The sequence below is a fragment of the Blennius ocellaris genome, assembly GCF_963422515.1.
Source record: "Blennius ocellaris genome assembly, chromosome: 21".
Lineage (NCBI taxonomy): Eukaryota > Metazoa > Chordata > Actinopteri > Blenniiformes > Blenniidae > Blennius > Blennius ocellaris.
The window spans coordinates 16,331,846-16,472,183 of NC_137670.1; the positions used below are offsets into that span (position 1 = coordinate 16,331,846).

General features: G+C 43.0%; 11 protein-coding genes across 16 annotated transcripts in view; 8 read left to right on the forward strand and 3 right to left on the reverse strand.

The window, feature by feature from the left end:
* Positions 1 to 1,955: 1,955 nt before the first annotated feature.
* On the forward strand, positions 1,956 to 3,964 carry ndufa4b (NDUFA4 mitochondrial complex associated b). The gene is made up of 4 exons (XM_080517133.1): positions 1,956 to 2,137; positions 3,098 to 3,186; positions 3,382 to 3,442; positions 3,651 to 3,964. The coding sequence occupies exons 1-4, from the start codon at positions 2,090 to 2,092 to the stop codon at positions 3,705 to 3,707; spliced, it is 255 nt and encodes an 84-aa protein (XP_080373259.1). The 5' UTR covers positions 1,956 to 2,089; the 3' UTR covers positions 3,708 to 3,964.
* A 1,931-nt stretch (positions 3,965 to 5,895) lies between these two features.
* cenpt (centromere protein T) lies at positions 5,896 to 10,489 on the forward strand (the record flags this gene model as incomplete). Its single annotated transcript, XM_080517486.1, has 13 exons — positions 5,896 to 6,026; positions 6,117 to 6,240; positions 6,324 to 6,459; positions 6,557 to 6,650; positions 6,758 to 6,894; positions 7,003 to 7,060; positions 7,171 to 7,307; positions 7,523 to 8,557; positions 8,656 to 8,862; positions 9,105 to 9,204; positions 9,429 to 9,605; positions 9,723 to 9,827; positions 10,369 to 10,489. Exons 1-13 carry the CDS (start codon positions 5,941 to 5,943, stop codon positions 10,487 to 10,489), a joined length of 2,517 nt encoding a protein of 838 aa, XP_080373612.1. The 5' UTR covers positions 5,896 to 5,940.
* An 867-nt stretch (positions 10,490 to 11,356) lies between these two features.
* Positions 11,357 to 26,833, forward strand: LOC308145649 (speckle-type POZ protein). 2 transcript variants are annotated; one of them, XM_080517130.1, is made up of 10 exons: positions 11,357 to 11,409; positions 20,136 to 20,379; positions 20,460 to 20,581; positions 21,258 to 21,409; positions 21,507 to 21,634; positions 21,718 to 21,895; positions 22,087 to 22,142; positions 23,434 to 23,556; positions 23,948 to 24,090; positions 25,118 to 25,376. In XM_080517130.1, the coding sequence occupies exons 2-10, from the start codon at positions 20,302 to 20,304 to the stop codon at positions 25,260 to 25,262; spliced, it is 1,125 nt and encodes a 374-aa protein (XP_080373256.1). In that variant the 5' UTR covers positions 11,357 to 11,409; positions 20,136 to 20,301; the 3' UTR covers positions 25,263 to 25,376. The 2 variants fall into 2 exon arrangements, with proteins under 2 accessions (XP_080373256.1, XP_080373255.1); XM_080517129.1 differs by lacking the exon at positions 23,948 to 24,090 and having other exon boundaries at positions 25,118 to 26,833.
* Positions 26,834 to 28,616: 1,783 nt separating this feature from the next.
* On the reverse strand, positions 28,617 to 30,706 carry LOC308145896 (neurexophilin-1-like; the record flags this gene model as incomplete). Its single annotated transcript, XM_080517487.1, is given in 3 exon segments — positions 28,617 to 29,165; positions 29,167 to 29,352; positions 30,608 to 30,706. Coding segments are annotated over 3 exon segments (834 nt in total).
* Positions 30,707 to 47,993: 17,287 nt separating this feature from the next.
* ngfrb (nerve growth factor receptor b) lies at positions 47,994 to 76,682 on the reverse strand. Its single transcript, XM_080517131.1, has 6 exons — positions 76,330 to 76,682; positions 72,334 to 72,475; positions 66,576 to 66,932; positions 54,967 to 55,198; positions 53,149 to 53,315; positions 47,994 to 51,709 (listed from the first exon to the last, which is right to left on the reverse strand). Exons 1-6 carry the CDS (start codon positions 76,381 to 76,383, stop codon positions 51,363 to 51,365), a joined length of 1,299 nt encoding a protein of 432 aa, XP_080373257.1. The 5' UTR covers positions 76,384 to 76,682; the 3' UTR covers positions 47,994 to 51,362.
* A 10,275-nt stretch (positions 76,683 to 86,957) lies between these two features.
* On the forward strand, positions 86,958 to 94,474 carry slc4a1b (solute carrier family 4 member 1b (Diego blood group); the record flags this gene model as incomplete). The annotated part of the gene is made up of 16 exons (XM_080517128.1): positions 86,958 to 87,117; positions 87,283 to 87,418; positions 87,807 to 87,879; positions 89,156 to 89,198; positions 89,340 to 89,524; positions 90,012 to 90,225; positions 90,325 to 90,528; positions 90,615 to 90,763; positions 90,839 to 91,033; positions 91,144 to 91,392; positions 91,502 to 91,591; positions 92,215 to 92,381; positions 92,544 to 92,785; positions 92,871 to 93,040; positions 93,984 to 94,157; positions 94,394 to 94,474. The coding sequence occupies exons 1-16, from the start codon at positions 86,961 to 86,963 to the stop codon at positions 94,472 to 94,474; spliced, it is 2,529 nt and encodes an 842-aa protein (XP_080373254.1). The 5' UTR covers positions 86,958 to 86,960.
* A 2,731-nt stretch (positions 94,475 to 97,205) lies between these two features.
* On the forward strand, positions 97,206 to 102,286 carry LOC308145355 (uncharacterized protein). 3 transcript variants are annotated; one of them, XM_080516750.1, is made up of 11 exons: positions 97,206 to 97,333; positions 97,777 to 97,854; positions 98,192 to 98,353; positions 98,444 to 98,508; positions 98,629 to 98,692; positions 98,835 to 98,866; positions 99,452 to 99,551; positions 99,735 to 99,800; positions 100,278 to 100,325; positions 100,565 to 100,633; positions 100,725 to 102,286. In XM_080516750.1, the coding sequence occupies exons 1-11, from the start codon at positions 97,325 to 97,327 to the stop codon at positions 100,776 to 100,778; spliced, it is 747 nt and encodes a 248-aa protein (XP_080372876.1). In that variant the 5' UTR covers positions 97,206 to 97,324; the 3' UTR covers positions 100,779 to 102,286. The 3 variants fall into 3 exon arrangements, with proteins under 3 accessions (XP_080372876.1, XP_080372878.1, XP_080372877.1); XM_080516751.1 differs by having other exon boundaries at positions 97,217 to 97,232; XM_080516752.1 differs by lacking the exon at positions 100,725 to 102,286 and having other exon boundaries at positions 100,565 to 100,684.
* Positions 102,287 to 102,692: 406 nt separating this feature from the next.
* Positions 102,693 to 107,695, forward strand: atxn7l3b (ataxin 7 like 3b). Of its 2 annotated transcripts, none has more exons than XM_080516805.1 (8): positions 102,693 to 102,763; positions 103,291 to 103,346; positions 103,487 to 103,614; positions 103,698 to 104,107; positions 104,394 to 104,497; positions 104,577 to 104,599; positions 104,723 to 104,768; positions 106,779 to 107,695. In XM_080516805.1, the coding sequence occupies exons 3-8, from the start codon at positions 103,564 to 103,566 to the stop codon at positions 106,856 to 106,858; spliced, it is 714 nt and encodes a 237-aa protein (XP_080372931.1). In that variant the 5' UTR covers positions 102,693 to 102,763; positions 103,291 to 103,346; positions 103,487 to 103,563; the 3' UTR covers positions 106,859 to 107,695. The 2 variants fall into 2 exon arrangements, with proteins under 2 accessions (XP_080372931.1, XP_080372932.1); XM_080516806.1 differs by lacking the exon at positions 102,693 to 102,763 and having other exon boundaries at positions 103,013 to 103,346; positions 103,698 to 103,830; positions 103,936 to 104,107.
* A 1,284-nt stretch (positions 107,696 to 108,979) lies between these two features.
* Positions 108,980 to 117,657, forward strand: smarcd2 (SWI/SNF related BAF chromatin remodeling complex subunit D2). The gene is made up of 13 exons (XM_080516799.1): positions 108,980 to 109,500; positions 111,023 to 111,228; positions 112,845 to 112,887; positions 112,968 to 113,090; positions 113,398 to 113,517; positions 114,202 to 114,297; positions 114,840 to 114,941; positions 115,067 to 115,228; positions 115,456 to 115,553; positions 115,709 to 115,844; positions 115,934 to 116,056; positions 116,385 to 116,486; positions 116,580 to 117,657. Exons 1-13 carry the CDS (start codon positions 109,348 to 109,350, stop codon positions 116,631 to 116,633), a joined length of 1,518 nt encoding a protein of 505 aa, XP_080372925.1. The 5' UTR covers positions 108,980 to 109,347; the 3' UTR covers positions 116,634 to 117,657.
* Positions 117,658 to 120,922: 3,265 nt separating this feature from the next.
* psmc5 (proteasome 26S subunit, ATPase 5) lies at positions 120,923 to 125,846 on the forward strand. Of its 2 annotated transcripts, none has more exons than XM_080516802.1 (13): positions 120,923 to 120,971; positions 122,657 to 122,689; positions 123,175 to 123,246; positions 123,329 to 123,398; positions 123,495 to 123,592; positions 123,679 to 123,735; positions 123,908 to 124,138; positions 124,419 to 124,545; positions 124,658 to 124,848; positions 125,102 to 125,200; positions 125,285 to 125,395; positions 125,476 to 125,562; positions 125,681 to 125,846. In XM_080516802.1, exons 1-13 carry the CDS (start codon positions 120,948 to 120,950, stop codon positions 125,732 to 125,734), a joined length of 1,254 nt encoding a protein of 417 aa, XP_080372928.1. In that variant the 5' UTR covers positions 120,923 to 120,947; the 3' UTR covers positions 125,735 to 125,846. The 2 variants fall into 2 exon arrangements, with proteins under 2 accessions (XP_080372928.1, XP_080372927.1); XM_080516801.1 differs by lacking the exon at positions 120,923 to 120,971 and adding an exon at positions 121,012 to 121,103.
* Positions 125,847 to 126,793: 947 nt separating this feature from the next.
* Positions 126,794 to 140,338, reverse strand: part of LOC308145388 (MAGUK p55 subfamily member 3-like) — a gene marked incomplete at its 3' end in the record, with an annotated part of 14,765 nt that continues 1,220 nt past the window's right edge. The window contains exons 4-19 of the mRNA XM_080516804.1: positions 140,146 to 140,226; positions 139,453 to 139,590; positions 137,446 to 137,527; positions 136,892 to 136,977; positions 136,716 to 136,790; positions 134,677 to 134,873; positions 134,516 to 134,580; positions 134,008 to 134,025; positions 133,780 to 133,821; positions 132,119 to 132,184; positions 131,799 to 131,948; positions 130,296 to 130,376; positions 129,509 to 129,602; positions 129,308 to 129,416; positions 127,705 to 127,824; positions 126,794 to 126,976 (exon numbers count right to left, since the gene is read on the reverse strand). Coding sequence (XP_080372930.1) covers positions 126,794 to 126,976; positions 127,705 to 127,824; positions 129,308 to 129,416; positions 129,509 to 129,602; positions 130,296 to 130,376; positions 131,799 to 131,948; positions 132,119 to 132,184; positions 133,780 to 133,821; positions 134,008 to 134,025; positions 134,516 to 134,580; positions 134,677 to 134,873; positions 136,716 to 136,790; positions 136,892 to 136,977; positions 137,446 to 137,527; positions 139,453 to 139,590; positions 140,146 to 140,226 — 1,587 coding nt within the window. The remainder of the gene's footprint in view (positions 126,977 to 127,704; positions 127,825 to 129,307; positions 129,417 to 129,508; positions 129,603 to 130,295; positions 130,377 to 131,798; positions 131,949 to 132,118; positions 132,185 to 133,779; positions 133,822 to 134,007; positions 134,026 to 134,515; positions 134,581 to 134,676; positions 134,874 to 136,715; positions 136,791 to 136,891; positions 136,978 to 137,445; positions 137,528 to 139,452; positions 139,591 to 140,145; positions 140,227 to 140,338) is intronic.

Here is a 140,338-nt window from a genome sequence, read left to right on the forward strand (position 1 = left end):
ATCCTCTGGCGGGATGCCTTGGTTGTTTTTATGCTTTGGAAAGATATTTATCTTCACCTCGCACGTGTTGTTGTCGTTGTTGTTGTGCAAACATTTTGGGTTTTTACCACAGTGAAATCACGTTTAGATAGTTTTACACTGAAGGGAACGTTTCAACTGCGTGCGTTCCTGCTTTAAACGTCTTACATTTTGTTTTGGTGGGTCCATGTAAGGCAATCTGTTACACCTCCATCTTCTACATGCTTGATATTTATAGTTTTTGTTTTTTTTCCAGGCTCTGTAGCAAAGTTGCTCATCAGTCTTTAGCGGTACGTGTTTGTCAACCTCGGTTTCTAACTTGTTTTTGTTTTGTTTTTTTCCCTTCCAAGTCGTCGTAGTTTTGATTCTGGTTGACATGTTTGCACCAGTTGCTACTCGTGAGTCACAATTCCTCAGATTCACTTTGTCGTCATTGTAAATTGAGGAGGAACAATGTATATATCTCTTTCTGTATATTTGTGATTTTTCTCCGTCATAAGCTACAAACCCCTGCTACTATGAATTCCATCTGTCCGAATGTCACCGGGGCATTTTGACTTTTTGTACCAGGTGGACTTTTATGCACTTCCAGGAGAGCGTTCATCCACATGTTGATTTTCTTTTAGAGTCCTGTGTCTGTGGGTGGCCTTATTTGGGATTTTTGTATTTTTTATTTTTTTTTTAATATCCTGATTTCCCCACAATTCATCCAGAAAGTGTTTGAGGAGTCACTGTGGGCTCTTCAGATGTGCTGCTATCTCAGGTTGTGTTCTGTGCACACAAATAATACGAGCGTTCCTGTGTGTGGTTAATAAAATCTCCTGATCGGTGACTCAATGGTCGGACTTCCTCTCTTCTCATTTGGAAACGTGTCAGATTAACTTTTATCTCAGCCTGAATATGTTAAATTCCTACAGTGCTGCTAATTTAAACTAAAGGTTGGGACATATTTGTTTAAACATTGCTGGGTTTGGTTTTTTTTCTGTTTGTGACCGTTTTAAACACAACTCTCTCAACTGTGTCGATATTAACTACAAGGACGTAGGACCTGCTGACACAAGCAGCAAGCTTAGTATTTTCTAAACACTCACCTTGGGTGATTTTCTTCTGTGCAAATTATTGACGTTTGAGTGAATGATGATTCTAAAATTATTAGAATTTGTTGTTTTTTTTCTAGCTTTCTTCAGCTTCTGCAGTCGAACCAGTTTGAACTAGTCAAGTATGAAAATGTAAAGCTTTTTAAAGGCTGTTTTAATATATTTTAGGCAGTTGTAAAATATGGTTCACTGAACTATAGTAACTCCAAAAGCAGCTATTCAAATATAAAATATTACTTAAAAGCATATTTGTCAAACAGGAAATCCGTGAAGATTTTAGTACAATATATATATATATATATATATGACATAACTGTTATAAGAGGGTCGAGGAGGAGAACTGACACATTACACTTGTTTCATCAAGTATTTTATTTAGAATGTATTTTTTAAAGTATGTATATATATATATATATATATATATATATATATATATATATTTACATAACTTTCTGTTTATATCAGAGGCTATTTGAATTGTACAAGGTCTTTATAGGTTGATTGCAACTGTTGACAGTTATGGTTTCACACGAGCACATCTTTTAGTTTATTCTTTATACTTTCTTTTTTAAAAACGTTTATACAATTTACACCTTGCCAACCCTTTGTCAAGATCTATATCCGTGTATGATCAGGATCCCATATGTTCCTGTTACTACAGTAAGTAATGTAATGTAATGAGAGTATTTCCACAGCTTGTCCTCGTGCAGTGAGGAGTTTCCTTAAAGCGCCACACACACACTGCTCGTCCTGTCAGACGTATCTCCACAGTCCCACCAGTGGTTTCCACGGCCAGCTGTTGTCGTTCCGCGGCGGGATTGGCTGCCGGTGGAGGAGGCCGGTGTAACGTTTCTCTCTCCACTCCCGGATCGTCTCCAGGCCTGAGTTCCACTGCACAGGCGCGCGCTGCTGCACCGGCTGATTCTTCCTCCTGTTCTCAGAACCAAACCCGGTCAGCGGGACGATTGTTCGTCATGTCGATGTTGGGCACCGTCGCTAAACAACTGAAGAGCCACCCGGCTGTAAGTGGCTGTTTGTTTGTTTTTTCCCCCCATTGTGATATATATTGGTAAACGTCCCGGTGACATTGAGATGTGTGGAGCGCGGCGGTGTGGCCGCGCGCGCTCCCGACCCCACTACAAATATACCTCTTTATTATAAGACGCGCGGGCGTTATTACATCTTTATTATCACACACAGCTTCCACCGATGAAGGCACATTTATTCCTGTCGTGTGGGGAAAATTGTCAATTTCCTCGACATGTGTTGCTTTCGTCACGGATCTTATTTATCTATTTCAAAGACTCTAAAATTAATATTTCTTGCAACACCCCCGTCAAATCGACAAGCTCATTCTCGTTTTCCACTGTCCTCATAATAATGTATACTTTTCTTTACACATTAAATCACCCTTTTAGGTAATATTGTGTCTGGATTGTTCTTAAAAAAAGAAAAAGAAAAATCACAATTTGAAAGGGATCTGGAGAAAAACCACGCGTCTCCCTTTCAGAGGAAACCCGTGGGTGCGCTGCCATGTGTGCAGGTCGCTGCAGCACGTACATTTGTGGTGATATAGTCTCCATACTGGTGTGACTCAAGGCCAAAGCAATGCATGGGACAGTGTTCCTATCAAGGGCGAGCGGTGAAACTGCTTTACGGCAGCGACCATATATAGTGTTTATGTCCCCCAGTGATCAGTGACTGACCTGACTGCCAGCTTACCTCTGTTTAACCTCCTCACACTGCTGGAATACTGCATTCTTGTCATTTTACCGTGAGAGGAAACATACTGCAGTACATTAAAGTAGATATTCTAAGGATTATTCCAATTGTTCTGATCAGATGTCAGGATTACTTTAAGATGTTTCTGCAGTCTTAGCTTTGGACAGGTCAAACAGTCAAATCTACTGTGTGAAAACAAGTGTGTCTGTCCTGGATTGTCCCCTGAAGGTGATATCCATGTTCTGTTCTCTGGCCAACAGCTGATCCCTCTCTTCATTTTCATCGGTGGCGGCGCCACCATGAGCATGTTGTACTTGGGCAGGCTGGCCCTGAAAAACCCTGATGTCTCGTAAGTGTCTGTGGAAAAAAAAGAAGAAAAAAAAAACCTGAGTTCAGGAGCTTTTTGTCTCCAACAGCTTATAAACCATGAGAATCACAAAGATGGTGTCCAACATAATATGAGTAGATGTCAGATATTACATGTCATCAGTGATTCTTGTATATGTGTGAGGTTTGTAACAACAATAACGTTTGGGATTTTCAGATGGGATCGTACGAACAACCCTGAGCCCTGGAACAACTTGGAGCCGACTCAGCAGTACAAAGTAGGTTCCTCTGACACGTCAAACCATTTTACATTTCACTATTTGCTTTATTATTATTGCCTCTGTCAGGTTGATATACTACACATTTCTCTGCACAACGAGCCATATCTTTGTTGTTATCTTGCCTCAAAGTCCATATTAGCCTCGTCATACTGATCGTGTGTGTGTGTGTGTGTGTGTGTGTGTGTGTGTGTGTGTGTGTTTCCAGCTCTTCACAGTCAACATGGACTACTCCAAGCTGAAGAAGGACAGGCCAGATTTCTAAGTCTTCAAAACCTTGTATCTGACGTTTCCATCGTTGTCAGGAGACTTTGCACTTTTATTTTTTTGCCAAATCCAAACAAGCCTATTAAAATATATGAAGGTTGAATAAAGCTTATTTTATTTCCAGCGTCATGAGGTGAAGGGATCACGTGCTCTTTAATGAATCAGAATCAAAACAGGCAACCACCTGTTTTACTAACAAGGGAATTTATTTTTTGATCTATTATGTCATATATTATTAAAGTTATTTGAATGAAACTACTGCGGCTGCGTTTTATTTCTTTGTGCAAATTAAAAGGCCTTTCAGTTCCTTCATCTTGTCCCTGATTTTATCCTACGTAGAGCCGAGGGGTGCAGAACACACATGACAGAACATGCGTGACCTGCTCCGGGGACAGTGGCAGGTGGGGAGTTTGACTGGGGTGGTACACCTGTCAAACGTTAACGCAATAGTAATCCTATTGCAGCATTAGTATTGCAACAACACATCATCAGTAGGGTAAAACAAACCTGTCTCACAATGGTCTAATCCCAGCTCACGTTCCCTATTACTGGGTGAACAATCTAACGCTTGGGGAATTCTGCTTCACAATGATAGGAAGAGCCGACATCGAAGGTGGCGGTAGGCACTGAATAAGTTGTGGTTGCAACCTACCAATAAACCAGAAGAAGAAGAAGAACTTTGATAGTTAAACATTGCAGTAAGTTTACAATTTGAACTGATTCAAAATTGTGATTAGATACAAATGAGATGTGTTCATAATTCTTTAAAAACAACAAAAGTGTAACTGCATATCAATTCTAACAAATGTTTTGCTAAACTTCATTGCAAGTGAAAAATCCAAAGTTTATGACTTTGTACTTTTATTTTGTTGTTTTAGTGATGAAAGCACCAGAAAGCCACTGTGATCTAAATAAAGCTGCTTTATCAAACATCAACAAAAAGCAAATAGCAGGAGTGCTGCTTGGGTGTAGAAAAGAGTGTTCCTCTGGTGCTCTTCAGTTTCGGGATCCATCGAGAACAACTGTTCTTCTAAACAGAAAAATCCACAAAATTCACATCAAATATACTTTGTTACACGATATAGTAATCAAGCAAATAAAATAAGAAAAAAAATTGTCAAGAGAAATTGGGATATATTGAAAAGTGATTGTACTCTCAGAGAAGCTCCCAGATGCCACAACCATCAGCTTTAGAATCGATGGGAGGTGTAGGGAAAATCAAATCAAATCAAAATACCTCTGAATTCATGTTTGTACGGAGCCAGACACATGATAAGAGAAATAAAACTTTATATTGTGATACTAAATTATATTTCATGGCAAAAAAAATTGCCTTTTGTGGTCATGAAATATTAATTTGAGGCCACAACATATACTTTATGTCAACGAAATAGTAATTTGCGCCCATTAAATACTATATTGTGGCCAATAAAAAGCATTTCTGGACAGAAACTAGACTTTGATGCCCATACAACTATTTTGATGGCTTCAATTTAATATTCAGTGGCCATTAAATAGTTATTTGTGTGGAAAAAATACGAAAAAATGTATACAATTGCTGATAAAAAATGATTATTTGTAAGAAGGGATCGTTGTTTCCGGGTATTTTTTTAATAGAAAAAAATACACTTTTCACAGTCGTTTTCATTCTGTGTCTTATTCCAAATCATCCAGCAGGTGGTAGCAGAGCTTTTGTTACAATCAAATCACCTTTTTGAATCAAATTGAAGAAGAAGCTCCGTTTCTATCGTGAACAAACATTAAAAGGAGCAGTTGAGAAAACAAGGGGTGTGTTTAATTTATTTAATATACTTCGAGCGGGAGATAAGGAGATAGTGAGGAGTCTATTAAGGTTCCTGCAGAGAACAAAATTAATAAGAAGAATTTAGGATAAACTCGAGGCTGTATCTGGCTGATCTTGTTCCAAAGACAGCCCAGTAGATGGCGGAAACGCTCCTTTCAATAGGTAGCAAACTGCCATAAAACACAACAGAAGAAGAAAAAGAAATATCTCTCGCGAGATTTCAGTCAAAAATAAAGCGGGACGGTGTTTGTATGTAAACCGTTGAACGACAGTCGCAGTGGAGATGGACGACAAAAAGAACATTTAAAGTAGGTCAATCACAAGAAGTTAGATTAAAACAGCGGTAAACGGTGCTGTTTTATGTTTGTGAGTACATTAGACTCACAAACAGCTGTCGTCTGTGTCGCCTTGAGCTCAGCGGCTCTCAATGGACGCTGCGGTGGATTTGTCCCCTCGGATCCTGCTGAGGCGGATCCTCAACACCGAGCCACCCAGGACTCCCATCACCCGCAGGTATTGCTCTTTTTGTTCAAGACGCCAGTTCGTTAAATAGATTGACATGGGGTTTTGACGATCACTCTGTGTGTGACGTGTTGTGGTCAGTGTCCCCCCGGGTCCGGGCAGCAGCAGCGCTGCGACCCGACGCAGCAGCAGACTCTCCCACAAAGCAGCAGCCCAGACCCCGCAGGCCATCCTGAGACGCAGCCTGAAGCAGAAGTTGACCGAGGTGAGGAACAGCCGGGGGTTTCGATTCACTAGGGTCTTTGTCTTGGGCTGCTCAAACCCCCGACCTGTTTACTTCCTCTCCAGAGCATCACAATAAAGCCCCCGCCGGCTCCCCGGAGGTCTGCAGCTCTCCAGGCCAGCAAGGACCGGATCTCCACTCCAATGCTGTTTGACGATGGAGAGACTCCCAGACACATCCTCAGGAACATCCTGCGGACAGGTGTGCAGCGTGTCTCGGCCTCTTTTTGTTTTGTTTTTTCCCCCCAGGATGTTTGACCTCTTTCTTATTCTTTCAAAAATACCGTTTACTTTCCCAGAGCCTGTGAAGTCCCCTGTGGTTCACGACCAAGGGCCATTAGAGGAGCAGAAGCCTCCTTCAGCCTCCTCTTCCACCACCAGGACACGTCCCAGGTGAGTAAATATGAAGCATGGGTGTCCATCTGTTTGTGTTTCACTGACTCTAGATTACTGTCTCGCCGTTGCACGAGGTAAAACGTATGCATTTCCATGACTTTCAGTATTGAGCTGTCAACCCTGGATCTTCCCGACGTCACTATTGGCAACGTATTGAGCACCGCAAAGGGCCTGAGCAGGAAGAGGCGTCGCCGGAGCCTTAACGTGACGGCTTTTGAGAAACAACTCAGAGGTGCAGATGGTCAGTGACTCTCGTTATGGTTGATAATGACATTTTAACACTGTTGGCTTGTTGTCAGAGGGGAGGGATTTACTATGTAGATATATTGATGAATGCTGCTGCTTACAGATTCTGAAGTAAGACGTGAAGAATCGCTGGATGAACAATTATCACTGTCTTCGTCAAGGTAAAGTGCTTAAAAACCCAGCTTGTCTTTCATTTTTGATCGTTCCGTCCTTGACTTGATCTAGAACCAGTGATGAGCAACAGGGTTTAATGTTCCCATCTGTTTTCCAGCTCCACGTCGTTGAGCCTAAAGACACCATTTGTTGACGTTCAGACTGAAAAAAGAGGCCTGCAGAGGAAAATTTCACACCGTCGGAAAATCTCAGAGGAAGAATTTAGTGCGGCGGTAAATAATCGTCAAATGGGAGGTGAGCATTTGAGAAAAGAAAAAAAAAAGAGGGACAAATGGAGAAGTAGACATTTCTTGGTGATAATTTCAATATTTTCATCTTTTCCTTGCACTTTTATTTGCTGTGAGCCATAAAAATGAGACTTTGAAATACAAAACCCAACCATGCTGCTTCAAGGTCTTTATTTTTTTTAAGAATCCCAGCTGCAAACGTTTGTCCCTCCTCGCCTTCAGGTGGTCCCAGTCTGGTGTCGGCAGAACTCGGCGAGACGACCTGCAGTGACGGCTTCACCTTGAATCTCAGCAAAGTCAGTGAGCCTGATCTCACCGCCGACATTGTGAACTGCAACACGGCTCTCTACCCTCAGCCCGACGCTACGGCCTCCACCACTTCCATCGCCGCCGCCGCTCAGGACAGACCGACCGCCGCGGCGTCTCGGCTGCCGGCGGGTATTGAGCAGGACGGCGCGGCGGCTTGTGAGCAGAACGATCCGGGTGAAAATGGCCCCGGGGAATTCTGTCAAGGGGAGGAGGAGGCGACGCCCGAAGAGCAAAACGCCAGCCGTGCTTCTCGGTCGCTGGGCGCCGTCGACGACGTTCCGGAGGAGGAAGCGGCGGGAACGGCTCGCGTTGAGACGGAGGCTTGTTTCGGCTCGACGTCGGAAGATGGAGGAGGCGTCGCTGACTCTCGGGCTGATGCAACTGAGCCTGATGAAGAGGAGGAGGATGCTGCCGATTCCCAGCCCGAAGAGGGTGTTGACTCACGTTCCAAGTCTGACGGAGAGGTTGTAGAGGTCTCACAATCTGAAGAAGAGGAGGAAGCCGAAGCTGCAACCGATGAAGGTGCGGCCGATTCCGAGTCTCGGGGAGATGCGAAGACGGAGTCCGAGACTGAGGAGGACAAAGATTTGCCCGAGTCCCAGACTGAAGAAGAACCCGAGTCCCAGACTGAAGAAGAACCCGAGTCCCAGTCCCAAGAGGATGTTGAAATGGAGCCTCCGGAAGATGAGAATTTGTCCAAGTCCGTGAAGGAGGAAGAGGAGGGAGGAGAAGAAGAATCTGACAGCCTCCTTCAGCGTCCTGTTGAGGCGGAGCATCAGGTATTCCTTCAGCTTGAGGAAGAGGAGGATGAAAGTGAGTCTCAGAATGAGGACGGTGGGGAAAGAGAGGATGAAGAGCACATCAGTCGAAGGAGTCGTCGCTCCCAGGCTGCGCTCGTCGCGCCCGTCGTGGAGGCGGGGGAGGACGTGGTCGACACCGACGCAGCGGGTATGACTAAGAAATGTAATCTGTTACTTCAAAAAAAGGAAAAAAAAGCCACTGTAAGCTGAAGATGATGAGAAAACGTTCCGTTTTGTTTTCGGTAGGAGTTTCCTTTGCAGACTCCAAATCGCGTCGTAGCGTTGGTTTGGGAAGCAGCCTGGACGAGGAAGAGCCTCGGAGCAGCCTGGCGTCTTCTGACAATCCCGGCCAGGCCGAGGCCTCCGGGCCAGGACCCAGCGATCCTTCATGTGCAGAGAACCAGCACGACGCCGATAAAGAGAACTCCTTCCGTCCTGACCAGCACCTGAGTGGTGCTTCACCTGACGGAGCTGCTCCTGAGGGAGGGGGGGAACAAGAAGAGTGGGAGGAGGAGGAGGAAGAGGAAGAGGAAGAGGAGGAGGAGGAGGAGGAGGAGGAGGAGGAGGAGGATGGTAATGAAAAGAGTGAAATTTAGTCTTGCTATGCAAGTCATTAATTCAAAGAAATAAATTCAAATGGTAAGGGATTTAAAAAAAAAATATATATATATATATTTTTTTTTTAACATCTTCAGATCTCCCGTCCAACACGCCGCCGTTCGTCAAAGTGAAGAGGAACTATTTTTACCGCGGCCCTTCGGCCTCACCCGCCGTCCTTCAGAACGTTGAATCGAGGTGAGAAGCACTTCTTCCCCTGAAAGCTGCGCCACTGTGACTCGTGTCCCTCCGACAATTCATTAGAATTCAACCAACAACTTTTTTTTTCACTTTTACTTTCAAGCACCAACTTCACAGGCAGCAATGATGTTTTAGAAAACCATGGAAGGCTCCCATTAACATGCGAGCCGCGACCACCACATCACTGCGTGGCTCTCACTTTGACATTTAATGTTTCTCAGCGTCAGTAATGCCGGTGAAGCTGCGCCTGCAGCCAAAGCGGCGCCGGCGAGACCGAGGAAGACGAGGCCGGCGAAGAAGAAGAAAGCCACCCTTCCCAAGAGCTACCTGATGAGCGTCTTCAGACACTTCGCCAGAGCTAAAGTCTCCGCAGCCGTTTACCCCGTTCTCGATGAAGTGTGAGTTTGCACAATGGAACCTTGTTCTATTTATTTATTTATTTTATAGATGCAATGGCTCCCCTCTGTCACTGCACTCTGCTCCGGCGGCTGATTTATTTATTTATTTTTTTACAGGATGGATTCATTCTTGGATCGGCTGGCAGCAGACTTGGAGACTTACGCGGCTCATGCCAAGAGAAAAACCATTGAGGTCGAAGATGCTGTACTTCTGTTGAAAAGGTATATGATTTTATATATATATATATATATATATATATATATATATGACTTCAACAATCTTTATATATTTGTTCTTTTTGTTGGGAATTTCAGCTTCATCTTCAGTGTCGGCTATTATTGTAGTTTTACCTGCCAGGGAGAATTTAAAATTAAGTGAAGAACACATAATTCTAACTTCATTTTGTAGTTTTTTTTCCCCCCCAAAAAGTTTGTTTTGTCACAACATGGTGAATGCAGTGTGGTTTGCATCGTTCTGAGGAAATATCTTATTGAGTCACCGATTGGTCCATTACACATTATCTAAAGTTTAATATCTTTTCAAATCAAATTATAGAAGTTCCCTGGGGGGGTCTATAGACTTTCAGTGTCTGAGATTTAAAGATTTAAAAAACATGTAATATTCTAAACTCGCGATTAGATGTGCTCCATGTGCAGCCCGAAGAGAAGTGTTGAAGAGAAAGAGTCACAATAATCTCTAATGTCTCTAACTTGAAGTCATCTTGTGTATATTTTTTTAAATTTGATGTTTGTTATTTTGCAGGCAGGGTTATGTGAACGACAAAATGCCTGTGGAGGTCCTCATTGAAAAGTATCTTCGTCTGGAGCAGCGGAAGCTCCTGATTCCCATCGCAACCAGCGGGAATGTGGTTATTCCTAAATAAACATAAACATTTGTCAGGTTTTGGTTCTCGGACTGCTCTTTTTTTAAATTTCTTTTTAACTTTTTGCCGCATTTTGATGATTGATGTTGGCATTAAAGACTTTGATTAGATCTTAAAGATTCATGTAAATATTTGTACTTAATCAAGAATTCAGCTTTATATGTAATTTTTGTGTATATAATCTACTATTTGCAAGTGTTTTAATATTAGCATTTTGCTTAATTTTACATAATGGCAAAGCTTGTTTTATGTTTTTTTTTTTTTTTTCATTAAATGTCCAACAAAGGTGTACAGTTTTCCCTGCAAAAGTTTAAATAAAGTTATTCTTACTGTATTTTTGCTTGAGAGCAACCGATGAAGTGAAACTGTTTTATGGCTTATGCTAAATGTGTTTGTGAGAAGATTCCTGCCAAGTGTCTGCCCCATGTCCACAAGACGGTGTAACATTTTTAAGACCAATTCAGTGGAACCAGACCTGATATAAATGTGGGGCATGAAACAAGAGAAAACGACAGAAAGCTGTGTTCCTTTCCTCCCAATTGAGCTTGTGTAAAATTTATAAAACATGTAAGTACACAAATGTGAGGTCAAAGACAAGGCTTAATCCAGAATTCAGCAATCTCTTGGCACAAGTTATTGGAAAATTGGCACTTAAGGGAAAAAAAGGGTAGTAAAATGAATGATTTCCATACGAGCAATGAATGGTAGCTTCTGTTTTGATCAGAAATGCAACGGGTCTCCGTGCAATATGTGATTTCCTCGTCATCATCGCCTGGTTTAATGTGCAGCGCGGATTGGCTCCCAGCCAGCAGGGGGCGCTGTCTCAATCCGCTCTCACATCCACGTCTGCTCCAGCCAGCTAGCTAACAACAACACAAGACCCCGGGTCACTAAACGCTACGATTTAACCCAACACAAAGGTGAGTTCACCGACGAATATAACACGAAGAGGCGGTTTAATGACCGAAGGCTTCAAGCCACATACTCAAAATGGCCTTGTGGTGTTTTTCGGTGCAGTTTGATCCAAACTTTGCCCGACCTTTTTGTTTGGCTCAGATTACCTGCCTGCTACAGGGTGACGGCTAACTTAGCCTGCTAGCTCTGTTAGCCACCGTGCTATCGTCACTTTCTCTGGATTATCGTCTTGATTGAGGCACATGTCTCCTTATCAGACGCTGTCATCGCTTGGATTAAATTCCACCAACGAGCACAGCTGACTTCCACCCCGCTTGTGTCGGGCAGAGTATCCATTACGAGTGAAATGTCAGTGTTGGAGGTGTGTATTGTTAGCAGGTTTAAGTACCTGCAACTACAACTCATTTAATAAAAAGTTTCACGTCACAACACACCTTAGAATTAACGCTATACCACGTTAATCCCACCGAAACATTCAAATTTTAGCTAAGGGAATCAAAATTCGTGACGAATTGTTGCCCATATGTCAGAAATCTAATCTGCTGTACCATCATTATACTTTTTAAACTGAAAGACAAGAGTTCACGTTCCTTTAAATCTGAGTACAACAGTTTTTCATCCCTTAGTCTCTCTAACCCAGAACATGGTGATCTGAATAGCTGCCAGCTACTGATGCTTGTGTACAAACGGTGTTGAGGACTGCACATACTTTCTAGATATAGCAGCTTGAGTACAGACATGCTCTTTATGTCTGGTTTTATTCAAATAAGGTTAAAAATACCACCACAGTGGTTTTACTGATGTGTATCACAGTTTAGAAAGGAGGAATGATCAATGGTATATTTCTGCGTCTAATACATTTTCTGTATAATCGTATTAATTGTAGTTCTTGGACTAAAGTCTTTGACTTTTGGTGAAGTTTGCAAAAGAGAACAGACAAGTTTCATCAAAACCACTGGAATCAAACTTGGTTATGGTGTTTTTCTTACCTGTATATTTGTTACTGAGCCACTTGGGATGTAAAAACTATGATATGATAGTTTCATGTCACTCCTCCATCAAACATAAAGATAATATAGATGCATTAAATCGTTGTATAGGATTAATTTAGTTTTATTTTTTTATACTGATATTATATTAGCTGTAAAGTTCCAAAATGTTGATGATAATCAATTCTAATTAAAAATATATGTGCCCTTTAGTATAGCTAATCACAAATATGACTTGAAATGATCAAGAAGAAAAAGTTTGATGTTTTTCTCGATCGTATCAATACATTTTCAAGTATTAAAAACCTACTTTTGTCATGTTGAGGGAATAACAATCACTTCTGTCATCCACATGGTTCATGAAATGACCCCTGCTGTCTGAGCACTGATTCACATGTTTAATGTCTCTATGAAAACTGTTTAAGCTGCTTGTTTTGTCTCCGTGTTTATTTGGTACCTCAGTGATTTTTGTGCGCCGGCTTCTGTCTCTTTCTGGCTTCCTTTTGAAAAACAGCTGAATTGCTGTTTCGGTCATTTTTAATCGGTTGTTCCCCTTTTTGAAAAGTCATACATCTCCCAAACAAGCAACTTGAAATGACCTCAAAGTTCAGGTTTCACGTTCAGTTCAGGTTTTGGCTTTCACTACGTCACTCGGCTTTTGATGGAGTTTCGCTTTTTTTGTGGATGACCCAACAGCAAAACACAGATTCTGAGCCGTAAAATATTGATGTGTGGATGTCATGGGCCGTGGAAAATTATTTCCAAGGTCCACAGATGAGTGTTTTATGATTTCACGAGTTGACAACACGCGTTATTTTGTTGTTAAAATGTGCAAAGAATTGCTTATTGTCTTGCCCTTATTTCATAAAATCTCATGAACTGTTTAATTGGATATTAAGCATAATTCAGAAATGATGGGAAGGCTTCCAAGTGGCAGAGACAGAGCTTAACGCTATGCTGAAGAAGCATCATCGGCATCGTTTACATGTGACCTGTGTTTACATACAGTTCTAAAAACACTGCCAGTATATCCCTATACTTTGATTGACGCCATTGTTGTATTTTACTTGTTTGAAAAGCTCCACTTCTCTATTGTTCCAAACAAACGACCAAGTGAAGGAACAGGAAGTCTTTCATGGAATTCGTCATAGTGGTGGTGGGTTATTTTTTTTTCAGGGATTCCAATAGGAGAGCATGGCTTTATGCTTCTCGTTACACTGCCATCTACAGGTTTGGAGTGTTCATAGCAGCTCTTAACAAGGTTTTTAATGCAGCTCTGTGTAAATGAAGATTTTTTTTGAAAATGATTTTGTGTGAAGTAGATTTTTGAAAACATAGAGGGGGGGGGGGGGTCAGGTTTTGTAAATCCCCAGCTGTGTGCAAACGTGGTCTCAGATACAACCCTACATTAATACACAATGTCTCTTAAATGCCACAATACCGCCTTATTGAAGCTTTCGATATCGAACTACTGTGTGTGTTTTTATTTGATCCTGGAGAAGCACTTGACCTTGGAGGTCAACAGCGACAGTGTAACTGTTGGTACTCGAAGGTGATTGGAGACATTAGGTATGCATTGAGGTCCCTCCTCCCTTTAACCTCGCCCGTCTGCTGAAGTGAGCAGGGTTTTAGTTGGGAAGTGCCGACAGCAGGTGAAGCCACGGCGGCTAATGCTTTTTTTGCCATGTCAAATCCCCCCTCACTGTAATTGTGGGTCTGCACAAAGTCGGGGATGAGAGCGAGGCAAGCCGATCGCCGCAGCAAAATCAATAGTTCATAGCTCTCAGAGATTGAGTTTTTAGGAAAGGAGGAGCACCATGACCAAGGGCAGAATATGAAATCACTCCCACTGAGGCCCTGCAATCGATCCCCGGTCCCTGTACCAATTATAGTTTTAAGGTTTGTCTGTGGCTCACTGCAGTCCTCAAAGACCAAAGCTTTGGAAACAGACATTGTGTTCACTGACACTTCGACAAGGCTTGCAATTTTTTCTTTTTTTTTTTCTTTTCATTCCCCCCTTGGAAATTGCCATCTGAAATGCCTCCATACCTCCAGTCTTTAATTTAGAGCAGGGATTGATTTCTTTCTTTTCTTGGTCGGGGGAGGGAAATGTCAGGGGGAACAAAGCATTATGATCAAAACTGCCACCATACATTTCTATCATATGTCTTCAAGACATACGGTACATACATACGCATTTTGTGGTGAATTTCACTGACGCATTTCACTTTCACATGGAAACTCTTCTCTTCCTCTTCTGTTCCTCTGTCTCTTCTGCTTCCTGTTTGAGACATTGATGACCCGTTATGTCTGACGGGTTACTTCAATAGCAGCTTCACAGGATTTTAGAATGATTTGCATGTGGTTTGTCACCGGTACTGGCCTATTGTGGTCATAATTATGTCATTGGATTTTGATTATGGAAAGGAAATCAATTACAATCACCCAACATTGTAATGAGTGAAAGCGTAATAATAGTTTCCCCTTTCCTCCAACCATCCTGAAATGGTTGTGGTGAAATATCCCTGCTGAGCTGCTTTCACCTGAGTTAATTACAAACAATTCATTTACTATACGTTAGTTATAAGCTTATAGATATTCAGGTGTAAGTTCAGCTTTTAACAGCAAACATTTATCACTTTGTCTTTGACCTCTTTTGCTTGTGCTGCATAAAAATACAAAAAAATTTACTATTTTCCTATTCCTATTTACTATTACCTCTGTGAGGAATCAAAGATTTTACGTTTTGTTCTTTTTGCGGATGATACAAATTTTTTTGTATCAGGGAAGAACTTAAGAACATTAATGAAAACTATTGAACAAGAAATGGTTCAACTTCAGAAATGGTTTAATAAAAACAAATTGTCCTTAAACTTAAGCAAAACTAAATTTATGTTGTTCACAAATCAACAATGCCCTGAAAGTGTTACTTTGACTTTAAATGGAATAAGTATTGAGAGAGTGTCAGAATTTAGGTTTTTAGGAGTCCTCATTGATGATAAATTTAAGTGGAAGTCACACATAGCTTACGTAAGAAATAAAATTTGTAAAAACATTGCAGTTTTGAGTAAAGTAAAGTTTATGTTGAATTATAAGGCAATGAGAATCCTATATTGCTCCTTTATTTTGCCATACTTAATGTATGGTTTGGAGGTATGGGGAAATTGTTATGTTACAAATTTAATGCCCTTATTTATTTTACAAAAAAGGGCTATAAGAATAATTAATGGAGTTGCTCCAAGGGAACATACTACAGAACTGTTTCTGAGGTCAGGACTACTCAAATTGAAGGACTTGGTTTCTTTACAAACTTTATTAGTTGTTCACAAGGCAAAACACTGCCTGTTACCGCATGGACTGCAAGCGCTTTTTACAGTAAACAGTGAGACAAGCAGAAGAAATAATGACTTTAAACAACCTTTCGCAGGAAAAACCCTTAAACAAATGTGTGTTTCAGTATCTGGTGTGATACAGTGGAACTCTCTAGAAAATGATCTAAAATGTTGTTCAAATATTCTTCAATTTAAATATAAGGCTAAACAGAGGACACTTAACTTGTACAGAGACGAATGTGAAAAACGTTAAAATTTACAACAATAATGATGATGATGACGGTGGTGAATGTATGTATATGTGTGTATATGTGTATGTGTATGTATGTGTATATGTAATTGTTGTTTTTTTGTTGTTGCTGTTTTTTACATCGGTTAGGCCATCTAGTTTGTACGTTTTTCTTCAAGAATGGGGTTGGAGTTTATAAGATTTTTTTCTTCATCCAACTCCTGTTCTTCTTTTCATGGAATGTATTGTTTGTTTGTTTTTTGTTGGATTGTTGCTTTATTTTAGGTTGCATTACCTTGAAAAAAGAATAAATAAAATGAAATGAAATTTTGACGGTGTAGCTTGTTACCAGCTGAGTCCGTTTTATTTCTTTTTTTATTAATTTTAATTTATATTGTGACGTCCCACAACATAATCTCAAGTCCTTCATGCCGTCTTAAACGCCACTCCTATTTATCTGATTAGGTAGTGTCAGTTTTATGTACCAGCCACACTGGGGCCATGTTGATATCGTTTATCCAGAGACACTGTAATCCCGCCTGAGAACATAAGCACATCTCTCCACCGACCGATTTTAAAGGTGTTCTTCAACTAAAGGAATGTGATAAGCCTGAGTAAGACATGCTCAGTTAAATTCTGAGCTTCTTCTTTGTTTATACTGGTGGACAAATTAGTCTTCAGTAAATTCATTAGTTGTGTGCACAAAAAACCCACTGTAAACAAGTAAATCTCAGCCGTTTCTTTACTTTACAGAAGAAGAAGCAGCAGCTGCTGTGTGTGTTTACAGTTCAGTGAAACAGATCCACTTCTTCTAAACAAGGAAGTCGGTTTGTTTTATACTCAGCCATGATCTGGCTTCTTACCGAGTGTGACAATAAAGCTGAACTTGTCTCTTCCCCTCATCTCGTCATCGAATTCATTGCACTGGAAGTGGTTGCTTCTTGTGCCACTGTGCTTGATGAGCATTTATAAAACAGTCATGACCTATTTAGTTAACAAGCATTTATCACAATCAATACGAGATGCTTTGTTTCCTGGTCCTTTAATGCAAAAAAAAAAAAAAAATCCTGTTTTTCTTGAGAAACCTTCTGGAAAATCAGTAATCGGTCCGAAAGAATAATTGCAAATTTGAAAAGAAAAACTTCCCCTCTACCAATAAAATGTACAAATATCCAGAGATAACTGAATGGTAAAAGGTTTATTGTTGAAACAGTCCAGACAGAATCACAGATGGAATTGTCTGAATCATCTAAAAATGTGAGGACGACCATTAATCTGTTTTGAACCTTTCACGGGCCGTCCTTAATCTTCGTCTGACGGCTTTACGAAGACGGACCAGAAGGAGATGAAACGTTGGTTCTAAAGTTTCGCTGCGCCGTGCATCTGCAGCTCAGTCAACTGTCCACAAATCCGTATTTGATTTCTCTCGCCTGGCTCTGTTTGATTTGCTTTTGTCTCCATCTAACCTCCTTTGGTGGCAATTTATCTCGGTGAACGGTTCCACACGCGGCGCTCCATCTTTCACTCACCACCTGTTTTTCCATTTGGTTTCTCTATCGCTTTACTTTTCATTTTCTTTCCCCCTACCTTCATGCTTTATCTCCTTCGCTCTCCATCCACCCAGCTGGCCTTGTGTTAATAATAGAAAAAAAAGTTTTTTGTTTTTTTTTAGGTTTTTGCAGTGATCTGATTTTTATTTTAAGACAAAATTACAACAGGATGAATTATTTGTTCATTTATTGGTTCAGGTGTTTGGGACTATGTTTTTTCAAAAGGTGTCTCAAGGGTGTCAACCAAATATTCTTATTTATTTACTTAGATTCTGGACTGTAAGCTTCGGTAAACATGAAGTACTGGAGCTCAAATTAGTGCTTCAGCTTCCTGGGCGAAAATCTCCCCACTGACACAGATCTACATAACACCTAAACCCAATCCAGGATCTGGGCAGATTACAGTGAATGAAACGTGGGGACACACTGTCTCCATTCACATGTTGATGCTTTTACACACACACACACACACACACACACACACAGCATCACATAGAGAAGTGGCCTCATGGTGTGATGTCAGAGTCAGTAATAGTTTTACCTGTTAATGTGGTTGATAAGACATTCAACACTTTTTGTAATTGGAAAGTCAAAGAGGTTTTTAGACTCTTCACACTTCTTTAATTGATAAAACCTTGAGGCAGCGTCGCCGTCAGAGGAACCGCCGGGAGCAGAGAGCTCAGCATCCAGCTGTCACTACGACTTACCTTGAGTTTGGGCCCAAATTGAATTCATGGATGAAGACATAAAGATATTAAAGGCTCTGTGTGAAAGATGGGTCGAGGCTGATTGTGAATCCGAGGACTGATGAAACAGAAAATTGGTAGTGAATAGCACGGAGAATTGGCCAGAGAGTGACTGCGAGCTGGAAGAGGAACGGACTTGTCTTATATCGGACTGATGGGCTGAATAATGATGCGCCATGCAGTCATCGGCCGAGCCAGAAGCCGGAGAGAGATAATGATCCTGGCATTGTATCAAGAATGTGATTGTGGCGAGTGCTTGGTGTGCTTATTCTCTAAGAAACCAATATGAATATTGTCCAGTAAATGACCTCAGTGCTGTGAAATCTTCACAGTTTATACTGTAATACCAGCTCTGTAAACCCCTCCTCTCTGTCGGGATGAATGGAGCATTTGTCGAGTACTATTTTTAAGTGGCAGATTAATTCATTGTTGTCCTGGCAAATATTTATGGCAGCAGGGCGGCTTATGTTTGAATGATTCACCCATAACACCTGTTGCAACAAGTGTGTCTCACTGATGTGTTTGAATAATTCTTGGATAACAGTGGAGACGTGGAGGAGTGAGCTATATCAGTCTTTTCAATAACAAGTGTGTTTATTCAGGTCTTTTCATGGGATTTGGTGACAATGACAACAAATGTGGTTTATATAGATCAGCAGGGAATATGAACTACACACCACAATTAAGAATATATGGGTTTGGTAAATAATTTCTTGACTGTAACCATGCTTCTTGGCAATATATTGGAAAGTCTGTTTACTCCATTTTGAATGTTCGTAATATTTATGTTATTAAACACCATTATTTCTTGCACATTAATGTGTGAGTTGATTACTTGTGAGGCAGCTTTTGATTTTGATTTTAGAGAATGTTTGATTGTGAGGACTTGCTTAATTGTTTATGAAAAGCTCTTTTATTTAAGGGGCCACATAACAACTCAACTGAACCTTGAGAGCTCCAGTGCTATAATAACCCTCAAATTTAAACTTTAAAGGGTTTTGCTGTTGTTGTTGCGCAGAGTGCACTTGATGGAAATGTCTGTATTTTTGCAAAAAGACAGGTTTGACGCCTCTAGTCTTGTCAGGAAATAGTAAATACTAATGCTAAAACGTCCGTACATTTATCTTATATATGGTCTTTGTTCAAGTTGTTAATGGATTCTAGAACCTATAACGACTGACATTGCGTCAAACATTGAGTCCATCTCGGAGATATATACACTCAAATGTATTTGTTGTTTGAACGTAACAATGCTAACGACTGAAGTGTCTATAAGCATCATTTTATTTGACTTATTTAGTTCCAACAGATGATGCAGCGTTTTCGACGCTCTATGCAGTTGCAATAGCAAAAAAAATGCATGTAAATTTAGTGTTCGTCATAATCTTATCCATACGCAACGCTTGTGGAAAATGATATTATAGAATACATTTGGTAACAATAATTGCGATCGCAGGTCAATGACGTCTCCGCAGGAAGGCCACAGACATAACTTCAGCTTGTTTGTACTTGAGAGTGCTTCACTCATCAGCGTGGTCTTCCTGTGTGACTTGAAGTTAATTGGGAACGCTGGATTTGGCCGGTGGCTCCAAACCCCCATCACAGCCCGGGGAGGCAGCTTGTTTATTCACACTTCATTTCTGAGACTTAATTGCAATCGCAGCAGCTATCGATTTCAGAACGGGCACGGGCCATCGATCTCCCGCTGTCTCCCGGCGGGTCGGGGACGATTCATCCAACACGAAGTTGCGGAGGCCGGCCCGTGTGGCGGCGTTGAATGAAGGGACCTTATCTGTGTCGGCGAACGACGCACACCGAACACAAAACTTTCACGGTTTTAATTCCGGTCAGGTTAATTTCTCACAGTCACGTCGCCTGTTTTCAGGGGGCAAGCGACTTCCATCTGGGGGACACGGATGCAGATGGACGCCGGGACTGAAGAGTGACGAGTGGAAGAGACAGATTCCTCCTCCTCTTCCTCCTCCCCCTCTTCCTCCTCCTCCTCCTCCTCCTCACCCTATTGCCCCCCAACACCTTCTGTCACGCTGGCAATGTCAAGAGTCCCGAGTCCCCCTCCCCCTGCGGAAATGTCCAGCGGGCCTGTGGCTGAGAGCTGGTGCTACACACAGGTAAAAGGCCTCCCCGTTGTTTCCGCCGGCGTCGCGTTCTCCAAGACGAGCGTCTCAGGTCTCTGTTTGTCCGTCGCCAGATCAAAGTGGTGAAGTTCTCGTACATGTGGACCATCAACAACTTCAGCTTCTGTCGTGAGGAGATGGGGGAGGTCATCAAAAGTTCCACCTTCTCTTCGGGGGCCAATGACAAACTGAAATGGTGGGTTTTCAGCAGCGCTCGTGTGCTGGATGACATAATAGTTCTTGTTTATTTAGGAAAATCTCTTTGAATTAACTACACACTTGGCTTTGTGTGTGTGTGTGTGTGTGTTTACATGGAAGTATTATAAGTTGTCTCAAGACAAGCAAGCAAACAACGCGGCTCTGTTATTTGTTGTGGGTTCTCAAAGTGTGTGCAGAAAATAAAATGTGGTGCTTTGCTGAAAAACTGTCTTTTCAAAATGTACATCTTCAGCATGAAAACCCTGTTGATCCTTCACACACACAACTGAAAAGAATATTGCAGGACGTCGGCACCAAAAAACCCCGAAAAAGTCTCATGATAAATGACAAAATGAGCAGCCTTTTTTAAAAAACCCATTCAACTCTGTCCATATAGGGAGTAAAAACAGACTTCTGTGCACTTTCTAAATGTGGTTCCTCGTACCACTTGAGTTTTGAAGGCTTCATCCTGTCAGAGGCCGACGCCTCGCCGCTCAAAACACACGTTTTTTTTATTCTTTTGTCCTCAATGTAACATCCGTGCATCATGTTCTGCATTGTATCTGTGTGGTCATGCTCAGTTAATCTACATAAACTAATACCAGTCATGTGACCTGCGTGTGCAGTAGAGGTCTTTCCATACCACCAATGCTGTACTGTGGAACCTCCACCAGGTGTTTGCGAGTTAACCCGAAAGGCCTCGACGAGGAGAGCAAAGACTATCTGTCCCTTTACCTGCTGCTGGTCAGCTGTCCGAAGGCCGAAGTACGTGCCAAGTTCAAGTTCTCCATCCTCAATGCCAAGGGAGAGGAGACCAAAGCCATGGGTGAGCCGTTGCTGCTTCGCCACATCAGTGAATGTTTACGTCTTTGCCGCTTTACCTCTTGACTTTTTTTTCCTTTCCTTGCGACTCCTGCCTGCAGAAAGCCAGAGGGCGTATCGCTTCGTCCAGGGGAAAGACTGGGGCTTCAAGAAGTTCATCCGAAGAGACTTCCTCCTCGACGAGGCCAACGGCCTCCTCCCCGATGACAAGCTCACGCTCTTCTGCGAGGTACACCGCGTTCCGCTCCGGGCGGGACACGCTCCCTCCCCGTGGCGATGAGGCCCGGCTCACCGAGCTCCCCTCTGTCCCAGGTGAGCGTGGTGCAGGACTCCGTTAACATCTCGGGCCAGAACACCATGAACATGGTGAAGGTGCCCGACTGCCGGCTCGCGGACGAGCTGGGCGGCCTGTGGGAGAACTCGCGCTTCACAGACTGTTCCCTGTGTGTCGCCGGCCAGGAGTTCCAAGCTCACAAAGCCATCCTGGCAGGTACAGACACGACTCAGACAAAACCCGTTTGTGCTCTCCGAATTCATTCCTGCAGCTCGACGTGTGTCCGTTTGTCTCTGTGTGTGTGGAGGATTTAGAAGGGATCCTGTTCTTTAGATCGGCTTCTGACTCTCGCCTTGTGTTGCCATAAGTCTCGGCACGTTAAAACATCTGCTGTTCCTGCTCCGCAGCACGTTCCCCTGTATTCAGCGCCATGTTTGAGCACGAGATGGAAGAGAGCAAAAAGGTGAGTCCAAGGTCTCATAGGGTTTTTTTTTTTTTTTTTTTTTTCAATATGTGTAAGAAATAAATAAATTGTGTTCCTCAGAGGCTCAGCTGTTGAGATTTCCCCGGCTGTGTTGAGGGGTTAAAGTGAGTGAAGGATTGTCTGCTGTCGTGTGGCTGCAGCACGGAGCCGTTTGGTGAAACTGAATGATCGTGCACCTGAAATGCAATTGTCCTGCCGTACTTGGGGGTCGGGATTCATCCTTCACTGACAAAGCTGCCGCAGCAGAGAATTGCTTCTTTTTTCATTTTTTGCACATGTGACCGTGAGAAATGAAATTGCCTGAGTGTTTGCTCAGATTTAGAATAAAAAAAAATCAACAAACCAGCCCACTTTAGATTGAATCACGCAGACCTTGAAAATACTTATAATTAATTAATCACTTTTAAATTACAGTTTGTGATGATCCTATTTAAAATGTCCGGCTGTGTCATACAACTATAAAATTATTCTAAAGCACAGTAAGGCAGATATCGGAGGTTTTGGAGTAGAATTTTCCGTTTCCCCATGTTTCCGGATGGGAGGAGGGGGAGAGCCGATTTCGGCGTTGGGAGCTTTGACGGCTAATAAAAACGAAACCGGATTAGGTAAGAAAAATCCCCTCTAAATTTTTGTAGTAAACAATCTCCTCTATTTTTGTATATGTGAATTGAACCGATACGACCTTCGCCCTATTTCAAGTTAAATTTGCCGTTTGGGCTTTTTTTGGCGAAAATCTTACTTTGAAAGGCAAATAGCGGACTTCCTGTTGGAGTTAGGTCAAAAGCTAGAGCGCGTGAGTTGTAGGTCTCAAGGAGACAAACAAATTTCGTATTCGCTGCATTCCTCTACGACATTCCTACGGACCGTGGTGGGCGATTTAGTGTGTCTAGGTGGCGCTAGAGAGAGCCATTTTTGGACTTTCTGGGATTTTTTTTTTTTTTTTTTTATCGCTGTGCTATAATAATCTACTTGGTGCAATCATATTCAACTATCAACAATCCAGAGAAACTGACAGATTAAAGGACTCGTGCCTGATCAGCCACATTGATTCAACCATTTGACTTTGGTCTCCATCACATCTGTACATAAAGAATAAATTATGTTGACTCACAGTCCTTGTTCATAATTTCATTTTTCTAAGTTCTCTATTGCAGCTATGGCAGCAATAACACACACTTTGAAGAGTTTATTCATCCATCCATCCATCCATCCATCCATCCATCCATCCATGGTCCAGTTTCTAACCGGAGTTTTGTATTTCCCGTGTCAGAACCGTGTGGAGATCAACGACGTGGAGCCGGAGGTTTTCAAAGAGATGATGTGCTTCATTTACACAGACAAAGCTCCCAACCTGGACAAGATGGCCGACGACCTGCTGGCAGCAGCTGACAAGGTGAAATGAAGTGTACGACACTCGTCGTAAGGAGAACTGGAAGCTCATCGGGTTTGAGGGAGAGGCGCTCCTTGGCGTGTCTCTCACCAAATTTGGACTCGTGCATATTTGCATCTGTGTCAAGTCGTCGCCACTAAACCTCGTCCCAGTAAGCCGTCAGGATTTCTAGAAACAGTTGGAGGATTTCACACTGATCTCACTCCTCCGTGACACCAAATGGGAGACTAACTTTGAGACACTCGTTCTCTGAGTTTGAGCTTTGAAATCTGAATGTTTCAGTTTAAAAAAAAAAAGAACTCAAGCGTTCGCAGCGATCAGCTGTGAATCAGACTTTTCGTTTCGAGCAGTGATATTGTGTTCACCGTCACATGAAAGTGCTGGTTTCTTGCAGTACGCTCTGGAGAGACTGAAGGTCATGTGCGAGGATGCGTTGTGCACGAGTCTGTCTGTGGAAAACGCGGCGGAGATCCTCATCCTCGCCGACCTGCACAGTGCCGACCAGCTCAAAACGCAGGCTGTCGACTTCATCAACTAGTGAGTTCACACTCGGGGTGGGGAAAAAAAAAAACCTCACCCTCACATAGAATTGGGTGTACGGCACCTTTTTTTTTGTTTACAGATTTGAACATCCTCCTCATCCGCTGAACATTTCGTCTCTTTGGTGTCACTTTGCTTCATTTTCTTTTCCACCCTGGCGTCATTGTGACTGTAGCAGGTCTCTCATCTCCTGGTGTGTCTGTCCCAGTAATTCAATTCCACATGTGGCCCGATGAAGTGGTCTGTCTCGCATGATTAAAACCCGTCGAGGCTGTTCGGAGGGATCGGGGCAACCTGACTCCTCGCCTAGTCTGTTGTCACCTCCTCTGTTGACTCGCATGGATGTGTGACATTAACTCTGAAAACGTGACTGTGCCGATGTTCGGCTCACATCTTTTTACTCAGTCATGCCAGAATATTATTGGTTTTTTTTTGTCTTATTGCCAAGTAAATACAAAACAGGGGCTTTGTGTTTTAAGCGTGGTATGCGTCTACCAAATTTATAGGGCTTCATTTACATTTTTACCATAAATAATATGTAACTAACAAGTGAGTTGAACTTAATAAGGTTTGAATTGATGATGATCAAAGATGGTTTGTGCCGATGAGACGTGGTGGAACATAATGAACACGGGACTTCGCAGACAATTCATGGACGTAGTAAAAGAGAACTAGGAGGTAGTTGGTTTAACATTAGTGGAGGAGATGAAGTGAGATGGAGGCAGCTGGTCTCTGTATCGATCCCAGAGCAGCTAAAAGACAAGAGATTTGCGACCAATTACTTTGTTACCCAGTCCAATTTGTCTTTTTCTGAGTCATCCATTCAGCTTAAATCACTTTTGTTCACTGCTCTCTCACCTTCTCAACAACTACTATTATACTAGGATTTACTCAATAGTCTGAATTGAGAAACACTTCGTCAGTTTCTGTTCAAGCTCTTGTATTCTAACACATAAGCATGGTTTTGTTTTTGTTTTGTTTTTTCTTTCCCCTGATTTGTGTGTGTGTCTCTCTCCCCCTTCAGCCACGCCGCCGAGGTGATGGAGACGGCGGGTTGGAAGTCCATGGTCGCGTCTCACCCGCACTTGGTGGCCGAGGCGTACCGTTCCTTGGCGTCAGCCCAGTGCCCTTTCCTGGGACCCCCCCGCAAGCGCCTCAAACAATCCTAACAGCCTGGCAGCAAGGCCGGCACACAGCCTCAGACACACACACACACACACACACACACACACACACACACACACACACACACACACACACACACACACACACACACACACACACACACAGGGACGAACCTTCCCCCTTGCTGTTACCTGCGACACTACCTACCCCCCCCCCCCCCCCCCCCCCTTTCTGCCCCATCCAGAACCTGCTGTATTTAGAGTCTCTTCAAAAGATGGAGGGAACGAGGAGGAAGAGAGGAACAGGCGGGCTTGTAAAGTGGCTGTTTGTTGTTTACAAAAAAAAAAAACCCAAAACAAAAAAAAAAAAAAGAAACACACCCTCTCCTTTCTCCTCGCCTCCGGCTCAGTGAGGTTGGACTTTGTGCTCTTTCCCTCGCGTGGAAACCGAACTCCTGCGACGTCCTCCCGAGTTCCTGCTCCGGAGGGACGAACTGGACACGTTCACCCACGAAGGCTTGAGGGACGGCTGCAGACCCAAGTCTTTAACAAGTGTCCCATTTTATCATCAGGCTTCTTTTTTGCTCTGTTGGCAGTGTTTGGAGGAGAGCGGTGAGAGAAGCCCCCACGCTAAAGGACACCAGAAGACCACGAGTCGGGCCTGTAGTTAAACTAGAAGCCCCCCCCCCCCAAGAAAGACAACCAAGGGCTAGTCAGGAAAAAAAAAAAAAAAAAGCAGATATGGGACAGAAATATTGCACTAAAGTCACAGGTCACCCATTATCAACCCTTACCAGCAGTAAAGTAGAAATACTGTCGGCAAGCACACGTTGAAGGACTGAAGACCCGGCTGGACCACTCAGAACAAGAACCCTTTAAGAAAACAAAGCAGATTCATCAACCGGCGACAAGCAGCAGCACCTGGACTCCCACATCGGACTCCTCAAGCTTTATCTGCATCCGTTCTCATTTCCTCAAAAGCCGGATCAAGCAGTCTAAAGAGGATACAGAAGATAGCAGCACACAACTGGATGTCGTTCTTGGGGAAAGTGTGTTTCGTTGTGTCGGTCCGCCTCCGGAGCCCTTGAGAGAAAATAAAGTCCAAGGTTTCACCACATGAATCCTCACGGGAGGAAACAAAAAGGCCTGGGTTGGTTACAGAAAAAGAAATTAAATTAAATTGGGCATGTTGATGTTCTTTAATACGGATTTCGTATTAGTTTTTTTTTGTTTTTCCTCAGAACTGTCATTTCTATTTTTTTCATAGGAATTTGTACAGACACTCGTGTTTTTTGAAACTGCGTCCAACAAAAGCATTTTTAAGGGTGAAAGCGGGCCGGATTACTTTTTATTTTTTTTTATTTTTTAAATTTTTTTTGGTGGGGTGGGGCAGGCATGACGACTGAAGGGAAACAGAAATGAAATGAACACGTTTTAATGTTCAGAATAGACATAATGTGAAAAAGTGCACACCCATGTAATAAATTTCAAATTATCATTTTAACCTGGTTGGAAATGGTAATTGATAGAAGGAACCGTTGTCGTTTCTTTCCTGTAGATATTGCTGATTATGAGAAGTGACACTTAGTTGTTGCCATTTTTTTGTTCCCAACAGAATAAACCACAACTATTTTGTATTGAATGCAAAGAGCCAATGTTGTCTGGTGTGTTTGTCTGTGCAACGTGTGAGTCCACAAAATCCAAAATGTATGTATTCGTTTGTTTATTTATTTTTCTTAAGAATATCAAACTCTTAAATATTTGCACTATGTGTTCCCGTGTATATTGTTGTAATTATACGATTCCTTGCAGGTCCTGGCTGCTCGCAGACATTTACGAGTTCACACCTTCTGTGTGTCACCGCTTGTGTTTTTAACACCGCGCAGAACATGAACTTCTTCACAAAGGCGAAGTGGAGTCTGTTCGTCCTGATGGCCTTCTCCTGCACGAGGTCGGCATTAACTCTCGACAATACGCCAAATTCTACTTTGAATAGCTTTATTTATACTCCCCAGCATTGGTCCTCTGGATCTGAAAAGTACACATTTTCTTTGTTTTGCCTAAAATGACCAGTGTGTCATCGTCTATTTGGGCGCCGCCTTTCTCAGGGGGTCACCACGGGCTTCTCTAGGCGGAGGGCCGGCCGCCACGTCTCGTCTCCCACTCCACAGGTAAAAGTCTCAACACGTTAAAAAAAAAAAAAAGCTACTTTGACGGCGACGGCCTCTGAACTTGGTCTCGCTTTATAACTCAGTTGCTGGATTTCGAACCGCCTTTCCGTCACTCGGGGTTTTGGCTGCGGCTGTTAGGTGTACGAGCGCCTCAGCGGTGGTCACTGGTGTCGCCGTCGCCGCGGTGACCAAGTCAGCCGTGTGCGTCCGGGTCACCTCAACAGCCGCTCAAGCGGCGGGAAAGGCGAAGTCGCCGGGGTGAGTGATGGCGCAGCTGGGAACGGCTCATACGTGTCCAATCCCAACACTTTGGACGAGTCCTGTCATCTCATGACCCTCGCCTGAATTTTCTATTTATGTTACTTATAAGCTAAAATATTTAAGAATAAGCCAAAAAAAAAGCAGCCCTGTAATATTATTACCGGTACACAGAATGCAGTCAATCTAATGTATAAATGTTTCAGTTTAAGATTATTTGAGATGTGCCAGTCAATATGTTAAAATTCCCAATTTGCTCACGAGGTGTGACTGAAGGTAGAGCTGGACCAGCTCTTTGCAGAAATCGGATCATTTTTTTTGGATTTTTTATTTTTTTTTGCTTGCTTGTGAAGTAGTTTTATTGATTGTTCAGTGCACTCGGGTGGTTTGAAGGGCTCAGGCGGTCACTCTCCGCGGAGACTCCACAAATGATCACTCCTTCACAGAATGGGTTTATTTTATTAAAACGTGGCGCCGGGTTGTCAAGATGTCGCTGCAACGGGGCCTCATGTTCACATGGTAAATACAAAGACGTGTTACAAATGGATGTGATCTTCACGCCCGTAACTAAATCATATTATAACATTTAAAACATTACATGGGAATGGAAGAAAAGACAAGATACTAAAATTAAAAAAAAGAAAAAGGTGATTAGAGGATGATGACAGTAAAATCCACAAATTGACTTTAGAATTTATGTGAATATGTCAACAAAATGCCAAAAGTATGACTACTTGGCTTCTCTAATATAAAAAAAATAATCGATGTTCATAATATGATAATAAGCAATCTGATCTTGCTTTTTAAAAATACACTTGATGATTTTTCTGCTTTCGTCTTTAAGTTACTAAGATCCTTCATTTCCTGCTTACAATATAAGTGAGATGTTTAACATTCAATCAAGCGATGGATTTAAAAAAAACAACAAAACAAAACAAACATTTGTAGTGTCCTTTCAGTGGCCACAGTCTTAACCTGTGGGCAGGTGAGGTGCACTCTGGGAGCTGTAGTCCGGACAGACTTTCTGGACCAGCCTGTAGTCGGTGCTGTAGAAGGACACGTAGACGCAGATGACCTGGACGGGCTGGGAGCAGGTCCAGCTCACCTGGCTCTGGGTCTGCTCGCCGGCGCACGTCTTGGACGGGTCGTAGTTGCACAGCATCACCTTCTTGTTGCGCTCGGTCCGCTCGTGCTCCACCCGGCAGTTGAAGGTCTTGGAGTCCTTGGGGTTGACCACGCTCTGGCGCTCCAGGTCGAACTCCACCCCCTTGGCCGGCGGGACCAGGCTCACCGACACGTTGCCCACGCCGGTGGAGTTGTGGCGGAAGTAGACGCCCAGGGAGCCGTTGCCGTGGTCCACGACCTTTCCCATGATCAGCAAGTTCAGTTTGACCGTCTTGATGTTTGAGTAGAACTCCCCCCAGGAGAACACCCGGGAGACTCTCGGCACTCCGGGATGAAGCTTCTTTGTCTTGAAGGGCGGGTTGGAGTGTGGCTGTGAGTTTCTCCCCGTCCCCCCCCCACTGGCCCTGCTTTGATAGGGGCACCACCGGATTGGACGCTGCTTTGTTGTACTGTGCCAGACTCTCGGGCGGAAGCGCCCACAGTTCTTGCGACGACCCGGGCTCTCGCGCCCCGCCGAGCGCAGGGGAGGATTTCTCGCCGAGGGTGAAGTCACTTTTCGCCTGGTTGTGCTTGACGATGAGCTAAAACACAAAACCATGAGAGAAAATAAACTTTCAACAAGCGGACCGGCAAAATTCCATTCAATTCAACTTATATAGCACCAAATACAACACAGTCAACTGATCCACTGAGCTTTTTAAGCAACAAAGACAGAAACCAATTGCTGTAAAACTACAAATGCAGCATGTTTTATTTTAACTTAGTTCTTGAGAAACCTGCAAATTCAGTGAAACTTTAACTCACCAGACAGAAGGAGCCTTTCAGAAGCGTCCACACAAAGCAATGCCTGACTGATTCCATGCTGAGTGAATTCCTGCAGCCATTCACGTCCGTTCAAATCTCGTCCGGCTCAAGTTAACTTGTGTAAATCCATCTTTAAAGAGACTGAACCTCATTGGGCTGTGAGAGGAAAAAAAGCAGCAGGAGAGCCTCAGTGTGCTGCTGCTTCCTGCTGACAGGGAGGCTTCCTCAGGTCTGGATCTCTAACACCCACTTTTACTGCATCTCTCTCTCTCTCTCTCTCTCTCTCTCTCTCTCTCTCTCCTCTCTCTCTCTCTCTCTCTCTCTCTCTCTCTTCTCTCTCTCTCTCTCTCTCTCTCTCTCTCTCTCTCTCTCTCTCTCTCTCTCTCTCTCTCTCTCTCTCTCTCTCTCTCTCTCTCTCTCTCTCTCATCCCCCTACACATCATGAAGGTTAACAACACTACATCATCCTTGCTACATTCTTCAGTCTTCTTTTTCTCCTTTTTGTTTTAATAAATTCCACTTTGTTGAACCAGGTTAATTAACTATTGAGATTAAACGTCGCTATACAATTTGAAGATAATATGACACTGCCCTCTTGTGGTGATAAAGAAAACTACGAGGTCTTTCAATTGGACACGATACAAAGAAAACGGTTTTTGTCTTTAGTACCTGACATGAATATTATATAAACATTATTATATATATATATATATATATATATATATATAATATATATATTATATATATATATATATTATATATATATTATATATATATATATATATTTTAAAAAATCCAGTCATTGTCATAAAATTGTACATTCCTACTGGTTCCCGTCACTCATATTAAGGAAACAGATTTTTTAAGTTTTCTGGAACGTCAGTAAATGACATTCAATTAAACTGATGGACCTTAAATGAAGTTTCACTCAGTGGGACGTTATCAGCCAGCATCAGTGATGTGAATCGCTGCTATTAAACAACTTGGAACAGCAAATGTTAACAAGTAAATTATAATTTTTTGGAGTTGTACTGCATAAAAAGATGAAGTTGCACTCAGAAGTTCCGCCGCCTCCGGCCTCAGGTCATGTTGAACGCTGTCGGATTCGGTTTCTTGGACCTCGGGTTCCATCAGGAAAGAGACACAAACATGACGGGCTGTCTTTTCCTGCTCAGGACTCCAATAATCAGATATCTTCATGTGAAATAAAATCCACACTGTGTATCTGTGTAAGCACAGATATTGATATAAAAATAACTCTGAGCTTTGGAACACATGAGTATAATTAAACAGTAGGACATTTTAGTACTATTTACTGTCATGTTTTATATGTTTTATATGGTTGTTCCACTGAATGTACAATTTATACATTTTAACTGCTGGTTGTTGGATTTGTGCTCATCATGAGTGAATTTGCTTAATGACGTTTGTCAATTATAATTTGGTGACCAAAACTAGTAGATTGTCATTATTTATAAAAATTCAATTTCTGTATGTATTAATTTCAGTGAGAAAGTCTTAGAAACATAACTGTCTTATATTGCAATTATGTCGTTTCAGTTAAAATTGACGGTGGTGAACATTTGATCACATTTGACATGTTTTTTGTACCTGATTATAGCAGTTTCTTTTCATTTTTTTGCCTCTTTTTAAAGATTTTTGCATGTTTTTTTTCCCTTCTATTTTTTCAAGATTTCCCTTTAGATATTGTTATAATTAGATTTTTTTTAAAACACTTTTTTCCCCCCACATTTCGTGTAATGTTTTGCTGTTTGTCCCCATTTTACTTGTACTTAAAAAAATAATTATTTTAGCCAAGTGTTGAGAGTCCTTTTGAAAATGACTCTGGTGTGTAAATATAAAATAAATAAGTGAATTGTTTATGCAGGTATAATTTTGTGAACGCTTTAGGGAGCCACTACATAGGGGCTAAAGAGCGACACATGGCTGCAGAGCTGCAGGTTACAGACTCCTGCTATAGACCAAGAAAATCTTGGGTTAGTTAAGTTAATAAGTCTGGATTTAATAAGTAGGTCAGAGAAGAATGATATATTTATCAAGCTTCCACCATTCAGCATTAATAGCCACCAAAAACAATGAAATCAGCCTGTTTTTGTGACTGATCAAGGTTGATTTCAAGGCTGATTTGTGATTCCTGAGTCATGTACGTATATGTAAATCACTGTGCCTTCCAACTTCAGGTCCTTTTTGCATTTAAGTGCTTAGATTTGAACTTCCACCAACCTTAGCAATCAGGAAGTCTTTGTTGCACTGAAAGGGTATAAGACATGTCAGTAGGTCATGTCTGTATCAGCTACTTTTATTCATTTCGACATTAAATCACGCCACAGTCTTCCTTCAGTTCACTATAATCATTCTTTCTCCTCTCCATGTGGACTTTGTGGAAACTTCAAAATTACTGACGACATAACTTGTAAAAAAAGAAACTGTTGTATTTATGCGCCAACCTGACATCACTGCGGTTCCTTTATGCATCACCAGAGGGCAGCAAAGCATCAAAATCAGTTTGTGTTCACAAGTTCATCAGGGGTCCCCTGTAACCTTTGTGGGGAATGTATAGGTCATATAGAAAATTATGATCGAAATCAGTTGATTATTTTCAGCAAAAACTTCAGGGAACAGCAAAACTCCAAGGGTATTATTATTATCATTATTATTATTATTAAATGCAATACAAATCGACTGATTTATGTATATGTGGAAAACTATGTATAGTATATCTTGTATTATATAGTATATATTTTCACAGTGTTTCTATGTCTGAATACAAATTTGAAAGTCTGCATGAGATATTGTTCTTGAAATCACAGAAAGAAAGAACACTACAGTAAACTCAACTGTAGTATCTCGACATTGTCACAAGACCCAGGATCAATCCGAACCATCAGTGCAGGATGACTCCTGTTTAGTATAAAAGAAGCTCTCCGTGATAGCGCAGGTCAGGTTTCAGTCTTTTGTGGTGAGTGGAGTTTATTGTGGACAGAGCTGATATCTATACTGAGGAATTGATCATTATCTGTCAATGTCTTCTCAGCCGTATAATAACAGGCAAACCTGTTCTTTTTTCTTTAAAAAAAAAAAAAACCTTAAAGTCTCTCATATCAAATCACACAGTGACCCTTTGGTGCAGTTCAAGTAAGGTTTTGAGAGACTTCACGATTTGATGTTCATTTACTCAGACAACAGTTCCTAAACAAATCCATGTGGTTGAACTGGTTACTCACTGGTAAGTACTTTCACCCTCAGCCATTGTTTGTTTTTTCACTATATCGCATGTAATAGCTTTGCTCTCTTGACAATACGCCTTTGGGAGGTTAATCCTGTGGCTTATGTGGTATTTTTCCGGCTTTCAGTGTCAGTATGCGAACATGAGTAAAACGGAGGCGACCAACAAGTGGCACATCGCTCCGATGGGAACTGATATCTGCAAGTCATTACCTAGCAGACGTCTATTGTTGGAGGAAAGTCTCCTGACAAATCAAATGTAAAGGCCTGGATTTACTGGAGATCAACGGTCTGAACTCCAAGGAGGATGACAAAGCTTCAGTCGCCATGTTTCTCTTCTAAGCAGCTGCTTTATGGAACTCAGGGGCCACTGAGGTCTGAAGCTCCTCCCACATCTCTGTGGGCGAAGGCACGATTCCTCTGGACAGATTGGTTCCCCATAGGGTGAATATATTGGAAAAATAAATCTTGTTTTGGACAGTAAATCCATTCAACCCTAATTTTCGTCATTCCCCAAACCAAGAACTCCACAACCCATTTAGAAATTATAAAATGTTGTGTAGCCCAGCCAACTCTGAAAACCCCAAGTCTGATTGAAATAACACACTAATGTGAATTTCCCCGAAACCTCCAGAAACACAATAATTCAATATTCCCAAAATCATCAACCAAAAATGGGACAAAGCATGAATGTTTCTCCCGCCAGTGATCTTCCTCAATGGACGTGAGAACAGAGACGCTCGTTCAACTTTGAAACCAAACGTTTGCGACTTGCAGTTCTGCAGCCACAAGAACAAACTCTACATGCATCGGCTCCCGCAAGCTTTCACAATATGTCACGTAAAAGAACATCTCGATTTGATTTAATTTACATTCCGCACTGATTTACCGAAAGGGTCTAATCTCCAGACTGAAAACAGGTAAATAAGGTAAAACTGCAAAAACACCCAGAATAGCTTGGATTGTTAAAAGTGGAACAAATAGTTAAAGCTACTAAAAAATGTGTATATATATCTATGGGACAAAGTGTCAAACTAAATGGACAAAAAAAATGCTAGGATAGTAGAAAGAGGTTAAAAGAAAGAAAAAATAGATAAAACAACGAAAACTTTAAAAATGGCTGAAAAAAAAAAGCTAAAGCTAAAAATCTAAATTGTACCGGTTACACTTCATGAACACAAACTCGTCTTAAACCTTCGTCCACTGATGTGTTGACGTTTTCTTCACCGCCATAAAGTATTTTATCCAACTACCAACCTGCATCGACCGATTGAATGGAAGCAAACCAGGTGTGGTTCCTGTGTGTAGTGAGGGAGGGCGTGGCCTCATCGGAGCTACACCCGATATCAGGTGTCCATACAGGAAGTCATGGGCAGCTTGGATCCAATAAGAGTTTGAACAGAACAATGTAAACGTCTGTTAGAGGGACGCAGCAGTGTTCGACGTGCCGAGTTACAAGGGGTGTAACACGAGGAACACGAGGAAACGTTCCTCCAGCCGTCAGAAGCTGCCAGAAGTTTCCAATACAAAGTGTTCAGACACACAGTCCAGGTAAGGACGTGTGAATCTCTGAACTACACACATACCCTTGAGTTCCAATGTTGAGGAACTTGCTATAAGGGAACCGGCTGGTTTCAGTCGATGAGCCAACAAACTCACCGATCAAACCTACTGCCGGTTTCTACGAGACTCTTTCTTCACACAGGGGCACAGGAAACAGTGGAGGAGACCATTATGTCTTCATCATACTCCACTGCAACGGCCCTAAACATGAAATAATAATGACGAGGCTCCCCCAGCTGACCTTATCGAGAACTCGTTTACTTTTAAGAAAGTGTAAACACAAATAAAGTCAAATATCCCTCATGATTGTGCAGACAGATGATCTAAGAAAGCCAAAACCTCAGAGAGAGGAAATCAGATGACCTGCGGCGAAACAAACGAATGCAATTACATGGAGAACAGGAACCAGGAACCTGTGAGCTGTGAGTGTGAACCCGTCCTCTTCCTCACTGAATCCACTCAGTGCAGGTCTTAAAGCCTCGCAGGGGCTGTGAAAAGGATGGCGGAGGAAAGGCGATGGTGTCGGATGAGGGCGAAAAGGGAAATGTGAGTGACGGCTTGTTGATTTTCACAAGCCGCCGAGGGTTCAGCAGATTGAATTGCATCCCGTGCGGCAGGTCCCCGGTGGGGTGTGACGGCGGGGTCAGCGAGGGTCCCGGCTGACGGTTGACCTTCCCCCGGTCCGCCGCCGCCGCCCCGCAGCTCACCAAGTCCAAACTTTGAGTCCATTTGTGCAGCGAAACCTGTGACCAGTTTCTATAATCACATCTTCTGCCGTCATGTTCCGCTCTTCCAATAATTAATTTTGTTTTATGCCTTCAAAGAAAAATCTAATTTTTGATGATCCACTTCCTGTTGAGCCGCTTTTCCACCCAACGTGCTTCGTCAGCGCTCACGGGGACCTTCCAACCTTTCTCCATAACGACGTGTCGGCCTGCTTCCATCGGGAGTAATTACATTTCCCCCCGGTGAATTCTATACCCCTGAGAAGGTTTGGACGGCCGGAGGATCGCGGTTGCAATCCTAGACGTCGTTGAAAATCGACTCGGCAAACCACGCGTGAAAAATCAACACGCCGCGCGGTGAGATCTACACACCGTGACTTTAATCCATGCTGTCTGCAGCCCCTGGATTTACGATGACATCTTTACTGTCCTGAAGATTATCAGGCACACGAGTGTAATTATAGTGTTTGAACAGCTTAAATTGGCACAAATGTGCACGTGTGTGTCTCAAATGAATACTATAAAGTCCCACGCTTGGTGAAATACAATAACAATATGTCGAAATCAAAAATGATATCTTTCTAAATGATGCTTTCTGTGACTTCCTTCAGCCTCCCACTTGATATATTAGATCAGAGGTGCAGCAGCAGGCTTCCTTTTACCATCTGGTTTTGTTGTCGACCCGTGACTGCTTCCTCTGGACTCACACTCATTTGTGTCTGGCAAAAGATTTAGATTTTTTCATGTTTGTCTTCCTCTGATATATACATATATATATATATTCCCCAGTAAATCTAACCCGTTACGGTTAAATCACCACCGTATGCTTTGATAAGCCTCTGACTGTTCCCACATGTTCCGCTTTATTCCAGTTAACACACGACAACGTCAGGTTTCACGTTTTAATAAATGATTGTGTAAAGCTTCGCCCGCAGCTGCTGGAAGTTTAGATTCCAAGAGGAATTTTATTAGACGGCGATTTTGGGATTTCACGGTTTTGTTCTGATTAGTCAATAGCATTTTCCAGCGTAGCATTTTTAGCGTCGCCAATCGTAGCGTACCATAGAGCAGCGCTGCCATGTCTCATACGCTCACGTGTCGGTCTCAGGTTTTATCTTCATATTGAACTTTCGCAGCAGAGCATGTTTTGTCGACCTCTATAATGGGAAACAGCTCGATTTGTTACCTGCAACTTTTATTTGTTCGTCTGGTGACAATATCTTTACTACATTTAAATCCTCTGATAGTTTATCTTTCAAACATGTTAAAACAACAATAATTGTGGCCTCCACTTACATTTTTTTTCTCAATAATCACCGGCAGTGATACCATACTCTCATATGACCACTTTTTCCAGTAATCTAACGTGTTACTATTTCCAAACCAGTAATCAGATTAAAGTTACTTATACAAGTCACTGTGCGTTACTATTGCGGCGACCCGGAGTAAAGCCGCTTCATTGGTGAACAGCAGTCTCTGCATGCTTACCTGGACCCGCCCCCTTCTCCACTCTCAGCCAATCACAGGTCAACTCGCTCCAACGGTGCGTTCAAGTGACTCAAAAGAATCGGAACCTCCAAACATCGTCACTAAACCTTCACATTGCACCAGTGAACAGACTACAACCACTTCAACGGGTAAATAAATGCCAGTAATAGTAAATATCTGATAATAAAACCGTGAGTCGAGTATAAATACAACAAAAAATGAAGGTCAAACGTTAAAATATGCAGAAGACGGACAAAACTGGTTGTCATTTTTACGTTGAGACGCGGGGGGTGTTGTCGGCAGCTGCTGAAAAGTCACAAAAGTAAGTAACTAAGTTACTTTTTTAAGGGGATAGCTAGTAATCAGGTATCATATTACTTTTTTCAAGGGAACTGTGGCAACACTGATCACAGGTAAGAAGTCAAGGGGAGAACGACTGGTCTGTTTCTCCACAGTTTTCTCTTTCTTTGTCTAATAACCGTGTGTGTGTGTGTGTGTGTGTGTGTGTGTGTGTGTGTGTGTGTGTGTGTGTGTGTGTGTGTGTGTGTGTGTGTGTGTGTGTGTGTGTGTGTGTGTGTGTGTGTGTGTGTGTGAGTCAGCAATTAATTGTTTGGTGAGTGCATACATAATCCGAAGCGCCACATAACATGTGTAAACAAATTGCAGACAGCTGGCTCTGCTCTTTCCGGTCTTTGTGCAAACAGGCTGCGGCGTCATGTTCACCTCACAGACGGGCAGCGGCCGCAATAATCACATCTAATTCAAATGTGAAATTCCTGAGACGCTAACATCAGGCACTAACAGGAAAACATGGGCTGTGAGGGGGAACAAAAAATTAGTTTCCATGCAGTTTTTAGTTGTTTGTTCTGACCGGATTATATACAGTTTTCCGAACTTTGCCAATTTACTTGAAATGCTTTTAGCTAATTTGCCTACATGCTCTAATTACATTATCTCCAGGAATTAGGAGGCCAGAGGCTGATGGAGTGAGCGATGGAGTGGATGGAGGGTAATGACAACCCTCCTGCTTTCTTTTTCCACTGTGTCACCATATTTTCTCCCCCCCACCCCCATCACCAACACCACCACCCCCCCTCCGACAGTGACCATAGGCTGTTTATCGACCAGCTCCTCCTTCCTGTTTGTGGTACTAAGAGGCTGAAATTAGATCTGCATCGGCGAGGATTTGAGATAAATTGGGCAGCGGATCGGTCCTAACTCAATCTGCTCCTTGTTTCTGAGGCGGGGGTGGGGGTGGAGGGTTGGGGGGGTATTCTTGATGCTGCTGATATTAACAACACCAGACTGTGTTAGACAAAGAGGAGCGAGCGCGAGTCCTCTGAGTGTACCGGTGCTCTAACTTAATGAGCTCACATAATGAGGAAGTACTGTGCCTCAGCTGCACGGCGGTGGAGGGATGGAGTACGAACCCTAAGAGTTTCGGAGACGCCGTGTGTTGCTCGTTGAGAACAACTTTAGCCAGGTTGCAGGATTACCTGGTCAAGAGTAGCCGCCCCCCCCCCTCCTCCATCCCCGACTGTGTGTTGTCCTCCACTGGTTGGCCCAAATGGCCGACTGATACACGGAGGCTAATCGCCCGCTCCCATTACAACTCCCCGGAGAGCAGAGTTTGCTCCTTAGCCTCATTGTACGGTTTGGAGTCGGGGTGTGGATCTCGGTCTTTTCACCGTCCCACTTTGATCTGACTCCAAACCCCGACAGCCGATACTGTCGCCGAACATGACACTCGGGCCGCGGCTCTGTGGAAATCTGGAATGGGAAGAGGAGAGCAGGATTCGAGCGTGGCCCAACGCCAAGGTATCTGTTGTTTTGTGTGGCAGACAGACGAGATGGCCCTTTTTAGTCAAACTCTCTCCGAGAGGTCACGACCTGGACCGAAGAGGAGGAGATCCCCGAGGGGAAACAATGGCAGAGTTTTCTCTCTTCATCTGGACAAATGGATGCAAACATTTATATGGAAAGTCTTTTTTTGGGCACGATGGTGATCTAGCACTGTGAGTCTGGAGGATCGCCTGAAGATAAGGCTCATTCATGTATTTCATCCATCCTTCATTTTAAGCTCCTACAACCTTTGACCTGATCTCAGATGTCATTGGGTGAAAGGTGGGGAACACCCTGGACAGGTCAGGGCACACAATTACACACACACACACTCACGCTGACATACACTGATTTATCTGATAGAAAAATGTGTTTAGGCTGAGAGGGAAAGCCAGAGTATACAGAGAAAACACATGGCCCAAAGCTCAAAATCTAGATTATTGCCACTGCCAAGCCTGATCTTAATCTGATGTGTTCTTATATTTGTAACGGGGTAGTAAAGATAATCAAATTCATCCTGTAATTTCTTTTAGTGTATCCATACAACACACCAAACATTGGACATAATTCCTCTCCCCTCTTTCTTGTATTTGGCCTTTCTCTGCAAAAGATCGATAAAAATAAAACCGATCATCATCAACATGAAGTAAATTTGCGTCGTTTCCAGTGTCTTTGTTATTCGCTGGTTAAAAAGTGTGTATTGGTGGATGTAGGCTTTGGGAAAATGTTTCAGTAAAGTTACAAAAGGATACAGTTTATACAAAAGGATAAAGATTTGGGTTTTTTCCCCCTTAGGCCAAAACATAATTAAATACTGTTTTTGACCTTTGAACACTTTTGCTATTGAGCTGAATGGCAGTGGAAACAATGGAAACACAGTAGGTATTAGCAGGTCTGCTGGTAATTACTGTTGTGAGTTTGTTCGCAGAATGACGGGTTGAGTCACTTTGCACTTTCACTGTGTGTGTTGACGGACCAATGTGACTTGCAAAATAAAGCTCTTTTTGGGGGCTGAAAAAGTGCAACATGAGCGAAATCGGTTTAGAATCACACGGATTTGTTTTTGTCTCTTTCAAAAGAATCTGGGATTGAAGACGATCAACTTCAGGCAACACGTCAGTCACTTCAAATCAGTGGAAAACAACCTAAACTGTGCCTGCGGCCTCAGAAGTCTCCTATATCACCTGATGAGTTTAAGTGTTCCAGAGACATACATAAGATGTTAAAAGACACATGCTGACATGAGGTGAACCTTTCCACAGCTCTGACAGCTGGATTTCTCCTGGAGCGACGTTTCAGAGGGACCCGGAGTCTCCGAGGCCTCCACAGGTGCTGCGTCGCCTGCTGCTATTGGCCGAGTGGCTCGGAGCCGTCGGCAATCTGAGCCTCCCACAACCAGATTGATGAAAAAACCTTCTTTTTTTTCTCTCTCAGTAAAACCAAACAGACAAACATAAGAACAAGAGGACCCAGTAGGCTTACAAAGAAACTTAATTAACTAAATAAAACAACCTAACAGGGAAAGAAACAACACATTTGGGAGGAATCCTGCCGTATACGTCACACAGTGATCAGTCAATATGGAGCATGTACAGAAAAGTCTTTTTTAAAAGGTGCCTCCCGCAACACTCCTCGGGGATTAGGTTTGGATGTTCCAGGGATATTCTGTCTGTTGTCACAGCGGGACGTGTGCTTGCTCGGGCGAAGGTGGAGCTCTTCATGCTTGTGGTCTCCGCATTGAGGGGTCCCTGCATTTTGCGGGATATAAGTCCTAAATACTTTCTTGGAAACGTTCAAAGGAACTCCTGATTCTTCGTCCTCGATGCGTGTCCACGCCACGCACGTTTGCAAAAGCATCACAAAGAGACAAGCCGCGACACATCCTGCCTCGGGAAGCGATGATGACCGAACGGGCGCCTGTCTGTCATCAGACACGGTGAACATACCAGAACAATACAAGGGCTGAGGGCTTTTAGTTGTTTGTTTTTTTTTGGGGGTGGTGTTCTTTTTATTTTTCTCTATTTCATGTTGTCTTTCTGAAGACTGCAAATAAAATCATGGTAAATTGTAATTTTTTTCCTTCTTGTGCAGGAGTTTGCTTTATGAACAGCTGCCTCCTGCCATGGTATTAGTATCCTCGCTGGATTGAAAGAAAAAAATAAAAGGGGGGGGGGGGGGGGGGGTACCTGAACCTACAGTTTCTTGAATGTCGAGCTAAATGTGGGAAAATGTCCATGTCATACAAGAGAGCTGTATTATCTTTTGGAGTATAATAATCTGCTCCCGTGTCCTTTTTCCCTCGTCCTCAAGTGGGGCGTTACATCACTCCTTTATTTAGACGCCGTATCAACGTGACATCATGACCATCACTCCATGCCTGCATTCACCACGGAGACGGGTGGCTGAGATTGAAACTCAAGCCTCGGTATTATATGAGATGCGGAACGCCAGGGCTCGTCCTTGGCTATTCTGAAGACCAATCAGATTTCATGTTGCAGAATACGGGCACATAGTTCCAGTTTCATGTCGGTTCAATGGAGAAGACATTGCACAGATGGATCATTTTTGCTGGACGCTATGGAACGGCTGTACAGGATGGGCCCACTTTCTGACGCTGAGAGATCAAACCACGACGCCACAGTGCAGCGCCTCTTACCTTTGTTTCAAGATCGCTGAAATATTTCTCTATGACAAGTTTTACAGGCCAAGCCTGCCAGAAAAGAAAAGTTAACCTGTGACATAGACGCTCGTATATATTTGAAAAATGTCAGCGCAGAGTCGTAGTTGGCAGCGAGTTCATGCTCTGTCAGCTATTGTGAAGAGTGGGCGTTTCGAGTTTAGTGTTTGGTATTTCCACATGTTTTTTGAATTCCCTGTCTGTTTTCAGCGTTCTTGTGCCCCGCCTCTCGTGTCCTCCTCCGATCACCCTGGGATTGAATCTCTGCTGTGTCTTATCAAGCCCCTCCTTCCTTCATCTTGTGTGTTGCACCTTGCTTCTGGCCTCTTCCCTTGCCTTTGAGTTTTCCTGTACTACCTTTGACCCCTTGTTGGGACGTTATAGATGACTGCCATGATTCATGTCGGCTCCTCAAAGTCAGTAATCACAAGTTAACACCATGTATTTATTATCAAAACAAAAACTTTTATTTCTCATTATTTTTAAATTAGATTCTTGGGAAATAGCCGCCGTCTTTCTTCTGTGATGGACAAATTAAAATGGTAGAAACCTTAGAAAACTTACAACATATGCAGGGTCTTTTTGGTAATTCTTTCAGTATTTCGGTTTTCTCGGAAGATCAAACTTCTTCCTTCAGTCCAAAATGAGCCACGGTCCAGTGACGTCTCAGGAAAATGTCGCTCTTTTGCAAAATCAAACCTACGCATGTGTGATGTAACTGACACAACAAACCATCAGCATCCTGCCACGCACACTCGCGGATCTTTTTTCTGTTATGGCATAAAAGCCGTTGTTTGTTCAGTGACTCACTTGTCGGGGTGAGTCAACAAAGGACCCGACGAGAGGAAACACGGGAGATGTTCACGCGAACGTGTGGTGAAATCAGCCTTCTGAACAATGTGGCTGTCTCTCTCTCTCTCTCTCTCTCTCTCTCTCTCTCTCTCTCTCTCTCTCTCTCTCTGGCTGACGTTTGTTGTCATTGCGGCGTTTGAGTTCGAGGCCTTCCCAGTTTCCTGAGTGAATGCTTTCGCCACCTGGCAAACAGAAGAGCGGCACAAATAGAAACAGGAACGCATGAAATGTAATTAAGCCGGTGGTGTTCAAAATGGCATTTCCTCCCATCTAAGTGACAAACAAATAAATTCCTTTCCCCATTCTGCCACAAAGCCACCGGGAGGAAAGCCCTGCCAGTTAACGAGCTCCCTTGCGTATCGTGTCACTGATCTTTATTTCATTGCCTTATCATAGCTGGAAGTCGAATTAAAAAGTCCAAGCACACTCCGGTCGTTAACAGTTATGGCCGCGGGCACTTTATAGCGCCGAAGTCAACAAGACTTTCCTCCTCCTGAACGCCCACTTGATGCCATGATTCAGAAACTTTAACAGGATATGAACGTTGTTAACGTTTGCTGACTTTTGAGAGCAGGCGAGGCCGCCACAAAGACGGCGATGTTTGCCGGTTCGCGTTGCAGTTTAATAAAGGAAGCCAGGCTGTAAATCAGTGCGCAGTAATAAGGTATGATGCAGACAGAAATAGACTTCAGAGAAAGGAGGAGGAGGGTTTTCCGGGGACACGCCGGAGCCGAGGAGCTAAAATGAGGCACAGCAAAAAGGAAAGGGCCGGGGGAGGCACTGTGTAATCGACTGACTTGGAAGGAGGTGAAAAATGAGTCTATTACAAGGTCTAATAGAATTTCCCTCAGTCGCGCAGGGAAACAGAATGGACTCTCCCTCCTCCCTGCTTCGCCTCTCCAACCCTTCTTCCCTCCATTTGCTCAGACCAGAGGTATAATTTCATTACTCTTCACTTAATCGCTGGCAGAGCCCGGCGAACACGGGCAGGTGGGAGAAGAGGAGGAGGAGGAGGAGGAGGAGGAGGAAGGGCAGAATAATAGAGGAGTGGGAAACCACTACATTGTATACTACAGTGGGATACAGTGGTCCCCTATGAGCAGGCAAGTGTGAACACAGCAGATCAGTACAGATGGTGGGGGGGGGGGGGGGGGGGGGGTTAAAGTGCCCTTGGACGTTTGCCTCACAACAAGTTAATAGAAGCGAGTGCCTACTTCCATTCTCTTTCCCTCAGTAGAGCTCCTGTTTACATTAAGCCATGTCTCTTCTCTTCTTCTTGGCACTGCTCCAAGCTTTTCTCCAGCCGTCCATCCATCTTCCGTGTCGTCTCATTCAGGCTCACGAGGCACTGGAACCAATCCCGGTTGTCGGTGAACAAAGGCAGAGGACAGCATGAACGGGTTGCACAGAAAGATCAGAAAGATCCGTCCGACATGCTCACATATCGCACATACGTCCAATTTTGAACCGTTATTATAAATCACATGGTTTTGCATGTTGGGGGGTGGGGTGGGGGGGAGTTCATGTACAAGAGGAGAAGCAGTGCGAGGTTGTTGATCAACCAGGGAGAAATGATAAATCACATTTTCTAATGTGTTGATAAGGTTAAAGTGTGATTTACACACTTTTCCAGACCCTGAAAGTCTGCATGTATTGGGAACCATTCAGGGTTTCATTCATTCTCTTCTTATTTGTTCAAAGTCGTAATCGGGGAAAAATATAGAATAGCACTGAGATCTGTTTGAATTCCACCCTGCATCCAATCCTTTTTGTATGGGAGTCAATCATCTTAACCACAAATATCCAGTCATATTGGAACCTATTGAATTTGATTACACCCGTGTCCAGTGCCTGTAAGGTTCATGGGGGAAATGGATGAGCAACACGTCTCCAGCACCAAAGTTAGTTGCATTAAAAACCAGAATATTTATATATACTGCGTATATGAATTGAAGCCATATTGGTTTTTTTTCTTCTCTTTATAATGTACAAAAACTGTAGTTTGCCTGAACACAAACAGGAGAGCCAGGACTTGAGTTGTGTTGTTGTTTTCGGTATCTATAAGGTAAAAACAGAAAGAAAAAAACCATGGAGCTGTGCACTTGACTCCTTTCCTTTGTTTTGTAGTTTTAGGTGACCAGCATTTAAACATTTTACATCCCAAAATTAGCTTTAATGCTAATTTTTTAATTTCTATCACAAGATTTCCCAGATTTTGTTTTTCCTTTTTAGGCCCCATTCACACGACAACATTTCACATGACGACACCTAATCCGTTAAAAGACAAGGGGGTGTGTTTACACTGCCGGAGCGGACACACAGACAACGATGTAGTTAGTATGCCGGGCCACAGGAGGGCGCCGTCACTCGTTTTTGGAACGAAACCACACAGACTTGTGTGCCGAGAACGACACGCTATAAACCTGAACAAAATGGAGAGAATGCATAGTAAGAGCGCTTCGCCGCCGCCTCAGTCTCTGCAGGAAGGATTCCCGCAAGAAAGAAAGTTTTGCGGATACGCTCGCGTTGGTTGTTGTTGGAAACGGGGTCTAATTAATTTGCTGCACCGCTTCGTCCACTTAACTACCTTAACTACTGCCTCCTGGAGGAAAGACCTTTGACCTCACAGAAGATCAGTCACCTTTTCTCCCGCCGCTTGCCCACTTCAAAAAGCCGCCACCGGGGTTTGATCCTCGGTCCCACCGTGACCGAAGAGAACACGTGTGCCCCCCGTTTCAAATGCTGTGCAGACTTGTTACAGTCGGCCGTCCGTCATCGTGAGTGTCTGCCGAGACCCCCTGAGAGGCGTTGTCTCCCCAGTCGTAAGGCTGAAGACGCCGCCGACCTCTGACCTCATTTCCACGATTGCCATTTTGGGGAACGCTGCGCTAACTTGTGTGGTATGAAGTCCAGAACTCATGAAGGTTACCAAATTGAGGTCAAGTATTTTAAATTAATGATGAAAAACTATTCAGGGGTCATGCAGGGGGGGGGGGGGGGGGGGTTAGGGGTTTATATATATACGTATATATATCATTTTGTTTGACGTTGTTCCATGGAGCCATCTCCGACACCGGCTTCATTCACCTTTGTTGTTTGGGATCCTATCACAGCACATTAAAAAAAATAACTACGCTGTTGCAAAGTTTATCGGCAAATAGCAAATATACCAATGGTAACGTGTGAATGTTTTGTATGAATGGCGCCTAATTGTTCAGGAACATGCATTTGTGGGATGTTGCTCTGAATAATAATCTGCCAAGTCTTCTTTGCTGTTTCTTTGCTGTTGACTCTCATTCAGTGGCCCTTTTATAGTTAACACTACTTTTATTAATATTATTATTATTATATATTTTTCTCTCTTTTCTTTGAGTGTTTTGTTCTATATGTGTTCAGTTTTTGTGTTCTATTAGGAAATAATAAAAAAATGATTGATCTAAAAAAACACAACTCCCTAATGCTGAAGAGGAGGTCTTTTGAGATGAGTATTTAACTCTGTGTGTGTGTGTGTGTGTGTGTGTGTGTGTGTGTGTGTGTGTGTGTGTGTGTGTGTGTGTGTGTGTGTGTGTGTGTGTGTGTGTGTGTGTGTGTGTGTGTGTGTGTGTGTGTGTCGACAGGTCTTTTCATAGCAGAGATTTCACACTGGCATTTCTGCTGCGTCCCCGGGGAGTCTCGTTTTTACATTCTCACATGATCCCACGAGTGATTTGTCGAGTAAATAAGCATGTTATTCTGAGGCTCCCATGTAAAACTGGACCATAACGCGTTGTAAATTAACAAAGATAAGTGGCCAGTGGGGAGGGACATAAAAGAAAAATCATCACTTTCTTCTGTTCTCGCTACTGTTTTTGATGCATTAGAATTATCTGTGTTTGTCAATTAATCAACTCGTGAGTTTTTCACTGGCAGACTTTCTTATTTTTAAACTCTCAGCTTGTGGCATTAAAGCTATATGGTCGCTCTATTTTAACAACCACACTTTCTACATGAACCACATTGAATACTCCCTTCAGACTTGTGTCGTCGCTCTTTTAAAACCTAATCTTAAGCAGTCACTCAAACCCACTGCAGCCGATCATCTTTCACTGCCACATGTCACTCCTGCACATATGGTTTTCTTCACAAGTCAAGCATTCCGAGCAAACAAGTCACCGGAGGTGAGCGGCACTCAGCCAGGCAACGTGTTTTCCTTTTGAAGCGCAGCTCCTTCAGAAAGTGAGAGCAGCCACTGACCCTGTCCCCAAAACCCCGAGGTGCCGTTTCTCATCCAGATAAGTGGAAGCAGATCAAACTGGACGAGCAGAATCCAGGTTAGGAATTATAATTGCAGTGGATTGTCTTCCTTTAATGATTTTTGACAGCCTAAGATTTTTTTCTTTAAATTACATTTGAGCACAAGAAACACTTTCATGGCTTTAAAAACACACAAATTGTGTGTGTAGCGTACAGTATAGGGTTCTTTCAATGGATTTCTTTATGTATTTGTTTCACATTCGTACCTGTTGCTTGGTTCAAATTCAGCAAATCTTCAATCAAGTTTACGGTGGTGTAAAAATATGACACCATTTGGAATTGCTCACGCTTCACATGCATTTTTTTTTTTTTTTACTATTTCCTTTTCAGAGTGTGATTTCATTGTTTCATTTCATACGGGTTTCATGGATGGAGCTCTGAAGCCTGTCTCACTTTATCACACCAACCTTGGACATGCATGACTCCGGCTCTCTTCAAACATTATTCTTGTCCACTTTCGTTCCCCCGTCCTCCACCTTGTGTTCCCCTCACTGGGACGCGTCATGTTCTGTTTGAATCTGTAACGTCTAAGAGTAGACGTCTATTGGATTTCCAGCTCTGGACTGGACCCCGGCAGCCGAGGGACGATAATCAGTCTCAATATTTTCACACTTGTAACTCGACCACCTGGTTGAACGCACAGCGACATATAAACATATAGAACTGCTGGGAACCTTCGCTCGGTGGCATGTGTCGTTTCACGCGCCATTAATTCTCCGTATCACTCACCAGAGTCGGTCCGGTGGCGTTGACAGACCGATAGCATCTATTATGATACGCAACGCCATAATTCCTTTTGATGAAGCTTGAGGGAGTCGTCACCTCTGCGTCGCCCTCTTTTCAGCCGCCCGGTTGCTGTTCGGTCTCTCAGTGCGCTGGAACAGCCTGCAGTAATCAGTCGGTCTCGTTTGGCTTGAGTTACATGTCAGGAGGACTTTTCCGACTCTTGAGGGAAAAAGCACAGACCCTCTGAGTTTCGAGAGCATGAACTTAAAACAAGCTGTGACAGTTTAAGGATCGAATCGCGTTGTTTTTATGACTGCATTGTTGCACATACTGTTCTCTGTTTGTTTGAGGTCTTGAATGTGTAATATCAGTATGATACTGATATATTTCTATAGAGTTCACAGATGCAACAATTTACAATAAAAACATGACGTTGTGAGTTTTCACAATTTACTTGGTTTTGGCGTTATAATCTGATTAGCAGTCAGATTAGCAGGATGCTGCTGCTCTAATCACCATGGCCTTTTCAAAAGGGACGGCGACTTCATCAGTCGTAGTTCATGACGCTGCGGTGGGCGGTCGCTCTTTTCTCCAGGACGTTCACTCACGTCGATGAACGTCGTGAGTTTCTGAACACGACACAGACCAGATGGCAAGACTTCAGTATTAATGGGTTAATACTAACGTGAGGGAAAGGGGGCGGGGTTTTTTGTGATCGGCAGTGAAAGGCATCGATCGGCAAATGCCGATCACATATTTTCCACGCAGTTCGGCCGATAGTTATCGGTGGCCGGTCGATCGGAGCACCACTGGTTAATACACTATTATCGTACTGGTCGAGTGCAAATGGACACCAAGGTGTGTGGACTAAACGGAGTTTGGCAACACCGACATGTATGTGCAGGATGGATGGATGCATGGATACAGATAAATCAAGACAAGACATACTTGGATTGAGGAGCTTTATTAGTTTTTACTGCTTTTCTGCCGTAGGAATTTTAGCAAATTCACATAAAGTATGGAACAGTACATGTTTTAGTATACAAGAAACATTCAGATTTGTACAATTCAGTCCTGGTGCACTGTCAGTCTGTTCACTGTTGGCTACATTACCAGGGCTCGTCCTGTACATTATACCCCCCCCCCCCCCCCCCCCCAGCAATTCCCCACAATTGCATGATGATGTCCGCCCTATCTCAAGTGCAATATCACAACGTGTTCGCCTTCAGTTGGGTTTTACTGCACAAGCAGTTTGACGTCTGTTCACTATCTTGGACTAAACGGATGCTGTTGGACTTGCTTGCTGTAGCGTCCAACTCCAAAGACGTGCGCCGTGGGAAGAAAGCCTATTCTAATATGGAGTGAACTACTGGTCACAAATGAATAAATTAAAATATGATCTCCACACTTTATATGTCATGATTCAACCAAGAAACCGTTGAACAGAAGAAAAGTTTATGACTGATTGTTTTTTTTCTATCAGCGGCCAAACAAATCCAAAAGATCTGAAGACTTTGACCAAACTTTCACTTTACATATTTATGCTGGTGCACATTTTCCAGATGCTCAGCACACAAAAACCTGACTTCTCCTTCAAGATCCTGCCAAAAACACTAACATGCGGCTTTCCATCATAACTCTCAAATCACTATGGAGTATAAATTTGATTTGGTGACATGACGTAAAGGAATACTCTGGTATTTCTACATAAATAATCAGCTCGTAAGCAATTAGCCGATATTATCGTAGATTAAAGAGGAGAAAACGGGTCAAGTCTTTTGATAATTTAACATGTTCTGGCATCTCTAACATCAGGTGGAGGACCAAAGGCTCAGTTAGATAAAAACAAGAGGTGGCACATTTTGCATCGAGGCAAAAAACAATAATAGATTTTTCCCCCCCAAAAAAAGCATCTTAAGAAAAACAAAAGTATTGAACCCAGAAAGAGAAGCCTTCTTGAATGCTACGTGTAGAATAAATGCTGTGGCTACATGTGAGGTGGTTTTCTAATCAGGGTTACTTTGACTATTTCCTTTACTTGAATGCGTTAATACACTTGATGGTGAGTAATCTGTTAATTACCTTAATGAGCCCCTCCTCCCCCCTCCCTTTTCCCTTTCATTCCCTTTTGCTTCTAGAAATGCTATTATAGAGTAACAAAGGCCTTTTTACATAGACGCTGTACAATGCCGCCGTCCAGGCTTTTAGCGAAAACAAAATCTAGAAAAAGACGTTATTTACACATTAAAAGAAACACGGAACAAACAAGATATACTTACAAAAAAAAAGAATGCAACACCAGCAGACACCTGAAATGGTTTACAGGCACTTGTGATGTGAAAACAAAACGGACAAACATAAAGACACATTTAAGTGCTACGATCTAGGGTGACAAAAGAAAAAAAAATATAACACCAACAGCAATTGTTATGTGAGAATTAAAACACAACGACCCTTTGAGAGTAGTTAATACCTTCATTTAAAGTGGCACTCCAGCATGACGCTCTGTGTGCCAGTTGTTAGTTTACACTCGGGGTTAACGTCTGAAACAGGGGAGTTAAACAATGTAAACTAAGTTGCTCCTTCAAGTGTTTGTAATCTAAGAGGCGTCGAGCACAAACTGAAATCTGGGTCTTGTTGGCAGCAAACGTCATGTGATGAGAATTAAAATACTGCACGAGATGTGTAAAAATCAGGAGCGGCATTCATTCATGCTGCGACACTTGAAGCAGGACGGTCGATGCAGACGCAGACTTCTGGCTTTCACCTTTACCTTTGAGTAATCGGAGCCTTTTCTACTTCCCCCTTGTCTGAATTCATCCCACATCCTCCGACTTGTGTCTCCACCAACTCGCCTTTTATCCAGAGGACATTAGTTCGAACAAAAAAAGAGGAAACAGGACACCACCTTTCCTTTTCACCCCTCCCTCTAATGCAGCACTTTTGAAGGATTGTCACTCGCAAGAATCACTGCTTTGGTTAAACACGGTGCCCTTTTGGATTAGTGATGGATTCTTCAGTTAGTCACGGAGGGCACTAATATTAATGTATCATTTGTATCGTGACACGATCATTTGAAATACCCTGAGAAATTAACCAAAGGAAATAGAAGAACGTTACCTATGTGTTTCTTGGAGGTTGCGAACGAGCCAACAATGAGTTTGCCTGCTACATTTGTTTCTTTGTTTTTTTTTGTGTTGTTTTTTTTGTTTACCATGTACATAATATAATGTTTAACACAATTGAGACACAGTTACTTTAATGTTGGCTACTTACAATGATAATCAACAGTGTATGGTCCCGTCAAAAGAGTGCTTCATACCATAGATGGCGAGTTTTCATTCTCTACAACGAACAATGTAAATGCATACAGTTATCTCTCCGTCTGTGTCGGTACAGCACAGTATATGCATGCATGGCTACACACTGCAGGTGTACGTCGAGTAGGTCTATGGCTATATCCGGAGTGTGCGCTGTCTGTCTATGTACATATAATATACACGGTGGGCGACATGAGTGTCGCGCTCCATGTCCGCCTCCGTTTCTGGGTCAGCGTTGAAGGACCCGGGCACTTGTGTTATGCAGGTCGGGCCTGAGCACGTAGACCGGAGTCACGTTGCCTCGGTCAACGACCCCGGACCGTCAGACCACCTAGTCGGCCAAGTCAAATGGGGCCGTACTTTAAATCACTTGTCGGAGGAGGAGAAACCTGCGGGGGGGGGGGGGGGGAACGCCAAAGATGGAACTGACGTTCAGATAAACCCTGAGTGTCGCTTGTGCCAGGACCTAAATACCAAATATTTCCAAAAAGAGCAACTACTTGGATGTAGCCTTGGGGGTTTTTTTTGTTTTGTTTTTGAGTTTCCTCAGGTTGTATGGTTTGCAGTAGCCAGTACGAGACAAGAGCCATTCATCACGGCGTGTAAATAATGTCACTTGTCTGAAAACACTCGCTCCTCTTTGGTTGCTCAGTTTCACCAAACACAACACAAATGACATTTAAGCCTCATTCCGCAGGCACGTCTAAAGATACCTAATGAAGGGTGAAGTTGGAGGAATGAAAGAGGCAGGCCCTGCACTTGAAGGACTTCCTACAGTCGATCAAGTCAGACGATGAGAAGGAAACATGGATGTGAAACAGGAAGGAAAAGCATAAAGATATATCGGCTCATAGTGGAATGATTATAGACGCAGAGGGTGAAGACCATGATTCTGGATACCGGCTTGTGATCGGCGGCATTTCTAAGCCTTGGTTTTAAATTTGTCGGGTCAGAATTCACCGTCATTCACCACATCATGTGGAGTGACTGCAGCCGTGGAGGAGTAGCTTAAGGTTCAGGTGTCAACAGTTTTGCTCACAGTCTCAGCTCTAAAGTCACACGACAGACGTGGCGGTCGGCTTGGCGGCGCTCGGGCCGAGCGCCAGGCTCTGGGCGACGTCCTCGCGGTTGATCTTGCGCAGCGCCGTGCACAGCGTCTCCATGCTGGCGCAGTCCTTGCTCGCCCAGTCGGAGAGCAGCGCGCACACGGGGTGCTCGTCCTGCCTGAAGGCGGCGATGCGCCCCTCCTCGTAGCCGAGGAGCCCCGCCAGGTTGCACCAGTCGCTGTCCTGCATGTGGTCGCCGTCGTCGCCGCCGTCGTCGCCCCCGAACAACAGCTTCTCCACCTTCTCTCTGGTGTGGAGAGGAAGCAGCAGGCACGGCTCCTCGTCCATGTTCACAACTGCACGAGAAAGACAAGACGTGTTGTTTTTTGTTTTTTACTTTTCATTAGCTCGGCTCAGGTTTTGTGCTACTCCTCGTCCAGATATTAGCTTTGATGTAGTTATACTCTGAATGTTGTCCAGGTTATGTTGGCAGTGCAATATGAACCAGCAGACTTTTGGTTACTTCATTATCAATAATTATGCTTAAAGGAGTCATATTATTCAGATTTTCAACACTTTCACATGGTCTTGTTGGTCCAGAAACCTCGTATTCAAAATGTATTGCCCCAAATCCAGCTTTTCCTTGATTTCCCTCCATTAGAATATCGGATCCTCGGAGCTGCATTCAAAATCTGCTGTGTCTGTGTGAGCTGGACTGGCTCCGCCCACACACGCCCATCTATGGGAAGAGGAGGAAGTACTTCCTCTCGTGGTGCCATGTGCCAGAGCAGAGCTGCCTGATTGTGGGAGGAGTCAAAGGGGAGGAGCCTACCTTGATTGTGATTGGCTAAACCCCTGATGACACTATATAGGGTTTGATTTCTGATTGGCTGGTTGGAGCAACACACTTTTAAAAAAACTGAAACAAGGTGTTTTGGGGGCAATATCGAATATTCAAAGCTACTCTTTAAACATCAAACGCTTCTTTTCCCTTTAACGTTTTGCATAAATCATTTTATCCTGAGCGCTCAAACATGCCGTATTCTAAAAGCTCCTTAATCTGAAAGCATGCTTTACAATCCTTCTTTAAAAGGATTTTTTTTTCCCAGTTGAAACTGGTGTTTGACTGGATCGATGCCAGTTTCAGATTTACTCACTTTTCATGATGGGATTTCAACTCGCACCCCTCTTCATGAGGTTCTCTTCTAAAAACAAAGTGGACACTTTTCTGTCTGTAATGAACCCAGAACTGGATCGTTCAACTTACACAAAAACTGTTTACAATAATATACTAGTAAAACAAAACAGAACCAAGTCGTGCAGCCTCTCATGTGTTTACAGCGTCTTCTGTCAAATGTCCTGGTAGTTTTCCACTTTAAGTACCAAGAGTAAGAAACAGAAGTGTCCTTCTGTTTGTACGATGTTGTTCTTCTTTGACTGTTATTGGGACAGGCATGTGGTCTGAAAAGCCCTAAATTCTCCGAAACTGGTTTGTCCGGACGTGAATGGAAGTGCACTTGAAGCGCACGCTGCCAAAAAACACAAACATTGTGGGCTCTGTCAGTGCTGTAATCCCGCTTGGCTGATGTGCTACAGTAAGTTTGAGAGGTCAGCGTGGAGGTGCAGCTGATGAAGCCACCAGACAGCTCCTCCGGGGGGGGGGGGGGGGGGTTCTTTTCTTTCCTCTGTAACGGAGGGGCAGCCTGCAGTGCACTCACACTCACTTTAACCCATGCATTTTCCCGAGAAGTGCGGCTGGTATTGCATGTACGCTGCAGGTGTTGGTGTTCGTCACCTGTCTGCGCGTGGGTCTGGCCCTGCTGCTGCTGCTCCTGCAGACTCTGGCTGTCCACCGAAATGCCGCTGTCGCTGTGGAGCTTCTCCCCCTCGGGCGACGGCGTCTGGTTCTGGTTGGCCGTGCAGTTGTTGGCGCCCTGTTTGTTCTGCTTGCAGCTGTTCCACCTGATTTGAAAAAGTCACCGGACGAGAAAAAAAGGAGATGTGAATTCGGCCAAAGCGCCACGGACACTTTTTGGACATTTGAGAGGAATTTGCGACATGTCTGAAATGAATAAATAAAAAAAAAAAAGGTGAATTGGACATCCTGTCTTGTTCAGCATCTCTGCACACTTGGCTCACTTAAGGCGAGCGGTGATTTAAAGCTTTCAATGGCTCTCTTGGGATTAATCCTCATCCTGATGAATCTGGTGTATCTTTGACAAGAGTTGTGGTTTACCCAGAGCAGCTGATCAGCTCATGCTGCAGAGCCCCGACGCCAGTTTTAAAAGAACATTAGACGATCAATACGGTCATAAAAAGAAAAGGGAAAGTCCCTCGAGATGTTAAAAAGGGAAAGCACCTTTTTAATCAGCGGGTCACACTCTTGCTTTTTGGGGCTTCCTGTCTTGACGACACACTGTGTGAACTTGTCACACTATTGAACACGGTGGGAACATATTGTACATTCAAAAATTTATCAGGGGTATAAAAGACGACAGAACACGGGCCATATTGTAGCCCACAGGACAACGTTACGCTCTCACCCAGCAGATGGTTTCATTAAATATGAAACGGGGAAAATTCTGAGTTTTCTTTTTTTTTCCTTCATATTTGTCCAGAATGAGTCTCCAGTCTGTTGCTGGATTTGTAAAATGTGTGTGAGGATGTTCACACAATCGTTCCATGGATAAATCTGTGTTGCTTCTTTCATGTCGGCTCTTGGGGAAGCTTTGGTTCAGAGTTGAGAAAAGTAGTCAGCGTTTTTAAGTAGAAGAAGAGATGCTTTCATGAAGATACCCTTTTGGTAAAAATCCAGAATATTCTTCTTTATTCTACAAAATATATACCGTACATCATTTTGGTCATTAGCAATATAATAAATCGAAATTCAACTTGTTTTGAGTAAAGGTTTGTTTTTTTTCATTAGAAAAAAGTAAATAACCTGCCTGGACTGTAATGTAACTTTTGCAATTAAGTAATGAGTCAGTTTTAAAAGTAGAATGAGAAATATTTGTGTCAAAATGTAAAGTGTAAAACTAAGAAATGATGTACTCGAATCTGAAAAAAATCTACTTGATAGCAGCACAGAAATATACATACTTCATTATTCCACGATACTTGTAAAGGGGAAAGATTTTTTTTTTTTTAAATGCTCACTGAGCCACTTTAACACAACAGGAGTCCTTTTTTTCCACACCTATTTTTATTCCAGTTGTAGATTTCAAAAGGTAATTCATTTCTTCAACACTGAATGAATCTAAAATATACTAACAGCAGGGCCACTTAGTTGAAATCTATCACTAAAACTATATCTTGCATTTCTTTCGTAAGTTAGCATCAACATGTTCCCGTGATGAACCTCAGTTTTATTTCATAAAGTAACGGCCTTAAGGTTTTATTAGTTTTCAGACAATTGCAAGTTACATGTGTGGGCCATATTCTATTCTATTTTTAGAATTTGCTGCAGGCATAAAATGAAAAATAGATAACGGGTTGCCGTTGACCTGCTTTATTAACAATCATCCTAATAAGGTCATTCAAGCTTATTTTTGTTACTGAGGAGGACAGAAAGATATAAACACCAAGTCGGGAGCAGCGTTTGTCTTCTTCTTACTTCTTGAAGATGATGAAAGCCACGAGGCCGACGACGACGGCCGCCAGGATGGAGCAGTAGATGGGGATGAGATGGTCGTTCAGGCCCTGGTAGAGGCGCTCCTGGGAGTCCCCGTTGGTGGTGGTGGTGGTGGTGGTGGTGTCCATGATGTCCTCAGTCGGGGGGTCGACGGGCGGGAAGTCGGGGTAAGTGGTTGTGGTGAAATTAATGTAGGACGTGGGAGACACTGGAGCTGGAGGAAGAAGAAGAAGAAGAGCATAGAGGAGACGTTACATGGTGTTCCAGTTAGTAATGGCCGCTGCATTGGATAAAGCCAGATACTAGGAGTCGTTGGCTTCACTGTTGCGTAATGTAGACGTCATGATCAAACTCCATAATGACTCCATTTGAAAGATTTTGTACGTTTCCCCTCACCCTGCCTGCAAAATGTACCATGAGTGGAAAAACTTTGAAATATGGCAATTAATTCTGACAAAATTCTCAAAAGAGACTTTTTTTTCCTGCCAATTTTTTTCTCCAAAATGAAGACAAAAAAAACATATTTAAACAATTTCTATACAAACAAAAAAAAATGAAGGTTGCATTCATAAAGTGTCACAATTTTAGATATATTTTATAACATTTGTAGAGATTTGTTTCCTGTTTTTCTTTATGGATTTTCATGCTTTAGCTATTTTAGACATGATAGCTATTTTAGTGCTTTAGTTATTTAATATTTATAGTGGCTGTTTCCTCATTATGACATTTTCTTTATTTCCATTCCTTTTTTCCTTTTTTTTCTTCTCTTCTCTCTAAAAATAATCCTTTCTAGCAATTTAAATCCTTCATTTTAAATTTGCCGATGTTATTATTTGAGTAGTTTGAGCTACTTTACCTATTTTGGGGGTCAAGTTCAGCTATTCTGGCTGTTTTAGATTATCTATCTGTTAGCTTTTCGAAGTTATTAATGATTTTTGAAAATCATTGTGGTATGCAAACAAAATTAAAACTAAAACTTGTGCAAAATGTTTATTTGCAAATAATTTCCTGAAAATGTCGGGGGGGGGCGGGGGGCTGAAGAGCCACAATTAAAACCTAATAATCCAAAGGGAGAAGACGTGCTGGGTCGAGGTGGCGTCGCTGTTCCAGCTTCTCATAAAGAATAAACGTAAAAGGCGTTTTAACGCACGGTGTGTCACTTCGCTCACGAGAGCAGGTCTGACCATTAGCGGACGTGTTCGCTCCTCACCTCACCGCGGATGTGGAGACGTATCTATCCCCGCCCGTCACTTACTTACAGTTACCCACATCATCGACAGGAAATCACCCCGTTGGCTCCTGAAGCCTCTAAATACCTCGGGAGAGCTGCTGAGTGCAAAGCGGCCATTTTTCACTAATGAGGCGAAAACGTTTTAGATGCATTTAGATGGATGTCTGGGGTGATGGGGGGGTGGGGGGGGGTAAAGTAATTTCTGCGGGTGTGATAAGTACTTTATGGAAATACATCTTCACTGAAAATCCTGTCAGTTATTCTTCATAATTAACCCGTCAAAAGCTCCTGGATGGTGTCAAAGTCACGTGATCATGAAACACGTCGTCCAGCAGGGATATTAAAAATATTAAATGAGCTTTAATGTGATATGTAGCGAGTTTTTTTTTGCAGCCCATTGAAGTGTGTCATAAAAAAGTTTGAGGTTAATTTCTTATTGCCTTATTGGTAAAAAAAACCCAACCCATTCAAGATTAAAAACCACATTTCTAGTCATCACACCTTCTCTCGCCTCCTGCTATTCGGTGTTAAAGACAGATGGAGGAGGTTTATTTAGTGCCGGGGCTGCACTCTTCCAAGTCTATTTAAAGGTCTTGGTGAGTTTTAGTGTAAGTATGAGACAGACCTGGCTCGGGCCGTGCTTCAGGCATTTACACCTCGGGCAACATCAGCGGCGGTTTTCATTCCTGCGGCCGGAGGCTCACAGCTGTGTTCGCTACGAAACATGCTTCTTGTCATAAAACCTTTGAACGTGCTTTGAAGCCTTTGAATGTGCATGCTCTGCAAGATGAACGACATGGAAATGTAAGAAAGCGGAATACATCAATCAGTATAGACCTCGTTCGTGTGATCAAACTGGAAATCTTTGCACTTGATATCAGCTGATGTGTTTATCATTTTACAACTAGATGAACTGGATTTAGTTTGAGTTTATTGTTCTAGAATTGTCCAAACAATGTGAGAGTTTATCTGCTTTTTATCCCCCCGAAAAAAACTTTCTATATCTGCCATTTATATGGTGTTAAAGTTTTGACGAGCACAAGGCCATCAGCCGGATACAAGATATTCTGGGCTTATTAAGCTGGCAGCTGTTCCACTGATGACTTCTTTTGTTAACCAAACCGGTCGTGAGTTGTTTTGCGTGCTTTTATTTGCTCTGTCGTGTTGCGGACGTGCATTTGCTCGGCCGGAGGATGATCTTCTCGACCAACGTGCTCATCAGCGTTTCTGAGAAACGAAATGCAAACGGGCCTCTGATGAATCACTTGAACGGATCAAGTTCCTCAATACACACACAAAAAAAAAAACCCACGCTGACCGTCATCGCCTGAGCCTGTCTGCTTCTTGGACTCTCTCACACACACACACACACACACACACACACACACACACACACACACACACACACACACACACACACACACACACACACACACACACACACACACACACACACACACACACACACGAAATCAGACACCCGTCATCGACAGAGATCTTCTTTGTCCAGTGCAGATGCCCCCCCCCACATCTTTTCTCTTCATCCTTCAATCTCCATTTTATGTCTGGCAACACGTTTTGTCACTCCTACCATCCACCCCCCCCCCCCCCCCCCCCCAAATTAAAATCACAAATACAATCAAATTGTTGACGTTTCTTCTATTTCTCTCCCGTTCGCCTCCCCTCAATCCTCACCGGTGAGAATAAACAGCCGCGACCGTTGCCAGCTAACGTATCTGTTTATGTCTTATTACACTTTCCATTTGTGAACCGTGCGTCCCGTCCATCCATCACACTCTTCACCGTCTCTCCTCCCCGGCTTCCTCTACGATCAGCGATTAAAGCGAGACGCAGAGTGCCTCGTCCAAACCACCGGCTCGGCCTTCCGGGAGGACGGAGTGACTCCCCCCCCCCCCGGCACAGCAACACATTCCCCTCTACCCTACCCATGGCTGACGTACTTGTAGAAAAAGAAAAGAAAAAAGAAATAATAGAGCAAAATAAGAGCTAAAATGAGTTTAAATGCATCACTATCATATGCCGAGTCAGCAATTTCAACTTCAACATGTTTTTTGACGCGGCTGCATAAAATAGTTGGTTTGGAAGAAATGTGGAAGAGACCGATAACGGACTCCAATCATTTCTGCAAACGCCTTTTTTCTTTAAGATGAATGTATTTTATAACCTAGTTAATCAGTGTAAACTAGTCGTGTGCTGTTGATCAATATTTCATGAGGATTCATGTTGTCATTGCCATGAAGAAGCAATCAGGACAAAAACATTTCCACTCAACTGATTAATAATTAGATTCAGGTGTACATGTAAATGGGAATTAGACTTTAACTGCCTCCTTTAGCTTATTTTACACACAATTTACACACAATCAGATGCCCTGCTTGTCAATCACTGGACGCAACTTGAGGTTCACTGCTTGGCTCAAAGACAAGGCGAGGTGGGGAATCAAACCAGCGCTCCACTGAGCAGCCGCCTGAACAAAATGACAACCTTGCCGTTCAAAGCCTTTTTTAACTGGTCACGTGTGGCGTTAAGGTTCGACGCTGTGAAAACAACAGTGGCTCTTGTCGACAAAACATTTATGACTTACTGTGGCATTATGTGGTCGTTAGTCAAATAACAGGAATTTTCCCCCTGGCTTGCAATGATTAGCCAGTGACAGGAAATACAGGCACACGTATGTTTACAAGCCTCAGGTGAGTCATTACGCGGAGAGCAACTCGCCGCTCTGTGTTTTTTTTGCACGAGCGTTGTCGGAGGACGGCGGCGGCGGCTCGCCCGCGTTCACGGTCGATGTGTGAGGTCGTCCGCTGCAGCCACACCTGAGGTGAACTTGTCATTCCAGCCCGCTGCAGACTCCTCCACACAGGTGTTGCTGCGGTTACAAGACTCTGTACTTAACAGGCTGACTTTGGATTGAGGCACAAAGGAGGAGGAAGGGCCTCGCTGGTTTAGAAGATGTAATTAAACCGTGAGCCGCTGACGATCCCCCGCACCTCGGAGGCCCTTTGGCGCTCGAGCACACTGTTCATATGTTGTTTACAACGTTGTCACAAGCACAACTGAACGAGTCGACGTCGACGTCATGCTTTTTCAAAGAGCTTCAGACGACGAATGGAGTGACGCTTAACTATATCACCTCATTTTCTAACGTTCTCTTTTCTCCTTGAGCATCATAAGTCACTTCCCCCTTCTAATTTTCCTACGCATGTACATGAAACACACCCCCTGAATCCCTGTTGCAGAGGGTGTGTGTGTGTGTGTGTGTGTGTGTGTGTGTGTGTGTGTGTGTGTGTGTGTGTGTGTGTGTGTGTGTGTGTGTGTTCTGCGGCAGAATGTGATCAGCACTCGTAGAGGTCAACCAGAGAAACCTGAGAGCTCAGAGGAGTAACTCCATCGCTTTTATCGACCAGGCCACATTCTCAGCATCTGCTCGCTCTCTGCTCCCCCCCGTCACTCTTTATTTCTGTGGCTCTCCGTTCGCCCCCTCTATGTTCTGCTCTCATGACTGGAACTGTGGCCCCACATTCTATAAAGGCACAAGCTGACATGCTTTTTGAGTTTCTATGTTCTTCATCCTTTACTACCACTGCTAGTCAGGCTTTACATGTTTCCTAAATGATCAAGTCTTTCATTTTCCTTTAGTTTCATCCACAAAGATTCTTCATTTAAGCCAGAATGTTGTCATGCAGTGCCAGGCAGCGATGCACGACTAGATGATGCCACCCAGGAAGCAGATAAAGAGCCTCGGCTCCATGGCAAACTCACAATCCCCCCCAGAACTCGTGCCACGAATCCCCACGAGGACAAAACCTCGACTCCACATGCAGGGCATCTGGCAGAGAGAGACGGCACGAGCAGAAGCGCCAGTGTTTTGGTCACCCTTGCCACCGGAGGCGTTCACTCATGCCAAATCACCTCCAAAATGTCTCGCTGTTGTGCGGAGGGCAGATCGCTGACGGCCGGCAGGCGACTTCAGGAGACCGAGTCGTTCCCACAAGCGCTTGATTCATGTTCAGCAGCGTAGAAAATAGACACACTCGACGTTAAAACATCCTCCGTCGGCACAATGCTCACACTGTGTGGAGCCGGGAGCACGAGGGTTAAGGAGAGAAGGTCATCTGTGGCCATACGGCCTGACACAGTGGAGCTGGAGCTCAGAAGACGTGAGGGGACCAAGTCGTAGCCACACAATGAGCGACTGTGCAACACAAAGGCTGTGAATTGTTGGCATTGGTCGGCCGGCACCGGAGATCCATCACTGCTGCTGGTGTGGATGAGCTTTGGCTGCAGGGAACCAGGAATGTCGATGGCATCTCGCCCTTTAATATTCCCCCCGTTTGTCTTAAACGCTTTTCTCTGTCTGTCAAACGGTGGTTACCATCGACCGAGCGCCGCCCACGCAGTGAGATTTCCCCAATTATTACTTTGCAACTATAACTGTACTGGGAAGGCCTGGCTAACCTCGTATTTTACGATGCATAGACCGAGGGTCTGAGCTACTGAGGCTATAAAAAATATGCAGAAACTTCATGTTGTGCACACGCATGCCAGAGCTGATTTACTAACGTGAGAGATTGTAAAAGACAAAAAAAGATTAATTTACAACACACAAGGCGATTTATAATGTCTGAGAACGATGGTGGCGATAATTGTCTGGTTTGATTAGAATTTGAAAAGAAAGTGCGAATTCAGCAGAACCACAACTTTTTTAATAGGGTTGTTGTACCTCTTCTAAGGTCATCCCATCTCTAGTGCACATCTGGAATATTAAGGGGAAAAACCTCATAAAATGCTCAAATTAGCAGAAGTCGCACCAAATGTACCGAATACCACCTTTCTGTCCGCTCGTCTGTCCTCGTCCCGACGCTGAGCCGGAGTAACTGGTTAACTGCCGGAGCTTTGTGATTTGTGGAGGGCAGCCTGTCAATTCGTCGAGGTCAAACAAACACAGGAAGGAAACGGATTCCTCCCCCTACTCACCTATTAATGCAGCAACCAAATGAACTTGACCCCGCGTTCTCCCTACAACGATCTTTCCATGTGCATTTGCGTCTATTCTCGCAAAGGGGTTCTGACAGCTATGACTCAAAAATTTTATAAAAAAAAAACCCAACAAAAAGAAAATCTCCAATCTAACACTTGCCCGAGCTGGAAGGTGGAGGGAGAACGTGACCAGCAAAACACGTCACATCACGCTGGCCTTCAGTACCGATAAGCCGTTTATAAACAAGAAAATGGAAACTCAGCGAAAGCAAATCATTTTAATAATCAACTTATTTGTATTACTTTTCAGGCGCATGCTTCAATACCTGTAAATCGCAGGAGTCTATTAATGGCTCAACTACTATTCATCAATCATTCAGGGAAATGACTCACCAGATATTTTTTTTTCAAATTCTGTGTCTTCATGTAATCTTTGTTTTCTCAATAATACCGGGACGGGCAACTCTTATTCTTACTAAAGTACACAAGAGGCTTTCAGCAGGGAGAAGCTCACTCCCTCTGCGTCGCTGTGTTTTGTGAGTCATATTGAAGTCATCATTTGAGCTTTGGTTTTGTGTGTATCTGCATTAACAGGTACATGAACCATGCTGCCGCCGGGCTGCGGATGAGGTCAGTCCACATGTGAGCTTTTAGCTCCAGGTTCACGGAAGCTCAAGGTCACGGCAGAGGAACCTTCAGCTTCCCCCAACGGCCTCCAGGACTTTCAGGAAAAAGCTGATAAGAAACCTCAAGCACTCATGGATTTCTAATCTTTGTTGCAGTGTGTCAGCATGGCGAGCGAGTCTCTTCCAGGTATTCACCCAAACCTCTCGTACACATAATCCGTCATGTTGCTTACTCAATACACCCTGCACGAGTGTCCCCGTGCAAATAAAACCCATTGTCTCCTGCATTGGGGTAATTATCACCAACCGTAGCAATCCTGTTTCTGGGAAGATCCTCTGCTAACCTGTCGTGACAAATAAAAACCGCCTGGATTAGTCACTTAAGTGCCAAAAGAAGGAGAAGCCTGGGTGTGCAAGGTTCGACTCTGCAGAGCCTGAGTCACATCCCGTGACATAAAAAAAACCAACAAAATACTATGATCACTGCCAGTGGAAGTTTGTGGTTTGAGTTGAAAGCTTGTAAACATGTCGCATCTTGTGCAGTGTACCGTGTTTATTAATGTTTTCTTTGTGCTCCGGGTGAGAGCAACGGCTAATGTAGAAGTTTACGACAGAAAAAAAAAAAAAAAGGCATGACTTCATTGTGAACTACTGAACACTTGCATGTACGAAATGTCTTTATTTGGGTGGGGGTTTTTTTTGCGGTCGTCTGATGATGCAGCAAACGTGACTTTGACAAGCGGGTTAATAATATCAACTCGCTTAAATGAGCCTCGCCTGCCTCGGCGTTGTTGTGACCCTTGGAGAGGATCAAGGGGATTAAACCATGTTTCCCAGTGCAAATCCCCAAGGGGATCTCAAGCTGCATGATCTCCCTACAAGCCTCCCTTGACCTCCGACCTCTGACCTCTGACCTTGCTCGCTGCTCCGCAAACGCGGGGAAGTCATATCGCACGTCTCCAGATAAGCATCTTGCCTTCCAACCTTCAAGTTCGCTCACGAAATCTGGTCGGTATTAGCTTTGTTTATCATCAGAGAGAGAGAGAGACGAAGAGAGTGAGTTGTTTTTTTTTCTATCCATCTTTTAAGACTTAAAGCACAGCACTAATCCTTTTAGTGGACATGGAGGAAATTTGATTTTCAGCGCACACGTCGGCTGAGCTCGTGTCCAACATGAGGAGCTGGATCAGGACGGGAATTCACTGCTTGACTAATTTCAAATTAAGTAAAGCAAGTGAATCCAGTTCCATCATTAGATAGACCTGCGGTATTATCACGTCACCTGCTTCCACCGCTCGTTAAATCCCGTCCCCAGCGTCTCTGGGTCACGACTTGTCTCTTCATGAGCAGTGGCCCTCCGTCCCTCCACCTTCCTGCCTGCGTTTAGCCCGAAGGCCCGTGTCGCCCGACTCCGCAGCATTAATGGACATGGACGTCTGGCAGCGCTACAGATTTGTGAGCCCTGATAACGCGTGCGCTTCGTTAAAAAGATTACATTATAGGAATAAAAGGCGCATGATTGGGTTAGAGGGAAGAATAGCATACGCCAACAGAGGCCTTCCGCGGTGGGCTGTAAATCATCATGCCTGGAATCACTGCAAATCCACATTCATCATGATGTGTATTTTGTTACTTATCTCAAGGATGTTTTATATCGGAGTTCTGGCTCCCTGTATCTTGGATCTCGGATGAATCATCCCTCCTGGACACGCCCCCCCCTCTCAGACCACAAGCTGAATCAAGCACCCTCCAAGCGTCATCCTCAATGGAGGATGTCTTGAACAGCATAAGGGGCACTTACTCGGGGAAAAAAAGCAAAAAAACACTGACACATGTTGCGACCACTTTTGGTAATCAAATAATCTCCTCCGCCTGTGGCATATTTGTTCCAGTTTCTTTAAAAGCTGAAATAGACGCCACTCAATTCATTACCCCTGCATGTTGCATTAGCCCACGTGACCACATGTGTTGATCCTGCAAAAACATACCACTTATAGCCTCACGCTGTACAACAGGGCTGGAATAATTGTTTTAATGTGAGTGGAAGCACAATAGAAAAGCCAGACGCCCGAAGCGTTCAGACCCAGCAGTGTAAACGTAACTGAAAAGGCACTCAGATTCTTCCTGAGTGAACAGCTACTTCCTATATAGTCAATATTGCTACAAGTCGTGGTCATTTTGGCCTCTTCCCTTCTATTCAAGCAAGTAACATAAAGCTTTAAGTCGGTACTCTACTCTGAGCGACAGCTCTGCCTTATTTAAGTTGTTTGATCTTGCATGAGATGATCACCAATGGCATTTATTTATTAGGTGGTTTCCCGTCGTGCTGATGTGGACTAGGATATATCCGGAGGTGTAAACGGCCAATGTGATCATAGATACTGAAGACATTTGTTTGTTGAGACTGAGAATATATTCAAGTGACTTTCACAATAAGCAGACCGAGACATAAATAGAGCTCACTCCACATTAGTTTCTCTGTTCCACTGAGCGCTCGCTCCTCCGAGGAGCCTCATGCGCTCCAACCAAAGGCCCTGGAAGGCTAAACCGGATCCTGAGCGAAGCCACAAAGGCCTCCCTTTAGCCCGAGCTCTGTGATAACCACCTCCTTCAAGCCCGCTGCCTCCAAACACACTGATCAACAGGCTCCTTGTATTGTCATCTCACAAAAGCATTGATTTTGATCTGCGAGGCATCAGATCATCGGAATGGGTGGTGACTGCAGTCCGAAGGAATTCCTGATTTGGAGTGTGATACCCACAGGGTGCAGTGATATACAAGAAAAATCAGAACCCTGTTTTGAGACGTGACCCCCTCCTAAACCCCGCAGACCAGAAAGAGTGTGGTCTTTGTGTCTTCGGATGGGATGAGTCCGTGAAGACAATGAAGACAGGCTTGGACGGTGGCATTTGGGTGGACGGGACCCACAGTGTCCTCAGTGTTGCACTGAAACCACCCGACTGTTTGGCTGTCAAGAGTGAACGTCCACCACGTCTCACTGTCCGCTCAGTTGCTGGACAGTTAATCCGCATTCACACTGACTTCATTCAGTAGATCTTGACCCTTGGCAGTTCACCCCATCACTCAGCTTTACCCAGCACAGGGCTCCATGGTAAACTTGCCCAGTGTTTTGATAGGGTCACCCAACAGCCGTTCATTAGACAGCCGAAAGATAAATTTGTCCTGGTACAAAAGGATTGCTTCTCCTCTGGATGGAAAAGTTGGACTCTCTCCGTCCGCGTTCAACAATATGAACTTATCGACCTGATCCTCGAGGATCCAGTTCAACACGGTCGCACTTGAACATGACGAAACTGAAGTGTGTTGGTGCTCCGAGGAATCCACCGACTAAAATTGATCAAATGCAAGCTGATGCATGAGGGATGTTTTAAAGCTTTCACCAGTTGTAGCTTCATATGTAGTCTTGATGTTTTAACGCTCAGCAAAAGTGCAATAAAGTAAATTTCCCTTTAACTTCACATCCTTGGATTCAAAGAGCAGACATTATGTAAAACACGGATTATAACAGAAAGATCCACTGCAGATAAGACTCAATATCATGAACTGGGAGTTCTTAGAGCTTCATTTACAAAGATATTGTGATAAAGACATGAGTAGATCGATGGACTTAGAATAATACCACGAGTGATGGACACATTTTGCGAAAAATAAATTAAATAAAAATTAGTACGAGAGCTAATCAGTCACCAATTGATCACAAAATATCTTAAAACTAGAGCTACACTCGGTAGAGCGCAGACCTCCGCCAACGCTACATTTGTTTGCTGAACTGAGTTAGCATCACCTGCATGATAGCCGTTAGCTCACATTGATGTGAACCAGGTCGGTCAGGTGGCTACATCTCTGTGTGAAACACTGAGCAGGGAGCGTCTCCATGGTGACAGACGCTGATCTCCCTTGATCTCCATGAGGAGCCGTCTCTCCCGAAACTTCTTCTCAGCTTTTCGGGATTTATTAGAAAATGGTTATCCGTTAAGCGATTGGTCCTGGAATGACGATAAATCATCCCTGAAAATTTCATGCAATTCGTGTGAAAAGTTAAAAGTAACATACATACCCACTTTTATTCTCAGGCTTTTAACGCCGCGTGAGTCGTGTGGTCCCCTGTGTCTTTTACTTATTGTTTTATTTATTTATTCTCATTTATTTTATTGCTTTTTAAGCGTCTTTATTTTTCCATTTATTCTTTTGAATTGTCTTTATTCTTATTTGTAGTTTCTTAATGTGTTTGTAGTTTTTCATCTGTTTTGATTTTTATTCTATGGTTTTATACTTATTTAGTGTTGGACTGTTTAGTTTTTATGTGCAGTATGTGAAGCACTTTGTAAACGCTTCGTTTTTAAAAATGTGCTATATAAATAAAGTGGATTGGATTGGATTGGATACGTACAAACCAATAAATAAATGCACGCAGGGTGAAAACATAACCTTCTCTCCCATGTTTGGTTGGCGAAGGTGATAACATGAACTGGTCAAGCGTGGGACGTTGTGGTTTTGAGACAAACTAAATCCCATTCTATGTTCTTCTATTGGCATAAATTTCTCCCAGTATTTCAGCCCGATCTGGAAATGACACTCGTCAAACTGGTCGTGTGTCGTTACCGCGTGTCTGCGAGACGCAATCCTTAACGTGGCTTGTTCGACGAGCGACCACACGTATTGCGACGTTTCTGCGTTTTAACACGGCTTCAGTCAGGCCGTCGCATTCTTACCTTGGCAGACGGTGTCGGTGACGGGCGTGCAGGACTGCAGCACCTCCTCCTCGTCGCAGGTGGTGCAGGGGATGCACGGCTCCCGGGAGCTCTCCTGGTCCGAGTAGGTGTCGCCGGTGCACTCCTCGCATATGGTGTCGTGGTCCAGCTCGCAGCTGAGCAGCATGCCCTGGCCCTCGGGACACCGGGTGCAGGGTTCGCACCGCTGCGACATGTCGCTCAGGTAGTAGCCGTAGTTGCAGACGCACGTGGCGTCGTTGCCGTCCGTGCAGGGCGTCTCCATGCGCAGGAGGCCCGTACACTGCGTGCACGGCTGACATTTCTCTGTGTGACTGAAGTTTTCCGAGAAGGTTTCACCTAAAGAAGAAACGAAAAAAATGGATTGTGAACTTTTTTTTCTTTCTCTTTTTTTTGCAAATGTTAATTTTACCTGTGAAATATGAAAGGAGGAGAATTTAAGGTGAATGAATTCAGTCTATATTTACTTGTCCCAGTCTGAATAAACAGGATGCAGAATGCACCAATCATCTGATAATACAGTGAACTTGTTAGATTTTTAATTTCTTTCCATAAATATTTGATTGCAGAGATTTTTTTTAAGGTACATTAAGGTAAATAAGATTTTTTTCATCACAATAAATAATGGTGTTTCTGTATAAAAATCAATATCTTTATATTATATAACTGAATTTTCTGTCCATACATAGGACGCATTCTACTTTGAAAACATTTTAATTTATTAGGCATTTATGAGTTTTGGGCCAATTAAGACACTGAACTCATAATTGATCCAAACAGTGTGAACCTGGTGAATGTGTCTGATCACGTAAAGTTCAGGAAAGTCCATTTACTAAATGTAGAAAAGTTAACCCTTTCTTCTGTGAAACTAACACTGGAATTTATTCTAAAGGTCACTTTCCCTGGTGGGTGTATAACTGCACAGAGGTCAATTGGAAAAAGAAAAGAGTTCACAGAAACACAAAACATCTGTTGTGCGCAGATTCTCTCTCTTTTTTTCCCCAGCGTAATCACATCACGTATGCGTCGTAAATTGTTTGCATACCTGCAAGATTTCCTCGGACAGATATATATCTGCAAAGGACGCAATCAATATTGCATGTTTTATGGAATTGTATTTCGGCTGGATAGAGAACTGGGAAACATGCTAAATTATGCAACAGACCCATTTGTAGGAGCAGCCAGAGAGAGAAAGTGAGAGAGAGAGAGAGAGAGAGAGAGAGAGAGAGAGAGAGAGAGAGAGAGAGAGAGAGAGAGAGAGAGAGAGAGAGAGAGAGAGAGCAAGCGCAAACTCTAAAAAATAGTCTCCAGTTTTAGCCTCTGGCTGCATTTATTTGTCTAATATTGTAGGAAACGTCTCCCGTTCAGCCTTATTTAAGCAGATATCCTTGTTACATGTGGAGTATTAAGAAATAAACAATTCTTGCTATTGCTTTATAACTGGATCAACAGTTACGGGACATTTCAAAATCATAATCTATAGTAGATTTAAACAATTCCAATGAGTTGTAAAACACATGAACATCAGAGTGCTGCATGTCGCACAGCTGCTCTGCTTTTATTTGTACTTTTCTTAATCACTACTGTGTTGAACTGTCAGTCATCATTATTGAATACAACACAGAGGATTATGAGCTTGTCTGATGCAAAGCAGGACTGATATCTGACTAAAGCCATGTAACACACTGATTTTTATTGAGCGATAAACTCATATTGTGCAGAAATGAGCAGAACTTATGGCTTTCATGTGGCCCCGATCTACAGCTTAATCAACTATAAAACTACTGTTGGTTGCAGAAAATGTATATTTGATTAAATACTGACCACAGCGTGTGTTGGGTAACAGATTACGTAAAACCAATAAACTTGCGCTGCTTTCTTGATAGATTAGTCTACTGAGTGTTTTGTGTTTAGTCTGTCGGACGGCAAAAAATACTGGCGAATGTCCATCACAATTACCTGAAACCAGCAAGAGGTCTACAGGATATGTACAAATGTAACCTTTGCTATTTTATTCAATAATGCCAATCGTCTAGAATCGGAAATAAGTCATCTTTAAAGTCTACAAAAATTCACCTCTGATTACTTAAATAATACCGAGGATATTTTGGCTTTTAAGGAATAATTCAACTACTTAGGAATCATCAAGATTGTTGCGATAGCGTTGGCTTTGGGCTTTTATTTTCATTTAATTAAAACTAAGTGGCATGTGATGCGCTCAAAGCCAGGACGCTGTGGGCCTGCAGTCTCCACGCAGACCCTCTGCAGCTCGCATATCGAGTTTTTGGTCTGCGTCACTGGCCCACCAACCATGTTGACCGCTCCGGTGATGCAGAGATTAAAGTGGCGATGAGGAGAGAGAGATAGGAGACGGAGACGAGGAAAGAAAGAAGGGCAGTGACTGTGTCATTTGAGAGCCACGTGAATCTGAGTGTGCACTTCTGCCTCCAACTCACAGCGTCTAATGTGGGCGCTTCAGTTTTTTTTTTTTTTTCTTTTTTGCTTAATTATGTCCGCGGAACTCGACCGCTGTCCCGGTTACCCCCACCCCCACCCCCACCCCCACCCCCACCCTTCCACACCCACCCCATTATGTCCTGCAACACCCTCCCCTCGCTCTCCCCCTCCCCACAAGTGCTCTCAGAGCCATTATCATAATGCCATGCATCAATAATGCAAGTCAATACATTAATAACACTAGCCTGCAGCATGGAGGGGAGGGGAGGGGGCAAGGGACAAGAGATGGGTGGGGGGGGGGGATGATCATCTCCTGAAATGGTATATCGTATCATAACAGTCATAAAGCTTCTGGTCTAACATTTAATCTTTCTCTTTGTTTTCAGCTCCCATAAAAGGACTTATGACTTTCTTCACTCAGTGTGTGTGTGTGTGTGTGTGTGTGTGTGTGTGTGTGTGTGTGTGTGTGTGTGTGTGTGTGTGTGTGTGTGTGTGTGTGTGTGTGTGTGTGTGTGACAATCATTAGCGGCTGCCTGAGAAGTGTTGCTTTGCCTTTATTCCAGCTGTCCTCTTTCTGTTTCGTCTCCACTCATCTGTCCGTCCAGCCAAGCTGCTGGCCGTATTCCTCTTTAGCACTTAACGCCGTCCAGACTGCCGATAACCGCCGATAACCGCCGGTACGAAACGAGGTCTGGAAAACGACCGACTAAGTGCAACATGCTGTCAACTGCTGGTGACATGAAACAACGCTGGGCAAAGACACACGGTGAGGGGGGGGGGACAATACATGTTTAATGACTCCTGAAAACCCAACGGATGATAACAAAGCTGGAAGCACCGATAGTCCAACAGTTTGAAAAGCCTCATGATGATGTTATCTGACGTCAAGCTCGCTGCTTTGCATTTCTCCGTGTCCATGAGTGAGCGCAGAGCCTGTCTGGACTCATGTCAAGTCTGCGAGCCCTCCACTGTGTGTTTGTTCATGTCTGAGCAGAGCAGGCGCAGCGAGGACGATAATTATCACCCCTGGAAACCTCCGTGTTGTGTAACTGGAAGCACAGACCCAATAAAAAAACTTTTATTTAATTTTTTTTTTTTTATCAATTTGAGCCCAAAAGAGAGACGTCTTCCATGGAGGATCATTTATGATGACAGTCATTCGAACAATCAATGATCGTCATTCAAGATCTCAGTTTGGACACTTTTACAACTATAGAAAGCCAAATTACAAAAAAAGCACCCTGATTCCGCCTGACTTCTCTCACGACCTAAAGTCCGAATCGTGTTGCAGCCAGTGGAGCTCCTTTGGCTCGGGGTTTGCGATTTCTCTCAATGAGCCGTTGAGTTTTACGGCTACTTCCTGGCTTGAGCGCAGCGCGGCCGGGGGAATTCAACGCAGGGAGAAAACTCTGGGAACGGCGGAGGATCTGGCTGCACACCAGCCCTGACTTCTGCAGGCCTGCCATGACCTTTGACCTCACATGATGGAGTTATGAAAACCATTTAAAGTTCATGTGTTTCACTCGAACGGACCATAAATAACCTGCAAAAAAATAAAGAAGAAGGCTTTTAGTCACTCGCTTTGTTTGAATTTATGGAGCTTGAAATCCTGATCGCAGCCACTTTACAACTTCACTGTGGGACTCAATATCCCACAATGATGTTTTGCGCCCCCCCTCCTTCCTTCTTGCAGCAACATTTGGAGCAGCTCCCATTCTTGTATCTTCTCAACCTCAATGTCCTCATAAAGACTTGCACTCCGACGCGGCGGCGCTCCCTACATGGTAAAGGCCAACACAAGGGCAGTCGTGTTGGAGAAGAGTTATGTCTGGCATCCAGTTTACTTCCAAACATGCTGCTAAATCAGTCAAACGCTTCACATGAAGGCAAAAAGACTCGGCAGACTCCCCGAGACTCTCACGCCGGCCCCATTTCAATGCGTTTCATACGTCCACACCGCTTTTCCTGTAAAGTGCTGAGTCGGGGACTTTGTTTTTTTTTTTCTGTCTTTTTTTTAGTTTACTAGATCTTCCCACATTCGAGCGGATTCAACCTCATAAAGAGCTCTGTTGATGTATTCGATCAAACAAACCGAGATTTATTTTACCGGTGGATAAATCACACTAACGTTTAGCTCAAGGTCGGACCTTCATTCCAGGATTTAAAAACACTTGAGCCTTATAAACAAATGTGTGTGAAACTCTGCATCCATTCCTCTTCTACAACGGTTGAATGCACGATACAACCCTGGACGGATTACAGACGCAGACAGACACCCATTCACAAACATTTACCCCTACGGGCAATTTAATAGTCGGCCTCAAATACATGTTTTTGTTTTTTTAATATGGGTGTTAATCAGAGTACCTGGATGAAGCACATGCAAATGGAGAACATGGACAACTGGCACAGAAAGGCCTCCAAATCCTTTTTTTTTTTTTTTTTTAATAAATAAAGATTTATTCAATAAAATGCTGTAACAAGCCAAACCAAGCCAATCCTCTCAATCTTGGAACTTTCATTCAGTGAGAAGTCCTGAGCCAGTTTTCAACACGGGTACAAAATATACAGAAGATCTTCACCACACAATATGATGTTTGTATGGTTTGGGCCAAAGAAACATTCACTTTGATGGACATGCTACCAGATTGAATGTGAAGAAAAACAAAAAATAATCAGACATAATTAAGATTTATCTGAGCTTTACGTAAGTATTTACTTTTCAATTGACATTAATTGAATATTTTCTCAACAAACAATTTACTCCAGGTTCATGACTCCTTTAGTTTGTTTGAATGTGGGAGTCCCAGCATAATGACTCATTTCTATGTAAAAGGGTGGGACAGTTACGCACGAACACACACACACACACACACACACACACACACACACACACACACACACACACACACACACACACACACACACACACACACACACACACACACACACACACACACACACCTATTTATAACCATCAGTGCATTTCATCTGATGACATGACAGCAAGTGAGGGAGAAACGGAATCTTTTCACCGTGATGAACTGCCGACTGGGTGAACTGGTGACGACGAGGCCACATTACCAGATCCCCGAGCTGCACCGCCTCCCCCAGCCGCCATTTATAATACATGACGGATATTTATAACGCCAAGAACTGACATGTGTTTTACTGTAGAACGGGAAAGCTCTTTGTGACGTCAGACTGGTGAAGTTGTTGCCAAACGAATAAAGAGATGTTACACAAACTGAAATAATAGAAATGCATGTGTCCCGGTACTCACTGTCGAGACACGGGGAGCAGACGGTCTGCGTGACCCCACAGGGTTTGACGACGCCCTCGCCGGGTGGACACTGCCTGCAGCATTCTCCGCTGGACGTGTACCGTCCCGCTTTACACGTCTCCTTATTGGCCAGAGCGCCGACCTGCAGGGCGACGAGGTTAAAGCAAGAAAACATGATATCAGTGATGCACAAATGTATTTTATTTTAAATAAATCATGTTTCAATTGAGCCAAATGATTTTAATGGTGTTATTAAAGGCATTTTACAGTGTTTTAATGACGGGATCGCAGCCACTACATCACAATGAAGATATAAAGAAGAGAAATATGCTTTTTTTATAACCATGCCTTAGATTTATTTCATGTAGCTGAAGCAGTGATTCTCCGCCTCGGAGGGTCACAACCCTGCAAGGCTGCAGAAATATAAATCAGAAAAGTTGTAAAATGATTAACGCAAAGCTTCACAAAATGGTCCGTTTTTCTGTTCTGTTTCCCACGAGCTGAATTTGCTTTTCTGAAATTATTGGACAGCTTTTCCTTATCTGGCCTATTTTAAAAAGCGACAGTCTCCGGGGGTGATAAATTATTTCCAGTTTTGCAAAACAATCTAAACGAATGAGACCAACTCAACTTGGATTAAACTCAACTCAACTTTGAATGTGTAAAAGTACCTTTTCTGTCGTATCTGTAAGGCGGATTAATGAACTATGAGAGAATCACAGCCGGTTTGCTCTGCATTCTTCACACGGTAACCTGTAGAGCGCTTCACCTCGTCTATACCTGCCTCCCCTCATGCATAAACGCATGAGAACGCGCACCCACTTGCACACTCATGCCTGAGCGGGGACGCGTCTGCGTTTGTCAAACGTATATCATGCTCCATCTCTCCTTTCTCACGACAGGTCTGTTTTTATTTTCTTCGCACCTTGATCTCCAAAGCAAACCTTGATAAAAGCAGCCACTTGCCCTCTGACACCCTCCCTCCTACTCCCTCCTCCTCCTCCCTCCTCCTCCTCCCCCCCGTCAGTCTCTCCAGATATACGAGATTGTTTTTGGCTATCATTTATGAAGTGAAGATGTTCCTCTGATGGCCTCTGGTCGCTGGCTGATGGACGAGCCAAAGATCGGAGGTCACAGCAAAACCATATCTTAGCGTTTCTTTCTGCTGTGGGGTTTTTCATCACATCTTCAATCGGCAAGGTCGTTATTTGTGATAATAGTTTGACGCGTAGTGACTGATTCCGTGTGAGAATGAGTCATGTTTTGAAAAACAGTTTGAGGATGTGTACGCACATGTGGGTGAAGTGACGGCCGCGCTTGTTTGAAGCAGGTACGCTCAACATAAATCGTCAGGCTTCAGGTGTGTGAGGAATGCTGGCGACGAGCGAGAGGAGCTCTACAAAACATCAAGTTTCCCCTCGGGCGTCTCTGAGTCAGCTGGTGGCTAATGTGTGTGTGTGTGTGTGTGTGTGTGTGTGTGTGCGTGCGCGTGATATTAGATTCCCCAGCTCTGCCCACGCTAATGAATATGCCTGCAGTTTAGTGATGAAACCTTCATGTAAACGTTGCGCTTTTTTCACTGTTTGGATTTCTGGGAAGTTTTTGACACTTTTTGCACCAAAAAACAAACAAACAAAAAAAAAAGCAGAATTCCAGGAGCAGATAGAAAGGTGGAGGGCAAAGTGGAAATAAATGTATTAATTGTTTGATTACCGTATTATTTTGCTATGAAGAGTGTCTTTACAACAAATCAAGAGTGCATTTTCCTTTTCATTTCTCAGTTCAGGTCATCAGAGTCTGTTTCAGTCAACGACACAAGTGAAGTCCTGAACTTCACATTTCCATTATCTTCAAGGTAGGAGTTTGATTTTGGAGATTCAATGACCAATGAATCTTCAAACCCCCCCCCACTGCCACCACGGAAGTACCGCCCCCTGCAGGAATCCCTCTCCATACCCACCGAAAAGTTGCTTTTCACATCTATTGTACGTGAGGACAAGAGCTGGACCACATTCCCTGAGCAGAGATGTTAAACATTCAAGCTGCTTCACCACGTGTCTTCCTCCCCTCACCACTGAGCTTGGTGTTTCAGTGCAGCGCGCACTTTACCTCACCTTCACCCTCACCCTGCAAGCCTTCATTTGGAAAAAGGACCAAATATTTCAACACACTCGTCCCATTTCTTTCCCCCCTTTACTCCGATATATTGGCCACAGCCCTCGCAACACATCAAATTCCACTTATCCCAGTTTGGCTCCGGATTATTTTCACTCGTCAAACTCTTGCCAAAGAAAATCTAAATTGACCAATTAAATCTGTTGAATTAAAAGGTGATTTTGGGAAAACCAGCTCGGGGAAACAGAAAATGAAGATGTGCGACAATCAGCAAGTTGGAGCTCGACTTCCACATGTCTTTTGATTTTTTTTTCTCTCTCTGTCTCTCTCTCTGTCTCTTCTCAGATGGGAATTTGAAGGTTGCACTCTTCGACTCATGTCAGACAGTCTCCCCGAAGCAAAAGGCCAAGAGGCGAGGTGATCACTCGCACTGCTGGACGGCGCAGACGAACGTTATGTGCAGACGTATCTGGACGCACAACTTTAGTGCTCCGGCCAATCTTACTAATGCCTCAAGTCAATTTCCAGTTGGAGGCACTTAACCTCCAGGACCTCAGCTGCTTGTTCAACCATTAGATCTCCACTAAACCAGCCTTCCAATGAGTCGGACCTCATTTCGTGGATCCTGCTCACAGGTGGAAACGGCATCAGGCCAAATGTCTTCCCAAACACTGCTGAATCATTACAGCCTGAGAGGCGACGGGACGGAGGAGAGGAGAGGAGAGGAGAGGAGAGGAGAGGAGAGGAGAGGAGAGGAGAGGAGAGGAGAGAGGAGAGGAGAGGAGAACGATGCATGGATGGGGGGGGGGGGGGGGGTGGGGGGGGGGGGGGTGACTGAGGCACCATCAATATTGCATGTGCTGAGCCAGCAGAGGAGGCCGACTCATCAGAGGGAGCAGCTGTCATGTACCAGTGATGCAGCCTGTTCCAAAACCAGGACCAGGACCTTGGCAGGCTCACAGCACTGACTGGCCATGTCCTGTCAGATACACTTAATACAATTTTATTAATATATTATATATAATATATATATAGGAATTAGGAATATATATATATATATTATATATATTATATATATAAATATTCCTTCCTGGCCCGTGTGGCCTCGAGGTAACTTCTAAGAGTTATGCCTTGTACTAGGATGCCGACCTTGTCTGTGTTCTCTCTTCTTTCACCTTCCAGTACATGTGAATTATGTGTTTTAAGGCAGTTTTGGAGATGCTTAAAAGTGCAGAGCAAGTTCTTTCTACTGACGTTCGCAAATTGTAATGTAATCTTGATTGTTAAGCTCGCAAAACAAAAGTCTGCGTCTTTGATGTTAAAATCTCGTGCACATCTTGAAATGTGTGTACTTTTCCCATAAAGTGGTTTTAAGGCAAACTTTGGCCAAAGCCGTCGTCTTTTAACAGAGACGGTCCGTCGGAGACCACTGCAACACGGTTATTGTCCTGCTGTCTGCAGGGCCACATGTAACTGAGAAGGGTGGAACTACAGATCCAGCAACTGGAGCTATAGAGTATCAACCTGAATGACTGCTGCATACATCCGCTAGGCTTTATATTGTCGTGCCAGGACTGGAGACCCAGACAGGTGCACGGACAATGAGTATGACTTTTGAGATGTTAAAATATTTTAGAAGAAACTGAAGGAAACTGACGAGGGGAAGCAGAAAATGTAAACACTAAAGTTGAATTTACTTTTGGGGGAAAAAAAGAAGCAAAACTTCTGTCAAAAATGTTAAAGTTTGAAAGAAAATAAAAATAACCACTTTCTACTTAATCCATATTTATCTCCTCTTCATTGGGATGTGTTGACAAAAGATGTCCGACTAAAGTGTATATCCAACAAATACAAAAGTTGATTATGGAATGAGTTACTCACCAATCCAAGTAACACGGCTATAAAAACGGACTTCATCCTGAATCCTCTTCGCATCTTTCCAGAGAGGAGAGGAGAGCAGAGGGCAGCGATCGGATGCAAGGCAGGAGGATGCGTGTCTCAGTATCTTCCAATAAGTAGAATAAAAGCGGCTGTCATCGTTGCGTCTTTCTGCGATTTCTTTTTTTTTTTCCTGGTTCAGTCGTGAAAGAACAAGAAAAAAAAAGAGGGAAAAAAATAAAGTCTCAAGGTGAGTGTGTGTCGCAGCGGGAGATCACTGCGTCCATGAGCACCGGCTGCAGACACAGTCCGAGTAAACGCGCTGAGATTGACCCATCGGGGTTTTTTTCCGGCTGTGCGCGCGCCTCACAGCTGCGCTCGTGTGGCAACAGCGCAGCGCGAGCGCTCCAGGGAAGGAACGGTCTCCCTCTCCACGCCCACAACGCACACCCACACACACACACACACACACACACACACACACACACACACACACTTTCTCTTTAACCTTGTAAATCATGGTCTGGAACCTGTTTTGCTCTCTATCCATTATCAATTCATCTTAAAAAAATATATATTTTATTTAGTTTTAACCCAACATGTTCTTTATCTTCATAATGACATTTTGAACGGACAACTAAGAATATTGACATTTTATGAATGAGTTCAGCTGATTTAGCTCTTCGAACACAACTTCTTTTATTTTTTTGTTTGTTTGTTTTTTGCATGTTTGCCAAATTGATCACATTAGAATTGCAGGTAAGTTGTACACAACTAAACTGTTTATTCAACAAGAGTGTAGCGAACGTAAATAAATAAACACAACTCAATGTTTTTATCTGGATGATTATTTAATCATCATAAGAGTCACTACTAACTGCAAGACCTGAGTCCCTTATATGTCTGCTATGCGACAATAACAATATGAGTAAATAAAATGTGTTCGCATGTAACTTTGTACCCGCTGATCAGACAACTTAATGTTCACCGTGAGGCGAAGTCATTTGCCATGTGGACAGACGACTCAAGGTCTGCTTAAACTGAACTTTTCTTAAACTTTCCGTCTCCCCGCAGAAACAAGGAGTGACCCATCAGCGCTGCCTTGGCCGGGCGCTCCCTGAAGCATTGGACTGACCTTGTTTAGTCACTGCCTGTAGACAGAAGGTCCATCCACACAGCACCCCCCCCCCCCCCCCCCTACTCCCCAGGACAGACAGTACAAACACACTTTTTTGACACCGAAACATGAGAGTCCTTCAGGTATACATACCCACTGGTGTTTGTAGCTTATCTGCTGTGCAAAATGCACATGTTTTTATATATAACAAGTCTCCTTTCTCAAACAAAATATTGATTTGCCCCATTTAAAACTCACGCTGCTCTGTTTATCCGCAGGAGGCCCTGGGAAAACTGGAGCCGCTCTTAGTTGGAAACGCAGCTGCCTTTATTCATGGGGAGAGGCGATCTGATGCCGTCGGCAATAAGTTGGCCTGGTATAAACCGGAGAGCGCCTCGTATCCTGTCTGGGTTCAGTTCATGACTATACATGTCACAATGTTTAATGCACTGCAGAGCAGGCAGAGATATTGGCAGAGCTGTGTAATGGATCTGTCATGCTTGTGCAACGTCTTCACTAATGGAACATTGCTGAAGCCAAACTTTGTGTTTCTGTTATTATCCTTCTTCCACTGTAATTATTGTGTTTGAGCAGCTGATGTAACAGATAGCGGCGAACCCGTTGGTGGTCTTGCAAAATGAACAAACCTCGACATTGAGTTCGAGCGAGGCATCATTTAGGAGTGGCGTGCCACACCCCATTACATGGGACTTTGACATTTCCCAAAGGAAAATGTGCAGATTTTGTACAGCCACAACACCCCCCCCTGTATGTTGTGGCTGTAGTGATGCGCAGTGTGGACCCAACTCTGCTGGCGTCATCCTCCAACACACTAATCTGCCAGTGTGAGGGTCGGTGAAGGTCTGAGCGATTGTCACATGAGAATGTCACATTTTGGAGCAGTTCAGCGTCTCGCCGCTTTATAACGCGTTTTGTTTGTGTTTTTTTCCTCTGGAGTCTGATGTCTACTGTTACAGACGAAGTACAAAGTATTACGGCCTTAATGCATTGATGTAGAGACTCTTTACATTAAACGACTGACGGTTATTCCACACGTTACATATTGATGAGCTCGTGATTTAGGGTCTATATGTGGACGGAGGACAGTGGGTTGTGTGTTTGTGTGTGTGTGGGGGGGGGGCATGAGGACTGCAGATGAGGAGAGAAAGGAAGCCGAGTTGTGATGGGCTGCTAAATTATGCATAAAAGCAAAGAGAGGGATTAAAGCAGAGAAAGAGAACAAAACAAATGAAAATCCATTTCAGTGTCATTTATGTTGTGGCCGAAACGGATAGTTTCATCTTTCAGCTTGTCCAGTACAATTAAAATAAGGGAATCAGAGATCATTGAAATGACACATTTAAATTTGGCCTTTTTTTTTTTTTTTAAATGACCGCTTTAATAAAAAATCTTGGTGTTTTCAGGTTGCCTTTAAAGACATGTGTCTGTGGTAACTTATAACAAAACTACCGTCAGATCATACTGAATAACATGATTATTGTTATGTCCAGTTAATCTGTCTATTCATTTTAACTACTCTCTGTCAAATGGTAAAAGAGCAGCATTTTTCTGTAAATTGTAACATAAAATATGATATATGCTATATAATAGGATTTTTCTGATACAATAAAAGGATGTTGATACAATTCTATACAATGATATCAGCCAGTTTGTGTCTATACAGTTATCTAAGAAACAATATAGTATAGTACGACAGAAATGTTACAGTATGGGTTACTATAAGTTCTATTACAATACAATTAAAATGTTGCATAAAATGATATGACATATTACCCAGTATGACAGAATTACAACATAACATACATCATTTGGTACAATAAAATACAGTATCAATTATAATGTAAACTATATGTTGGTATATATGTATCTTGGCTTCTACATTATATTGAGTTCTAGGCCTGCATTTCATTTATAGCAAAAGCTTTTTTTCTTTTCTACTGGACATGTAAAACACAAAAACAAACAAAAAAACAAAAAAACATGCTTGATATTACAAAACTGCAATTTATTCTCTGACATGCACGCAGTGGAAGACCCGAAGTCGAACACAGTGCAGTCGCACACAAACGCACTTTTTCCACGAGGCCGGTCACATGGAACAGAACCATTTACTGGGAACTCGAGATGCGACTGAACGTCTCCTGGACCACCCATCCTGCATCCTCAAGCCGGTGACAGATGGTTCAGTTTGTATCTTCAACACTCCTCTTCTTTTATTCAGACACACACAGAACCCCCCCCCCCCTCCTCACTGACATCGACCTGAGGAGCAGAGCTCACCTGTCATTTCTGCATTTCCATCATATAGAAGCACAAACAGGCCTGGGCAATGTGATCCGCCAGTCTCCCTGCAAACGTTCCTTCTAATGTGCTGTAATAGCTGCTGGGGCGTCACGTGACGGGCCGAGGAAACCCTGGAATCACTCTGAGAGCACTCACACCAACAACTGGCACCGCAGTGATATCGTGTATGTGCTTGGAGGCAGCGCGTCACCCGTTCTGTCGTCTACCTGGCCTGTGAAATGTCCCTTTCCCCTTTGCATGGGGGGTTGAAACGCCGAAACGTTCAGGGAGGCAGATGGCAACAGAACCGGCGTGCTCCCGAAGGACGCCCTCATCTGCACCCCTATTGATCTGAACCGTCGGTCCCATCTCCCTGCACTACATCCTCCCAAAAAACGTCCACGTGCAGATTTTATTTCACCATTTCTGGACGATGCGCCAGTTTCGTTTTCAACCGTCTCTCTGAAATTTCACCCACTCCTCAGATGTGCCCCAAATGAACTGCATGTGTAATTCATCTATACCCGGTTCTTCGCATCCAGCTCTTTCAACATATTGTCTGCAGATGCGTTTTCTTTTTGCGGGGATTCTCTTATGCACCAATATTCTTTATGAACAAATGCTTTGCTCACGTTTACGATCAATGAATTGGTGACTGAACTGGAACCCAGAAATGATGCCGACCGGAGGCGTCACCGTTGTGTGGTTGTGTTAAATGCGTCACTTGGTGTTTAATATTCGAGTAGTGTCGTGAGATTTTCTTCATATTTGAGTGGGACACGTCATTCTCAGTGGATCGTTCGTTTTAAAAATGAAAAAGGTTTGTGTGTGTTGTTGCTCTGGAGAGAGCAACAACACACCTCTGAGTGGAGGATGGGGGTGAATTAGACTTTGTATTGATCAGATTTGGGTGGACAGAGTTAGCTTTAAAAACACCGGGGAGAAATAAAGCCCCGGGCGCCTGTCAGTGTAGCCCATTGTGTATTCAGACCAGGAGTTGTGGCAGATGATGAGTCCCTGTAACCGACTGGAATCAGACAGTCAATTCACACTTCGTTTCCACTGTGTACGACTGTTTTATCCATTGTGAGCTGCAATAAATTGTTACTGTGTCTAATAAATGCATTCCAAGTGACACACAGTGTGTTGAAATGACTGAATAAGAGGGAAAGTGTATTTAGAGTCAATATGTTACTGAGTAAAGACGCTGAAGAGAATTGGCCCAAGCAGGACAGTTACACAACAACACCACTCCAGTGGCTCACGGGATTTTTATGAAAACAAAAGAGTTGAAGTCTTTGATATAACTTACTCAAGAGTTCTTTAAACACATGGGTTTTGTTAAAGCGTAAAACAGATTTCTCCACGAGGGATCAGTGAACATAAATCCTCCGTGAATACTGAAGAACATCACGTCTGTCCAAATATTTGCTCAGTCAGCAAAAGCAGCAGCCTTGGGATCTTACATAAGAAATCAAAGCAAACATCAATAAAATACACATGTAAACTAATATTTGTTAAGGTTGTGATGGCTTTTTTTTTCACATTGAAACTTTTTAGTTTAATATAAACAATACCTAATTTGCAATGTTGAAGTTTGTAGTATGCTTTGTTTTTATTTCAGGAAACCACATTCAGAAAAAAAGCACCGCAGGTTGTAAATAGATTCAAACGGAGCATCGTACATCCATAAATCCTCTGTCCTGCTGCTGCTGATCTTTAACACGATGCTGCTCCCTGCTGATTCACACTGAAACAGTCGTGGTGGTTGAAATGTGAGTGACGTGCTTCTTAAAAGCTGAGAGGAATTTATTGACTGACTGGAAATCAGTTATATCACAATGAATTAATCAAAAGGCCAAATTGCAAGAGCGATAATTAAAGATCCAATTTTTATTTCTCATAAAACTGATGCAACACGATGCAAATGAAGAGGAACAAGTATGATGATGTAAAGTGTCTTTGAGTTGTTTTTAAAAAGCGCTATTTATTGTTATTTCTTTTATTTATGATTTTTTTTTTAATTACATACAGAAATAGATTGTTTCATATCTGTAGTTTACTTGAGAAGTGACTGAAGAACTTCTGAAGTCTTTTTTTTATTTTTACTTCTAACAAATAACTGGATTTTCTGGTCTGTTAAATTGGCTCATGATCTTTTCAAATAATGATTTTTTTTATTTTATTTAGAGAACGATTTCCTCTGAGTTTATATGTTGAACCTATGTCATTGTTGTAAGTGTATCAAAGCTAATAGAGTTGTACTTTGCTCTTCAGACAGAAATATCTTATATGTCCACTTGGTGTCTCATTCAGTTCTTTTCTTTTCCATATTGTGTGCTGCTGTGTGGTCGGAACGTTTCCTAATAAAAAAAAAAAAAAAAAGCAAATTAAATTAATTGTTTGTCAGTCAACTTCCCACCATTTTTTTTTAATGCAGATTGATTCTGGCCATTTCAGTTTTTTAAATACCCTTCCAGCTTCACCAACCTCAGGTGATGCTTTTTTATGTCTCTATGTCTTTATGTCAGACATGTGAGGGAACTTTATATTGTAAACAAGTTTTCTTTCACGTTTGGTTTCTTTAAATAAAATACGTTGGTGAAGAACAAATGATCATCTGACCAAAGCTGTGACGATACAGACAAACACTGAAAAGTGGAGTTTCTTTGTTGGTGCAATTTGTTTGGAGATTTTGTTTTAAACTAATTTTATTCACCATGTTTCAAAATTCCTACAAAGTGCTAAAAAAAAATAAAAAATAAAAAAATTGCTGTTTCAAGTAGAATGAAATTGCTTCATAATGGAGTACATTTCTCTTTGATAAGCTCATTCTGAGTCGTCTTTGTTCCATCTACTAATGCTGTAATTAGTTTGATAAGTGCCCAAAGATCAAAGCTTTCCTTTTGTTTGGCCCTAAAATATCCTCAGAGGCCATCATACCTGCGTCACACACTCATAGCAATAACAATTAAAGCGTTTGATGATCATATCCCGACCACTGCGCTGAAACTCAAGTCAGCAGCCTTATTTCTACTCCGTTTTGTGTTGATTGTGGACGAATAAGAAATACATGATTGAATCCGTCTCCATACGGGGACAAGGGGCCTTCATGCTAAACACACCATGTCATGTGATTCTTTGAAGTCTTTGAACTCAGGCCTGAAACGCAATATAGTTTTTTGTGTGTCCGATTCATCATAACTCAGAGAAACTGCAAAAAAAAACACACACACATTTTGTAGCTTGTGTATACACTGTTATCTGTTGCCATGAATGTCATTTCTTACATAATTCCCTACGAGGTGCCTCCAAGACGACGCCTCAGTCGCGTGTGAATGCATGCAGTGTGTGCACATGTCAAATAACAGTAACAGGGGCACCAGGGAGGCCGTAATCCTGAAAGACCTGAGCAAAGCAACAGTTTGGGATATGCAGTGTGTGCGACTGCTAATTGTTCATTTTGAGGAGGTACAGTGAAGGATTCCGGGGAACGCAAAGTACAAGCAAAGTATTTTGATTTGTCTGCTTCCCTTGCTTCTGTTTCATTCATGTGTACATTTGACAAAATCCTTTGCTAAAACTTTTTGCGGACTCTTGCATAAAGAACATGATCAATATGGAGCCGAGGGTGTCATAAGGGTTTGTCTTCAAAACTCCACCAAATGATATCATTTTGTCTTCGCTCTGACTCGCTCTGTCTGTTAGATCTGCTGAGTTTGCCAGATTCACTCCGGTGAAAAGAAAGAAATGTTACTTCTTTGTTTCCAGTCTGGCAAAATGTCAGCATGTTCAATTGTTTTTGCTCACCAGGTCTGTGTTTTTATTCCCAGACAGTAAATCGTTTCCACATTAAAGGTGATTATTTCCACACTTCTGCCCTAAAAAGACAGATGATAGTGAATCTAGAAAATGGCTCTTTGATGCCAAACCTCAGGCCCACAGTTTGAAAAGACGGACAACAGGAAACCTTATTTGCTCCTCTTCCCCCCCGGTGATGATGAAGGTGAATGGGCAGGCTGGACATGAAATCCAAGCCTTTGTTGTCGTCTAAACACAGACATTAAAAGTGATAAGACGCCGAATGAATGACACCCCGCCACTGTTGGAGCTTCTGTACCAAGTCTCTGTATTTACTGTCAATATTATGGGTGAGGCCACACAGAACACATTGCTCCGCTGGATGTGCGTCTCAAAGGGAATTAGAGCGTGCACGTCCACGTGTACGTGTGTGTATGGAAGCATTAGTCCCACCCACTGTCCACCGGCATGCATCCACACACACACACACACACACACACACACACACACACACACACACACACACACACACACACACACACACACACACACACACACACACACACACACACACACACACACACACACCCCACAGGGGGCAGCTTTAAAGAGGTGGTGTTTATAAAGTCACGCTTTTTTTGCCATTCTGTGCTTTGGTCACTTGTCACTAGCGTTGGCTGCTGGCAGGAGGTGAGTGTCACCTTTTTTTTTTTCTTTTTTTTTCTGCATTCATACAAGTACAACTTTAACTTTGTTGCAGAAGTATTGGGGTCAGGGGAATTCTTAAAAGCTCAGCTTTTACTAGTGATGAAAACCTGTGAAGTAAATTTATTTTGGTTTTTTTTTCTTACTATATTGTATAAATGGCCTATATAGTCCAAATTATAATATAACATGATCAATAGATTAAGATTTTTTAAAAAGGATCATATTAAGGTGTGACGTTTTTTTTGACAGAAAAGCAATTATTTAAAAAAAGTTTTTGCTTTTCAATATTTTCAAATATTAAATAATTCTTATTATGAATATCACATGAATATTGGTATGTAAATACATGTAAAACCAAATCACAAATAAACTAATAATGTAAAGTAATTTATGAATTATCACTCATACATGTATATTTCATGATCCCTGCAATCATGCATGCATCTCATGCTCTTAAATGCATGTATTGCATTTGCTATTTCCTTTATAAAAAAGGTCAAAAATGTGCAGATTTGCATTTAATGATTTACATAAGTTGCCCTACAGACTGTCTGGCGTTTTCCTTACTGTATGTCCCCAACATTAACCATTACCACGAGTCTTTCTCAACACTGACGTCAAACTATGTCTTCACACTCGACTGTAATCATTTACATTACGGTGTCTTCATAAAGGAGCAGAGTCCTCGTCATCTACATCACTGTCAGCAGATTCATGTCCCCACACACACACACACACACACACACACACACGCACACACACGCACACACACGCACACACACACACACACACACACACACACACACACACACACACACACACACACACACACACACACACACACACACACACACACACACACCTAATCTGAATCTTCCACCCCTTTGCTCAGCTGTGTTGTGGAAATATATATTTTGTTGTTACAGACAACTTTAACATTATGGTGCAATCTCAGATAAAATAGACACTCTAGAGACTGAATTAAAAGAACAAAACAAAAAATAACTAAGAAATATTACTCAGTTCTACATCAAAATACACATGGTGCTTTTAAAAAATCATATTTTCAATATAAATTCTTCTGGTAAAGAAAAAAATATCTGAAAGAGTCTTAGCCTTTGTTTTGTTTTTTCATGTTGTTTTTGTTTGTTTTGTTTTGTTTTCATGACGTCCATCCAGCTGCCTTTAACTTTTATAACAACGGAAACCTGAACGCAAAGTGTGAGGTAAGGGGCACACACACACACGCACGCGCACACATGCACGCGCACACACACGCACACGCACACACAGCATCCCCACTTCAGACTCACGGCATGTATTGACAGTCCAAACACGACACAGGGTGAGATGTCAGTCATGTTCCAGCGGAAACAATCAGTGACCCAGAGGCTGGAGCCGGCGAGCGTCGAGACAGGAGAACCAGCATGTTTACCTTACAGATATGAAGTGTCACCTTCCTACGTTTGCATGATCCATGTCCACTCGGGTGCCGCCGAGAACATTGTGGCTTCGACAGGCACCACTGGCTGTAGTGGAAAACAACACCTACAATATCATCAGTGTTTCTGTGAGGTAGTGAAGCGTAGACAGTGATTGTTTGCTCTGAAGATGGTTGTCTTCATTGTAGTCTTCATCTACAATTCTGCTTTCATGCACAGCTTTTAGCAAAGTTGCTTTTGGAAAACAGAAACTAGTCAAATACCAGGGATAACAAGGTGAAAATCTGCATTAAATTTACAGTAATACAACCATATCAAGCTTTTTTGTTCAAAAAATTCCTCAAATTTGCTGTGTTTTTAGGATAACAGGTTAAAAACCTATAGAAAATACTTAAAAGGATCCCATTTACTCATTGTAGTGAATATAAGGTGTATTTTGCACTACACAGTTATTACTATACAACATCTGCAAAGCGGTTTTTTTTTTTGGAGTGTAAGTAACAGATTATAAATGCGGGAATTAAAAAGTCCTTCCCGAAATATTTGTTAAATCGTATCACACAAGTCAAATTTCCTGTCCTCAAAAATGGAGACCTGACTTTTCTGATATGCTCTGTTTGTAGCACATGACAAATATTCACATAAATTAGTTTGTCATTTTAAATACTTTTAAATCGGTTTATTCACTCTTTAATTCTATGTAATTTAACACTAAGTCATTACTGCGTAGGCCTAATCTGATTACTCAAACGAAACCCTTCAATTTGTATCTTTAGTCAATAACTTCCTTATTTATACTTACATTTGCTTTCGCAGCAAACCTCCATAATATAGCTTTCATACAATTTATTGTTTGTCTTTCAACCGTTTGAAGGTAGATATTTTAAGCTGGTCATATTAATTGAACGTCTACTATTGACAAAGCAATAAAAAGTTACCAACCTGTCTACAATTACATTTCATTTAAATGACAGTAGTTGCACTTGAGTACCTACTTTTCGCATCATATTTCTGTGTTGCATGTATAAATATCTCATCGGAACAGAATTGGAGTCGAGAAAATAAGTTTTCAAAAACGATTCTATTGGTTTTACTTCCTCCTATGACTCTATGACTGACCTCTAGGGACTGGCCTCACGCTTTCACACTTTCCTAAACTTCAACTCGTCGTCCTCTTCGGGGTCTCACACAAGGACGCCTGAGTCCCTCACTTGGCTCGTGTTCCCTCGCCCTGTTAGAGGTACGTGGCACTGAAGGAGCTCATGAAGGACCAGAAGCAGCAGGCCTACTGGCAGGAGACGGGCCGATGGGCGGGCTACGAGGAGAGTTTTGACCCCCAGGCAGGAGTGTGGGCTTCCTCACAGATCTCCTACCTCACCTTCAAGAGCCTCATCCAGCTCCGGCGCTCTCTGAACACTGGTCAGTGCGGAATGTCACACAGAACACCAGCGTGGATTTGTCCACAGACGTTGTCTTGTACAGTTAGGATGGTTCGGGTCTTTAGTATTTTAATGACATCACGTCCACCAATGAAGAGATTATTTCAATTAAATGCAGAACACTGTTGATTTCTCCTTCACCAAGGTGTAACGATTTTTAACTGCGAGGAGACGACCCTGGCCACCATCGCCGAGAAGTTGGTCACCGAGATGGTAAATAAGAAAGAGATCAGGCCGGGAGACCGGGAAGAAGTGCTGAAATCTCTGCAGCAAGACCGCAGGTATCCATCCCGACTTCCCCTCAGACACAGGTGATCTGCATTTAGGTCGGCTGAGGCTATTATCCAAAGCTCTTCCTGGGAGGGGACGTCTTCACTCGTTCATTGAGAGAAAGTTAAACTCAACACATTGGCTGTTGCAGGAGTGTAAACCTGCAATTATGTAATATTATCTTTCACCACACAGTGTGCTTCAGTCTTTCAGGCTTCTGACATTACCCGAGTAAATTCTGGACTGTCTTTTCTCTATTTTGTCCAGTGAACTTGTTTTTTTTTTTGTTTTGTTTTGATGTTTTATTATGTTGTCTTTTTGGTAAAACAAAAAAGACTCACATCTAAAATGTAACATCTAACCCATGTTTGTCTGCACTGATCTGTTTTCTTCCTCCAGCCAGCCGCCGGACCCAGAGAGCCAAGCCCTGACTGACAGGATGGACCTGCACAAGATTTCAGTCAGAGAAAGAGTGAGTTCTTCCACTGATCTTGTCGCTTGTTGAAATGTTGTTGAGGAAATCAAATCAAACATGTTGAGAATCAATTCTTTCTCTAACTGTTTAATGACTTCTTGTCCTTGATTGCTGGTCTCCTCTGTCTCGCCTGACTTTTTTGTGTGTGTGTTTTTACTGTAAAGCGCTCTGTACAACATGTGTTGTGAAAAGTGGTGTATAAATAAAGTTATTATTGTTATTAATTAACAGGGTCCATTTTAAGGTATATGTGACAACAAAGTTGGGTTAAAAGGTTTTGTATTCATCTTCCTGTATTTATTTATCTCTCTCTCTGTGTGTGTGTGTGTGTGTGTGTGTGTGTGTGTGTGTGTGTGTGTGTGTGTGTGTGTGTGTGTGTGTGTGTGTGTGTGTGTGTGTGTGTGTACTCACTCAATACTCACCTGACTTGCCAGAAATTTTCAGAGATGAAAAAAAAAGTCCCCTTCGCCTCGTCACACTAAACTTCCTCACAATAACAGCACTAACAAATCTCCCAGAATGCCTTGCAGCCTCTCAGTAACCTGGTTGTCGAGCCATTTCACTAACTGATATCTGGTTAGCGTCGATATTAGCTGAGGGCTATCACGCTAGCAATGCTAACTTGGTTCCGCACACAAATGTGGCATTGGTGAAGGACTGCACTCTACCAAGTGTAGCTCTAGTTTATTTGTTTATTTATTGGTTTGTATATATGTGTGCATTATACCAACTTTATGCAAAAACGACTCACTTTTAGTTCATATTATTGTAGATTTCTTACAGTGAGATAGCAATCCGAGCTACCTAGTTAGCATCGATATGAGCTAATGGCTATCATGCAAACAAATTGGCAAAAGTATGTGCGCTCCACTAAGAGCCCGTTTTAGTTTGAATTAATGTATTTCGTTTTTTTCTGACACGTTTCAGTGTTCAGTTATCATGAGTCTTTGAGTTTAGTTAAGAAGATAGTTATATATAACACAACGTATAATTCATTCACAAGAATCAGCTCGCAGACAAAAACTATGAATGGAAACATTTATTCAAAGATTTGTTGATGCATTTCGAAATCATCCAAAACTGTAATTTTCAGCGAGCAGGAGAAAAGCTCCACCAAAATTCTTAAGTCATACGGATAATAATGTTTACCTGCTCAGTCTGCTCTCTCTCTCTGTCTCTCTCTCTCTGTCTCTCTCTCTCTGTCTCTCTCTCTCTGTCTCTCTCTCTCTCTCTCTCTCTCTCTCTCTCTCTCTCTCTCTCTCTGTTTCTGTAGAAGGATGAAACCGACCGTGTCGAGGCGTGCATGGTGCTTGTAGGTGAGACAGTTTTCTCTCTTTTTTCTTCCTGGAGGCTCCACTATGGCCTTCTATTATATGTCTAGACGCACATATTGCACATTTTAAGCCTGAGTATTTGTGCATCCATTTGTGAACTGTTTCCGCTTGTCTTTGGACCAGGAGCCCTGGACTCTCTGGAAAGACCCACAGTTGCTTTTGTGCGTCTGAAGGAAGCGGCGGCTCTCGACTCGGCCCTGGAGGCCCCGGTGCCGGTGCGCTTTGTATTTGTTCTGATTGGCCCCAGCAAGGCTGACATGGACTACCACGAGACGGGCCGCGCAATGGCAGCTCTGATGGCTGATAAAGTGAGTTATCTGAAACTGATCTGAAATGAGTGTTGGCGCTTTGAACGGTTTGAGCCTGATTTATTGTCAACGTATTTTCTTTCGATGTCAGAAAGATCAATGGCATTTTGGACTGCAGATGTTAATTAATCCATGTTGAACATTGAAAAAAGAAGAACTTTATACAGCTTAACAAGCAAACACATGAAAGAATAATAGAGATTTAAAACAAAGCTATATGATAAATTACAAACTTCTCTTATTGGCAGTAAACTGCTTGCTAACAGGTTTTTCTTAACAGGCAATTGTGCATATTGTGTTACCAAATTGTTTCAATTTCCTAATAATAGTGCATGAAACAAGAATAATGCAGGTCATAACTGAGTCTCAATGCAATGTATGATTACAATTGTATGATAAAACAAATTAAAACAAAACAAAAAAAACAATGACATCATTTTATAAGAAATATTTCCTACAATATCTTTATTGCTTCTGTCCGTACCAGGTCTTTAATCAGGCAGCAATTAAGGCGAAGACCCCCCGGGACCTGACGGACGCTGTGGGTGACTTCATGGACTGCAGCATTGTGATTCCGCCCACTGAGATCCAGGACGAAGCCATGCTCGGCTCCATCATCAGCTTTCAGAAGAAGTTACTGCAGGACAGACTTCAGTCTTCTGACAGCACCACAGTTCACATGGAATCCAAAACTCACAGAGGTGAGGGGCCTCAACAATAGGTTCAATATAGCTTTCTTTTGAAAGTATTTATTCAGCGCCCGTTTAAATCCCCCCCCCCCCCCCCCCCCCCCCCCACAGTTTCCATCTCCTCTGGACCGCCCCCCGAGGATCCCCTCTCTCGTACCGGCCGACCGTTCGGTGGCATGATTCGAGACGTGAAGAAACGCTTCCGGTACTACAGGAGCGACATCACCGATGCTCTCAATGCCCAGGTCCTCGCCGCTATCATCTTCATTTACTTTGCCGCCCTGTCTCCGGCCATCACCTTCGGAGGACTGCTGGGTGTGTACGAGTGCGCGCACACGTACGACGCTCAATACCTGTGTCACGCGTCACCTATAATCGCCTCTCAACCTTTGCCGCTGTAGCTGATAAGGTGGAGGACATGATGGGCGTTCCCGAGCTCCTCATCTCCACCAGCGTTCAGGGGATCATCTTCTGCTTCGTGGCTGCTCAGCCCGTGCTGGTCATCGGCTTCTCTGGTCCTCTCTTAGTGTTTGAGGAAGCCTTTTATGCTGTGAGTATTCCAAGTCGCCGCAGCCAGAACATGTTCCTATTTACACTCATCTCGTCCATATTCCCCCTCGTTCAGTTCTGCAAGTCCCAGGACATCGAGTACATTGTCGGGAGAGTGTGGGTCGGCGTGTGGCTGGTCATCATCGTCGTGGTCATCGTGGCCTTCGAGGGCAGTTTCCTCGTGCGCTTCATCTCACGTTTCACCCAGGAGATCTTCTCCATCCTCATCTCACTCATCTTCATCTATGAAACCTTTGCCAAGCTCGGGAGGGTAAATCATCCTCATCCATCTCGCACACGTTCAAAATTAAAACTGAAGTCTTTCATCTCGGGTGCTGATAGTACTGCGTCGTCTTCAATCACACTCTTCTGACGTCTCAGACCTTCAAGGCCCATCCGCTCATCCTCAATTACGATCACCTCAATGGCACCATAGAAAATCCCTGGCACCCGAGGGTGGAGGAGAGCGTCATCTACGACAACGCCACAGGAAACAGGACGATAACCATCACCACCATCGAGCCGCCATACCCAAACACAGCCCTGCTCTCCATGTGCCTCATGCTGGGCTGCTTCTTCATCGCGTTCTTCCTGCGTCAGTTCAAGAACGGGACATTTCTTCCTGGAAAGGTGAGCTGGCCTGGTTGCCCTCGAGTGATTCAGCCCTTTTACATAATAAACTGAATTAATTATGACTTTTGACTGCGGGGGGTCGCTGTATTTTCTTTTTCCTCACCAGATCAGGCGGTTGATTGGTGACTTTGGTGTTCCAATTGCCATCTTCCTCATGGTTGTTGCGGACTACAGCATCAATGACACATACACTCAGGTTTGCCAGTGATTTTAATCTCCGCAGGCCTGGTCCAGGACCCAAAAGAAAATCCATCCTGATCCGCTCTGTCTGTGTCATGCTTAACAAAGATACAGTAACAGTGTGCAAACACACAGAACTTTAGTAATAATACATTTTCATGGAGTTTTCTTTATGTATTGGAATGTGTTAGGCTTGACAACATCAACGTTGGGCACTGGCTAAATTTACCATTTGATATGTTTGAAGGGTAAAACCAATCAATGGTTAATGAATTAATGCTTGACTCTTTTTGAAAGTCTGTTTTTATGAACTTTTTTTGTACCTCGCGATTTTATGAGCATTGGGTCATGCTACTCTTACCTGTATTACTTATACATACTATTAATATATTATATTTTGCAACAAGGCCTTTAAATTAAAAAAATAAAATAAACAAAACTTCCTTTCTATGTTAGAAGATATACCCTGATAACTACATTTTGAAAATCTTGTGAAATTGTTTTTCAAAGTAATAATATTGCCTTTAGGAATACAGGTCAAATTATGTGTGTTTGTCAACTCGCTTGAAAAATTCTATAAATTCATAGTCTATAAATGTAGTACATCATAGTGAAAATTTGTGGTTTATGTCTTTCCAGAAACTGGTGGTCCCCAAAGGGCTGTTGGTGTCCAACCCGGCCAAAAGAGGCTGGCTCATTAATCCGTTTGGAGAGCACAAGACTTTCCCTGTGTGGGTGATGTTTGCCTGCTGCGTTCCGGCCTTGCTCGTCTTCATTCTCATCTTCCTCGAGTCTCAGATCACAACGTGAGTCACTCGATGCCGTGCGCCACGCCCACCTCGCTGGTTTTACAGCTCAATGAGGCATCCTGCGGTTTTAAGGGCAGCTCAGTTCCGACTCGTGCTTTTTCCCTCGACCGGTCTGGTCAAGATGTACGATTCAAATTCCCACCTCCTCTGTCCGACCAGTCTCATCGTGAGTAAACCCGAGAGGAAGATGGTGAAAGGCTCCGGGTTCCACTATGACCTGCTGGTGCTCGTCGGCATGGGGGGGATCGGTGCGATATTTGGCGTGCCGTGGCTCAGCGCCGCCACAGTCCGGTCCGTCACGCACGCCAACGCTCTCACCGTCATGAGCAAAGGGCCAAAGCCTGTCATCGAGAAAGTGATAGAGCAACGGATCAGTGGAATTGTGGTGGCCTTGCTTGTCGGTAGGCACATTTTCCATGCTACGACTGTTTCTGCGCGCCACTTAAGTCATTTGGATTTCAACCGTTTGTCTCTGTGTCTGTGAAGGTCTATCAATTCTAATGGAGCCCATCCTCAAGATGATTCCCATGTCAGCTTTGTTTGGGATCTTTCTTTACATGGGAGTCACGTCTTTAAACGGGATCCAGCTGTGGGATCGTATGCTGCTTCTTCTCATCCCTAAGAAATACCACCCAGATGAACCCTATGCTACCAGAGTAAGAATGTCACGGTGTCAAGACATGTCTTATGCCATGCACAGATGAATTATAAAACAAAGGTTTTAAAGGTTTATTTAACTTTAAAGGAGGTGTATTATGCTAAATTCAGTTTCCAATGGTTTTCCAAAAGTAATAATCGTCCCCATATCTGGAGTGACACCCCAGAAGGGAAGAAAGTGTGTCCTCTCTCTCCTTGGCTTGTTTCAGGTTTTAAAAAGTGTGTTGCTCCAACTAGTCAATCAGAAATCAAACCCTATAAAGTGTCATCGGGGGTTTAGCCAACCACAATCAAGGTAGGCTCCTCCCCTTTGTCTCCTCCCACAATTATGCAGCTCTGCTCTGGCACATGGCACCATGAGAGGAAGAACTTCCTCCTCTTCTCAAGATGGGCATGTGTGGGCGGGGCCAGTCCAGCTCACACAGACACAGCAGATTCTGAATGTAGCTCCTGTGATCCAATATTCAAATGGAGGGAAATCAAGGAAAAGCTGGATTTGGGGCAATAAACTTAGAATAAAATGTTTTTGGACCAATGAGACCATGTGAACGTGTTGAAAAGCTGAATAATATGACTCCTTTAACATGTAACTCTAAGTTACATGACAGCATCACAGCACAACTCTTGATTACATACGTGAATTGTATTTAAGTTCAATGCATCAGATGAATTCATTTCATTCTTTTTCAGACAGTATCTTGTTTTGTCATTGAACACTGGTACAGGCAAACATTTTGGAGTGCATCAGTTATGTTTTCCTCTTGCAGTGTGAAAGAATTCAAAAGCCTGTTTGAAACCTTAAATCTATTATATTATTTAATGAACTTCCTCATACATTGTCAAGGACATTCTCGCAAGGCCCAACTTTGTGGTCTTTGTGGGATCAAAACTGATCCATGCTCGTAATATTTTTGACCATATGTCTCGTGATGTCTGATGCAGGTGAGTACAGGACGGATGCACTTGTTCACGGCCATCCAAGTAGTGTGTCTGGCAGTTTTGTGGATCGTGAAGTCCAGTCCAGTGTCCCTCGCACTTCCCTTCATTCTCATCCTCACCATCCCGCTGCGCATGTTCATGACCGGGCGTCTCTTCACTGAAGTGGAAATGAAATGTGTAAGCAACAATTTTTTTAATTTATTTATTTATTTATTTTATCAAGTCTCTAAAAAAGTCTTGCAAATTCTCCCTCAGCACGAGGGTTAATAAAGTGAAGCCATACCCCATCTACAAGCTGTTTCAAGGATATTTCAGCTTCTACAACACATTATAGATAATGTACTCCTGGAAAATGTGTATAATGTATTTTCTCCTCCGTGTCTGATGCCTCCTGTCTTTCTGCTGTGCTCCAGTTGGACGCTGATGATGCCAAAGTCACGTTTGAGGAGGAGCCCGGACAGGACGTATACTGTGAATCTCAGATGCCATTGTAGACGTCTCCCATCACAGCTTTTCTATATATATTTATATGTGGCTAAGATCATTGTTTCATTTACCTAAAAGGAGAAACATATTTTCAGAGTTTTTTTTTTTTCATGAATATTGCAGCTACAGATTATATATATATATATTCTATGTTACTAAAGATTATATTAATATATTGTAAAAAGCTGCCTCAGTCGAACATTTCTGAATAATTTTCAGCTGTCGCTCAGGCATGTCAGATTATAAAAGATGGAAACATTCTTAATGATGCAATAAAGTGCTATGTAATGGAAGTTTTTAAAAGAACCAAGCATACATGGAATTTAAAAAAGTCTCACGGCAAGTAAATGGAAAGCTTTAACGATGGTTGTTGAGGAGAGCCTGAATAAAATCCAGAGTTGTATTTTTTTCACTGAATGTAATGTGCGTTACAACATTTCTCTTGAGCTACTGTTGTCATTACCATCTCCATGTTTGCGAATGGCAAACTCTAAATGATGTAATATATCATTTTTGGGTACGAACGATCGGACTGGAAACACTGGGGAACTAAAGAAGGATACCGTGTTGTGACAATATGGAGAAAAATAAAATGTAAACACTTTTGAGTGTGAGCTTTTAAGAGTAGATTTTGTGTTGTTTCTGTCTTCTTGTCATCTCTTAAATGTTAAATCTACCACCCAAAGGAAATATCACTTCATTTTCATTCATCATTTACAGATGTTTACTGATCACTAGAAATATATGTTTTTAAATCCTGCGTTTATACTTTTTTTTAATAACTATTCACAATTATCAGTATAGTTGACTATTATAAAAATGTAGAAATATTGAAGAGGCAAAAAAATTAATTACTGATGATATGCAATACATCCATCTATTTTCTTTACCGTGTCGTGCTGTGCAGGTTAACGAGGCGCTGGAGCCGATCCCAGCTCACTCTGATACACTCTGGAAAGGTCAAAGGTCACAGGGCAAAGAGCAAAGAGACGCACCACCACTGACGCTCACGTCACCAATAAACCTCACATACTGTATGTGTCTTTGAGCTCTGGGAGGATATCGGAGTACCCAGAGGAAAGTCACGAGGAAAACATGTCAACTCGACACCTAAAGGCCCCAGACAGTATTTGAACCCGTCTCGCTATGAGGGGAAACCTTGCACCACCGTGGGGTTGGAGGCAAGTACAATTTTTAAATGATGACGCATAAATCAGACATTAAACAAAACAAACACATAAGAATTAGAGCCGAGAGTCAGTGGGAATGATCATGATTCCCTGAATAACCTGAGTTTTTCTTTAGGAATTGTTAACAAAATAAGGTTTGAGCCTCACAGCCAGAAGGATCAGGAGTTTGCATGTTCTTCCCATGTGTGCTTGGATTTTCCTCCAGAAACTCCAGTTTTCTCCCAGAGCTTAATAGGTTTCACTAAATTGCCACAAGGTGTGAATGTAGTGGTGTGTTTGTCCTTTGATAGTCTGGTGCCCTGTCCAGGGTGTAATCTGCCCTCGCCCATAGTAAACTGAGATTGGCTCCAGTGCCCTGTGACCCTGACCAGGTTAAAGCAGTGTAGAAGAGAGTGGGTGTGTTTTGTTTATCAAATAAAGGTTTTATTCTTTTAATATACAATTCAGTGCAAAGATTGAAATCCAAGCCATATATTTCAAATTATTATTATTATTTTTTTTTTAATCAAGAAATTAAGTAATAAAATGTAATGGTCTGTAGAACTAAATAAAAACTGTGCCTCAAGTTAAGTTAAGAGTGTAAGAATACTATTGTGTATCAATAAACAACATTAAAAGAAAGAATACGAATGTCATTCTGTGTTCAATATAAATGAATATTTATTTATTTATTGATTGATTGATTTATGTATGTATGTATGTATGTATGTATTTATGTATTTATTTATTTGTCTATTTATTTATTTACTTATTTATTGCGTTTGTAGTGAATAAAACCATACGCTTTTAACAGCATGCAGACCGTTGGCCTGTCAAAATATCCAATCAATGTGGAAGGAAGAATAGGGAAGACGCTGATTGGCTGCTTTCTTACTACTGTCGTGACGTTGATTTTTCTCTCCTTCTCATTGGCTGTTCATGATATCGACCCGTGTACCGCGTCTCTTATGAACACATTGAAATAGTGAGATCAAACCAGCAGATGGCGGTAATGTAACACACATGGATGCAAACTGCCTTAAAACTAAACAGAAGAAGAAGAAACAGCAGCAGCAGCAGCAGCAGCAGAAGAAGAAGCAGAGGAAGTTCTCCCTTCTACGTTTTTGAGCACAGTTCCACGAGAGCCTCTCTCTGTAAATACACAGACGTAGTGATGCCTTATTCAGGAAGATCGCAAAATGATGGCTGTTTCATGCAGTTATTTGACATCGATTCACTTCCTGGTTCACCGCTAATGTCACCTGAAGGAAACTTAGTCTCATCAAGGAAACACAGTGTGGGAGAAGAGGAGACTGGAGACTCTGGTAGGCGTCCTGGTAGAAATATGTAAACAAAACGCGGAGGCTCGTTCATATCTGTTTGAAGTTATTCATGTGACTGTTACTGTCGTGTTCCTGCAGGGTGGACCCGGGAAAACCTCCACAAGCTTTTTACTGCCATGAAGAGTAACATCCCTGAATGTGAGAGAAGAGTCAAGTATGACAGAAGCCTTAAAACTCTCGACTGGAACAAAGTGTCTTTCCCCCCTTTTTCTCCCGAGGCATGCCAGCAGAAGTGGAGTGGGATTTTACACAAGGTGATTCCCATATCAATAGACCTTTTTTTCTTGTTTCTTCGTTTCCCTCTTGGATCCTGGCAGTCCTGAATACTGTAAATATTACTACTTCTATGACACACGTGAGTCTCCTGAACGTCCATGTGTGTACATATATTTACCCAATTATCTACTTACATATGCATAGTTTATTCTCTCATGTGCCACAATCCCAATTATCATTAATTAATTGCACAGCTGCAAATTTCCTCATGTGGAATTAATGTGGAATTAATCAAATCATCCTCCTCACACCAATCACCTGCATGTTCTCCATCATGATCTACTAGTTCTTTACTTCTATCCGTTGCAGTAATTTTTTTATTTGTTTGTTTTTATCTTACTGATGTTGGTACATTTGCATGTTTTTGGTCCCCAGTGAGTGATTATATTGATTGATTTGATGTATTACCAAGATAACTTGGATAATAAATGTATCCACATATACGAAGCAATGCTCATTACTAATAGAAATGCTGATATATGTATATATATTTGAGAATCTGATGTCCCTATTTTTGATCAGATGCGCAAGATCAGGTCCCTCACAGAGCTCCTTGAGGAGGCTGAAGACATCATCTCGAAACCTCTGAAAAAACGTGAGGTAAGTACCTTAACTCTCTCATGGATTCATGTTGTCATTAATACAGAGTCGCTGATTATTCTAAATGTGAGTCTAATAGCACGTCACAACAAACAATATTGACATTTACCCTTTTCCTTCACCTTTTATTTGTTTCAGACATGCACTGGTCTCCATATTTCACAACATTGCCCTTTTTGTACTTAATTTAATTTGCACGTTTGCAGACTTGTTTTTTTTTTTTTTTTTCAGTCCCCTTTTAAGGTGCTTTGAGTTCCAGTCACTGTCTGAAATACGCTTACATAATTATGAATTGAGTTAATTTGTGAATTTCTCCTCGATGATCCCTTCCCTGCAGCTGAGGCTCCACCCCCAAGCCCCGAAGAAACCCAGCCCTCCGAGCACCATTTATTTCGAGGAGAACCATGCAAAACTTCGTAAGCAGCATCCAAAGCTGAAACCCACAATGCTGTTCAAATTTGCACTCAAGCAGTACACGAGACTGCCTGAACGAGAGAAGGTACCACCTCTGGCAGGCCACCGCTTCAACTTTGCTTGTTCTCATCGCTGCAGAGCTTTGAAATGTTTTTTTGTTTTTTGTCTTTGCCAGGCTTTCTACAAGGACAAATTCAACTGTGCAACTGAGGAATACGAGTCAAAGATGGAGCAGTTTAGGTAGCAGATTAATACACATATTATACGTACAAATATGTGATACAACTCGGGAAGGCATCTGTTTATGTTAAGCGGGATGTTTTTTTAGTTGTTGTTTTTTGTTTTTTTTTAATCCATCAGGAGGCATTACATTGTCAAGCCGACAACTGAAGGAGAGGCGACGGTCCCTGCAGCCGTCGCAAACGTAAGCCATCGCTCCGGTGCCGTTTTCACGTTTCGTTTGATTTGTTATTCTCTTTATTTAGCATTATGTCCTCGGGAGGCCACAGTTTGGATTTCAGTCACACAACACATGTGTTTATTGTGGCCTTTCTTATTGGAACCAGGGTGAAGAAGATCTGCCGCTCCAGCCGTCTTCGTAAGTTTCTCTCTCACACACCACAGACGTAAAAACTCCACTTTGTCTTAATCATGTTTGCAGTTTGTGCATTTTGCATTATAGTGCGACGCATAATTAATTGATGATGATGGTCTGAGACACTTGAAATATCACACATTTGGAGAACTTTACGTGTTGAGTTTATGCATTGCTGTGTTGAATCATATATTACCATTAGTTCCATTGAATTTCTATTTATGTAATGGTCATACTGAAATACTTTTACTGTGCGATTTTCTGTTCATTACAGTTGTATTTGAAAATACAAACCTTTACGAGGCACAATAGCCAAAATGACACGAATTGATGATATCATCAGTGAAAGATTTAGAAAATGATGAGCATTTGGTGCCTCTGGAACTCAACTTTAAATTTCCTCTTAAAATATAATGTTGCTGCATGAGACAAGACATTTGCACGAGCAAATGGAATGTGTAGGAAGATGCTGCATCTCAAGGGGGAATATAAAACACTTGATCATAAATAATGTTGATCCTTTGCATCGTAGAGAAGTATAGTAAAAGATGTAGTGTCACCTTTCTTTATCTCTGTCCGAACCTTCAGAGTTGCAGGTAAAAACGACGTCGTTCATGACAAACGGGCTCAATGTCGGCAGATTCTGAGCGAAGCGGAAACGCAGCAGGACCCCGAATGGTGGCAGGAGGTACCGACATGTTGTCCACTTCTGTTTTTGATTCACTGCTTTAGACACCCTGAGAACGTGACATTGTGAAGGTACAACACGAAGCCCCTCTGTGGGGAATATCTGAAAATAAGCTGATTGAAAAGCTGTTGCTTGATCGTGTGACTGACGATGCTCAACTTCCTGTGACTGTTTGTTTCATAGAGTTTTAATCAGGAAACGCAGACGATGACCTTCTATGAGAATTCCGTGGGATTACTGGAGGAGAATGTGAGAGTAACTTTTTTTTTTTTAACTCTAAATGTGTGTGTACATGAAGCAGAACGAGGAACGTGTTCAAATCACTTCTTTATACAAAGTTTGGAAATCATCACGGTATTTGCATTAGAGCTGTCAAAATTAAAGCGTTAACACACGTCATGATTAATCCCATTTAATAACTTTTAATGCAGAGCAGAAATCATTGAAGAAGAAAGAGGGACGGTTCCAGAATAAGTTGAGTTTATCAATGAAATCTACATTGTGGTGTCTGCAGGCAGATGTAAAAAAACATGTTCATGCTTAAAATTGTGGGAACGGGACCAGATTTATGCCCGGAAGTGCAAAATACCTCTCTGATGAGAAAACAGTTTCCTTTTACCGAGTTTAAACACGATCCTTGCATAAATATGTCAGATTTCAATCACGTCTTGAGTTTCAATGCGTCTGTTAAGGGTTCATTTTGACTGTAAACATCTTTCTTTGCAGAGGATTCCATGTATTAAGACGGAACCAATTCATAAGATGGCAGCATCGGTGAGTCAGCCGTCAACCACACACACATCCATGATGTCTATAGATGGATTTTCAAGTTTTGATTTAATAATACCAGATGCGCATCTCTTTGAAAATGCATGCTAGGCTTTATTGCTGCAGTGTCTGTGTGAGTCACGTCTGGAAATAGAAATATCCAGTTATTTAATTTAGAAAAGAGTGTTGACGAGGCACTTTTATTTTAAGTTAATTTGCCTTTTGATGTTTTTATTTCCACGCAGGATACAGAAGATGAAGACCTCGAGGACAGCAGCAGTGAAGATGAACCAAACTACATGAACTTCAACGAGGTCTGAAAGCGACAAACTTTAAAGCATAGTTGGCGTTTTGTAATTTTGATCGGGTGAATTCTGGTATTTAATACAAACTGACGATCCACAGGAAGACGAGGAAGAGGAAGATGACGATGAAGATGAAGCTGTTATTACACTATGAATAGATGGAAGCAGAATTTTTTTTGTTTTTGTGGTCTGCAGAGTTAAAAGTCACTAAACTTCTGTGAAGTGTGCAGGATCAGGAAGTGCAGATGGACACATGTTCTCCACTGCTGCAAAATAATTTTTACATGACTTTTCGAAAATACATCCATGAAGCCATTTGGACATTGGCATTTGTTTATATTTTTGTGAAACAAAAAGAAATGTGGTTGTTTGACGTAACGTCTTGTGATTTAAGCTAAATCAAGCTGCCTGAGTCACACTTTGAGCGGAGGCTGTTTTGCTGTGACAGTAAAGTTTCTTTCATATTTATTGTGGACAAAAATCTTTCATGGGGGAGAAAAAATAGTCTTATAAATTACATATGTTGCTACAGATCTCTTAAGTGTTGCATCGCAATCCCAATGCAAATGCTCATCTGCCTCTCTTATGTTTTCTTTTTTCAAAAACACTGTGACCAACTTTACCATAAAGAGAAAACAAGAAATGATGAAGGCCGAAATCAGTCTTAACTCAGAATATTTCAGGAATACTTTGGTTCATTAATCCAGAGAGGGATTTTTTGTTTTGTTTTGTTTTTTGTTTTTGTTTTGTTTTGACTGTTTAAAGTACGCCTGGAGACTTTAATTGGAATTAGGATTGTTTCTCCTGGATGTATAATTCTTTAAGATAAATATAGCTGGGTTTTTTGTTTTGTTTTATTTAAATCTGCCCCAACCTCTTTAAAAGTGATGACAAACTTTGCATACAAGACTATTAAAAAGTAAACTTGGAATGCCAGATCTGATTAAATCCGAACCTGGATTTAATTATTTATCTATTTATTTATTTCCAGCAGTCCTTGAGTCTTTGTAACTAACTCAATCTGTGTGAACTAACAAGAATGGCTCTTTAAAATGAAACTGAAGTCTTAGAACAAAATGCTTTAAACAGCAGTTTCACTTATTGGTTCAATTGATCTTTTATTATTGCAATTTGGTAACTGATTTAAAAATGTTGGTTTTTATATCCTGTAAGTGTCTCCGGGTAAAGTTTTTTGCCTACAATCGGGGGTGTCAAAAAATGCTCCAGAACTGGTCCCATGTAACGTTGCATGGCAACTTGGTTATTTTCAATTAATTTCAGTGTTTCAGTCAGAATAGCATACGTTGGCTTCCTCACCAACTTAAAATCATACTGAGGGTGATTTATGTCAAAATTCCTGAAACATTTCAGACTCATTAGTCAACCATACATGCTTTTTGAGCCAGAAAAAACACAACCTTCTGGCTATGAGAAAAACAACAACTTGAAAACAATGTTTTTGGAATTCTGAATTTTTTTTCCTCATGTCTGCATTTGTATGCTATGTTTCATATGTTTGATATGCCTTTGTCTTACTTTTCACACATTGTTGTATTTCATTTATTTATGTTTTTTTATTTTATTGTGACAAATGTTTGCTGTGGTTGCACAACAGTGTATGAATACAATCATTGAGTGGGTGTGAAAAAACTTTACTGGATAACCCAGAAAAAAAATGTAAGTAATTGGGTTTTTTGGGGGTTTTTTTGCAATAAAGTTTAAAAGACTGCATTGATCGACCCCATGTCCTTCCACCAGACTACAAATCAAGACAGAAAGTGGGACGTTGGTGAAGCAGCTTTTACTCCATCGCTCCTCACATGTGAAACAAACTTCCTACTGTTCGCACTGGCTTCCTTTAATTTAACGATTTTACTTTATTTTATTCCATTTTTAAAAATGTAATCTCTTTAATTTCTGTCTTCCATTTAGTTGAAAATTAAGATGCATTGTGTTATTGTGACTGGTGCTATAGAAATAATTGTTTTATTGTTGTGGAACGGTGCGTGTGGTCACGTGACCGCCGGGCTGATCTTCACGTTCTGTCCGAGTGAAGGAAGGGGCAAAAAAAAAGAGTCGTGTGTCGATCGATTGCTCCTGTCTGATCCGTGATGTAAAAATGGATGCCTGCTGAAACAGGTAAATAAACACAATTAGTCCGCGACCGCTCGGATGTCCGGCGGCGGGTTGTCAGTGTGACACGCGGGTTGCGGCGCTCGTCTCCCGGCGTGTGGAGACGCGGTCAGCCGCAGTGCAGCAGCGGCGGAGTGGGACGGTGAAGCAGCCTCGGAGGTGGTGGATGTTTCCTGAGCCGCAGCCGCCCGTCCGGTTTCCTCTGATTTAAAAAAAAAAAAAAAAAAAGACACCTCATGTTGTTTCTAAGGACCGATCGGAAGCGGTTATAGTGTGTGTGTGTGTGTTTGTACCGCTCGCCCCGCAGGCTGAGCGGTTCCTCTCCGGTAACGTCTCGCAGCCACGCTCTTTGTTTTCCTCTCCGGGGGCTCGTGCTAAGCTACTTTCACCAGGACCGCGGGATCACGTCGTGTTCTGGATGCAGCCTGGTGATCTGTTGCTGCGCTGCTCAGGCTGACTTCTCCTGTGGCTTTTTGTGTGTGTGTGTTATTTCATTTTCTTTGTGTGTGTGTGTGTGTGTGTGTTGTTTTCAGTTTCTGAACGTGTGATAAAGAAGGAGTGAATCTCTGGGAGTGATCGCCCTGCAGTTGTGAGTACACACACACACACACACACACACACACACACACACACACACACACACACACACACACACACACACACACACACACACACACAGATTGTGTCTGCAGCGTTTTGCTCACAGTGCCCCCCCCTGCCCCCCCCCAGCCCTGTGTTTTCCGGCCAATGCTTGGTGCACTACAGCATGACCACAGCAGCGTCTGCTCATCTGGTTGTTCTGGCAAATGAAAATGGAGGAGGTTTCAAAGTCCAGCCTGGACAACAGCAAGCTGGAGGTACAGTGTGTGCCCATGCTTCAAACTGCACAGTAATAATAACACACACCAACGCAGTAACTCCAGCGTCTCCCCCCCGCCAGGCCCTCGCCCAGGACATCCTGTCTGACCTGGTGGAGGATGCATGCCTGGGTCTTTGCTTCGAGGTCCATCGGGCCGTCAAGCAGGGCTATTTTTTCCTGGATGACACGGACCAAGAAAGCATGAGGGACTTTGGTGAGCAACACGGTCGTCTTGGTGAAATAAGAGCTGGATCCACTCACACACACACACACACACACACATCACACCGTCTCCAGAGTACGATTCTGAACCCGACAGAAATCGTGGACCAGCCGGGGCTGGATGTGTTCGGCCAGGTGTACAACCAGTGGAAGAACAAGGAGTGCGTCTGTCCGAACTGCAGCCGGAGCATCGCCGCCTCCCGCTTCGCCCCGCACCTGGAGAAGTGCCTGGGAATGGGACGCAACAGCAGCCGTATAGCCAACCGCAGGTAAGGCGGGGGAAGAGAGCCTTCAGCCTTTCCAACCAAGCCTCGCACTCCCTCCGTCTCGGAGCGACACGCCGTGAGCGTGTGAGGTTGGAGGTGAAATCAGTGCTTCTGTTGTGTGAATGCCAACGTCTGCGTTAGTTCAAATTTAGATGTGTGGATGTTTCAGTGCGTGGCGTTCGTATTGTTGGGGAAGATGAGAATCGGTTTTGTAATCAAATTGTTTGTGTTGAGTAATACTGACTCATTGTGTGTGTGTGTGTCACGCCGACTTGTTCCTCCACTGCAGAATAGTCACCGGTAACAACAACAACAACAACAAGTCAGAAAGTGACCAGGAAGATAACGACGACGTCAACGACAACGACTGGTCTTACGGGGCTGAAAAGAAAGGTAACGTTCCGCTTCGGATTTACTTTAGACCGTCGCTGATTTTAATTTTTACACTAATGTTGTATTCTCTCTGCTACAGCTAAGAAAAGGAAATCCGATAAGGTCCGTCTCTACAAACATCACTGCTCATACTATTTGTGCTTCTTTTTATTCTTCGATGAAATACAGTCCACGGCGTCTCAATTTCTTCTTTTTTTCCCCCTCTTTCTTTCATTGTTTGTTTAGAATCCAAACTCACCAAGAAGATCCAAATCATTCAAGCATAAGAGCAGTAAGTGAGGAACCAAACAGTCTTGTCTTCTCTATACGTGTGTTTATATTGTTATCATGCAAACTCCCCACAGACAGCCTCACACACACCCCCGGCAGGGACACTGAGGCAAGAGTGATGCAATAGGAAAAAGAAATATAGAAATACTTGAGCCACTGAGCTCCTCTGCTCTGCCTTTATATTCACTCACAAAGCAAGTATTGGCTACAGGAAAGTACTTAAAAGGGGTCAGGCAGTAGCTGTGAGCTTGTCACCAATACCCACAGCAATCTTTGGAATGGTGGATCGACAGCGGCGTGACCTGAGAGTCCAGGCTATTTTAGAGTTGCGCTTGACGTCCAGCGCACTTCGGTTTGCCCAAGTACGAGAATTGTAATCTGTTCAACTGCCTTTAATTCAGGCGATGTCAGATTGGTGCAAAACAATAATGCTAAGTCGGAAGTAAACAAAACCAAAAAGGAGTGGGCTGCCAGTTGTGTGTGTGTGTGTGTGTGTGTGTGTGTGTGTGTGTGTGTGTGTGTGTGTGTGTGTGTGTGTGTGTGTGTGTGTGTGTGTGTGTGTGTGTGTGTGTGTGTGTGTGTGTGTGTGTGTAGGTTCAGCTGAGGTGTCAGTGGTGTGAAGGGTGTCATGCCAGATAGACGATTCCCATTTAGACGCCTTATTATTAAGGCTGCAACAATGAATCACTAAAATAGATTAATAGATTTGGCTCTGATTACGCTTTACCTTACTGCTCCCTACCACTTTACCTTACTGCTCCCTACCACTTTACCTTACTGCTCCATACCGCTGTTTGATCTTTTAGAAATATAGACAATTTCATTCCATACACTGTGACCACAACAAAGAAAAGTGTAAATGTAAATTTAAAGGTTATTATAGCAATATTCTACCAGTCTGGTCACTCAGGATGAAACTGGACTGTTTTTGGTCCCTGAGGTACATTAAATCTTATTTAATAATTATCTTCTATATACATGTGTATATGTGAATGTATATTGTATACATCTTTGTATTGGTTCAGTTATGTGCTTTGAAATAATCATAACATATTTGATGTTTGGTTCCTTCAATATCAACTGGTCCTACAGTTTGAAATGTTTTATTTTTACAAATTGAACAAGTGCATAAATACAATATCTCGGAATACGTTTTGATGAAAAGCTCGGCTGGAAGCCGCATGTAAATATCCTGAAGTCAAAGTTGGCAAATAATATTGGCATAATGTGTAAAATCCGATCAGTATTGGATCAAAATTTACTCAACTTATTATATAACTCCCTCATTCTGCCATATCGGAGTTACGGTGTGGAAATATGGGTGAATAATATGTTGGTAAAAGTGAACTAATGCAGTTTTTGCCATTTCGCTGTAATACAGTCGACTGCTGCTGTTGTCATCTTTTATAATATTTTGTTTAATGGTCCAGTTGCTCCTCATTGTCATTTTATCAATTCATTTCATGCACACAACAATGTGGCAACTCAGTGTGATCGATATATGTCACTTATTGTTAGTATAGATAATACATTTCTATTTTCTATAAAAAAAATATACTCACACAAAAGAGGTAGCTTTATTTGACTATGCAGACACCCTGTCTTATAAACATGCACACATACGTCCTGTATCAAATTAACATGCCTGAAAAGAGGAAGTAAAACTTATCTAATCCTCTATCCCTGTAATAAAATGTATACAGTAATATCGAAGACGTATGCAGGTATGTGTATATAAGGAATATTTTGGGTATTGCCTTCATACACATTCATACAGACAGTCCTTTGTACTGTGTAAAAAAATAAATATATGGGCATGATGATTCTCCGTCTCCCTGCTGCAATATCTTGTCTATTTTGTCTCTACTTCAGGTGTTTAGAAATGTCCCTTGAGCCATTTTCATTTAAGTTCCCTCCACGTATTCCCGCCAGTTACCTGAACCTTACATTGAAATTGTGAATCACGCTGAAATGTGCAATAATGGCGGCGACGCTCCGGTTCCCCCCGCAGGCATGATGGGTCCGCGGCGTCGGATGGACAACCAGGAGAGCCCGCGCATGCTGATGAAAGACGAGGCGTTCTCCCAATGATCCGCTCGACCTGGAATTCCACACTCTCCTCGCGGCGTGTGCAGATCGGCACAGAAGGGATCACACTCACAGGAAGACCAATAACACTTCACCGTCTGCGCTTCATGTGGTGAAATCAATGGGCGCTGATGTTATAGGTGACATTCGTGGTGTGCGCTGCTTTCACGAAGCAGTTCAGAACTCACACTGTATACTTGACAGATTTACTTTTTCTTCCCGAAAAAAGTCATTGTACCACCATTTTTGTTTTGTTTTGTCAGTTTCCAGTGGAATATAATGAAGATACGACGTCACTGCACAGAGGCAGACTCTGGTGTAATTCAGCAGAGGCAGCTGTTTGATCACTAAACTGCAGTATTTTGTTTGCTAGAGTACAGAAGGAAAAAAAAAAAAACAAGTGTGAATTCAACACGTATAATTCCTCACCATTTAAAATCTTTCTTTTAAACAAAAATAATGTCAAGGACAATCATTTCCAATGGTTTGTCTGTTTTATTTTCACGTTCACTGTCAGACTCGGTGCTCCAGCTGAATTGTATACGAGCAAAATCGTTCACCTGCAGAGACTTGTCCTGAAATGTTCAGTGAATTCATGTCGAATCGTACAAGCAGGTATTTGCTGCAGAGAGCAGGTTTCTTTTCTTTCTTTTTTTCGTGGATAGATCAGCTTGTTTTCTAGTCTTCAAATACGTTTTTGTATCATGTGTTTACATTTGTAAAGGGTTACATATGTCCTTGGCGTGATGTGATAGTGTAAATATTCTAATAGTTGAATTTGCTGCTATCATGGCTCGGTTTGTTTCATCTGTCTAGCATAATAAATGATTTGTTATCTGTCGCGTGGGCTTGTTTTCATTGGGAACGTTTCACATGCTGTGCAGGTTTTTGACAACCCCAACAGACATGGAGCTTCAGAGATGAGCTGACCGACAGGGGGTGCTGTTGACCAGATGATTCAAAGTACCTCCGTTTGTAATCATTCTGACACTTTGATACATTCAATGTCTCCTCATCACTTTCAAACTCTTGTACTTGAAAAGCCGAAAGATTTTGAGATGTGAAGCTTGAGCTCCTGTTTTGTTGCGAGGAAAAGTGGTGCTCAGGTGGAGTGGGTTACTGATTTGAAGAGAACATAACAAATTTGAAACAAATCTCATGCGGTGAAGGTGCTTTCCCCTTCTTTTTTTAAGCTTTTTGAGTTTTAAGAGCCAAGCTGTCCAGTGTATTGAAGAAAAAAATGCGCATAGCTGCTTTGTAATTAGAAACTAATGTATGATAACTATTCCAATAATTTCAAATCATACATTAATGTTCCATGATGAAGAGTATCCAAATCCATATCAGATCTTGTGTTACGGGACAAAACCTCCCATATGAACTCTAGCCTCTATTCATTCACCTTATTGGCATATCCAAGCTGTTATCAAATTTGAATCTGCTGATTTCATTGTGATTTTCTGTTGCATCTCATATGGTTTAGACTGTGACCTTTACCAACTGAGCCACAGAAACACATTTATATCCCACCAGATTGTATACTAATAAGCAATGATATCAATAATGTTTATTGCAGGAAAGAAAAAGATTCCAAATGATCATATTTTTAGTAAGGGATATTTTTTTGAACTTGAGCTTTTCAGTCAAGTATGCACAGTAGAATTTACACCATATAATAAACATTTAAAGCACAGTTACATTTTGATTTGCATGTTGTGGCCAATACGTTTATGGATTTCAGAGAAAATAAATAGTTGTTTACTATTGTGGTTCTTTGATTGAATGTATTGTTTGAGGAATGTGTTTTCAATGATTGTTATGAAGTAACGAATACTTCGGAAGCGTAATAGATCAGTGCTTTTTCTTGTAACTGAGTACAATTCAAGCAATGCAAAGTACTTATTGTTGTTGTCTCTGCCATAGATCAATGGCTTGGCTGAACACTTCAAAACAAACAAACAAAAAAAGTTAAATGACGAGTTTCACATTTCCCAATGTCGTTGAAGGCGTCACCCTTTTCTATGGCGCGTGCGTGTGAGTGCGCGGCGCGTGCATGTGTGTAGTTTTCTTTTTTTTTAGTGGGAGGGGGGCGTATAATTAAGACGATTTGTCCCTTTTCCTCCACAGACTCCCACTCTTGTCACCCGCCATGTCCGTCCCGGTCCCCGCGCGGAGCTGCTTCGCCGTCAGCCGGTGAAGTTCCGCGGCGTCCAGAGGCGGGAGACGACACGCTTTGCCAGCGGCGGAGGCTTGGGAGAAGTAAACCCCGGAACTTGCGGCGGTAGGAAGCGGGGCAGCCGAGCTAACGTTAGCCCTAGCTTTTTGTTGACAGCGCGCTTCGCTGTCAAACCTTCCAGCACCGACCCGGGGGAGAGTGACTCTCACTCGGCCTCCGCGCGGTACCTGGGACGCCCCCCACCCACCCTTCTCTCTCTCTTACCCCCCACCGTGAAGTTTCTGTCACTTTTTACAACCACCTGTGGATCCAGAAGATGGCATCGAGAGGAGGCTTCGCGGGTCCTCCGATGAATCCGGGCATGAGCCTCATGAGTGTGGGGCATGTCGCGGGCATGAGGATGCCCGGGATGCCGCAGTCCCCGGCGGGTTACCCCCGAAGCATGAGCGGCGCTCCCCACTACCCCCAGGTGGGCTTTCCGCTTTGTTTAACCCTCTTAACGGGTGGAAACACACTGTTGAATGGAACAGACTCGCTGTTTTCTTAATATTCGTTGTCAAAACTGGTTGATTTACTTTATATTTTGTACTTGAAATTGTATTCCAACGTTCTTTTTTAAACCTGTCGTTATTAATATATGTATAATAAAGTGGACACTACTTCCGCCTTTGAAAAAAAAAAATATCTCAACGCGACTTCCAGCCTTCACTTTTAATCGTGTCCAACACTTCAATTCTTAATAAAGTGCCGTAGTGGAGCTCAGTTAAGCTGATTGGACGTTTATTTAACAATAGTGTGACAGGTTTGATGGGGTTTTTTTTTTGTTTTGTTTTGTGCGTGTGAATGAGTCCGTCACGTGGTCCCACGAGCCTCCTGTCAGTTGGCGTGAAAACAAAAGTAATGTTTATCGTCACCACCATCTGCCCGGAGGTAAACCTGCATATATTATCCCAGTTTCACCCCCATCTGCAGCTCCCCTATTGTCCTGTGTGTCAATTAGACACTTAAGCACGCAGATCTGTGCTTTTTCTCTTAATAGGGGAGAAGACAAGGAAAGTGCTTTTTGTTTTCAATCCCTGCAAGCTGAGATCAAACATGAAACACGAGGGAAATAACGACGAGAAACATCACAAACATAAGTATATTGTGCATACTTAACAACCACTCTCTCATCTGTCGTTCTGGCTGATCGTGACTTTATGGTGTGTAATAATAAGCATGTTTAGTGTTAATACAGCCCCTATTTTATCACTTCACCATATACCAGCAGTTATTTGTATCCCTTACCAAATTTCCTGATACTTTCTCCCCCCCATCCACGATAATAAAACATCATGACGTAATACAGCAATAAGTTGGGTATTTTGTTAAAGGCAAATATGTATTAAGTAAGTAAAATGTGTTTATGTCGCAACTTTCACAGATAAAGATCACAAATGACATAGCAGAAAGATTAAAAAAAAAAAAAAAGACATCAATAAAAACACATGTCTATGTAGTGAAACTGATCAAATCAGAGAAATGACTAAGATCCAGAGAGGCAGAACGCGCATAAACAAAAACAATAAGTGAAATAAAGCCGTGCACATCAACTAAAGGCTTGTCTGAATATAAAAAAAAAAAAAAAAACTTTTCAACTGCTTCATAAAAGGAGTCGACGGATCTCAGCTGTTGAGGAAGAGCATTCCGCAGCTTCGGTGCGAGAGCTTAAAAAATAAAAAATGTTTAGGACACAGCTGGAATTCAGGCTTTATTTCATGTTTGTAGCCATTTTCTGATTTCTTCAAAGCAAGACAGTTCCTGATGGGTATGAGGAATATGACAATCATTAATAACCAAAACTACTTTTTAGTTTAAACCTTGACGGTTTAAATGGCGAGAAAAAGGGTTGGAGATGAACCAGAAAGAGACGGAAAATGGAGGAAGATGTTTATTCTCGCTGGTCTTTCTTTCTTTAATTCTGACGACCGCCCGCTCTTTTTTTGTCCCAGCGCCAAGGGATGCCACCAAGCAGAGTTGGGGGCCCCATGGGGTCGATGGGGGGTCAGCTGCCGGGGCCCTCCTATGGTGGCGGTGGGAGCCTTCCCATGAGGCCAGGCATGGGTCCTCCAGGCATGGACCCCTCGAGGAAGCGCTTCCTCCTCCAGCAGCAGCAGCAGCAGCAGCAGCACGAGGCGCTGGGAGGCCTCAGACGAGGGTAAACTGTGGAGAAGCGTTTGTGTGGGAGCAGAAGGGAGGGGGAGGAATTGCAACAGAAGCCGGTGTGATTACAACAGCAACGGACAGAATAATAGGGAATGGCAGCAATACGCTTTCTGTTTTCAAGTTATTTTATTTATTTATTTATTTATTTATTCCAAACGTGTGAATCAATGAGGATAAAACAAGCAACGGGTCCACTAAAGGAACAAAAAGGAAAAAAAGGAAATACTTATATCACTTATACTGGTGTGATACTTTCAAGGTGTTGAGTCTTTGTTTTGAGTAGTTGGATTATTTATTGATCAAAACTCTACCAGGTAGAGTTCCTACTGTTGAATGAGTTTATTTCCCATTAATTCAGATTCATCATACATAATGTATGTTTTGGTTCCAGCATCCTGAGCTGGAGGAACGTCGTCCTGATTCCTTTGAATTGTCTCCTATCTGGAAAAAAAACAACTATAGGTATAGACGTGTGTATATATTAATTAACATTACAAAATAAGCTTTAGTGCCAAAACCGTCACAACAGTTGAATTTTCTATAAACTATTTCATCAGATGAATGACCAGATATTTCGTATTTAAATCTCAGGTTTCATGTGAGCATGAGATGAGTTCTGTTTTTTATTGCCTGTGGATTGGAAGAGGAAATAACAGGAATCTCTTATAATTAAAAGCACCGGGAAATCCAGCATTTAACCAGAGATTACCACTCAAAACATGTGTGATGGGAATGTTTGGTGGGGGGAGGGGGGGCGGGCTCTTCCTCCCACACTGAAAACGTACCTTATTGTGTCCATTTTTATTGATTCCATGAGCTTAATCCTTTTAAAAAGAAAAGAAAAGTGGTCTGTTGACATCATGTATTTCTCTTCTCATTCGTTTGCCTCTCGTATGATTCTAATGTTCGTCTGGCTCTAAAAGGCAGTAGCCAGTTTCTCCCGCTGAACTCGGTTTATTGTTAGAACACAGTTTCTCCGTCTGCAGCCTGGCAAGCGCCTGCGCCGCTAAAAGCACATCACACAGACACGAGGAGAGGCGGAATCTCATGACCGGCCTTTTCCTTTTGAAAGCAGCAGACTCGCAAGAACATATTCTTTGACTTCAGACCGCTCAGCGGCGCCACGCTTAAGAAATGTGGCGAGCCGTTAATGCGAAGCAACGTTTCCAGTCTGGTCCACAGTGGATCGCTTGTGTCTTTAAGGTTCATTTCTTAACAAAATTGTCATTGTTTGGGAGGCTCGGCGAGGCAAAGGCGCTCCCAGCACCCTCGTAAATTCTCATTAAAGAATTCGGCATGAGACAGGACAGTAAATTCAATTGCGAGAAACAAAACGGCTTTTATTAAGTCAGAGGCAATGATAAGTGGAGACCTGAGGCAGTCTTTCATGGGCTTAATGAAGCGATTACTCTGGGATGTTTTTTCCACAAATAACTGATAAGTGGATGAAATGAATGAGGTCTTTCTGATGATCTTGTGTCATGTGTGTCCAGTTCCTCACATTCATGAAAGTATAAATGGTGATTTAGCAGACACAACACAGCGACTCCCCCCCCCCCCCGCGTTTGTGTCGTCGCTAAAAAAAAACTCATCTCCTTCTTTATTCAGCCCAAAGAGACGCAAGATGGCCGACAAGGTCCTGCCACAGCGGGTAGGATAACTTTGAACCATTACGAGAAGTTGCTCGTTCCTTCGGAACTTCTTTGGTATTGAAACGCCCATGTTCTCCAGATCCGAGACCTGGTCCCAGAGTCCCAGGCCTACATGGACCTGCTGGCGTTTGAACGGAAACTGGACCAGACCATCGCGCGGAAACGGATGGAGATTCAGGAGGCCATCAAGAAGCCCATCATGGTATCTCCTCACGAGGCATTGGCTTGTTTTGAAGGGGTCGTCTTTTTATCACGCAACCAGACAATTTCACGTTTTTTTAACAAACTGATCTGATTCTCGCCAAACCAGAGTAGAAAGAATCTGCAGTGGAAATGTTTGGTTTCACCTTCGCCTTAATTTGATACAGCCATGATGCGACCGTAGGGTTGAACACAGTCGACCCACAAAACACTGCAAGCCAACAAACTTTCCTCTATGTTCTCTGTGTGTGTATGTGTGTGTGTGTGTGTGTGTGTGTTTGCTCATTTTTTCCCCCCGTGCGACACAGCAAAAGCGCAAGCTCAGGATCTACATCTCCAACACTTACACCCCCAGCAAGCCGGAGGGCGAGGAGTCTGAGAAGGTTTCCTCCTGGGAGCTGAGAGTGGAGGGCAAACTCCTGGAGGAGGTGAGCGAACCGTCTAGCTGTTGGACGGAACAAACTCTCTGGGCTTCTGGACGTTGTCTCTTTGTGGTGTGACTCTGAAGTCTCTCCCTCGCTCTCTCTCTTGTTCTCTCTCTCTCTCTCTCTCTCTCTCCTGTTTCTGAAAACTCCACTTGGCCCGTGTTTTTGGCTCAGACCACGCAGCCAGATGTGTGTTTACAGCTTTCTCCAATCTTTCCCCACGACTAGTCTCTCTTTTTTTTTTTTTTGAAACATGGAATTGAAACCACTGGCCGTTGCATACCAAGAACTGACACCCACCCCCCTCCTCCTCCTCCTCCTTCATCAATCCCAGCTCCACTCATTGTGTCATCTGGGGCCACATGAAGGACTACCCCCCCCCCCCCCCCCCCCCGGGTTAATTTTTCTCGTCTGGCTCATGGGTTTCGGCCCGCGTAGGAGTGTTGCATGAAGAAACAGAAAAGAGAAGGATTGAAAGAGGTCACGTTGAGCAAACAGACTTTGACAGGACTGAGGAGAAAGAAGGGCGGGGGTGCTACAACCTCCTCCCTCCTCCCTCCTCCCTCCGTCTGTACTTTTGTACTCCACCACCCCCAATGTGGTCAGAGCTAAACAATGCAGCTGCACACTGACAGAGCCATAAGACAGCCGTTTGAAACGCTCTCCGGTTCTCTCTTGTGTTTCCAGCCTGGCAAGCAGAAGAGGAAGTTCTCGTCTTTCTTCAAAAGCCTCGTCATTGAGCTCGACAAGGAGCTCTACGGACCCGATAATCATTTGGTCGAGGTACGACGCGACAACCATTTCCGGTCATTAGAAATCCAAAGAGTTCAGCTCTCATTATTTGTCTGATTAAAGCCTTAAGGGAGCGTGTTCAGGCCAACTCTTCTCAACAGGCATGCAGGAGAGCAGGTTTTGAATTCATCTATTCATAAAGCTGGTCTCCTTCCACTGTTGTCCAGGCGTCTTCACTTGTGTTTTCTACTACATTTATAGGCCTGCTTGATATGTGAAAGTCATGAGTTTGATGGGGCTTAAAAGAATTGCATAGAATTGTATAATAGCAATGTAATAGATCAAACTGGAGACATGATCCATCGTGATCCTACAGTTGAACACACGTCCTGGAAAATGAGCCCTTCTCATTAAGACTCTGCATTAAAAGCAATACAGTTGCATTTTTTTTTTTATCTCTCTCTCTTGCCTTAAAAACGTGTTTTGCATCACAAAACTTGCGGATTAAGATTCATTTTATGAGCTGTTTTGCATCCCATTTCCCTTTTTCAATTACATCTCACCTTTTTTTTCCTCCCATGTTTCTCGTTCAGTGGCACAGAATGCCCACCACTCAGGAGACGGATGGTTTCCAGGTGAAAAGACCCGGCGATGTCAACGTTAAATGCACCCTTTTGCTCATGCTGGACCATCAGGTAGCCGCCGCTGCACTTGTCGTCTTTCCCAGATGACATTGACCTGCTTTGAGTTCTCAATTTGTTGTTAATTGTTTTGTTTCTCTCTCTGTCTCTCTCTCTCTCGCTCGCCCGCTCGCTCTCAGCCTCCTCAGTATAAACTGGACCCTCGCTTGGCTCGCCTTCTGGGCGTGCACACGCAGACCCGGGCCAGCATCATGCAGGCTCTCTGGCTGTACATCAAGAACAACAAGCTGCAGGACGGTCATGAGAAAGAGTACATCAATTGCAACCGCTACTTCCGACAGGTAATGGGGTCGTTTTTCACGGCCCCAAATAAGCGGCAGATGATAGATGGATGGGTGCTTGTAGGATTGACGTTTTTAGAGTTATTGTAGATTATATTCATGTGCTTTTAATTTAGTGATTTGGTTCTAGTTTGGGTTAACAAAGTGTGAGAAGAGTTATATTTCCAAGTGCCTGAATGTTCCATCTGCCTTAAAATCTATGAATTCATTTCTTAATTGTCTTCCAGATCTTTGCTTGTTCGCGCATGAGATTTTCTGAGATCCCCATGAAACTGGCGGGCCTGCTGCAGCACCCTGACCCCATTATCATCAATCATATGATTAGGTAAGGGGCGTGGGGATCTTTATCTCTGCCTGTGGAAAAGTGTTGATGTTCTGTAGAAATAGATTTCTATCTATGAGGTTATTTCTTTTAAATTCCTCTTCCTTCCTAAAAAAAAACCCCAAAACCATCCTGATTGAAATGGTTTCCCTTCCCAGTGTGGACCCCAACGACCAGAAGAAGACTGCGTGCTACGACATTGACGTGGAGGTGGATGATCCGCTGAAGGGGCAGATGAACAGCTTCCTGTCCTCCACAACCAACCAACAGGAAATCGCAGCACTGGAGATGAAGGTGAAGCTTGATCACCTGCTGATCACGCAACCTTTTCTGCAATATTGTAATTGAATAGATTGTAATTGTAACAATCTTTCCCCCTGTAGATCCATGAAACCATCGAGTACATTAACCAGCTGAAGACTGAGAGAGACTTCATGCTGAGCTTCAGCAACAACCCGCAGGACTTCATCCAGGACTGGCTGAAGTCTCAAAGCAGAGATCTGAAGGTAAAAGCTCACACTGGTTCTTAAGTGGCAACGGGATTCTCTTATTATCCACCGTGAGGAAGAAAACCAGCCAGAATAGTTATCACTTTCAGATCTGACTAGTTTCCCCATTTCCTTCTGCTCAGGGAATCTGAGCTGTTCCGATATTAAATGACATCTTTAATACTCGCTTGAAAGCAAAAACAACATGTAGCTTGTCTTGCTACACTTGTAGCAAAACAAAATGCTGTCAAGCGGCCATGTAGTAGTCGGTCTTTACCATATTGTTTTGATTTTTGGAATGAAATCTGCTTCTTCATGTTGAGAATGTGATTTTTCCTTCCATCAGCTCATGACAGATGTGGCAGGAAACCCAGAGGAGGAAAGGAGGACTGAGTTCTACCAGGCCCCCTGGGTCCCGGAGGCAGTGGGCAGATACGTGTACGCTAAGGTAAGCGCCTCCTTCTCAGCTGAATCACGTTTCATCTCGGATCTTCCCGCTTTTGTTCGAACACACAAGGGCATCTCTCCTTCTCGCCGTCAGGTGCAGCAGCGGAGACAGGAGCTGGAGCAGGTGTTGGGGATCCGGCTCACCTAAAGCCACATGTCCCCGGAGCGGAGTCCTACCGGAGCGCTTTCCTCACGCGTTCATGTGTCTCAGTTGAAACTGGAAAACAAGCCTCATGTTGCAGGTGTCAAAGCCATCCTCGCCGACAAAGTGGGACCAAAGTAATGTCTATTGATGCATTTGATTTATTTTGCATTGAGCCTTTTTTTTGTTGTTTTTTTTTACACAATGTTTGCCTTTTATTTGCAATATGTTTTGCTTTATGGTACGAAATATTTTAATCTGTTAAAGCACAGGTGCTGTTTATGGCTCGCTTTAACGTCACGCCGTATGCCATTTTGAGAGGGGGTCTGTTTACCGTTACATTTATAGCCAAGCTCTTCAGACGGTGGCCGATTCCTGCCAACTGTAACTGGAAGGCTGGAAATAAGCATTTCTTTGTGTATATTGTTACTCAAAAAAAAAGAAAATTTGGGGTTTGTAACCTGGGAACAGAAGGGCAGAGTGTGTTTTAGGGGGATATAAGTTGATTAAATACTTTTTTTTTTTTTTTTAAATATACCAGCAGATATTTTTCAAGTTCCTGCCCAAAGAAGGATCTGGGCATAAAATGCTAACTGCAAGGATTAATCTGCTCTATTCAGCTCTTCTATATTGTGCTTTCTGGTTTGTTTACGCGCTGTTTCTTTACCTAATGTAGCATTTTATCATTTTTAAGGCAGAGAAATCATATGTTGGATTGAGGAGGTTCAAACCTCTCCTGCTTGAGATTACTTATAAAACAGGAATACAACCTGAGTGTGTCAAATAAGTGCAACGCCAAGTAGTTTGAAATGTTGTCAGTGAACTGCTTCTTCTGAAAAGTTTTCTCTGAATATCCTGTGAAGTTCTTGAAACATTCCCTGTTCAGATACCACTGTGCCCAAATGTGCACTTCAGATTTATAATTTCCCCCCCAAAAAACTTTTTTTAATGTAAAATGTTCACGTGTATTAATCAAAAACCTTTTGATCTTTTTTACATTTGGAGTATTTTTTACAATAAATATACTTACGAATGATTGTCATTTTCACTTTTTATTATCCCCCGCCGTGGCTGATAGGCCCCGAAGGGGGATCTTGAAACAGTCTCCGTACGTACGTCCGTACGTCCGTCCGTTCGAACGTTTCTACCTATATCTCGGCAACCCCTGGGCCCACAGTGACCAAACTTCACATGTGGATACATCTCAGAGGGGGAAGGGATACTATGGTGACCTTGACCTAATTTGCATATTAAGTAGGTCACAGGGTCACGAAGTGCTTAAAAACACATTTTGGGCTCTGGAGGCCTAGGTTTTTGAGCTAGGGCTCTGAAATGTTATACACACATGATACACACTCCAGGGATAACCTCCAGTACACCAAGTGACCTGACCTTGACCTTGAAGATTGGTAGGGTCTGAAGTTTGCTCGTCATGGTTGCACAATACATGTATTTTCATATAAACATTTCTCCTCATTTCTCAGCAGTTCCTGGGCCCACAGTCACCAAACTTCACACATGGACACTCCACCTGGGGAGAAGGGGCACCATGGTGACCATGACCTAATTTGCATATCAGGTCACAGGGTCACTAAGTGCATAAAAACACCTTTTGGGCTCTGGAGACGTATTTTGACATAGCTTATGAAGAAGACCTCTCAGATTCTACATAATTATCTACTAGGACCCATGGAACACCCTCTAGTGTACCAAGTGTGCTGCCTTAGAGCTGGCTTTGTGAGAAAATATAAAGCCCTCCGGCGGGGGATTAGCCGAGCAACGGCCTTCTTGTTTAAAAACTTTGTAGTTGTTCTGTCCATTCTTCCACTTGTTTATTTGTATTAACATGTGAGGACTGGAGCGAGGCTGGAGACGAACAAAGCCGACTCAGAGACTCACACATGAGAAACATTCACAGCTACGGTCAATTTAGAGACGCCAGTTAAAGTAGTCTTCTTGTCTGTGAACTGTGGGAGGAAATCGAGGACCCAGAAAACCCGCGTTGGCACCAGAGGGCATGCAGACTTCACTAGAACAGTACGTATAGTATTATTGGACACATTAAGAGAATGTTCCCACTCTTTACTGACTTAATAGTCTTTATTTAGTCTCTTTCTGTTTGTTTTTTCACCTTTTTTTAAAGACTTTCTGTTGTCCTCTAACAACATTGTACCAAGTGGTATTAGTCTATATTTCTGTTAAGGTGGAGTCATGAATACACATGTTGAAGCTGGTTGGAGAGTTTCAACATGTTAACCGCTCCTCAAATAACACATGATACATCCTCTTCAAATAATTGTCTCTGTGGCGTTTCATACGTGGTTAAAATTGAACCATCCATCCGTTATCGACCGCTTATCTGGGGCCGGGTCGTGAAGGCAGCAGTCGAAGCAGGGATGCCCAGACCTCCCTCGCCCCAGACGCTTCCTCCAGCTGTTCCAGTGGGACCCCAAGGCGTTCCCACGCCAGCTGAGAGACATGGCTGTCCTCCAGCCTGTCCTCAGTCTGCCCCGAGGCCTCCTACCGGAGGGACGTGCCCAGAACACCTCCCAGGGGAGGCGTCCGGGGGGCATCTGAAACATGCCTGAGCCTCCTCAGCTGGCTCGTCTGGATTCAGAGGAGCAGAGGCTCTACTCCGAGCTCCTCCCTGGTGTCTGAGCTCCTCACCCTATCTCTAAGGGTGCGCCCAACCAGTCCCCCAGTAGAACAATGGAGTCCGAGTCCCCTGTTGGAGCACTATCCAGCACCCGTCCTAGAGACTCCAGGAAGGTGCTTTGGGTACTTTGAACTGCTGTTCGGTCCGTAGACCGAGACGACAGTCAGAGACCTGTCCTCTACCCGAAGGCGTAGGCGACCCTCTCGTTAACCGGGTTGAACTCCAACACATGGTGGCTGAGCTGTGGGGCAATAAGGAAGCCCATGCCAGCCCGCCGCCTCTCACCGCAGGCAACTCCAGAGAAGTGGAGTGTCCAGCCCCTGTCGAGGAACTAGGTTCCAGAGCCCAAGCTGTGCATGGAGGTGAGCCCGACTATATCTTGACGGTATCTCACTCCCTTCGGTCTGAGCCCGGCTGGGTCCTGCAGGCAAGACCATAGCTGCGTCTTACCGGAAGATGTCCCTCTTCTCTTTTGTTGTGTTACCATAGAGGTATCTTGAACTGCTTTTAGTCTGACTAATAAAGGATACAAATTCTAATTAAAAGTTAGTAACAACTTAAATGAAGATGCTGATCGACTGTAGTTTTCCAACAAGTTTGAATGAAGCCAGCACGTAGCAAGGCGAGGGGCTTCTTCTTCTTCTTCTTCTTCTTCTTCTTCTTCTTCTTGGTTTAATGGCAGTTTGGATCCATAAAGGTGCACTACCATCATCTGCTGGTTCCAGTACTATTCCCACGGAGAAAGAAAGGAAGGAAGAAAGAAAAGAGCTGCAATCAATCTGAGAAAGTGGTGACCTGTCTGCTGCCTGATGCTGAGATCAATGACTCTTTAGTCATTCAATCAGACACATGAGAAAATAGCATTTATGTTTTAGCAACAGCAAAATATCAAATAAAACAAAACTTAAATACGTGTGACTGAAGTGGAAAGAAACAATATTTGACGCCTCCATCATACCTGAACTTCATTCAAAACGGCTGCTAAGATACATTTCTACTAAGAAATTTAATTTCTGTGATGATTTCATCATCATTATCTTGTGTCAAAATTTGCTTCCTATAAAATAATACATCAAGAAGACAGACTTTTTTAAAATTCTTTCCAGCAGACAGATGATAATCATACTCTCATGTCATCTGCCATCTCCTTGGTGTGCGTCGTTGAGGCCAGTTTCCCACACTGCCTCCCTGTGCTGTGCTCAGTGATCCACAAAAGGACTTCGGTGACATGCTGGCTGTGTGTCCCTGCACTACAGCAGTGTTACATCACCTGACATCATTACATCATTACAACAATCTAGAGGGAAAGTCACAGTCATCATAAAAATTGCAAACTAATAAACTTAACCACCCATACATTCTATTCTATTCTATTCTATTCTATTCTATTCTATTCTATTCTATTCTACATTGTTAATCGATACTGTTCATCATTCAGCCATTTGGTCCAGTGTTCAAATGTTTATATAATAATGTATATATATTATATTTATTATTTGCTCCAAGAAGATTGAATTTATTTCTCTGATAACAGATAACTTGTGGATAACACATTAACCCTTTAAAGTCAATGTGTGATGTGCTGGAAGTTACTGTTGGTGGCGCTGTGAGCATTTACACAGTAAGAAAGACGCAAAGAAGAAACCGGAAGTAGAATTGTCAAGATGGAGGTGGACGGCAGCGATCATGTAGGTGTATTTTTTGGGTTCTTTTAGCTGCTGTTTAAATCGACTGATTATCGATGAGACTTTTCTTCTACATGTAGATTGTGATAGTTCATGTCGGGTTGCTTCCAGTTACGGATGTTCAGTCTCCGCAATGTAAGAATTAAAGCGTCAATTCATTGAAAACAATGACCGTCGCCGGTTTGCTGTCTCATTGTAGCTAACCAGGCTAACGAGCTAACCGGAGCAACATGAACCTAAAGCAGAAGAAACGTAAAGTCTGAGTGTTGTACTTATCAAAAATACTGTTAGAGACAGCTAACTGACACCTTTATATATGTATTTTTAGGATTAGGATTGTGTAGATCGGTCCTTGTATTCCCGGAGCAGGAGTCTGGTTCGCATTGCCGGCAGTAAGTCGGACCTGTTCCCAGTGCACGTTGGCCTCCGGCAGGGGTGTCCTTTGTCACCGGTTCTGTTCATCATATATGGACAGAATTTCTAGGCACAGCCGGGGGCCAGAGGGGGTCCGGTTTGGGGACCACAGAATCTCATCTCTGCTATTTGCGGATGATGTGGTTCTGTTGGCCCCATCAAGCCTGGATCTCCAGCGTGCACTGACACGGTTCGCAGCCGAGTGTGAAGCAGCTGGGATGAGGATCAGCACCTCTAAATCCGAGGCCATGGTTCTCGACCGGAAAAAGGTGGCTTGCCCCCTCCAGGTCGGTGGAGTGCCCTTGTCCCAGGTGGAGGAGTTCAAGTATCTTGGGGTCTTGTTCACGAGTGGGGGAAAGATGGAGCGTGAGATCGACAGGCGGATCGGTGCAGCGTCTGCAGTCATGCGGACGTTGTATCGGTCCGTCGTGGTGAAGAAGGAGCTGAGCCAAAAAGCGAAGCTCTCGATTTACCGGTCGATCTTCGTTCCTACCCTCACCTATGGTCATGAACTATGGGTCATGACCGAAAGAACGAGATCTCGGATACAAGCGGCTGAAATGAGCTTCCTCCGTAGGGTGGCTGGGCGTACCCTTAGAGATAGGGTGAGGAGCTCAGTCACCAGGGAGGAGCTCGGAGTAGAGCCGCTGCTCCTCCACATCGAGAGGAGCCAGCTGAGGTGGCTCGGGCATCTATTTCGGATGCCCCCCGGACGCCTCCCGAGGGAGGTGTTTCGGGCATGTCCCTCCGGTAGGAGGCCTCGGGGCAGACCCAGGACACGCTGGAGGGACTATGTCTCTCGGCTGGCCTGGGAACGCCTTGGGGTGCCACCGGAGGAGCTGGAGGAAGTGTCTGGGGCGAGGGAAGTCTGGGCAACTCTGCTCAGACTGCTGCCTCCGCGACCCGGCCCCGGATAAAGCGGTAGCCAATGGATGGATGGATGGATGGATTGTGTAGATAAATGCTACTTTTCATAAGCTGTATTTTGTGCATCCGAGATAGCTCGAACTTGTCAGTTGTTTTCTCAGCAGAGAAAATAACTTAACATGTATTATCTGAAGAGGTGAACGCTAATATCAATATTCTATGGGTTTTGTAATGTCTTAGTTTGACTGCCTGTAGAAACATTGAATCCTCAAATCGAGGTATGTTGATACGTTATTAGCAATGCTGAACTTCTGATTTAATCTGTCATACTTTTTTGAGGGAAAAGTGAAATATTAAATGTTACTATTTTGAAGTCCAGACAATAATGCCACTGTAATACCTTACAGATGAAGAATACAGCAAGCAAAACCCGTGACATAGTAAGTATAAGCCGCACAATTCGTCTCTGTATTATACTTCAGCTCTGATTCATTGGTTTGTTCGTCTCATCGGTCAGCTCTAAAATTACAGTCTGTCCTGTCCAGAGTGACCAAGCATTATCACTCAACATGGAGAAGTGTCTTTTGTGATTTAGCATGTGCTCATAGTGCAATATAGTGTGTGTCTTCAGCAACAACCTCACTCAGAACACCACACTATTACGTAGGTTACATCAATACCCTTTCCATAATATCAATATTATTACTGTTGGAAATTCAACTCTTCATGTGTTTACTCTTTCTGTATTTGAATAAATCAAGCAATTTTTTTGGAGCAACTTGTCTATTCTAAAAGTTTTTTGGGACATTCTATAAAATACAACACTCATAACTGACTTGATAAAAGAAGCATCCATTGAAGTGTCACTTGGAAAAGAAAGAAGAAGAAAAAGGAGCATAGCTTATTTGCATTTTGCTTCAATCAGATGGAAATCGGAGACAGTAAAGGCGGCTCCGGCCTTCGACAATACTACTTGTCCAAGATAGAAGAGCTCCAGGTGAGGAAAAATCCCTGCCACTCGAAGGCGCACTGCTTTGAATTGATGCTGACCAATAATGACCTGCTGCTTTCCTAAACAGCTGACGGTGAACGACAAGAGTCAGAACCTGAGACGTCTGCAAGCACAGAGGAATGAGCTCAATGCGAAAGGTGTGTTTCCTTTGTTTACTTTAGGATCCGTATTTTGTAAAGTATGTTCTCGTTCGGTGAGACATTTGACCTATTTATTCTGTTCTGTCCCCTCAGTGCGTCTCCTTCGGGAGGAGTTGCAGTTGCTACAGGAGCAAGGGTCATATGTGGGGGAAGTGGTCAGGGTTATGGACAAAAAGAAAGTGTTGGTCAAGGTATGTTGTTTCTTTGCAGCGTGTAAGCATACAGAATTGTATTTCAGAGGCGACGGCTTAAATAACTGCTTCCTCCTCTTTTTCAGGTGCATCCAGAAGGCAAATTTGTTGTGGACGTCGACAAGAACATCGATATCAATGACGTAAGTATTGTTTTGCTCAGTCTTAGCTCTGCAGAACATATTTATCGAACTGCTGTGTTCAGTGCAACAAAGCAGAAATCTTTTCCTTTTTAAAAAAAGTATTTTTGTTAATAGGTGATTTGAAAAAATGCTACATAAAAACAATTTTTTGTTCCCCTCTCTTCGGTTCCAGGTGACTCCAAATTGCCGTGTGGCTCTGCGCAACGACAGCTACACCCTGCACAAGATCCTGCCCAACAAGGTGGACCCCCTGGTTTCCCTCATGATGGTGGAGAAAGTGCCGGACTCCACCTACGAGATGATCGGTGGCCTGGACAAGCAGATCAAAGAGATCAAGGAAGTGATCGAGCTGCCCGTCAAGCATCCGGAGCTGTTTGAAGCTTTAGGCATCGCACAGCCCAAGGTGTGTGACGGTCAGGACTGTTGAACGGCAACATGTTTTCAACGGGTTTGGGATGTTTTTCAGAAACAGTGCAGTTAATATTCTCTTTCAGAAAACTACAAAAGGAGGCAGCAAACCCCATTGATGCTCTGATTTAATAACAGTGTCTCTTTTTGTCTTCCAATTAACACACACTGCAACCATATTCAGCCCAATGCGTTAAATTGACTCATTTAGGGTGATGTTGGTTGTGACCTGTGGATTTGTTGCTCACTCTGAGTTTTGCTGTGACTATTTGCAGGGCGTGCTCCTGTACGGCCCCCCAGGCACAGGGAAGACCCTGCTGGCCAGAGCGGTGGCCCACCACACCGACTGCACCTTCATCAGGGTGTCGGGCTCTGAGCTCGTCCAGAAATTCATTGGCGAGGGTGAGCACTCCCTCTCTCCGCCGTTCTAAATGTGAATCCACTTCTCACCTCTTCTGGAGCGGGTCTCTCATAACTCTGCTCTGTCGCTCCCCCACCACCGCCGTCCGGCCAGGCGCCCGCATGGTGCGCGAGCTGTTCGTCATGGCGAGGGAGCACGCGCCTTCCATCATCTTCATGGACGAGATCGACTCCATCGGCTCGTCCCGCCTGGAGGGCGGCTCAGGGGGCGACAGCGAGGTGCAGAGGACCATGTTGGAGCTGCTCAACCAGCTGGATGGATTTGAGGCAACCAAGAACATTAAGGTACCACTGACACCGAGTGACAGTGTGACTCATTACTATGATGCTTTCTGGAAAATGTTAGTGTGCAGAAGGCAAACACTTGGTTTCCTCTGGTATAACTGCTCAATCCACTAAATCCTTATGATCCGAAAACAGTTTTAACTTTTAATCTTGGCACAGCTATTTTATTATTACAACCAATTCCTCATCAGTTTGATAAAACACCTGGAATGTCTCGGTAGTGGAACCGCTGTGCTCACTCTATTCTCCACAGGTCATCATGGCCACGAACCGTATCGACATCTTGGACTCGGCTCTGCTCAGACCCGGCCGCATCGACAGGAAAATCGAGTTCCCGCCTCCCAATGAAGAGGTCGGTCACCCGTTGAGCCCCCGGGGAGAACGTGAACACGACACGTGTGGCTGCATCTGATCGCCTCTTTGTTCGTCTCCTCAGGCCCGACTGGACATCCTGAAGATCCACTCCAGAAAGATGAACCTGACGCGCGGCATCAACCTGAGGAAGATCGCAGAGCTCATGCCCGGAGCCTCTGGCGCCGAGGTCAAGGTGAGCGGGGGAGCCGAAGCGAGGCGGCACTGTGCCGAATGAACGAGGAGAGTTCACCTATCTGTGTTTTCACGCTTCAGGGCGTCTGCACGGAGGCCGGGATGTACGCCCTGAGAGAGAGGAGAGTTCACGTCACTCAGGAGGACTTTGAAATGGCCGTGGCGAAGGTCGGCGTCAAATCTCAATCGTTCCTGATTGAAGATTAAGTCAATTTTTATATTTGCACGATGAAAACCAATCTCCAGGATGTGCTGACTAAGCTTTGTTTTGTTTTTTCTCCACCAGGTGATGCAGAAGGACAGCGAGAAGAACATGTCTATCAAGAAGCTATGGAAGTAAAAGGCCTTGTGTATTGCTGAACAACACCCACCAACATATATGTATATTTTCTTCTTTTGTTTATGGTTTGTAATTGTTACTTGAGTCATCAAAAGTAAATAAATGATTTCCCCCAAAATGATGGATGGTTCACGCTCTTGTTTTTCTCAAATGTTGAAGGGAACTGTTTTAAGTGTGAACGTTTCCTTCTGTAGAAAACAAAAGTGAGGAAATGTACTTTACACATGCGTATAATTGTAATTTCCAGAATATAAGCCACTACTTTAAACAGTGACAAATGTGGTTTCATTTATGGGTTAATGAGCTTCATAGTGCTGCTACATGGGTGATGTGTTCAGGTGCATCATGTAACTTTTATTTTCTTTTTATTTTATAAATTTGGTAGGTGCGGCCTTATATTCAGGTGCACACAATAGTCCGGAAGTTACGGTAGTTCAAGTCAATTAATATTAATATTTTAGGATTGCATACTACACACAACTGCTGATGAATTCTAATACAATTGTAAATGAAGACAATCGACTCATCAATGGCAGACGAAGTTCTGGTAAAGCGAGCCGTGTCAATGGGGTTGAAATATTTATTTTAAAAGTGCTAAAAATAAAAAGAAGTATGAATTAACCCTTTGTGTAAAAGAATTGAGTATTTCAACTACCAAAAACAAGTTACTTTGGAGTATTTTAGGTGCCGGGGGACTTCCAACACGACGCACAGCTTCTCCGCTGTGAATTGTGGGTAACACCCTACATGATAAATGACCTGCCGTCCAGTAACAGTCAACAAGAGTAATTCCAGTCGCCAGCATCGTGTCTTGCAGGTTTATTCTTTCACAATTATGTAAATTCAACACAGTCATTTATTTATGGCACTTCACATTATAGCTGCTGTCATACAAGGTGTTTACATCGCTGCAGATCTTGAACTACGACTTGCTTTTTAGGACTTGATTCCCGCGGCGTGTGAAACCAGCGCCGGATCCGGTTTATTTAGCCGGATCGGCAGAAAAAGCTCTCGGGTCTCTGCGGTTTTTTATCCCCCCCCCCCCCTCGGTTGGACGGGCTAGCGTCTGAGCCAGCAGGCGGGCACCCAGTGCGGCTCCTGCAGAAGCCTGTCCAGCACCAGCTGGAGCTCCGCTAAGGCACCGGCGGCGTCGTCGTCCCTCACCAGCACGTAGTCCACCCAGTGGCCGTAGCTCTCGTCCAGGCGCTCGGCGGACTGCTTCATTTCCGGAAGGTCGTCCTCCTGGGGACCACAACAGTTCAGTCGACGTGACGATTTGAGCTGAAACACCTCTGACGATATTGTCAATGGGATTTTGTTTATATGCTATTGTGATCACCCTACAGAGTTCTACAAAAAAAATAGTGCTGTCAATTGATTCAAAAGAAAATACAACTAACTAGTTAATTGCACAATTTTCTGCGATTAATTGCATTGTTTTTTCTACTGAAGACAGAAGCTTCATATCAATATTAATATTAATGAGATTAATTCAGGGAAAACCACGGAACTAATGTCGACTCAACACACAGAGACTATATTTAAATTCACAGACGATTTTTATAACGTGCTTTAAGCTTTTGGTGAAACTGCTTCTCTCCAAGATAAAGCAAAATAATAAAAACATACATTAATCAATAAACATCTAACGTAAGTCTGCGCTTTGTTTTGCTGCAAAATCACTTCTTTCTCTTTCTCAATCAGGAAACTTTTTAAAGTGAAACTTTCTGCTGTAATATTATTCCAGAGGGTATTACACATGTTGTTCCGGTAAGGGTGTAAAAAATAAAAAAATAAAAACCGGAAGTGTTAAATAAATAAAAAAAACAAACAAGTTTAAAGTTTCAAATCAATAAATTAAATTAACATGTTATTTGTGACAGCACTAATAGAAAATGGATAAAAGACCTATAAAGCAGGGTTTCCCCCCCTGCTGGGATCCGTTGTGGTAAACGAGGCCTGCGACTCACCGTGATGCCGACACCGAGCGACGAAGACGAGCCGAACTGCTTCCTCTGACTCTCGGGGATCCGAGGCCTCACAAAGACGACGTACGGTTTGAACTCGGCGCTCCTCAGAGTCTTCAGCGCCTGCAAGGGATGGAGACACTTACAACGAGTACACACTATAACATAATGTTAACACACAGTTTATCCCGGCGGTCTACGAAGCTTCATGACCAAAAGAGACTTTTTTGTGATTCCCCCCTCCACCAAAATAAAATAAATCCGGAGCCACAAAATACGTTTAACCTTTAAAATGAGGGCACAGCTTACTTTAGAAACAAAAGCTGATTTATGATAAATTAAAATGTGGGATGGTGAACATTTAATTACATTTTCAGCTGTTTTTGTACCCGGTTTCAGCAGTTTTCTCCTTCTTTTCCAGCACTTTTCAGACTATTTTGACATTTAAGAATAGAATAGAAATACGTTATTGATTCCAGAGGGGAGTTACCGTACTTTAAGCGTTGATCCACACAGAATAAATGGAAAGAAAGCTGAATATCACATAACACATGCTGAAGCAATTTTTTAATAAGATGTACGAGGCTTAACAGTTATGGATATAAACACAGAAAGGAACTAAAGGCAGGCAACACGACTTACTCAAAGGAGCAATAGAGCTTTATGGCCACAGGAAGGACAATTGAACTATTTTATCATATTTTCTAATCAGTTTTGTTTGTTTTTTCCCTCATTTTGAAGCTTTTTCCCCTTTTAGACAAGTCTAGTAATTTCAGCATTTTATTCCCCCATTTTAGTTATTGGGCCTTATTAAAATAATAATAATAATAATAATAATAATAATAAAGTATGATTAGTTTAAATACTTTTTTAATCCAGGAGATAATTGTAATTTTGAAAATGACCTTGGTATGTAAATAAAATAATAATAAAAGATACTGTTTATTTAGGTAAACCTTCAGGGAGTCAATACAAAACAGAGAAAGAGCTGCAAGTGGCTGCAAGACTCCACATATATCCCTGTTATGTCATATTGCTTTATACTGTAAATAAACACTGCAAGACAATAACACTGAAGGTGCATTTATGTCTCAGTACTTTTCTTCAGTGTGAAAACTTGGAGTAGCTTTGGCTATTGAAGATAAACTGAATGTATAAACCACACAAACAAGGAGTAATTCAAAGAATGTGATGACGTTGACCTTGATCAATAGGTTCATGCGAGCACATAAATCTAAAACATTCTCGGAAATCAAATACATGAAAAATATGAATTAATATTTCATAAAAACTAATAAATTGCATGAATGTATTTGGGGGGAAAAAGCCCAAATCTAAACACTATAAAGTTATAACCCTGATGGTTATATGCAGGCTCCTGTGCGAGATAAAAACAGCCGAAAAATATAAATAATAATGATCCTAATAATAAATCCGTCGATGACCCAGCGTGTACTGGACAAGAGAGAAAAAAATTTTTTTTTTAAAGACTTAAAAAGGAAGATTTGTCATGAAATCCAGCTGAATGAAGTCCTCCACAATCAAAACATGTATTTCAGTAAAAGTGAACCGATTTTTTTCAAACCTCTTCAGCCGAGTTACTGACCTCCGGCTGCACGTCCACCAGGCAGACCTTCTTCTGATCCAGAATTCTGTGGATGGACTCCAAACTGGTGCCGTACAAATTCTCTTTATACTCCCCGAATTCAATAAACCTGCGGAAGAGTTCGGATTGGGGCGCCTTTAATTCATTATTTTCTAGTTTTAAGAAAAGAAAAAGCGTGACGATGTTGCGTTCAGCACTCACTTGCCATTCTGGATGTCGGCCTCGAAAGCTGCCTTGGTGACGAAGTGGTACTCCACTCCTTCTCTCTCCTGGGCCTTCCTGCCCCGAGTCGTGTCTTCAGGCCGCATGTTGACCAGTCAAGATGAGCAGAGGAAACAGGAAACGGCCGGATGAGTGTTTGTTTACAGTCCGAAAAGCAGCGAGAACTCGGATATCCAACATGGACGAACACGTTCATTTCTCAATTTCTATCTTTGTCTTTATTACACTAATAAATTCCTTTCTTAAGATGTGTGTTTAAAAAAAAATAAATTCCTTCAATCATTTTTATCCAAGAGGAAAATTCATCTGCGAATCAATATGTATTTAGTTTGTCAATAGTGGATTAAAATATAAAAAAAAAATGTCATGTTGTTAATGACGTATTAAGGTATTACTTTATGACGTTGCACTAAACAAATCCACTAGAAATGTAAAAACCAAACTCAATTGTAACATTTATTGAATACAGTATTTCAAAGTTTGTTCATCTTTTAAAAGACGGTGGTGGCTCACAGGAATCATATCCATTCATGAATGATAAATATTACGCAGCAATATTCTCTCAATTATGATTTAAACTGTTTGATGATTATGATTATTGTCATGATGACATTTGAAAACTATATCATTATTCCAGTCTTGGTCATTGTTGCATTGCATTCACTCTGGATCCTCATGTTTCACCTGCTGCTGAACCTGAAGTCAAATTCACATTTGAATTTTGAAAGCACAAATTTGTGAAGGCACGAATTAAAAAGAGACTTACGAGGCACGGCCAGGCCGTACAGTCGAGGATTCTCAGCGATCACTTTCTGCTTGAGCTCAGAGATTCTGGCTCCAAGTGAACCTGGGAGAGAGAAGATTTAAAAGTCCATGAAGTGAATATCATGAGCGTGTGCGTTAAAGTCATGGAGCGTCGCGCAGCTGGGGTTGCCAACTTTCTCAAGAAAACAAAAAACAAAAAGGGACACCTCACTGGCAGGACCGGCCGGCCCGATTGTCTTCACCCTTCCTGGATTGGTGAATTCTTTTTAGCTTTTTTTGTCTATGTGTGAAACAACCTGCCGTAGAATAAAAATACATATTTCTTTAAGAGAACTCGGTCTGGAATAAATAAAAATGTACTTAAAACTGTATAAATTAATAGAAAACAATAGAAAGCAGAACATTCCAGTAATTGCATTTTGTGCATTAAGAAAGGTGCAAACAAACAGCCTGGACGCTGGAGGAACTGGAACCTCTCTGCTGTTTCCTTCGCCTGGGGTTCTGCAGTGAGGTTCTGTAGTGAGGCTCTGTTGTGAGGTTCTGCAGTGAGGTTCTGTAGTGGGGTTCTGTAGTGAGGTTCTGCAGAAAGTTGTTTGCAGTCACACACTTCTCATGAAGTTCATCCACAGAGAAGTCTATTCTGCCAGTAGAGATTAGAAGTTGACCCAAGAATCGGTTATACTTGTAATTTCGTGTTTTGACTACCAGTATAGTTTACTTTATGAGTTATTTATCCTCCCATATATTATTGTAATTATATGAACTGTTTTAATTTGTAAAATGGTGAAAATAATGCATTTCTGTGTGTATAAGTAAATATATGATTGTGTATTTATTTGTATATATGATCCATCAATTTTAGGTATAATTTAAATAGACATATTATCTATCAACTGTGTTCATTTGTTTCTAACTATCAATAATGTTAAACCTGGTTTATCACTACACTGGCAGGTGTTTCATTCTTACCTGCCGACCAGGTAAAGTGGCTCAGAAGTGTTTTGGCACAGAGTGCAGTGGCTTTATAAGTGTTAACACGCACTTTCCCCCCCAGATGTTGACTTCTTCTCATTGCTTCCTGTATTTCTGCAGCCTTACGGAGGTTTTTTCGGAGGAGCATGGCTGGTGGAAGGTAAACTACCCCAGTCTGTCACCACGCTGCTTTGTATGTTCGTCTGTTGTCTTCTGGTATCTGGTTCATGAGCAACCATACCTCAACCAATGAGATTAGCTGGATTCTCTGTTGTCACACTTGTGTGTGAGTATGCTGTCAGCTCATTGGTCACAGAGCAGGAGAGGCAGTGGAATAGGTTTACCGTAAGTTTTGATATAAAGCGCCCTGTTTGTCAAAAAAATCCCTTGACATTTTACAGACTATTTTTTGATTCTCACGGTATTACGGGACAAAGTGCGTCCGTCTTCAGCTCAATGCGGGACAAAGTGCTTGAGTTTGCGAATACGGAACAATTCCGTTTTTCAAGAGACGTTTGGCAACCGGACCCACCGATCAGTACGAGGAGCCGGGGCCTGTCGCCCGGTCGGGCCGCGTACTGCACCACTTCTTCGTAGATCAGGAACTCGCCGTCGGGGGTGTGCGCGTCCCCCGGGGAGGCCTGGCGGTCCCTCCGGAGGCGGAAGCTTCTGCGCAGGCTGGCTGTGGACAAACACATGCAAGCGGACGAGTGTTTTGCTCATTTGTCTCGAGCTCCAAATTCATCTCATTCCGCCTGATTACAAAAAAAATCTAAAATAAACTATCTGGTTCATACATCAAACAAGGACAAGAGACACTGTACGACACCAGGAGAAATGAGGGAAGAGTACCTGAGTAAAAATCCCATGAGAAAGCATGGCCACAGAAGGCAGGGGCTGCCTTGCTCTTGGGAGAGACTACAGCTCACATTAGACCAATTTATTCAAACCGCTTTCAGTCTCACAAGGAGCAGAAGCTTGGAAGCCATGCAGGCTGCGCCGACCGCTCAAGCAGAGCCGTGTGTGTGTGTGTGTGTGTGTGTGTGTGTGTGTGTGTGCGTGTGTGTGTGTGAAGCACAAACACCACGAGGAAACACAAAAACACCGCGAGAAGCTTGGAGGTGGTTTGACACAAAAAGCCTGATTGTCCAACATCAATCTGCTGGGTTTCATTTTGTTTTGGTTTTCATGTTTAATTCTGGTGAAGATTATGTGCATGACGACGCATCCAGAGCAAAAACACCGACAGCTGAAGCTGGAATACACGAGAGAAAAGCTGAAGCAGTGTGTGACTCTTTGACCTGATGTGAACAACTTAGGAAAGAATCCAGAGCGTGACGGCATGAATTCAGTTTGATGATGAAACAATCGCAGATATTTTTCAGCTTAAACCTCAAATGACTTTGCACACACGGCAATTTATCCACTGTGTTTAGAGATATTTGGGTTATATTGAGGGCTTATTGACATTTTTAAAAATGCGTTGTTTTCTTTAAGCACAAGGACAATTTAATTGTTGATGGGTCCAAATTTAATGTGAAATAAATTATGTTGCATTAATTTCCCCATCAAATTCTCTTTTATTCACACCTGATGTCTCCTCCTGCATTAGAGGAATGTTTTGTGGAGTGTTTTGATCGTCCCATGACATCGAACGATTTCTGTCATATTGTAAAGAATAAACGTATCGGTATGTATTTTGTCACTTTTTGAATCATAGTGTATCCTATTTCTTATATATTCCATGTTATTGCATTATATAAAAACATATGCAATTAATTCACATCTTAGATAATTAGCCTTAATAGAATAGTTGTAATATGTTTAAATTAATTGATTATTAAACAAGTGGAAGCAAAAAGAATATTATTTAAGGAGAAAGGGTGGAATTTAAGAAGTTACACTTTTATAGACATGAAACAAGATTTTATTGTTCTATTTGCTGTTTGAGTTTCCCTTTGGTTGATTTGTGTGAACTGTTTATTTGATTTTGTGCTTTTTGAAATATAAAAACAAGTAGTAGACACATCATAATAGTTAAATATGACTAATACACCAGTAGTTTTTGGAAAATCTTAATCTTGAGGGCGTTTCTCCATTTAGGCTTATAGCAGATCTGTAAGAATCTGTAAGATCTGTAAGAATAAAATTATTTGCTTCAAAGTGACCCGACAAAAGCCAACAGGAGCAAAGTCATCTAACGTCAGCGCCCTTGTACAGCAACATGCGCGATTTGTAACACAGACGCCCCAATGAAGTGATGATTTGTGTTTGATCAGACCTTCTTTTGACTTTTAAATCTTTCTAAACAATGAAGTGAGGCACGTTGAGTTCAAAGCAGCTGCTCCCAAACCTCGAAACCTGCGACTGATCAAAGCCAGAAACGCGGCACAAAAGCGACGCCACGCCGAAATGAAAAAGCCGAGCGCGAGCACACAGATCCACCCTGATGAATAAATAAATAAAATGCTGCAACGATTATGAAACAAACCGACTGAAGGAGTTTTTCTCACCGACATCTTTTCCGTTGAGCGCGGCCTTACCGTCACAGTCCTCTGCAGGATGTGAAACGGGAAGAGAAGGGAGAAGGTGAGGAGGCCACGCGGCGGGATGAAGACACTTCAGCATCACATTTTAAGGGTGAGAAAGGCAAAAGGAAAAAAAAAAAGAAAAGAAGCGACAACGGAGAAGAAATTCATGCAGAAACGCAAGCATGCGCACACAAAAGTAGACTTGCGTACCTTTATCAGCCCGTTCATCTGGTGTGAGCAATGCAAGGAACAACACAGGGCATCACTGGAAACGACGACACAACGTTAAAGCCTTCCAGTTACACACAGTCACTTTCTAAAAAGATAAAGTGAAGAAATCCTTCAATTCGGAGACTTTAAACCTGATTTGACTTAAAAAAAACAACAAAAAACAAAACATACACCCTTGTCTCAAGCACAGCGAGAGTAACTTTAATTCAATAGACGAGAAAAACAACCGAAGCAATAGACTCGCTTATTGGATTAGAAAATGAAACGACGGATTATGTTTTGTTTTATTTCCTCTACTTTTTTTTTGGGAGAGAGAGATTAACCTCACATCCCCTCTCCTCTTTTCATAATCTCTCTTTCCGTGTCTCCTTGGATAAATTAGATCCGATCCATAATACATGTTGTGTGTGGCGGCTCTAAGCTCCTTGTGCGTTAGCGGCGGCGGGTCAGAGCCACACGGTCTGCGCTCGCCGTGAACGAGGCTTACATGTCGGAGCTTTTGGAGACACGGGTGTCGGCAGGGAGGCCACCTTCATCCTGTACCTCAGCCGCCTGCAAGGAAACAACAAGAATTAAAAAAAAGAGAGAGAGAGAAGTTGAGTTGACACGTCAGATTTGTTCAGGCGTCTTGGCGAGAGACGAGTTTACCTCTCCTGGAACTGCACAGAGGGGATGAGGGCTGCGCGCAGGTTGCAGTCGCCCACTCTCTTGGCCTGCCACCAGGTGGCGTCCTCCTGGCTGACGACCTGGAGAATGTCTCCCCTCTTGAAAGGAAGGCCCGCCTCCTGGCAGGGCGTCGCCTTGTCCTCGAAAGGCGTGTAGTCAAACAACGCCCGGAGGTACACCTTTGAGAAGTCGAAAAACACTGTCAGCAGTTTTAATAGAGGCGGCGCCGCTTGTCGCTAAGTTAAGTTAACTGGTAAGTCAAGATAAAGAGGGAAAAAAAACAACAACTATCAGATAATCAACTTCAGTGTGAAACCATAAGGCTGACATTCAATTGAGTTCTGATCAATAAAATCAGAAGTTTTGTTTATATATTGGGTTTTGTTTCACCTTCAGTTTCATTAGTCATTAAGATGGAGAACAACAGAGATCAGGAATAAATATTATTTATCACTAACATCTCCTATTTTGTTTCCCCACATTGTTCAGATCAGTGGATGTCAAAATGTTGAACCACGACATCTGAATGGAGGATTAACCTGATTATCTGTAGTTTACAATCTATTATTAGGGTTCAGTCTATTCTGATTATTTAATAGATTTCCAAATGCGTTTTAATTACACAATATTTCAAGGCTTTTCTCCACGCACCACCAGAGGGAGCTCACGTACCACTGACTGCATGAATACCACAGTTTAAGAATCACTGGTTGGAACAATAAGAACAACAGAGTGGAGGAAGAGTTTTACGCCTTCAAACAAAGCATTAACAAAAATATGAGTATAAAGTTGTTTTCCTTAAAAGTCAGAGCAAAAACTGCAATAATTTACGTAAATACATTACCATATGTCACTATAACAGAGGAAGGCTATGTACATAGCTTATGTATAGAAATACCAATAATGGGTGAAATGAAATGTATTTTCACTTTATCGTTATGTCGAATAGTCAAGAGTTGAAGCATTTATAGCTGCTCGGTTGAACTATTAAATATATTACAGAACAATTTTATGTTGATATTTTTCAGCATTTTCTTTAGGACCATATGTGCAAACTGAGATAATCTAATGTCAAAATCTCTCTAATGACAAAAATACCACAAAACTCGGATCCCTTTTCCAGTTTCCACTGAAAGAGTCGACTCGGCGAGTTTAAATGCTGGATGCTTTTCCTGCTGCGACCAGGATTCAATCCCTCGTGGTCAACGTGCCGCCACGATGTCACAATACTCAGTGGTCAGCACTCATACTGGCAAAATGCAAGCATTACTTATTCAGACTATGTGTAAGTGCTGCTGCACTTATAATATTAAAAATAATGCATTATATTTGTATTGAACTTTACATTAGTAAACCTCAAAGTGCTAATAACAATATGAGCTAAAGCAACAATACAAAACACTTCAAATATCAGCAATAAAAATCAATAGAAGCAAATACAAAATACTTTAAAAAAATGCAATCAAAGTCAATAAGAGCAGCAAAACAGGAGTGTTTTTAGTCTCTTTTTAAGAGAATCAGCAGTGTGTGGAGCCCTCAGATACTAATAATACAAGTACAAGTAGCGCAAGAATGTTGAACTAGAAATATTCCATTTAAAAACTGAATCTGAAGTTTTAGAAGCAAGTTTTGTTTTAAGACTTGATGTAATTTGAATTAATTTGTAATGTCGAATGTAAAATGAAATGCAGTGTCACGAGGACCGTTTGGAGTTAATCACCTTAATCAACAAGCAGCTAACTGGGTATTTTGTTTCTCATATATATATATATATTTTTCTTTTTTTCTATGTTACATGCATCTTTCTCTGACCTCTGAAGCTAAACCTGTGACAGTCCATGTTTTTCCAGGTTCAGAGTGTCGACACTGGTCACACTGCGTCAGGCAAAACACACCACATGGACGCGTTAACAAGGTTAAAAAGGTGATTTCTGAAGACGGGGGACTTCAAATAGAATTATTTTCTCGGGCTTCCGGCGGTTTAAAGTGCCTGGTTATTCAGCCTGGAGACGAGTCCTCACCCTGCTTTCCTTCAGCTTGTCTTCTTCTGCAACGGCTGGGATGATTTTCAGCGTGATGGAGCCTTGTGACTGCGACTGAGCAAAAAAAAAAAAACAACAACAACAGAGGATTTGATCAACAACAGCAACGATGGACTGAATGAATTTGAAAAATCAGATATCTATTGCTTCTTTACCAGAATCTGACTAATTTCATCCGGCCTTTTGTGAGTGACCAGGTTCCCGTTGACTTCCCGGAGCTCATCCCCAACATGCACCAGACCTGCAAACACACGTCGAAGCAAAACTAATTCCCGGGGAGCGCAGTCGCTCTCTCTCTCTCTCTCTCTCTCTCTCTCTCTCTCTCTCTCTCTCTCTCTCTCTCTGTGTTTTCAGACTCTGACACAGACTGAAAATGAATAAATAAATAAATAATGAACATTTCCTTTGGCACGCGGCTGATAACATCTCCACCGCAACAGTCGGGAGCAACCCCCGTTTGTAATCTGAAAATATGCAATCTCTTGGCCGCTAATCTCAAGGATTTCATCTGTGTTGACGGCCGAAGGGGTTACACAACGTAATCTGCTCCTCACTTCCCCGCCGCTGTATCAGCGTCGACAAAGAGACTCGGGCCGGGGCGGAAAGTTCAATATCAATCACATTGTGTACAAAGTCAGATTGTTTGGTTCCAGTGGCACTTTGCTGCTCCACGGGGGGGTTTGTATGCCGATACGGGCGGCCGTCTCACCACTGCGGTCGGCGGCTCCTCCTCGCATGATTCTGGCCACGATGACGGCTCCCGTGGCCTCGTCTCTTCGAATGGTGGCTCCCTTCAGAACAACAAGGCACAGACAACAGACGTGTCACTGACCTTTAGCCCAGTGAGACGACACGAGGTGAGTAGACTTGTAAGGAATGAGCTTCAGCTTTGGTGGTTTATGCTGCATTTTCACATAATGACAAGTCAGTGACCACGAAAACCCGATTTGTTTTAACCAAAATCATTATTATTCAGGGCAGAGGTGTCATGCGCCGTCACGGGCAGTCGCGACCTGCTATCTTGCCTTACAATCAATATCAACAAATGTATTGCTCCGCGCTGCTGTGCATCTAATCTGTCACGAATGTAGTGAATTGGGTAAATTTGGAAAATACAGTGGCGGATTTTGCTCAGGGCAATGTGGGCAGCCGCCCAGGGCGCAATCTGTGAAGGGGCGCACTGCACATGAGAGGAAAGAGTGGGTGTTTGTCCAGTGTGTAAAACAAACCAGGTCCACTGGGTGTGTGTGTGTCTATATACACACACACACACACACACACACACACACACACACACACACACACACACACACACACACACACACACACACACACACACACACACACACACACACACACACACACACACACACACACACACACACACACACACACACACACACACACACTCCAGTAATTCTACCTTCAGCTGCTGAATCGTATACTTCTATCTAGTCATATAGGTCTATGTGCTGAACAGCTGATCTAGATCGCTCCACATCCAGAGAAATGCCATGAAGTTGTGCAGAGAGGACGACGCTGCTGCAGCCAAACTGACAGAAGCTCTTGCTGCCATGCCGCCCTGTCACGGACCCGAACCGTCAACAGTGCACTATAAAGCCGTCAAACTCTGTTACGCATCACAACTCATCGAAACGCTCAGTGTACGCAAACTTCACGGATCGAAAGTCGCACGACGACCCGCCCACTTAAGAACCACATTCAGACGCGTTGCGTCGCATCAGAATTCTAGTTCAACATGCCTGAACATTAGGAGAAAGAACTCAAACTGATTTAAATCCGGTTTAAATATTTTCAACGCACTAAAGATGGTAAAATAATTCAGCTTGCTTCTTGGAATCATCTGAAACAAGTGCATGCTTCTGCCCCTTTTATCCAAGATAACTGACTTTTAATATATGGAAGTAATTGAATCAGTGTGTTTCAACTGCGCAAATTACAAATCGGACGGTTGTATTTGTCTGCTTTTTCAAACGTCGGTGCGGAGTGGGGTCGTGGTGATCCCTCTCGCCTCACAGCAAGAACATCAGTGAGCATATAGTGCGAGGTTTGTGTTTTGTGTGTGTGTTGATCACCAGCTGGGAAACGCACCCAGAGAAAAAGCCCATATGAAGGGAAATCCGAGTCAAACCGGTCATATTTTCACACGTCTGAGCAGAAAACCATTTTGAAGCCCCGGAATAAATCATTTTCAGATCCAATCAATAGTTTGACATTCAAGAAAAAGCCTGTGCTCTCCTCGCAGAGTTAGGTGAGGTGACATGAAATCAATACAAGACTAACATGGTGCATGTGGGGAAGAATTCTAAAGAAAAATGAAGGTGGAACAGCTCATATTAAACTTCCGGTCTCATTATTTTGTGTCACCTTTAGTCATCAGCCTGTATGTTAATCAGCAGGTGTTTAGGATTTGTGTTGATTTTAGTGTTCTTGCTGCTGTGAAGCGGACCTCACTTCATCAGGTGCGCCTGGCATTTTCCAAATCTATTTACGTGCTTTGCTCCAAGGATTTTCATGAGCTCGGCTTCCTTTAAAACCCCAAACTCACAGCTCAGAGCGCCGATAAAGCCCCGGAGCTGCTCCATTAAACTAAATGGACTTTTAAAACTTCACTTGAGGGGTGTGAGAGTATTCGAGGTAGAGAGGAGCCGCCATTTGGTCACATCCTCAGTTTTCCAGGCGACGCCTCCCTCACCAGCGGCTCCTTGTTCTTCACCAGGCGGACGATCTTCACCGACTCCTCCTCCAGCTCGTCGTCCAGGTCCTCGGGCAGCGGCGGCAGCACCGGGTCGAACTTCTTCTGGGCCACCGTGTCGTGCGCCGACAGCACGGCCTGCGAGACGCGAGCGAGATTCACCATGAGAAGTGCAGCGCGTGTAAAACGTGCAGCTCTTGATTAAGAAGGGCGAGGGAAAGAAAACAAAAAGTGAAGAGAGAGGAATGACAGAGCCTTCAGAGGCGCCTCTGTAAACGAGCGTGCTCATTTTCACAGCCGTCATCCGTTACCCGGAGATTTCCCCACAGAAAGCCCAAAAAACCCCGAGCGTAATCACTTGATGGCAGTAATTAGGCCATCTTGTCAGCGTTTCGGGGAGGCGGCACAGGCGGCTCTGATGCCGGCGTTATGTAACGGATGAACAACTCGGAGGAAGATCAGAGCCGCTCGGGGCCGAAGCACAAAGAGGCGGTGTCATTAAAAAGATCAGACCTCAAAAAGAAATGAGAACCTTGGAACCACGACTCCGTCTGGCATTCGCCGGCCGGGGCGTGAGTTTCTGTTCTTTTGGCCTGTCTGGCCCAAATAGTGAGAACACGGGACACTTCTATCCCACGGGGCCAAACGCTGGTGTATAATAATACAAATACGTAAAGGTTCGAGTCATGGTACCTTAATGTGAGGCGTGTTGAGCAGGAGGAGCAGCTCTCGCTCGTCATCTTCCAGCGGTCCGTTCTGAAGCTCCTCTGCAAGCTAATGATTGACATCATCACCTTTATATATTTCAAAATGTTGTGTCATGTCTTCTAAAATATACACACATATATGCACATGTACATGTATTGTCTTTGTTAGCTCACAAGTC

Excerpts from the sequence above, each read along its gene's own strand:
- ndufa4b (XM_080517133.1), top strand. The coding sequence starts at position 2,090 with ATGTCGATGTTGGGCACCGTCGCTAAACAACTGAAGAGCCACCCGGCT. Across the intron at positions 2,138-3,097 it reads AACTGAAGAGCCACCCGGCT|CTGATCCCTCTCTTCATTTT; the intron begins GTAAGTGGCTGT and ends TCTGGCCAACAG. Across the intron at positions 3,187-3,381 it reads CTGAAAAACCCTGATGTCTC|ATGGGATCGTACGAACAACC; the intron begins GTAAGTGTCTGT and ends TGGGATTTTCAG.
- LOC308145649 (XM_080517129.1), top strand. The coding sequence starts at position 20,302 with ATGTCAAGAGTCCCGAGTCCCCCTCCCCCTGCGGAAATGTCCAGCGGG. Across the intron at positions 20,380-20,459 it reads AGAGCTGGTGCTACACACAG|ATCAAAGTGGTGAAGTTCTC; the intron begins GTAAAAGGCCTC and ends GTCCGTCGCCAG. Across the intron at positions 22,143-23,433 it reads AGATGGAAGAGAGCAAAAAG|AACCGTGTGGAGATCAACGA; the intron begins GTGAGTCCAAGG and ends TTCCCGTGTCAG.
- ngfrb (XM_080517131.1), bottom strand. The coding sequence starts at position 76,383 with ATGCGAAGAGGATTCAGGATGAAGTCCGTTTTTATAGCCGTGTTACTT. Across the intron at positions 72,476-76,329 it reads TAGCCGTGTTACTTGGATTG|GTCGGCGCTCTGGCCAATAA; the intron begins GTGAGTAACTCA and ends GTCGCCCTGCAG. Across the intron at positions 55,199-66,575 it reads CACCGACACCGTCTGCCAAG|CTCCAGTGTCTCCCACGTCC; the intron begins GTAAGAATGCGA and ends TTCTTCCTCCAG.
- LOC308145355 (XM_080516750.1), top strand. Across the intron at positions 99,552-99,734 it reads ACCCCGAATGGTGGCAGGAG|AGTTTTAATCAGGAAACGCA; the intron begins GTACCGACATGT and ends TTTGTTTCATAG. Across the intron at positions 100,326-100,564 it reads TTCATAAGATGGCAGCATCG|GATACAGAAGATGAAGACCT; the intron begins GTGAGTCAGCCG and ends ATTTCCACGCAG.
- atxn7l3b (XM_080516805.1), top strand. The coding sequence starts at position 103,564 with ATGAAAATGGAGGAGGTTTCAAAGTCCAGCCTGGACAACAGCAAGCTG. Across the intron at positions 103,615-103,697 it reads TGGACAACAGCAAGCTGGAG|GCCCTCGCCCAGGACATCCT; the intron begins GTACAGTGTGTG and ends CCCCCCCGCCAG. Across the intron at positions 104,108-104,393 it reads AGCCGTATAGCCAACCGCAG|AATAGTCACCGGTAACAACA; the intron begins GTAAGGCGGGGG and ends CCTCCACTGCAG.
- smarcd2 (XM_080516799.1), top strand. The coding sequence starts at position 109,348 with ATGGCATCGAGAGGAGGCTTCGCGGGTCCTCCGATGAATCCGGGCATG. Across the intron at positions 111,229-112,844 it reads CTGGGAGGCCTCAGACGAGG|CCCAAAGAGACGCAAGATGG; the intron begins GTAAACTGTGGA and ends TTCTTTATTCAG. Across the intron at positions 115,229-115,455 it reads GCAACCGCTACTTCCGACAG|ATCTTTGCTTGTTCGCGCAT; the intron begins GTAATGGGGTCG and ends ATTGTCTTCCAG.
- psmc5 (XM_080516801.1), top strand. The coding sequence starts at position 121,062 with ATGTCGGGTTGCTTCCAGTTACGGATGTTCAGTCTCCGCAAT. Across the intron at positions 122,690-123,174 it reads CAAGCAAAACCCGTGACATA|ATGGAAATCGGAGACAGTAA; the intron begins GTAAGTATAAGC and ends TGCTTCAATCAG. Across the intron at positions 125,563-125,680 it reads TTGAAATGGCCGTGGCGAAG|GTGATGCAGAAGGACAGCGA; the intron begins GTCGGCGTCAAA and ends TTTCTCCACCAG.